At 41.8% G+C, this 140,902-nt stretch overlaps 2 protein-coding genes and 1 long non-coding RNA gene across 3 annotated transcripts; 1 reads left to right on the forward strand and 2 right to left on the reverse strand.

Annotated features, from left to right (window-relative positions):
* The first annotated feature begins 20,563 nt into the window (after positions 1–20,563).
* Positions 20,564–115,979, forward strand: mark4a (MAP/microtubule affinity-regulating kinase 4a). The gene is made up of 18 exons (XM_034178924.1): positions 20,564–21,114; positions 58,040–58,237; positions 58,855–58,908; positions 73,523–73,571; positions 73,873–73,938; positions 74,608–74,678; positions 74,767–74,823; positions 75,986–76,222; positions 87,425–87,544; positions 90,601–90,700; positions 91,219–91,328; positions 92,128–92,314; positions 95,033–95,244; positions 99,535–99,638; positions 104,113–104,397; positions 109,053–109,135; positions 111,615–111,659; positions 115,805–115,979. Exons 1-18 carry the CDS (start codon positions 21,061–21,063, stop codon positions 115,867–115,869), a joined length of 2,097 nt encoding a protein of 698 aa, XP_034034815.1. The 5' UTR covers positions 20,564–21,060; the 3' UTR covers positions 115,870–115,979.
* On the reverse strand, positions 61,286–81,554 carry LOC117517769. The gene is made up of 3 exons (XR_004562826.1): positions 81,543–81,554; positions 70,795–70,799; positions 61,286–61,565 (listed from the first exon to the last, which is right to left on the reverse strand). It is a non-coding gene; the product is annotated as an uncharacterized LOC117517769 (long non-coding RNA).
* A 13,244-nt stretch (positions 115,980–129,223) lies between the features above and the next one.
* LOC117517770 (creatine kinase M-type-like) lies at positions 129,224–133,938 on the reverse strand. The gene is made up of 8 exons (XM_034178925.1): positions 133,817–133,938; positions 132,494–132,702; positions 132,221–132,375; positions 131,934–132,066; positions 131,600–131,771; positions 130,086–130,209; positions 129,786–129,975; positions 129,224–129,700 (listed from the first exon to the last, which is right to left on the reverse strand). Exons 2-8 carry the CDS (start codon positions 132,684–132,686, stop codon positions 129,522–129,524), a joined length of 1,146 nt encoding a protein of 381 aa, XP_034034816.1. The 5' UTR covers positions 132,687–132,702; positions 133,817–133,938; the 3' UTR covers positions 129,224–129,521.
* Between the last annotated feature and the right edge of the window lie 6,964 nt (positions 133,939–140,902).

The following is a 140,902-nucleotide window of genomic DNA, read 5'->3' on the forward strand; positions in this document are numbered from 1 at the left end:
CAGCGATGCTATCGATATTAGGATCGATCTGCCCACCTCTACCATATAGGCCCTGAAGCCCTTTGGTGCCGGTGTCACCGACCAAACAGTCCACAGACTGAACGGTCCGCAGACCAAACGGTCCGCCCTAAAAAAAAAATCGGTCTTCACTGCGTATGCGTTATTAGCTGCGGTTCACAGATTATCACCTCCTTTCTGCTTCAAACTGCACTCCAGTCATCATCTATCTCAGCGGCAGATATCTGAAGCTTTTGTACATCAATCATTTCCACATAAATTCAGCATTATTTCATCATAAAAGATGGAGGAAGCGATCAGAGCGCCACAGCTGCACAGGCACCCTGCTCAGCGTGCCGCTCTCATTTTCTGCGGCAACACAGAATGTGTCTCCTCCCAGATAGATCTCTTTAAGTGCAGCTTCTTGTTCTGACTTTAACACAAAGTTAACACCCAAGGCTTTCATCGCCAACTGTAAACGGAAATCAAACCATTCCAATCGTATCTTTCTGAACTCTTCCGCATCAAACTCCATCGTGTCAATGTTTACAATGTGCTTGAGCGATAACAGGTGAAGTTGCTCATAAACTTTAAGTTTCTTAAATATTTATTACGGCCACTCGTAAAACTTCAGTTATCTTCATAATTTTATTACTGGTAAATTTATATTTTGATGAGATATACTCATTATCTCACAGGAATATACGAGGTCTGTCAATAAAGTAACGGTCCTTTTTATTTTTTTCAAAAACTATATAGATTTCATTCATATGTTTTTACGTCAGACATGCTTGAACCCTCGTGCGCATGCGTGAGTTTTTCCACGCCTGTCGGTGACGTCATTCGCCTGTGAGCACTCCTTGTGGGAGGAGTTGTCCAGCCCCTCGTCGGAATTCCTTTGTCTGAGAAGTTGCTGAGAGACTGGCGCGTTGTTTGATCAAACTTTTTTCTAAACCTGTGAGACACATCGAAGTGGACACGGTTCGAAAAATTAAGCTGGTTTTCAGTGAAAATTTTAACGGCTGATGAGAGATTTTGAGGTGATTCTGTCGCTTTAAGGACTTCCCACGGTGCGAGACGTCGCTCAGCGCTCTCAGCCGCCGTCGTCAGCCTGTTTCAAGCTGAAAACCTCCACATTTCAGGCTCTATTGATCCAGGACGTCGTGAGAGAACAGAGAAGTTTCAGAAGAAGTCGGTTTCAGCATTTTATCCGGATATTCCACTGTTAAAGGAGATTTTTTTAATGAAAGATGTGCGGACGGGTCCGCGCGTCGGGACGCAGCCCACGCGGTGCAGCGGCACAGGAAAAACACCTCCGTGTTGATAACCATTTGTAAAATCCACGCGGCTTTTGATGGCTTTCAGTGGAGTGAGTATATGAGAAATTGTTTAACAGCAGGACATGTTCCAACTTGTCCTTAAGGCTTCTAACAGAGGTGTTTTTCCTGTGGCGGAGCGTCGCGGCGGCTGCGAGCCGACGCGCGGACCCGTCCGCACGTCTTTCATTAAAAAAAATCTCCTTTAACAGTGGAATATCCGGATAAAATGCTGAAACCGACTTCTTCTGAAACTTCTCTGTTCTCTCACGACGTCCTGGATCAATAGAGCCTGAAATGTGGAGGTTTTCAGCTTGAACAGGCTGACGATGGCGGCTGAGAGCGCTGCACGACGTCTCGCACCGTGGGAAGTCCTTAAAGTGACAGAATCACCTCAAAATCTCTCATCAGCCGTTAAAATTTTCACTGAAAACCAGCTTAATTTTTCGAACCGTGTCCACTTCGATATGTCTCACAGGTTTAGAAAAAATTTTGATCAAACAACGCGCCAGTCTCTCAGCAACTTCTCAGACAAAGGAATTCCGACGAGGGGCTGGACGACTCCTCCCACAAGGAGTGCTCACAGGCGAATGACGTCACCGACAGGCGTGGAAAAACTCACGCATGCGCACGAGGGTTCAAGCATGTCTGACGTAAAAACATATGAATGAAATCCATATAGTTTTTGAAAAAAATAAAAAGGGCCGTTACTTTATTGACAGCCCTCTTATCACAATTATCTGGGAACTACTTTTTGTGCAGGAATTCATCAAGCACATCGGCCGCGGGTGCGTACTAACACAGAACACCCAGAAACTGGACAGTTGTTCGGACATAACGAGAACGTCCACTTATAAGCTAAGCTAGTGGCGCTCGTGAGAGTGTGCTACATAAGCCGCTGGCTGATGCGTTCACTGCGCGTCCGTCATTTCAAAGCATCACAGATTATCGCCTCGTTTCTGCTTAAAATGGCCTCATTTCTGCTTAATACTGACTTTACAATGACTTAAGAGGTTTTACCTTTTCATCTGGTGGTTAATAATCCCATTAATCCATTTGATCGCTTTGGGTGAAGAGACTCAGGCTCAGACGAGCTGCTGAGCTACGAAATGATGCATGCGTAGTGGAGGCAGAGCGGACCAATTTTTAGGGGCGCACCGTTCGGTCTGCGACGCCAGTGTTTATCGATGGCGTCCATAATGTGAAGTGGATGAGTCTGTGACTTCTCATGAACAGACACCAACTAGATTCGAGTATGTCAGGTTTGTAATTTTTTTCCTTCCACCATTATGACTTCTTTATGTTTGTAATACTTTGATATTCAGTAACATTTTATAATGATGCTTTTGTTGTTGTTGTTGATGTTTTGGTTTTCCATTCAGCTCTTTAACATGGTTATTGACATAGTTTAGTACCTTCATAGATCACACTTTATGAAAAATATTGACTGTTGCTGCCATCTGGTGGCTACTATGACATATTACAAGTCTCAATATCAGGAGTGCAAGGCGTTGCATTTTGTTGAAATATATATATATATATATATATATATATATGTGTGTGTGTGTGTGTGTGTGTGTGTGTGTGTGTGTGTGTGTGTGTGTGTGTGTGTGTGTGTGTGTGTGTGTGTGTGTAAATTGATTGGAGCATACAAGATTAGGAATGAACATATCAGAGGGACAGCTCAGGTGGGACGGTTTGGAGACAAAGTCAGAGAGGCGAGATTGAGATGGTTTGGACATGTGCAGAGGAGGGACCCAGGGTATATAGGGAGAAGGATGCTGAGGATGGAGCCACCAGGCAGGAGGAGAAGAGGGAGACCAAAGAGGAGGTTCATGGATGTGCTGAGAGAGGACATGCAGGTGGTTGGTGTGACAGAGGAAGATACAGAGGACAGGGTGAGATGGAAACAATTGATCTGCTGTGGCGACCCCTAACGAGAACAGCCGAAAGACAAAGAAGAAGTGTACAGAGGTGAGATGCATCACTGCTGTATACATACTACCTGTCTTCTTCATAACTAGCTTCTGTCTTATCAGTACTCAAACAGTGCACCAACACCAATGGATCTTAAAGAGCGGGGTGAATACAGATCAGTGGTCGCAGGCCAGTTCAATACAGGAAATGCAGGGTTTCATTTCACAGCACTGTGGAGCTCCATCCTTCTGCTCCAAGTCATGAATATAGGATGGGTCAGTTCCAGGCTGCAATGAAAGGCTGCACTTTTATTGCATATAGATCTTTCATCATGTGGTGGTCAGGCACTGTCAGGGACTGGAGGGTGTCCACTTTGGTGACCTCATAATGACATCTCTGCTTTTTTTTTGCAGAAGAGGTAGTTCTGTTGGCCTTGTCAGACAGTGACCTCAGGTGTTTGTGGCCACGTATAAAGCGACTGGGTTGAGAAGCAACACCTCTAATTCTGAAACTGGTGTCCTCTGTTGGAAAAGGGTGGATTGTCCCCTCTAGGTCAGGGGGGAAATACTGGTCCAAGTGGAGGAGTTCAAGCTCTTTTTCGCGAGAGGGGGTAAGATGGAGCGTGACATTGATAGACACACTGGTGCCGCATCTGAGATCCATAGTGGGCTGTTGTAGTAAAGAAAGTGCTGAGCCAGAAGAAGAGGCTCTCAATTTACCCAACATATTCTAATGATATAATACGAAAAAATAAGGTCTACACTTCGTGCATATTCCTATGACTTCCCATGCACACATGGAACACGTTTTGTTGAAAACATTTAGAGACTCATTGTTGTATGGTTGGGGGTGCCTGGCTGCTTTTTGTTTCTGTCTTTTGTTTTTCCTTCCAGGTGGCACGCGTTTAGGACTGAGTGGCTGTGTGGCTGAGTTATCAGGACCTCACCCTGATCACCTGAGGCTGATCATGTGCAGCTCGTCAGGACTCACAGCTGTGGTGCATCTACACGGATTGGAGCATGGTGGCATTTACGTCTGGAGTACACAGTGTGTATTTGCCAGAGACTCGACCTTGTGACCAGACGGGTGAGATCGTCGTCTTGAGAGCCATCTCATCATTATGGATGCAGAGACCGTCCAGGTTTGATGCCATGGTCTGTGAAAGAGGAGGGGGTGAGGTCTCACGCTCGTCAGCACACTTCCTGAGGTACGTTAGGTTTTGTGACTAACATTAGTACAGTCAGTAAATGTGGTGTCCCTCACACCTTATTATATTGAGCTGTTATGTTAGTCGTTTAATCAGCTTCCACTGCAGTTGAGTATGTGAACTGGGTGTTCCATGCCTGCAGGGTGGGAAGCTGATTAGTGATTAAGCCAGGAAGTGTTTGCTGTTTGTGTACACCTTTGAGTGGTCTCTCTGTGTGTGGAGTGTGGACTCACATGATGGTTTCTTCTTTCACAGACTCGGTTTGTCGCGGCCACCTGGGGGGTGTCGGCGGGGTCCTTGGGTCCGAACTGTTTCTGGCTCCGGACCGTTAGTGCTGCTGGGAGCACACTGTCATCTCCACCTCTCAGACCGCGCACTCATTTGTTGTATTTAGCACGTCACTGTTATGTCATTAAATTTTGTTATCCTTTGTACCGTGCTCTGCTTATTTCATACTGGGTCCTTCAAACGCTGGTCGGTTCTCCGTCCTGCGTCCGACACGTAACAGTAGTCTCTGGCCAAACATCACGGACCCAGCGGTAGCAGAGGCGGTACCGCGCCGGGAAGGCGGCAACAGACGTTCAGAAGTTATCCGGATCAGTTGCGGGTGCTCTCCGCCCGGATGGTGCGTGTCGAAGAACCCATTACCGAATATTGATTTGTGCTCTCTTGCAGCCGTGTTCCTGTGTTTGTTGCCTTATCCGTGGGTCGTGGTGGAGTGTGACTGGCGACGGCTTCGCGTCACACTTCGACCGGATAAGAGGTAAACGGGAGCTGCATGAGAGTGTCTTTAATGGGTGAACGCGCACGGCGGAGCTCTGTGGCACGGGTCGCTGTGCTTCCTGTGTTACAGTTGTAGCCCCGTTTCCCCGGGTAAAGATAGCTACTGCGTCTGTTGTGTCAGCTCCGGCGTAATTTAGTTGAAGCACATTTTGGTTGTGTTACACATAGCTGCGCACAGGAAAAGCAGCATGAATTGTTTTTCTCTGTTACCAAAGGGGTTTTTATTTTTCAGCACTTTGGCTCCCTCTGTTGGTGACTGAGTCACATTACCGTTAATGCTCTTAAGGTGGAACAGGTGTGTTCCATTTGTTTGAGCTTAACGGTATACGTCAACTTGGTAGTTTTGTGTTGGTTCATTTCTTGTGGGTGTTTTTTGAGTTGGTTTTTGTGTGGGATGTTTTACACCATTAGTGTTCTGGGGTTGTGACCCTGCAGTCTGTCTGGAGCATAAACAGGACCCAAGTAACTGTATGTTAGTCTGTTAGTCTTTTTTTTATTTCTTTTAGTTTCACCTCCCAGGGTTTGATGGAACGGACCCCTGGGGGGTAATTGGGTTGTTTTTTCTTTTTTTTTTGTTTTTTGTTATGCCCTCTCTTCTCCTCTGGCTCCAGCCGTGTGAGCCGTACGTGTCGGCCTTGCTGGAGTGGTGCAGTTTGGTTATGCTGGGCGTTTTCCAGGTAACCTCTGCACCTGGTGTTGTTGTTTTTTTTTTTTTTTTTTTGTTGATTCCCTGTTCCACCTCCGGCTTCAGCGCGCCTTTGAGCCGTCTGCCATCGGCGTGGCTGAGGTTTAGGGCAGTGGGATATACCCGCAGCTGGTGGCTGGTTTGGAAGTCGGAGGGGTGGCGCCGTTTTGTGCCGTCTGCCATAACCGCTGTTCCACTCCTCCCGGTTGACTTCTGGGGTATAGTCATGGTTGGTGACGCTGGACGTGCTTCCAGTTTCCACTGCGCCGAGGGGGTGGGGTTGGGGTTGTTTTGTTTGTATGTTTTTTTTTTTCCTTTTGTTTTTCCCCGCAGTTTCCGCCCTCAGGGTGTGACTGTGGTGTCCTCTGGGGGGGAAAGGGCTGTAGGTCCATCTAGCCATAGACGGCCGGGGCTGGGTCCGTTGTTCATGAGGGGGGGCGTCTCCTGGGGTTGATGGAACGGTCCTCTGGGAGGCACTGGGAGTCCCCGTGGGTGACTTTGGATCCCAGAGGGACCTCGGCTGTGGTTATTACTCCTGGAGCTGGCGGGATGTCCTCTGGGGGGTGTTGGTCCCTACATGTCGTTGGGGGGCGGGGGGGTGTTAGCATTTTTTATTTGCAAGCTTAAGTTTGGGTTTTTCTTTTCTCCTCTTCCCGGGGTTTGATCAATCAATCAATCAACATTTATTTATAAAGCGCTTTACAGCACCGACTGGTGTCCAAAGTGCTTAACATTAAAAACACAAATTTACAAAATAAAACACATATAAAATAAAATTTTAAAACAACACATAAAAAAGAACATAAAAATAACAGAACATGTCACCTCCCCACTAAGTGTTAAAAGCCAGTTTAAATAAATAAGTCTTTAACTTAGATTTAAAAAGTGCTAGGTCAGGAATAGTACGTAACTCAAGAGGTAGCTCATTCCACAGTCTGGGGCCAGCTACCGCGAAAGCATGATCACCCTAGCGTTTATATCTTGACCTTGGAACATCTAAGTAAAGCTGGCCAGACGCCCTTAACGTCCTACTGTAGGTGCGCAAAGTTAAAATTTCAGACAAGTAGGGAGGTGCAAGGCCATAAATAGCTTTAAAAACAAACATTAAAATTTTAAATCAATTCTAAAACGAACTGGAAGCCAGTGGAGTGAGTATAGGATGGGCGCAGTATGCTCACGTCTAGAAGTGTTTGTCAAAAGACGAGCAGCAGCATTCTGCACCAACTGGAGACGCGCAAGAGACGACTGATTAATGCCCGCATAAAGTGCATTACAATAATCAAGTCTGGAGCTGATGAAAGCATGAATGGCCGTCTCAAGATCACGTCTACTGAGAAAGTGCTTTATTTTAGCCAAGAGGTGAAGTTGGAAAAAACTAGCTTTGACAACAGAATTTATCTGTTGATCGAACCTCAAACAGCTGTCAAATATCACTCCCAAATTCTTGACAGCTGGTTTTACGTAGTTAGCCAAAGCACCAAAATTTGGTGTTACCACATTTGGTATGCCAGTGCGCTCAAACACTATGATCTCAGTTTTACCATCATTCAGGTAAAGGAAGTTTCGGGACAGCCACTGCTTTACATCACGAATACAATTAAATAATGATGACAAAGCATCACTCCCATTAGTCCTCACAGGCAGATAGATTTGCAGATCATCTGCATAACAATGAAAGGACAAATTGTGCTGGGTTATAATTGACCCCAATGGCAGAATGTACAAAGAAAATAGAATCGGCCCAAGGACAGATCCCTGCGGCACTCCACAGCACAGAGGAGCAGTTGATGAGGAAAGGTCCCCAATCATGACAGAAAAGCTCCTTTCAGCCAAATATGATCTAAACCACTCAAGTGCAGTACCATGAATGCCAATAAAATGTTCCAATCGGGAAACAAGTACTGTGTGATCCACAGTATCAAAGGCTGCTGTGAGGTCCAACAGAACCAGTACAGCAGGATTCCCTGCATCCACCGACAGAGTAATATCATTATGAACTTTTAAAAGTGCTGACTCAGTGCTGTGTCGCGATCTAAACCCAGACTGGAATTTTTCAAGGATGAGATTGTCTTCTAAAAATGACTGTAACTGTAAAAAGACAACCTTTTCTAAAACCTTAGATAGAAATGGCAGATGAGAGACAGGTCTAAAATTGGATAAAACTGATGATGGGACGGTCCTCTGGGGAGGGGGGGGTGGTTTCGTTGTTTGTGTTTGTCTTTTTTGTTTTATGACTAATCAGACTTTGAACATAGTTGGACAAAGGCTGACCGCACAGGTTCAAGAACTCCTGGCCACACCTGTGCAAATTGACTGACAGAAACAAAGGCAAAGATGCAGTCAGAGGAGAAGACGTCAACCGTTCTGTTAGATGAAGATTCTGTTGGAAGTTGAATGCAGACACGGTTTCCAGCCATGGTCCCTGGAGGGGGGTGTTTCTCCTGGGCCAGGTTTGTGTGGTCGCCGGGAGGCTTCCCGTTAGGGTGGGGTGCTGTTGTATGGTTGGGGGTGCCTGGCTGCTTTTTGTTTCTCTCTTTTGTTTTTCTTTCCAGGTGGCACGCGTTTAGGACTGAGTGGCTGTGTGGCTGAGTTATCAGGACCTCACCCTGATCATCTGAGGCTGATCATGTGCAGCTCGTCAGGACTCACAGCTGTGGTGCATCTACACGGATTGGAGCATGGTGGCATTTAAGTCTGGAGTACACAGTGTGTATTTGCCAGAGACTCGACCTTGTGACCAGACGGGTGAGATCGTCGTCTTGAGAGCCATCTCATCATTATGGATGCAGAGACCGTCCAGGTTTGATGCCATGGTCTGTGAAAGAGGAGGGGGTGAGGTCTCACGCTCGTCAGCACACTTCCTGAGGTACGTTAGGTTTTGTGACTAACATTAGTACAGACACATAACACTCATGTTTGCTTTTTGGTTAAGATGAGGTTTAGGATTAGATTTTCCATAACAAGAAGGAAACACGACTTGCCACTTTTTTATTTTCGGTTGCATAATCCATCATCTTGGTGTTGGTGATGTCATCACTGTCTTCTGGCAGGAAATATGTGGGCTATACATAAAATCCTAACAAAAAATTCACACTGAAATGTATGAAAAATAGTGCACAAAAGTTTGTCCATATTCATACATATTTTTTTTTTTGTGGATTTTGTACATATCCCGGCCTCCCATCCTTGCAGATACAAGTAGTGGAAATGATGTAGGGTATCTAAGCACTTACACTTAGGGATAGGATGAGAAGATCAAATATCTGGGAGGGACTTGAGGTAGAACTGTTGCTTCTTTGCATTGAAACAAGCGAGCTGAGGTGCTTTAGGCATCTGGTGAGGATCCCCCCTGGTTGTCACCCTCTTCAATCACAGCCACAGTCTATAACTTCTTCAGGGTTGTCATGGTGGCTTTCCTCACTCTTCTCCTTCTTGCACAGTCACTCAGTTTTTGAGAACTCTCTACTCCACACAGATTTACCATAGAGTGTCATACTGTTTGTATTTCTTCATAATTCATGTAAATAATGTCCAAGACATAGTCATTGTCTTGGGAATGTTCATGTATCCATCCCCTGACTTGTCAGAAGAAAACTGTACATAAAAGTGATGGTTTACATGCGCTGTACTAAAGGGGGCACTTACTTATTCACACCATCATTTTGGCTTTTAGATTTTTGTTTCTTTTAATTCATGATGTAGCGATTACCTTTCACTGTGAGTTTAAAGAGCATGATTTTAGGAATTCTAATATACAAGGCCTGAATTTTTTTGTCTGTTTTTTGATGTTCTAATAAAAATTTAACATGTAAAGAGTCAAGGGGGCAAACACTTTTTCGCAGCACTGTAATTGCACCTGTTTGAACTTGTTACCTGTGTAAAAGACACCTGTTCACACACTCAATCAATCACACTCCAACCTGTCCACCATAGCCAAGACCAAAGAGCTGTCTAAGGACACCAGGGACAAAACTGTAGACCTGCACAAGGCTGGGATGGACTACAGGACAACAGGCAAGCAGCTTGGTAGAAAACAACAACTGTTATGATTATTTATTAGAAAGTGGAAGAAACACAAGATGACTGTCAATCTCCCTCGGTCTGGGATTCCATGCAAGAGCTCACTTTGTGGGGTAAGGATGATTCTGAGAAAGCTCAGAACTACACACGAGGACCTGGTCAATGACCTGAAAAGAGCTGGGACCACAGTCACAAAGATTCCATTAGTAACACATGATGCTGTCATGGTTTATGGATGCAGCAAGGTCCCCCTGCTCAAGCCAGCACATGTCCAGGCCCGAGACCAGACCAGAATAGAGCTTTTTGGAATCAACTCCACTTACCATGTTTAGAGAATGAGAAAAACCCCAAGAAAACCATCCCAACCGTGAAGCATGGGGGTGGAAACATCATACTCTGGGGGGTGCTCTTCTGCAAAGGGGACAGGATGACTGCACTGTATTGAAGGGAGGATGGATGGGGTCATGTATTGCGAGATTTTGGCAAACATCCTCCTTCCCTCAGTAAGAGCATTGAAGATGGGTCATGGCTGGGTCTTCCAGCATGACAATGACCCCAAACACACAGCCAGGGCAACTAAGGAGGGGCTCTGTAAGAAGCATTTCAAGGTCCTGGAGTGGCCTGGCCAGTCTCCAGACCTGAACTCAATAGAAAATCTTTGGAGGGAGCTGAAACTCCAAACCTGAAAGATCGAGAGAAGATCTGTATGGAGGAGTGGACCAAAATCCCTGCTGCAGTGTGTGAGGAACTACAGGAAACGTTTGATCTCTGTAATTGCAAACAAAGGTTTCTGTACCAAATATTAAGGTCTGTTTTTCTATTGTATCAAATTCTTATTTCATGCAATAACATACAAATTAATTATTTACAAATCATACAATGTGATTTTCAGATTTTTTTTTTATAGATTGTTTCTCACAGTTGAAGTGTACCTACGATAAAAATTACTTGCAAAATCGACAGTGGATCAAATACTTTTTGCCTCAGTGTACGTACAATGACAATAAAGGTTCTTCATTCTTTCAGAACTATGCAGGCTTTTTTTTTTTTCGAAGTATTTGGCAAACTCTAATCTGGCCTTCCTGGCTTTGATGTGATGAAATCTAATTGATATGATCAGCATGATAACCCTGCCTCCTGGAGGGTCTTCAGTTGTAAAGATGAATTTGTTATTTACCATATGTCATTTATTGTGGTTTTCTGGGAGTTCTGGTGTTCTTAAGTGGAACGGTGCATTTCTTGTTAAATTTTAAAGAATGAACCATGTTGGTTTTGTCAAACCCAGTGGTTGTGTTGTATCTCTGATGGGCTTCTTGTTTGTTTTTTGTTTGCTTTACTCGACTTCATCTTGACATATAACAACAGAATCAATATGAAGATGTCACATTTGAACTTGACTCCAGATTTAGATTAGAGAGAGATTAGATAGAACTTTATTGGCCCCTTGGGAAGACTCCTTCAGGGAAATTGAGATTCCCACAGCACCGTATAGCAGCACGCAGGGTAAGAAGCACACACAGTATCAATAGTGAAAAAAGAAAAACAGTTTGCAAATATAAATGGTGTTGTTGTCCTTTCGGCTGCTCCCATTTGTTTGGTGTCACCACAGCGGATACAGCTAGGTCCGCATTGGTATTTGGCTCAAGGTTTATGCTGGATGCCCTTCCTGCTTTACCTGGAGAAACACACACAGCCCCTGGTGTTCAAAGAGGTCTCCCATCCAAATACTAACCAGGCCCCACACTGCTTAGCTTCTGAGATCTGACGGGATCAGGCTGACACAGAGCAGTAGAGGTGGGCGGATCGATGCTAATATCGATAATATCGATACCAACGCTGGTATTGATATTGAACGATCCTCGTGTAAAAAGATCGATACTCAAACTTTTTTTCTCTCCCGCACGCACTGTCTGCTGCGCACGCAGATTCATCAAAGTCTGCTCTCTGTAAGAGCAGCACTGCACTGTGTCACACAACACGGAGCAGCGCACCCTTGTATTGTGGTTTGTCAGCTCTCTACCTCAGGAGATTTTGTTTTAAGTTGTGTTGTGTGATTTTTTTAAAACAAAAATGTTGATTGTAATAATAAAGTATTTTGTTGTCACGTACAATGTTTGGTGAAATTCTATCGTAGGTCTTTTGGATCCTTTGGATCTATGAAGCTTAAATATTAAAAACTATCGGTATCAAATCAAATCAAATCAATTTTATTTATATAGCGCCAAATCACAACAAACAGTTGCCCCAAGGCGTTTTATATTGTAAGGCAAGGCCATACAATAATTACGTAAAAACCCCAACGGTCAAAACGACCCCCTGTGAGCAAGCACTTGGTGACAGTGGGAAGGAAAAACTCCCTTTTAACAAGAAGAAACCTCCAGCAGAACCAGGCTCAGGGAGGGGCAGTCTTCTGCTGGGACTGGTTGGGGCTGAGGGAGAGAACCAGGAAAAAGACATGCTGTGGAGTGGAACAGAGATCAATCACTAATGATTAAATGCAGAGTGGTGCATACAGAGCAAAAAGAGAAAGAAACACTCAGTGCATCATGGGAACCCCCCAGCAGTCTAAGTCTATAGCAGCATAACTAAGGGATGGTTCAGGGTCACCTGATCCAGCCCTAACTATAAGCTTTAGCAAAAAGGAAAGTTTTAAGCCTAATCTTAAAAGTAGAGAGGGTGTCTGTCTCCCTGATCTGAATTGGGAGCTGGTTCCACAGGAGAGGAGCCTGAAAGCTGAAGGCTCTGCCTCCCATTCTACTCTTACAAACCCTAGGAACTACAGGTAAGCCTGCAGTCTGAGAGCGAAGCGCTCTATTGGGGTGATATGGTACTATGAGGTCCCTAAGATAAGAAGGGACCTGATTATTCAAAACCTTATAAGTAAGAAGAAGAATTTTAAATTCTATTCTAGAATTAACAGGAAGCCAATGAAGAGAGGCCAATATGGGTGAGATATGCTCTCTCCTTCTAGTCCCCGTCAGTACTCTAGCTGCAGCATTTTGAATTAACTGAAGGCTTTTCAGGGAACTTTTAGGACAACCTGATAATAGTGAATTACAGTAGTCCAGCCTAGAGGAAATAAATGCATGAATTAGTTTTTCAGCATCACTCTGAGACAAGACCTTTCTAATTTTAGAGATATTGTGCAAATGCAAAAAAGCAGTCCTACATATTTGTTTAATATGCGCATTGAATGACATATCCTGATCAAAAATGACTCCAAGATTTCTCACAGTATTACTAGAGGTCAGGGTAATGCCATCCAGAGTAAGGATCTGGTTAGACACCATGTTTCTAAGATTTGTGGGGCCAAGTACAATAACTTCAGTTTTATCTGAGTTTAAAAGCAGGAAATTAGAGGTCATCCATGTCTTTATGTCTGTAAGACAATCCTGCAGTTTAGCTAATTGATGTGTGTCCTCTGGCTTCATGGATAGATAAAGCTGGGTATCATCTGCGTAACAATGAAAATTTAAGCAATGCCGTCTAATAATACTGCCTAAGGGAAACATGTATAAAATGAATAAAATTGGTCCTAGCACAGAACCTTGTGGAACTCCATAATTAACCTTAGTCTGTGAAGAAGATTCCCCATTTACATGAACAAATTGTAATCTATTAGATAAATATGATTCAAACCACCGCAGTGCAGTGCCTTTAATGCCTATGGCATGCTCTAATCTCTGTAATAAAATTTTATGGTCAACAGTATCAAAAGCAGCACTGAGGTCTAATAGAACAAGCACAGAGATGAGTCCACTGTCTGAGGCCATAAGAAGATCATTTGTAACCTTCACTAATGCTGTTTCTGTACTATGATGAATTCTAAAACCTGACTGAAACTCTTCAAATAGACCATTCCTCTGCAGATGATCAGTTAGCTGTTTTACAACTACCCTTTCAAGAATTTTTGAGAGAAAAGGAAGATTGGAGATTGGCCTATAATTAGCTAAGATAGCTGGGTCAAGTGATGGCTTTTTAAGTAATGGTTTAATTACTGCCACCTTAAAAGCCTGTGGTACATAGCCAACTAATAAAGATAGATTGATCATATTTAAGATCGAAGCATTAATTAATGGTAGGGCTTCCTTGAGCAGCCTGGTAGGAATGGGGTCTAATTGACATGTTGATGGTTTGGAGGAAGTAACTAATGAAAATAACTCAGACAGAACAATCGGAGAGAAAGAGTCTAACCAAGTACTGGCATCACTGAAAGCAGCCAAAGATAACGATATGTCTTTGGGATGGTTATGAGTAATTTTTTCTCTAATAATTAAAATTTTATTAGCAAAGAAAGTCATGAAGTCATTACTAGTTAAAGTTAAAGGAATACTCGGCTCAATAGAGCTCTGACTCTTTGTTAGCCTGGCTACAGTGCTGAAAAGAAACCTGGGGTTGTTCTTATTTTCTTCAATTAGTGATGAGTAGTAAGATGTCCTAGCTTTATGGAGGGCTTTTTTTATAGAGCAACAGACTCTTTTTCCAGGCTAAGTGAAGATCTTCTAAATTAGTGAGATGCCATTTCCTCTCCAACTTACGGGTTATCTGCTTTAAGCTGCGAGTTTGTGAGTTATACCACGGAGTCAGGCACTTCTGATTTAAAGCTCTCTTTTTCAGAGGAGCTACAGCATCCAAAGTTGTCTTCAATGAGGATGTAAAACTATTGACGAGATACTCTATCTCACTTACAGAGTTTAGGTAGCTACTCTGCACTGTGTTGGTATATGGCATTAGAGAACACAAAGAAGGAATCATATCCTTAAACCTAGTTACAGCGCTTTCTGAAAGACTTCTAGTAGATTAAATGCAGTGTTGAGGCTGTCATTCTCAGCATCTGTGTGGATGTTAAAATCGCCCACTATAATTATCTTATCTGAGCTAAGCACTAAGTCAGACAAAAGGTCTGAAAATTCACAGAGAAACTCACAGTAACGACCAGGAGGACGATAGATAACAACAAATAAAACTGGTTTTTGGGATTTCCAATTTGGATGGACAAGACTAAGAGTCAAGCTTTCAAATGAATTAAAGCTCTGTCTGGGTTTTTGATTAATTAATCAGCTGGAATGGAAGATTGCTGCTAATCCTCCGCCTCAGCCCGTGCTACGATGCGTTCTGGCAGTTAGTGTGACTCGGGGGTGTTGACTCATTTAAACTAACATATTCATCCTGCTGTAACCAGGTTTCTGTAAGGCAGAATAAATCAATATGTTGATCAATTATTATATCATTTACTAACAGGGACTTAGAAGAGAGAGACCTAATGTTTAATAGACCACATTTAACTGTTTTAGTCTGTGGTGCAGTTGAAGGTGCTATATTATTTTTTCTTTTTGAATTTTTTATGCTTAAATAGATTTTTACTGGTTATTGGTGGTCTGGGAGCAGGCACCGTCTCTACGGGGATGGGGTAATGAGGGGATGGCAGGGGGAGAGAAGCTGCAGAGAGGTGTGTAAGACTACAACTCTGCTTCCTGGTCCCAACCTTCGATAGTCACGGTTTGGAGGATTTAAGAAAATTGGCCAGATTTCTAGAAATGAGAGCTGCTCCATCCAAAGTGGGATGGATGCCGTCTCTCCTAACAAGACCAGGTTTTCCCCAGAAGCTTTGCCAATTATCTATGAAGCCCACCTCATTTTTTGGACACCACTCAGACAGCCAGCAATTCAGGAGAACATGCGGCTAAACATGTCACTCCCGGTCCGATTGGGGAGGGGCCCAGAGAAAACTACAGAGTCCGACATTGTTTTTGCAAAGTTACACACCGATTCAATGTTAATTTTAGTAACCTCCGATTGGCGTAACCGGGTGTCATTACTGCCGACGTGAATTACAATCTTACCAAATTTACGCTTAGCCTTAGCCAGCAGTCTCAAATTTCCTTCAATGTCGCCTGCTCTGGCCCCCGGAAGACAATTGACTATGGTTGCTGGTGTAGCTAACTTCACATTTCTCAAAATAGAGTCGCCAATAACCAGAGTTTGATCCTCGGCGGGTGTGTCGCAGAGTGGGGAAAAACGCTTAGAAATGTGAACGGGTTGGCGGTGTACACGGGGCTTTCTGTTTAGGGCTACGCTTCCTCCTCACAGTCCACCCAGTCCGGCCTGCTTTCCCGGCTGCTTGGGATCTGCCAGAGGGAAACTAACGGCGGCTAAGCTACCTTGGTCCGCACCGACTACAGGGGCCTGGCTAGCTGTAGAATTTTCCACGGTGCGGAGCCGAGTCTCCAATTCGCCCAGCCTGGCCTCCAAAGCTACGAATAAGCTACACTTATTACAAGTACCATTACTGCTAAAGGAGGCCGAGGAATAACTAAACATTTCACACCCAGAGCAGAAAAGTGCAGGAGAGACAGGAGAAGCCGCCATGCTAAAACCGGCTAAGAGCTAGTAGCTGCGCTAAGCTAGCGGATTCCTAAAAACACAACAAAGTTGAATAATGTGTAAATAATTTAGAGGTGATTCAGCAGAGGGAGTGCTTTAGTTAAGGCACGTGAAGATTACACTGTGAAGCAAATCGTTATCTAGTTAACTACATCAATCTAACTGCGCAGATTAAACAGCTAACAGATACAGCAAAACACCGCTGTGCTCCGGAACAGGAAGTGATACAATACCGCAGTGAGAGCCAACCACCAGAGTGAGGAGTTGTACAGTCTGATGGCCTGAGGGACAAATGAGTTTTTCAGTCTGTTGGTCCTGCACTTGGGAAGGAGCCGTCTGTGGCTTATTTTTCACTGGATTCTAAATTCCCACTGCAGAATAGCAGAATTTGATTTCTTCAAGCATGTAATTTTGGGCTGGCAAAGTCACCTTCTATGTATACTCAACAAAAATATAAACGCAACACTTTTGGTTTTGCTCCCATTTTGTATGAGATGAACTCAAAGATCTAAAACTTTTTCCACATACACAATATCACCATTTCCCCTCAAATATTGTTCACAACCAGTCTAAATCTGTGATAGTGAGCACTTCTCCTTTGCTGAGATAATCCATCCCACCTCACAGGTGTGCCATATCAAGATGCTGATTAGACACCATGATTAGTGCACAGGTGTGCCTTAGACTGCCCACAATAAAAGGCCACTCTGAAAGGTGCAGTTTTGTTTTACTGGGGGGGATACCAGTCAGTATCTGGTGTGACCACCATTTGCCTCATGCAGTGCAACACATCTCCTTCGCATCATCCGTGAAGAGAACACCTCTCCAACATGCCAAACGCCAGCGAATGTGAGCATTTGCCCACTCAAGTCGGTTACGATGACAAACTGGAGTCAGGTCGAGACCCCGATGAGGACGACGAGCATGCAGATGAGCTTCCCTGAGATGGTTTCTGACAGTTTGTGCAGAAATTCTTTGGTTATGCAAACCGATTGTTTCAGCAGCTGTCCGAGTGGCTGGTCTCAGACGATCTAGGAGGTGAACATGCTGGATGTGGAGGTCCTGGGCTGGTGTGGTTACACGTGGTCTGCGGTTGTGAGGCTGGTTGGATGTACTGCCAAATTCTCTGAAACGACTTTGGAGACGGCTTATGGTAGAGACATGAACATTCAATACACGAGCAACAGCTCTGGTTGACATTCCTGCTGTCAGCATGCCAACTGCACGCTCCCTCAAATCTTGTGACATCTGTGGCATTGTGCTGTGTGATAAAACTGCAACCTTTCAGAGTGGCCTTTTATTGTGGCAGTCTAAGGCACACCTGTGCACTAATCATGGTGTCTAATCAGCATCTTGGTATGGCACACCTGTGAGGTGGGATGGATTATCTCAGCAAAGGAGAAGTGCTCACTATTACAGATTTAGACTGGTTTGTGAACAATATTTGAGAGAAATGGTGATATTGTGTATGTGGAAAAAGATTTAGATCTTTGAGTTCATCTCATACAAAATGGAAGCAAAACCAAAAGTGTTGCATTTATATTTTTGTTGAGTGTACATTGAGACAAAAGACTTTTTAAAAATGTGTGCAATGACAACAGGGAATGTTCAGCTTTTAGAAATCTGCCATATATTTGAGTTTTTATTATTATTTCTTTGTATTTCGGCCATCTTTGACGACTTTATGCACAAATGTGAGCCCTAACACCAGCACTGGGGTGTTGTGTTCGACCTGTCAGCATCTCTGATGTGGCGCAACTCAGCTTCATCAAATGCACTGATTTGACTCCAACAGGAAGTCGGAGGATTTGGTTTCCAAAATAAGTGCAAACTGTAGTCTCCTGCAGCATGCACACTCAAATGCAAGGTAAAATAAGTTTATTAATTAATTTATTTATTTCACGCGCAATAATGACTTAAAGTGCTTTACTTAAAGTATGAACAGCATTTAAAAATCAATTCCAAAAGACAAATTATATGCATTCATTCATTTATTCTCTTATATTGAAGAGCAATATAAAAACTGTGGCATTTTAATATTAGTCATAATGGTGCATCTGTTTCTGTACTTTCTGTGACCGACATCGCAGAAGTCAATATCTGGACTCCTGTAGGCTGTGTGAGACACGCCCACAAAATCAGTGGGAAAACGTGGGCGTGGCATTAACCTCTTTATCCAATCAGCTGGCCAACAAATTATGATTTGGATATTTCATTTCAGTATCATTTTTGGTTTTCTGTTTTCAACTGAGATATTCATTTTCATTCATTAATGTTCTGCCACTTATCTGGTTCATGGTTGTGGTGGCAGCAGACCCAAGCAGCTCATCCCAGATTTCCCTATCCTCACCCTAGACTTCCCTATCCTCGGCCAAGTCCTCTAACTCTTCTTGGGGGACACCGAGGTGTTCCCAAACCAGCTAGGAGATGTAATCCCTCCAGCATGTCCTGGGTCACCGGGATATTTTTGTTAATTTTTGTTATTTATTTTTCACTCTGCAGTAAAACAAATTTAAAACATACTGTATAAGAACACCTTAATATCGATTGATATTATTTATTTTGACTGAAGATTTCAAATTGATATTCAAGGATTACATCTGAAATAAATAAATAAGTGGTCACATAAACAACATACAATCTCAGTTTGAATTATGGATTGCAACAGTAATCATGAACTTGTTGCCACTTGTTTCCCAGTGAGGTATAAATTGAGTCACAACAGGATAACTGATAAATATAAAGAATTAATTGTAAATTTTTAATTTATTACCAGTAAAGACTAGAATCTGTATTGTGTGTGCTGGTGACAATTTTACAAATACAATTGATATTTTGTAGTGAATCTGTCTGAGGTGAACGTGCTGAACTTGGACAGATACCTTGGAACAGGTCATTGATTCATGACGTCACTGCACAGAGATGTTTGATGATGCCGATATCGCTGCATGAGAGTAAAGGTCCAAGTCTTGAGGGTCCTGATGCTACCTGTCTTACTCTATGGTTGTGAGCCTTGAACGCTAACCACTGACCGACTACAACAACTGGATGTCTTCATATTAGGTCTCTTTGGAGGATCTTTGGTCACCACAAATATGGCTTTGTGTCAAACCAAGGGTTACTTAGAGACTCAAATAAGAAGTATCACTTCTTTGAACCCGATGCAAGAGCACTACAGCCATCAGGTCATGTCTGAGAGCATGTGGTGATGCCATGCATCACCCCATCCACCACACCGTGGAACCACTCTAGGTCCTCAATAGCAACTTCTCAGGCAGGCAAATGGTCCATCTCCACCTCTTCAAAGTAGCCATCTATTTTCCACGGCCAGGTGAAATGGAGGCAAGTCCTTGATCTTTTGCAGATGCTTGGGTCCTCAACACTGTGGATCATGTCCAGAATGTCAAATATGGTGATGTAATGGCCAAAATGTTTTAGGTGACAGTCACTCACCATGCACTCACCCATGACCCATGACTCTCCCATGACCCAAACTCCAGATGGGTCAGGAAGGGTGTCCAGGAAAGTCTGTTGTGTGAATTAAAACAAACAAACAACAAACAAGAGAAACCTAAAGAAAAACAGATAACATCCATCCATATTATATCCCTGCTTACTCCAGTTAAAGGTTACAGGGAGTGTGTGTGTGTGTGTGGGGGGCTGGAACCTATCCAGGAGTCATAGGGCGTGAGGCGGGGTACACACTAGACAAGACACCAGTCTGTCGCAGGGCCACATACAGACAAACATATTCACACCGACACACTTACGGTCAATTTAATGTTTCCAATTCACCGAACCTACTTGTCTTTGGAAGTGAGCAGGAACCGGAGCTCCCAGAGAGAACCCACGAGAGTATAGGGAGAACATGCAAACTCCACACAGAAAGGACCAGGTGGAAACTATCGCACCACCTTCCTGCTAACCACTAACCCGCGTGCCACCTTCCTGTGATTATAAAACAATAAAATATGTAATTGTCTCTGGTGTACTCAAACTAGATGATGATGATGATGATGGTGATGATAACGTGTGTGTGTGTCCACATACTACATTCATATTTATATTTTGTCTTTTTTTCTATGATTTTCCTGTTAATTATAATTATTTTCTATTTCTACTTGTAGTTCTGTTCTTAGTTTGAGTTACTGCAAGATATATATATATATATGTTTTTATGTATGTATGTAAAGTTTTATTTCTAAAGCAGCGAGCGGAAGTGCCTCCTTGGTGTATTTTGTCTGACTTGGCGGTGCGCATCTCGCCGACCGGGAACACCGATTTGTGAACATTTGGGCCTTTTTGCTCCCGTCAGCCGTGTTTCCTGCTGCAGAGGGCGGCGGGTCGTTAAAGCGACACGTCGTGTCGGTCGGTATTATGACAGACGGGGATGTCAGTCGTGCAGAAGGCGCCGTGTTTGTTTTGCGTGGCGACATGAGGCGGGGGGTGGAGAGCGGCCACAGAGACGCTGGGCTCCGGCCAAACGTTGCCGCGTTTTAGCGCCTCATTCTTCACTGGGATTGGCGTTGCATCCGCCGGTCGGGCCGTTTTTTCTGCAAAGTGCACAGGCGGAAAATGCAGCTGATCTGAGGACAGCCCCTCTCTCCTCACAGATCCTTCGCTGCCATGACAGGCGCATGTCTCCTCTCGACCGCGGCGGCTGCAGAACACACACACTGATTCAGCCGATGATGCTCTGCAAGTAAATACACACTGTCACTCAGGGAAAAGGAAATCCAGAAAAGGAAACCATGTCTTCTCGATCTGCATTACCGTCTGGAAACGACAGGAGTACGGGAGAGCACGTAAGTGCAATTACAACCTGCATGCAAAAAAAATACAGGGGCCCTCTGGCTTCGTGCACACAGCATGTGGTGTTTTTTTTTTTTTTTTTCTCCTCGTGTGTATTCTGGACGGGAGTATTTTGGCTCGGTGATAACGGGCTAACCTTGAGTGTCTGCGCAGGGGAAAGAGCTGAACGAGTCCATCCATCCGCATGCGATAACGGCTCGGCGGATATGCGCAGAAAGCCCCAAAGAAGCCAGCCGTCATCCCTGATTAGAAGGCTGTGGTGAGATAGTGATGTCACATTATACTCTGTGTGCCCGCTCGCCACAAAGCGGATGGGTGGGACGAGAGCGCAAAAACAAATGTGGAGAATATGCGCGCACGGAGCGAGAGGATTAATGCGTAAAATGATGTGCGGCGCGTTGGTGCGCAGCCTACAAAAGCGCCCAACCCCAGAAACACAGCGCCGTTCATTTACACAAAGCTGCCTGTCTGTCTGTCTATCTGTATATCTATCTATCTATGCGTACCCCCCCCCCCCCCCCCCCCCCCACACACACACACACACACACGTATTTGGGCTCTCGGCACAGAGGGATGGTTAAGCCACTCAGTTTATGTGGCGCATGATTGATTATGAATGCTGAACTGTTTCTTCCATCACTATGAATCTTGAAGGGTTGTCATCACTGTACAATTAAGCCGCGATGGCAGACTGACTGGTGAATCCACCAGGCGGCACAATGTTGTCTCTAGTTCTCTGTGTACCTCATTGTTTGTTTGCAAGGGTGTAGCAAGGGGTGGCCAGAGTACCCTGCCCCACTCCTCCCCACAGCCATCCTTAAAGTGCAAGTTCAGTGTTTTTTTATTTTGTTTTAACAAGCTTAGGCTGTGTCCAAAAAATATGCAGGACACATGCCGGTATTAGAGAGTAAAAAAATTGCAATATCAGTATATTTGCTGATGATATGGTAATGATTCTTCGCATTTCCTTGTCAAACCCTTATGACAAACAAATGTTATTGAGGCTTTTGATCTTTTCCAATTTAAACATGGACTTTATTGTAAATAACTATAAATATAACCAACAACCAACCAATGTACGTCACGCTGTCTTCACTTGGATTGGCAATCACCATGTCACCGCTCAGCACTTACATAAAGTAGACTTCAAGTCTATTTTGGGATAACCTAACTGGCGGCACAGTGACTACTTGTCTGTTGCCACTGTAAAATGCCCACTCTGATTGAAAATCCCAGCTGGTCACTTTGCCTCTGCCTCTTGTAGCTAATGTGACCAAAGGGCGATGGGAGTCCCAGCTATGGTTGACAGCATTGTAAATATTGCCATTTGATGCACCCTCTGTTGGACAAACTGTGTAAGGACACCATTTCTAACTGCCAAAGTGTGTTCGCCATTGTTGATTCTGCAAAATAAAAGGTTTCATATTGGGGAAAAATAATGCAGACACCACTATGTTCGCGAAAGGCTGATGTCAGCCAATGATAACTGATATATCTCTCGGACTCTACAAATTATATTGGCATGTATCCAAAAACACGTATCTCTGTACTAAGCTTTGTAAATTTCTTCTTTGTCATTTGTAACTCCTGTGCACAGAGCATCCTAGTGTGTTGATCGTTGCCATCAGGTGGCAGTAGGTGGATCAACACATCCCATAGAGACTCCCAGATGGGCAAGTGGTAGACCTATTTACTGTTATTGTTTTCTGAGTGTGAAACAGTTTTTTAATTCTTTACAAAGCACACACTACATTTATACTGTTACCATTTGTGATGGAATAAAATTATTTCAACAGGCAATCATACGAGGACCACAAATAAAACTTAATTTGGACAGATGGCAAAGTGGAGCTTTTGTTGTGTGTAACCGTGACAATGGACAAATTCAGAGATCCTCCACATTTAAAATATAATGCAATGCTAAAATACCGTCGGCCGTATGAACGTTGTCTTCTTTAATATTTGCAGTTATTTAATTGGTATACCAGTGCAAGGTGCATATGTGTGTGTGTGTGTGTGTGTGTGTAATTATTATACATTTGTTATACATCAGCCCCTACCAGTCCCAGCAGAAGACTGCCCCTCCCTGAGCCTGGTTCTGCTGGAGGTTTCTTCCTGTTAAAAGGGAGTTTTTCCTTCCCACTGTAGCCAAGTGCTTGCTCACAGGGGGTCGTTTTGACCGTTGGGGTTTTACATAATTATTGTATGGCCTTGCCTTACAATATAAAGCGCCTTGGGGCAACTGTTTGTTGTGATTTGGCACTATATAAAAAAAAAATTGATTGATTGATTGATTTGTTGTTATTGACATTAATTATTAAGATCCTATTGTCCTACATACAATTTGTGCGTGTTCAATAACGCCCCTTTATCTATCAGTCAATCCTAAACAATGTTTACATTTTAATGGTGTCTGCAGGAGGCCGTGCATATGGGCATGCATGAGCTTTTGACAAGAGTGGAAGTTAGCTTTGAGTTTGTGGAAGTTAGCATGCATGCTGACGTCCGGTGTTATCAGGTTACAAAAACAGTGTTTTCAGTTTTAGAAGTGTGTATTTCTCACTAGCTTTTACATAATATATGACAAAGAGGTTATATTTACACACAAATGAAACAGAGTTTGCAGCTAGCTAGACCAGCTTATGACATCATCATGCTAACGCATGCAAAATGTCTTGTGAATCACTTCAGAGGTGTTATCAGGTTCCAAAAACAGTGTTTTCAGTTTTAGAAGTGTTTACTTCTGGCTCACGTTCACATAATATATGACAAAGAGGTTATATTTACACACAAACGTAACAGAGTTTGCAGCTAGCTAGACCAGCCACTGATGTCACGGTGCTGCTCTACTCTGATTGTCTGTCACCCCTGCCACTCATAAAAAATGGAACAGAATGTGATTTTTTTGTTTTGACCTCTTAAAATAGGTCAAGATTAGCCATTTTTGAACTTGTCCAAGGTCTGTTCTTCCCCGTGAATTTGAAGACTCTGGAAGCTGAGCACGGACAGACGGACGCAAATCCTTCACAATACCCGATGGCCATATTTCATGGCCTTGGGTAAAAATTAAAAATTTTTTTAAAGGTCGCAAATTGGTAATACAAACAGAGAACATATAAATAACACGGGCCAATTAACAGCCAACATGGAAAAAGTAGCATAATCAGTTTGCTCTTATGACATGGATAACAATATTGCAGTCACTGGGCTTTGTTTTTTAAAACAAATTATACTGCAACTTTGGCATGAAGTTATAAATAATACAAAACAAAGTGACAACAGTTTTTAAAATTTGGGGTATTAAATGAGTTTTCATTTTTAATAATGATGATTTGCATAACTGAATGGTAAAGTAGTAAGAAGACTAACAGTTGTTAATGTTTAAAATGTGCTTGTTTGGAGAATGTGGGACATATTTGTTCAGGCTTGTTTTATTTGTGCAATCTATGAGCATGCTTTATTATTTTCCGCTTACATGTGCAAATACTTTGTTTTCCATCATACTGATGGAAACATACTGTATTCTCTGAACTATAAATTGCATCGGAGAATTAGTTGCATCTGTCCAAAAATGCATCATAAAGGGGGAAAAACATATGAGTCGCAGCAGTCTATAAGTCATATTTGTTTTTATGCAACAATAAGCAAAATTTATTTAGTCGGTGCATTATAATGCAAACCACGCATTAAGGTGCAGAAGCTAACAAGCTAATTAACATCATTGTACAAGACACAAACAACTCCAGTAAATTGCTTATTGTCACCATTGAATAGATGGTCACAGATGAGGTAAACTTGCAAAGTAATTAAATGATAGAAAACTCTTTTGTAAAACATTTGTAATAGATAATAGGCTTAGCTTAGCCTAGCTAACCCGATATTGTTGAAGTGTTGTTCTGAGGAGTATTATCAGTTATCAAGTTGTTCAGAAGGCCTCAGGGTGTATGGTTTTATTCAGGGTGTATAAAGCCATATTCATTGGTAAAACAACTTTAACAATTTTATCATATACCTATAAATGATAAATGTATGGTTTTCTGAAGGGTGTAAAAAGCCATATTCATTGGTGAACAGCTTGATAGCTATTTTATCATATACCTATAAATGATAAATGTATGGTTTTCTGAAGGGTGTAAAAAGCCATATTCATTGGTAAAACAACTTGATAATGATTTTATCATATACCTATAAATGATAAATGTATGGTTTTCTGAAGGGTGTAAAAAGCCATATTCATTAGTGAACAACTTGATAACGATTTTATCATATACCTATAAATGATAAATGTATGGTTTTCTGAAGGGTGTAAAAAGCCATATTCATTAGTGAACAACTTGATAACGATTTTATCATATACCTATAAATGATAAATGTATGGTTTTCTGAAGGGTGTAAAAAGCCATATTCATTGGTAAAACAACTTGATAACGATTTTATCATATACCTATAAATGATAAATGTATGGTTTTCTGAAGGGTGTAAAAAGCCATATTCATTGGTGAACAACTTGATAAAGATTTTATCATATACAGTGGTCCCTCGTTTATCGCGGGAGTTACGTTCTAAAAATAACCCGTGATAGGCGAAATCCGCGAAGTAGTCAGCGTTATTTTTTACAATTATTATAGATGTTTTAAGGCTGTAAAACCCCTCACTACACACTTTATACACTTTTCTCAAACAGGCATTAACATTTTCTCACTTTTCTTTCCTGTGTAAACACTCAAAATTCAAACCTTGATAGAAAAAAAATTAGAACATTTTCATATAAATAATTATGATGGCTTTTAGAACTAACAAATTAAATTTTAACAATCAACCTACGAGGTTGGACATGTAAGAAATTATTAATAGTGACTCACCAGTATTTCACAGTTCCTCTGACCGCGCCTTTTCGTCATGGCGCCGCTCCGCTGTCCGGATTGGCTGATTACTCGGGTGGTATGAAAAATATTACCCGTCTGCGAAAAGGGTGTATTGCTATTTATTCTTTGGTGTTTTATCCAATCATTTTGGCATATCATTTATAGGTATATGATAAAATGGTTATATTCCCTCTTTTTATTCCAGATCATGGTCTTTCAGTTTTATCATGTGACACCCACATCTGCATTTATTTATTTTTCTAAATGGGCATTGAAGACTGTTTTTGTTTTTCTTTTATTTACAGCAGAAAAAAAGTATACATTTATAATGTACATCCTGAAAAGCTATTGTGGAGTCTTGATGACTGCAGTACACTACTTATTCCCAACCAGTAGGTGGCAAGCAAGACTGACTTCTCCCAGGCTGGCTTCTTTGTTTGCGGCTGCTTTGGGTTTTTTTTTAATAACGGCAGAGAAGTCGAAGAGGAAAGTTACAAGCATCTCTCCTCCTTTATCTGTTTTAAGGTTTTACATTTCATTACCTCTGTTACATTCAAGTACGGCACCCGTAACAGAATTTGCATAACAATAACGTTTATTAAACTCACTTGTTCTTTCAGACATAAGCATTTTTGCCATTCAGAACTGCTGCTGTTGGCGGTGCTTCTTCTTCTTCTTGTTGTGTGGGCCGCTGAAGAGGAGGTACTGCTGGCCCACCACCACCAGAGGGCACCCTGCCTGGAGTGCGGGCTCCAGGCACCAGAGGGCGCTGCCGCCTCACAGGAGCAGCCGGGGTGACAGCTGACACTCATCACCTATGACAGCTGTCACCACTCATCTGATCTGCATCGGTATATCAGCAAGACATCTCCACCTCTTTGCCGAGATATCGTTCTACCGAGGAGGTAACGAACTCAGCCGTTGTGTTGTCTTTCAGACTGACTTTGTTGCTTGTGTTTTGACAGTGGTTGGTGAGTACTTGCAGCTGGAGACTGTACTGAACCCTTTTTTGATAAGTACTCACATTTTCCTGACAAGAGGTGGAGGTGGTTTTTTTCACCATCCGTGTTGCTGGGTGCAAACGCACCCACATCTAACTGTTTTTGTTCCTTGCCAGCAGTACCAGATCCGACAAGCGGAGGCAGTGGCCACCTGGGAGTTTGGGACTTGGCGGCTCCAGTATCCCCGGGGTTCGGTGGCGGAGGAAATCGTGTGGTTCCGGTTCTGCTTTGGACAGACGTCTTCTATCTTCGAGCCTGCCCACATGACACCTTTGTGAATTGACTTTATTATTTTCTATTGTGATCTGTCGTGCTTGTTGTGCTTATTTCACAACAGTAAAAGTGCTATTTGACTTCCTCCATTGTCCGTTCATTTGCGCCCCCTGTTGTGGGTCCGTGTTCCAACACTTTCACAACACTTCTTCTTCTTCTTCTATTTTGAGGGTTGGCATCCAACTTAATGGTACGTTCTGGCTAATTTCACAGTGCCTCATTCAGTATACAGCAGCAGCTTGTCATGTATGTTAATATTGCCATCTTGTGGCCATTGATGATAATGTAGCATTTTTTTGTTTGTTTTTTGTTTTCATATATACAGCATGTTGCTTTGTAATATATGCAGGACCTCCCAAAGTAGTACAACAGGTAACCACAAGTGTGTAACTGACACCAAATAACACAAAATCTTGACACCCCAAATTTAGAAGTACAGTAAAACTCGCATATAATGGATTCAGGTGGACCAGTGGATTTTGTCCATTATAACAGAAATCTGCTATATGTCTAAAACGGACAAAAGCCGTTGTATGTATGTAATGGATTAGTTGCAGTCAAGAGTCGCCTAACGATCTACGGGGAATCCCCAGCACCAATTAGGCTTATGTATTTCCTTGATTAAATGCCTGACCTTGAATCGGACCTGCATCTCATTTAATGGCCCGGTCAAAACTTTGTCTGAAAAAAAATAAACACCTGCCTTAAATAGGCACCGGACATTATGTGCATTAAAAAGATTACATTTGATCAAGTCACTCTTTTTACTAAGTCCGCTGCAGAGTGGTGTACACCCTGGACAGGATGCCAGTCTGTCGCAGGGACATACAGACAAACAAACAAATTCCACCACACGCACACCTACGGACAATTTAAAGTTTCTTTTGATGTGGGAGGAAGCTGGAGCACCCAGAGGGAACCCATGCAAACACGGGGAGAACATGCAAACTCCACAGGTGGGAATCAATCCCATGATCTTCTTGCTGTGATGCAACAGTGCTAACCACTAAGCCACCGTACTGCCCGGCAGCAACCAGCATTTTGTTAATAATCATCAGCCTTGAATTACGCCCTGCCTTGTTTAGGCGCTGGTGTCATCGACTGAACGGAACCCCTGAAAAAGTGGTCCACCTTGCCACCTACTGGCCAGTAGATGGCAGTAAAGACCCTGAAAACTTTATATAAACCTGAGCTTCTGGCATGTTTACATAAAACAAACACAATAACAACATCTATAAACCCAGAGAATATATTCATGAGAGTTTTAGACACAATATCCAAAGAGTTTAATACTGTTGTTTATGTGCAGCGATTAACGTGCAGCATCATTAGAGCGTCTCAATGCATTTCTCCTGTTGTGAAACTTTACCCATAATGCACTGCAGCATGTGTGGTCCAAACACTAAAACCTTCAAAATTAGTGCATTACTTTAAAACTAAAACATATCGCTGATATTTTCACTTTATGAAACCCAGACGTGACATTAATTTAAATAGCGTGTCTGGAATTAGTTTGGTTAAAATTTTAACCATAAGTTAAAACTGTATGCCTGTTGATGACTTGCGTGATATGCCAGCGAGTCATTATGATGTAATGAGAAATTGTCTTTATTTTTCCTCCTCCTCCTCAGTCACTAGGTCTCTTTTGCTGAGAGAAAGCTAATCTGACACAGAAGCGCTGGCTTGTTGTTGTGTCAGTAGCTCCTAGTGTACTGAAATCAGTACTGAAAGTTATCAGTTTAGCTTTTATCTGTAACTTCCGCTAAAAAATTTTAGGGGTTTATCGGTTTACCTTTATAAAAGATAACATTTCAGTTAGTGGATTAATTGTTATTGAAGCTAACTTTTTGGTTAGCTGTGCCCACCACTGGTAATGTTTTAGCTTTACTTATAGCTGGGCATTACAAAACATCTGGGGCCTCATGTACAAAGACTTGCATGGATTTCCTACTGAAATATGGCGCACTCTAAAACCCAGAAACTGTTGTGCGCACAAAAATATCATGTAAATGGGAGTTGGGATTCCCCTCTCTGTCAGATCAGTCATTATGAAAACAGAAAATAAATTATGCCGAGTGTGAGCTACAGATGAATGGAAATGAAGTGGAGACACGCAGTTATAGTTTATTTGGTATCCTATCAAACGGGATAGGCACTCATCACGCTCCATGCCAGCCTTTAGCCTGTTCCCAACCCAACCCAGTGCATTTGTACATCACATATGATTTGAACATTGATGGAATGAAAATGTTTCATACTGTATTAACAAAAACATATAGTTACATTATAGTAATATGTGTACAGTCAGTACTTCCAGTTACATTAGTGAAACTGACTCTCACTGCAAATTGTGCTCTAATGTTGGAATGCGATGGATGACATTCAGAAGACTGCATTCCACACATTGCTCGGTTCAGGGTTGACTGGCACGCACCTGACTAATTGGCCAGCTCCCGTTGAAATGCCCCTGTTGACAGATAGCCCAGCATGGTCAGCACATGTGTGGGCACAGACAACCTCTGGCTCCTCGCCGTATTGCGTTCTGGGCAGGCTGCAGTTCTGTGCACAACTCCAATAACACAGGCCTTGGAATTTAAAATCGTCTTATGAGCCAAGTATCGTCATTTTCAAGTAAATTCTTACGTTCCCTGAATTCACGCTCATTGTTACAGCCATTGTTAATGCCACTTTCCTCATCACTTTGTGCATGCTTTTATATCCACCCATATAGTTGCAAACGCGTGGGTGTGTTAAATGTTCATAAGTGTGTGTCTGGTGTGCTCATCACTCTGATGACTTCTTGTTTTCATACTATTAGCACTTTCTCAGCATCACTTCTACATGTTGCCTCTACACGTTGTTTAGTGTCCTATTCTTAAAAACCATCCTTCACCACCATGGTAGACTTTATACAGAATGCTACGTGAATGAGAATAAAGCGTCCAAGAGACACAAGTTAACAAGGGCGATCTTATTTTTAGGACAGTAATAAGTTTAGTACATCAGTATGATTGGCCACCGGAGAATTGGAAAATGTGCATGTGAAAGTGTTGCTCTCGAAAATTGTAAATGAATGTATGGGAAGTTCAAGACTGCTGGTGATAATTGCAGTTGTTCCCAGTGACCTCGGGCCTGTAGGCCTAACGTACGAACTGAGAATTGTTTTTTCTCAGATGATATTGTAACCAACCGTGTTATACGCTGCGTGGATTTTCCTTAAATGCATTTATGCGTTCACTCTCTTTAATCCCACGGTCAACTCCATAGTGTACTGTGAGCATTACTTTGTTCCGAGCTGGAAATTTCATGTGATTAGGATCTTGGGGCAACGACATCATGAGAATTAATCCGTGGATTTATTTCCATTGCATGATGCACCGTGCTGTTTAGCGATGATCGAGTCGCGAGTGTGCTTCCACGTCACTGTTATGCCCGGGTGCTATGATCCCGAAGCCCCACTATTTCTGCCAGGAAGGTAAGAAATTGAACAAATATTATTTATTCAATATTATTTGAATTAAAAAGCGAACCAAAACAGGTAGGTACGGCATTTACGGTCTTTGTAAACTCATTGTAGTGATTGCCCTCAGTACTTACGCATCCATTCGACACACACGCTGTATTGCACATCCGGGTACTTCGTGCCCTTTCTGCCCTCTTTGGTAATGGTGGTCGTTACGTTAGTGGTATAGGAAGTGCACAGTCTAGCTTTGCTATATCCAACTCTATGGGTACAAAGTACATTTCCACGATCATTTCACTTTTGACACATCTCAAGGTTAGCATGGAGAAGGACGTACGCCACGTTTGTGTGCGTACGCAAGCATTGTACATGAGGCCCATGGACATTTTCAGTTAAGAAATAACATTTTAAAAATTAAATGTAATCCAAAACATTAGGGCAGGTATGACATAGCACAGTAGATTTGCACCTTAAGGGTCCAAAAATTGTTAACACTTCTCATTCTCATGTTTAATTTCAAAGTATGTCAAAATATTTAACAAGGTCTGTAACGTCAGTGTTTGTTAGTGGAAGCATCATATATTTTCGACCTATTTGTTTCATAAAACTTGTGGGAAAAACATGGTAAGTCCTCCTTTGCCAGGCAGGTAATTCAAAGTTCTTTCAGTAATTTCGTCCTTGTGGTCTGCCCTCCAAACAGCTTACTCAAGTAACAAAGTAAACAAACTGATTTATTTTTTATATGGCTCTTATCCATTCCACTTTGTGCAGAATTGTAGTAGTGTTCAGTTAAAATACAATGGGATGTGATGATTATGATGTTTAGAATTCTGACCTATAGGTGTCAGCAATGATCGCTAAATGTGTGGTAAAACAGACGAGAAGGTAGTAGTACAAACTGTTGTTCAGTTGATGGCAGCAATGCACCTACAGGTTGCTAGCCGCTAATGAACTGTACAAAGCAAGTTTCAAGGCAATAGTAGAAGATGAGTGGATTAAAAAATGGGAGGGTGTCCTGGATCATGATATATTCCATCATTGTCCCGTGACGTTGTTTTAACCATAGCTGAATTTTTAAGATCTTCCGATTTTAGTATGTTGGCCACCACTTGCATTTCCGTGGACCCTATAACATTGCTGTACATGCTGTTACACCTCCAAGAGACTGTTGTGTCAGAGTTACACTGTAGGCATGCTACAGTGTCTATGATTATGCTACAGTTGCTTTACATACATCACATGGTACAGGCCTGGTGTGTTGTATCATCAAACCACCAGCAAGAGTACATTTATGGTAAATCGTGATCTTCAAATGCCAGACCATCTGGGATGTATATTAAAGTGAGACCAGGGTTTTATACAAAGTGTACAAGTTGCTTCATCCTGAAGCTGATCAGTGGGTGAGCCTTTGCCATTCTGGTTATTCTTCTATCCATTTTGATGGTTGTTTTCTGTTTTCTTCCATGCGTGTCTGGTTTTTTGTCCATTTAAAAGCATTGGAGATCATTGTAGATGAACAGCCTATAATCTTTTGCACCTGCGTTAAGTTTCCCCTCTCCAATCAACTTTTTAATCAAACTACGCTGTTCTTCTGAACAATGTCTTGAACGTCCCATTTTCCTCAGGCTTTCAAAGAGAAAAGCATGTTCAACAGGTGCTGGCTTCATCCTTAAATAGGGGACACCTGATTCACACCAGTTTGTTCCACAAAATTGACGAACTCACTGACTGAATGCCACACTACTATTATTGTGAACACCCCCTTTTCTACTTTTTTTTTTTTTTACTAATAGCCCAATTTCATAGCCTTAAGAGTGTGCATATCATGAATGCTTGGTCTTGTTGGATTTGTGAGAATCTACTGATACCTTGTTTCCCATGTAACAGTATGAAATATACTCAAAACCTGGATTAATCTTTTTAGTCACATAGCATTACTATTATTCTGAACACTACTGTAAAAGAGTGGTATAACCGCTTCAAAAATGGGTGCACATCCGTGGAGAGTGAAGCACGTTCCAGTAGGCTATCCACAAGCTGAAATGACCAAGTGATTGACACAAAATGGACTTTGGTCACAGATGGCCATCATGTCACTATCCAGTACCTTGTGGATGAGGTGCAAATGAGCACAAGTTTAGTACTTTCCATTTTGGCAGAGGATTTGGGCATGCAGAGAGTGTCAGTGAAATTTGTGCCAAAACTGCTAATGGCGGAGCGGAAGCAACTGTTTCTTGAAGTCTCACAGGACATGCTAGAATGCATAAAACAGCGAGCCTGACTTCAATTCAATCAATTCAATCAATTTTTTTATATAGCGCCAAATCACAACAAACAGTTGCCCCAAGGCGCTTTATATTGTAAGGCAAGGCCATACAATAATTATGTAAAACCCCAACGGTCAAAACGACCCCCTGTGAGCAAGCACTTGGCTACAGTGGGAAGGAAAAACTCCCTTTTAACAGGAAGAAACCTCCAGCAGAACCAGGCTCAGGGAGGGGCAGTCTTCTGCTGGGACTGGTTGGGGCTGAGGGAGAGAACCAGGAAAAAGACATGCTGTGGAGGGGAGCAGAGATCGATCACTAATGATTAAATGCAGAGTGGTGCATACAGAGCAAAAAGAGAAAGAAACAGTGCATCATGGGAACCCCCCAGCAGTCTACGTCTATAGCAGCATAACTAAGGGATGGTTCAGGGTCACCTGATCCAGCCCTAACTATAAGCTTTAGCAAAAAGGAAAGTTTTAAGCCTAATCTTAAAAGTAGGGTGTCTGTCTCCCTGATCTGAATTGGGAGCTGGTTCCACAGGAGAGGAGCCTGAAAGCTGAAGGCTCTGCCTCCCATTCTACTCTTACAAACCCTAGGAACTACAAGTAAGCCTGCAGTCTGAGAGCAAATCATCACTAGTGATGAGACATGGCCAAAGAAAGCACAGCAGGTGTGCAGCAATGTTAAAGTCATGTTGACCTTTTCTTTTTGACTCCCATGAGGTGGTGCATCATGAGGAGGCACCAGAAGGCCAAAATATTAATACTGAATATTATCGGGAGGTCCTACGTCATCTCTGTGATGATGTGTACCGCAAACTACCAGATTACCCGTTCATTTTGCTCAGCTGATTCGGGCTTTCCTCCTCAATCTCCTGTGAGTCATAAGGCTCCGTACTCTCCTGACACAGCTTCCTCTGACCTTTGGCCAGTCTCCAAGATCAAAACAACACTAAAAGAGACTATTTGAGTTGTGAGAACACATCATGCGGAACGCGATGGCTCAGCTGGACACATTTCTAAAAGAGGCTTTCTAAAAATGCTTCCAGCAATGGCAGAACTGCTGGGAGAAACGTGCAGTCCCAAGGAGACTGTTTTGAAGGGGAATAGGATTTCAAACCTCCAGATGAGTAATTATATTTTTCGCAGCCAAAGGTTGGGCAATTTGTTACTCTACCTTGTAGTTTGAAGTACAAAATTGTGTTTCTTAAAGCATTTGGACTGGCGCCCAGTCACAAGAAGTACTTTTGATACTGCTGAAGAATTTGAAGATGTTTGAAAATTTATTTGTGTCTGTGTGGCTTTAACTGCTGCTTATTTTCATTATCAGTAAATGTGTTCAACTTTTTGATTAATCATCTAACTTTAATTTATAAAATGCTGATTGTTTATCTGAAATTAAAGCAAAACAAAAAAAAAGTGACAATCACATGTGAGGACCTGGAACAAGTCAAAGCTTTCCATTTTTTCATAAAAAATACAGTATTTTCAGGACTATAAGTTACTTTTTTAAAAGTAGTTTGGATGGTCCTGTGACTTGTATTCTGAATATGTTATCATCTGTGGCCACACGATGATACTGACACACCTGACAAGCTGTTCCTGTATAATGAATGTTGTATATTGTGGTTCACACTCTGGAGCAGCAGAAGAAGGAGAAGAAGCTCTCAATGAGAAATAGCTTGTTTGTCTTAGAGAATGAGTACTGCATATTTAAGAAATCTTCTGTACCTGAAAGACCATTACATGGTCTGGAATAAAAAGAGGGAATATACAGTGAGGAAAATAAGTATTTGAACACCCTGTGATTTTGCAAGTTCTCCCACTTAGAAATCATGGAGGGGTCTGAAATTTTCATCTTAGGTGCATGTCCACTGTGAGAGACAATCTAAAAAAAACAAAACAAAAAAAATCCAGAAATCACAATGTATGATTTTTTTAAATAATTTATTTGTATGTTACTGCTGCAAATAAGTATCTGACCTCCTACCAACCAGCAAGAATTCTGGCTCACACAGACCTGCTAATTTTTCTTTAAGAAGCCCTCTTATTCTGCACTCTTTACTTGTATTAATTGCACCTGTTTGAACTTGTTACCTGTATAAAAGACACCTGTTCACACACTCAATCAATCACACTCCAACCTGTCCACCATAGCCAAGACCAAAGAGCTGTCTAAGGACACCAGGGACAAAACTGTAGACCTGCACAAGGCTGGGATGGACTACAGGACAACAGGCAAGCAGCTTGGTAGAAGACAACAACTGTTATGATTATTTATTAGAAAGTGGAAGAAACATAAGATGATTGTCAAGCTCCCCCAGTCTGGGATTCCATACAAGATCTCACCTGGTCAATGACCTGAAGAAAGCTGGGACCACAGTCACAAAGATTACATTAGTAACACATGATGCTGTAATGGTTTAAAATCCTGAGGTCAGCAAGGTCCCCCTGCTCAAGCCAGCACATGTCCAGGCCCGTTTGAAGTTCACCAGTGACCATCTGGATGATCCAGAGGAGGCATGGGAGAAGGTCATGTGGTCAGATGAGACCAGAATAGAGCTTTTTGGAATCAACTCCACTTACCATGTTTAGAGGATGAGAACAACCCCAAGAAAACCATCCCAGCCGTGAAGCATGGGGGTGGAAACATCATACTCTGGGGTGCTCTTCTGCAAAGGGGACAGGATGACTGCACTGTATTGAAGGGAGGATGGATGGGGTCATGTATTGCAAGATTTTGGCAAACAATCTCCTTCCCTCAGTAAGAGCATTGAAGATGGGTCATGGCTGGGTCTTCCAGCATGACAATGACCCCAAACACACAGCCATGGCAACTAAGGAGGGGCTCCGTAAGAAGCATTTCAAGGTCCTGGAGTGACCTGGCCAGTCTCCAGACCTGAACTCAATAGAAAATCTTTGGAGGGAACTGAAACTCCAAACTTGAAAGATCAAGAGAAGATCTGTATGGAGGAGTGGACCAAAATCCCTGCTGCAGTGTCTGCAAACCTGGTGAAAAACTACAGGAAATGTTTGACTGTGTAATTGCAAACAAAGGCTACTGTACCAAATATTAACATTGATTTTCACAGGTGTTCAAATACGTATTTGCAGCAGTAACATACAAATAAATGATTAAAAAATCATACATTGATTTCGGGATTTTTGTTTTTTTTTTAGATTATGTCTCTCACAGTGGACATGCACCTAAGATGAAAATTTCAGACCCCTCCATGATTTCTAAGTGGGAGAACTTGCAAAATTGCAGGGTGTTCAAATACTTATTTTCCTCACTGTAACTTTTATATTGTTTGGCACAACACTTGTTTGGACTGTGTAAGATAACAAGAACAGCAACAGCAAGTCAGTTAAGTCTATTAAATTTTACAGATGTTTTACTTAAGATTTTTCAAATGTTTTCCTTGCGTATGGTCATCTGTTCATTGGCCAGAAGGAGTTTACTCATGTTTTGTGCCTGTTAAAATAACATTCCTTAGCTCGTTAACTTCTGCTGGCAAATGCAGTGCTATTATAAATAAATGATGTTTCTTGTTCCATGTTCAAAAATTAATGCAACTTATTTTCTGCTGCGTGTTTTGTACGTTTTCCTCTTCATGATGCATCTTTTGACAGTGTGACTTATAGTCTGGAAAATACAGTAATCAGTTATTAGATGAACTGCTATTTTATTTCTGTCAATGGACTAGTCGTTTGAGTGGGCTCTCCTTTCAGTCGTTGTGCCCACGTTGAAGGAATCAGGTTTAATTTGGTTCTACTTGAGACGTGTGAATAGCAGTGCAAACGTGGGAAGGAGTGTGTCTGAGGGCCGGGCTTAAAAGCTGCGTGGTTGTGCTTTTATTTGTGTGTATGAAGCTGAGAGCAGGATGACATACTGGGGGAATGGAAGTGTGATACCTCAAGGCCTGGGACCGGCTACAGACGACTGTGTCAGCATCTGCTCTTCTTTTTACTCCCTATTCTTCACCACCTCCTGCTTTTTCTCATCATTGGTTTAATACAGTTCACATTATTGTTGTACAGGCTTCGTTTGATACATAATAGAAAGCTACTTTGAACTGTAAATCTGTCCATCAAGCTTCGTTTGTATGAATGCACGCTGTCCTAGCTGTCTCTTCTGATCTGCTGAAAATGATCCGTGACTCAAGCTTTGGTCTCCAACATCGCTGCACATTGTTGTGAAGCATTAAGGTCCTGAATTGAGCAGCATCGGGTGGGAACATGTAGCACAGCGAACAGTTTTTCAGATCTATGAGCGTTTGAGGGGTGCAGTACCTTAGACTGTAGCATCTGTCGTTCTGCATGAAGACATCTTCCAGCAGTCCATTGGGAAACCTCTGAACACCATGATGCTGCTCAACCCAAAAAAGAAACAATAGGGCCAGAGGTCGACGGCTGTTAACAGCAAAAACAAGAGTGATATTCACTTGAAACTCAGGATGATAAATGTTCTGATGAAATTGTTCTGTTGCATGTCTGATTTTATTTAAAACATGAAGTTACACAGATGCAGGCAATGTTGAGTCAGTTAGCACTTTGCCAGAAAATTAATTAGAATAAAGGATACTCCTCTCCTCCTCCCCAGGCTGGGTGATATGTGTGTTCTTCAGGCACGGGTCCTCTACCAGAGGCCTGGGTGTTTGAGGGTGCAGTGTCTTAGCTGTTCCTAGGACTGCAGTCTTCTGGACAGAGACTTCTGTTCTGATGTTGTGCCTGGAATCTGCTGGAGCCACTCTTCCAATAGTGGTTACAGCTCCCAATACACACACACACACACATACATACATATATATATGTATATGTGTATATATATATCAATCAATCAATCAATTTTTTTATATAGCGCCAAATCACAACAAACAGTTGCCCCAAGGCGCTTTATATTGTAAGGCAAGGCCATACAATAATTATGTAAAACCCCAACGGTCAAAACGACCCCCTGTGAGCAAGCACTTGGCTACAGTGGGAAGGAAAAACTCCCTTTTAACAGGAAGAAACCTCCAGCAGAACCAGGCTCAGGGAGGGGCAGTCTTCTGCTGGGACTGGCTGTATATATATATATATATATATATATATATACAGTATACCTTTATAAGTCATTGGTTGTTTGGATCAGCAATTTCAGTTAAATATATAATCTAGCAGACAAACATATGATATTTGAAAAGTGAAATGACATTTATAGGATTTACAGAAAGTGTGCAATAATTCTTTAAACAAAATTAGGCAGGTGCAGAAATTTGGGCACCCTTGTCATTTTACAGAAAAACAGAGCAGAAAAAAAAACAGAAAAAATACATCAGTATTTAGTAGATCCTCCTTTTGCAGAAATAACAGCCTCTAAATGCTTCCTATAGCTTCCAGTGAGAGTCTGGATTCTGGTTGAAGGTATTTTTGGCCATTTTTCTTTACAAAACATCTCCAGTTCAGTCAGGTTTGTTGGTTTCTGAGCATGGACAGGCCACTTAAAATCACACCACAGATTTTCAATAATATTCAGGTCTGGGGACAGAGATGGCCGTAACAGAACGTTGTCCTTGTTCCTCTGCATGAATGCCTTAGTAGATTTTGAGCAGCGTTTAGGGTTGTCTTGTTGAAAGATTCAGCCCCGGCGCAACTTCAACTTTGTCACTGATTCATGAACATTGTTCTCAAGAATCTGCTGATATTGACTGGAATCCATGTGACCCTCAACTTTTAACAAGATTCCCAGTACCTGCACTGGCCACACAGCCCCACAGCATGATGGAACCAGCTTCAAATTTTACTGTAGGTAGCAAGTGTTTTTCTTGGAATGCTGTGTCCTTTTTCTGCCATGCATACCGCCCCTTGTTATGTCCAAATAACTCAATTTTAGTTTCTTGAGTCCACAGCACCTTATTCCAAAATGAAGCTGGGTTGTCCAAATGTGCTTTAGCATACCTCAAGCAACTTTGTTTGTGGTGTGTACACAGAAAAGGCTTCCTCTGCATTACAGCATCTCTTTGTGCAAAGTGTGCTGTATAGTTGAACGAGACAGAGACACTATCTGCAGCAAAAACATTTTGTAGGTCTTTGGAGCAGATTTTTCTTGGCCTGCCACTTCAGGCCTGAACTAGTACTGTGCCTGTGGTCTTCCATTTCCTCACTGTGTTCCTCACAGTGGAAACTGACAGCTGAAATCTCTGTGATAGCTTTTTGTATCCTTCCCTTAAACCATAATGTTGTTTTCAGGTCATTTGAGAGTTGTTTAGAGGCTCCCTTGTTGCCACTCACTAGAAGAGATGCAAAGATGAGAAACATTTGCAAATGGCCACCTTAAATACCCTATCTCATGATTGGATTCACCTGTATAAGGAGGTCAAAGGTCAGTGTGCTTACCAAACCAATTTTGTGTTCCAGTAATTAGTGCTAAATGTAGTCAAATCAATAAAATTTCAAGGGTGCCTAAATTTATGCACCTGCCTAATTTTGTGTAAATAATTATTGCACACTTTCTATAAATGCTAGAAACTTAATATCACTTCTCAAATATAAGTGTGTTCGTCTGCTTTAAGATATATTTAACTGAAATCTCTGATCGAGACAATCAATGATTTATAATGGAAAATCATGGAAATGATCAAGGCTGCCCAAACGTTCGTTCCATTGAAAGAATGTAAAACATTTATTATTATTCGTTGTTTTATATAAAGGATAAAACAGATTCTTGTCATGTGATTTACAAATAACAAAAAAGGGACTTAAATTTTGGTGTGTCACTGCACTGACTTTGTGTACTTCCAAAAAAAAAGAAGACTGTACTTCCTCACTCCAGTGAAAAATCATGTCAGAAATTTGTCCAGCTTTTGTGCATCACTGCTGCTTTGACATCAATCAATCAATCAAGTTTTATTTCTATAGCACTTTACAACAGTTTTCACTGAACCAAAGTGCTTTCCAATAGCACCAGCTAGAGATAAATTAAAAAGAAAAGTACGAAAACACAAAGCACAATAAGAGCATCCAAAATAGAATAAAAATAGACAAAAAAGTGTCAAAGCAATTATGTGCAAAAAGCTGCCCTGAACAAGTATGTTTTTAACTTAGCTTTAAACAGAGGCAAGCTATTAATGGACCTCAGTTCAGGAGGTAATGCATTCCACAACTTAGGACCTGCTACTGCAAAAGAACGGTCACCCCATTGTTTGGACCTGGACCTGGGAACCTCAAGAAAGTTTTGGTCAGCAGACCGAAGTGCTCTGACAGGGTTGTGTGTTTTTAACAGGTCACATAAATAAGAAGGTGCAATGCCATTTACAGCTTTAAAAACAAACATTAACAGTTTAAAATCAACTCTAAAATGGACTGGAAGCCAGTGCAGGGAGTAAAGTACAGGAGTGATGTGGCTGTGCTTCCTGGTATTGGTCAACAGGCGAGCAGCAACATTCTGGACCAGTTGGAGTCGGTTTAGAGAGCCTTGAGTGATACCAACATAAAGTGCATTGCAATAGTCAATCCGGGAGCTGATAAAAGCATGCATAGCCTTTTCAAGGTCCTTTTGGCTTAGAAAGGGTTTGACTTTTGCCAAGAGTCTCAGCTGGAAAAAACTGGCTCTTACCACACTGTCAATTTGTTTCTCAAATTTTAAACAGTCGTCAAACCGTACACCAAGGTTCCTTACCACATCAACAATCCAACACGAACTTTAAATAGGAGTACAAAAATAATTCTGACGATGAAGTCCTTGATACTGTGCACTGACTACGTGTACTTAAAAAAAAAATGTGTACCTCCTGAGTACAGGGGGGAAAAAAATCATGTCAGACATGACTCCAGCTTTTCATTGTAACTTCCTCCTAACAGCTCTTCATGCCTCCAGACGGCTTACAGCGCAGTGGATTTGTTTGTTTGTGTGTGTGTTCGAAGAATTAGTGCATTCAGTTAGCTCCTTCAAATCGTCATCCATCAGCAGAACAAACTCCGCATTTTTACTAAACGCTGCCCTCACTCGTGGGCGGAGTCGACAACGTGCAATGGTAACAAACGTATGGAATCAAATTGCACTTTAAATTCAATGCAACACAAATGGGATGAATAATCCATGTCATGTGACATACAAAGCACGAATCAAATGACAAGGATCCACTCTGCCGTTATATAACATGTCATATCACTGTAATGCTCTGGCATGCCGTACACAGCAGTTACATTTTAATAGGGCACCGAAGCCTTGTTTGAACTCTGCGTGATATCGCGAGATTTGACCACTTACGGAGACCTCTGCTCCGTTGTGCAATATATACACAGCATAAGTTCACAAGGAAAAATGGTGTACTGCATTCGCAAAATGTTTTTTTTTTTTTTTTTGGTTCCCAGTGGAGAAGAGAAGACCAGGCAGATGGGAGGCATCCTGTCGGTGTTAGCCTACACAGCTAACCAGAGTAGCTGCTTTCTCTCGCCTGCAAAACTGCCTCTGTGTCATAAACAAACCGCAACACGTCAACTTTCCAACCACATCGTCACTCTTTCTTTGCATTTTCACTTTGTTTGCATGCAATTTGCCCAAAAACCCATTGAAAATGCTGTGGTTTTTTTCCCTCCGGAAGTAGAGAAATTACATCATATGTGTCATATTTTACCCATTTAGCGCCCTCCCTCAAACAAGACTGCAGTTGACAAAACACGCACTCTAACTGCCATGCGGTGCATGCTGGTCTATTTGGATTGTAATTAAAATGCTCCCTAGCCAGCCGCTACTGCGTAGTAAGTAAAGTGTGATGCTTTGTACCCAGTGGTAGATAGGTCAAACACTTCCGTCTACTGGATGGCAGTGTGAATGACGCCCAATTATATCACATGGTTGTTGCTGAATCACAACTTAACAAACATAGTAGAGAAGCTTGAATCTTCGACTGGACTGGGTTGCTTGATGCAAGGACGTTTCGCTTCAAATCGCAGAAGCTTCCTCAGCTAAAATTCTTTCTCTGGTGGTCTGACTTCTGTGTTGACTCTTGTAGAGAAGAATAATCAAGAAGTCACAAAAGCTGGAGTTTTAAACCTAACCAGACCCCTCCTACCGAGAGGCAGACTGCTATAGGCCAGTGACTAAACAATAGCTCTAATTAGCACCTATTGTGCTCTAGTTAGCACCCTCCTAATGACAGGGCATCTGTCCCTCCTAATGATGGGACGGACCCTCCCCTAATGGCTCCCTTGACGACTCTGCTGATGACGTGAATGACTCATTACCATGAACAAAAGACTGAAACTGCTTTGACCTGAGTACCCCATTGTAAACAGGGGATAAAGCTTGTCTCAGACCCCCTCCCCACTTAAGGCTGGGTTTCAAACGTTTCACAAAGAATGCCTCCTTGACCCCTCTCTCAACCCATTTCTTCTCTCTGGCTAATATTTTAACTTCCTTGTCCTCAAACGTGTGGTTAGTGTCTTTAAGGTGGAGATGAACTGCAGACTGAGGTCCAATGGCGCCCTCTCTGCGGTGCTGGTATAGCCTTTTGTGTAAAGGTTGCTTAGTCTCACCTATGTAGTGTTCGTTACAGTTTTCCTGACATCTGACAGAATACACTACATTGCTCTGTTTGTAACTAGGGATCCTGTCCTTAGGGTGAACTAATTTCTGTCTCAAGGTGTTAACCGATTTAAAGTAAAATGGGATTTTGTGCTGTCTGAAGATCCTCTGTAGTTTTTCCCCTACTCATGCTAAATAAGGGAGAGACACTCCTCTTCTTCTTGTCTCTGTCTCCTGTCTATCTGGTCTCTTTGTTCTCTGGGACTTCTGCACTTTGTCCAGGGACCATCGTGGGTACCCACATACTGTGAGGGCTTTCCGGACAAGTTGTTGTTCTTTAGCCCTTCCCTCTGCAGTTGTGTGCACCTGTAGGGCTCTGTGTTGAAGCGTCCTGATCACCCCGAGCTTGTGTTCAAGGGGGTGGTGTGAGCCAAAGAGCAGATATTGGTCAGTGTGAGTTGGTTTTCTGTAAACCCCTGTCTGGAGCTGCCTGTTCTCTCTAATCGTAACATCACAGTCCAAGAAGGTTAAATGGTTGTTTCTGGCATCGTCACGTGTGAACTTGATATTGGCATCCACCGAGTTGATGTGTTCTGTAAAGTCCTCGACCTCCTGTTGCTTGATTTTAACCCATGTGTCATCAACATATCTGAACCAGTGACTGGGAGAGATGCCCGTGAAAGACGTCAAGGCTGTCTTCTCCACTTGCTCCATGTACAGATTGGCCACAATGGGGGATACCGGGGAACCCATCGCACAACCATGAATCTGCCTGTAGTCCACAATCTGTTCAGTTTTGCAAATGTCTTTTTTTAACAAATGAAAAAAAGACATATTTTACAAATACACACTTATTTGTAAAAAGCAACACACACGTTAATGTGTGTGTTGGTTTTTACATATAATGAATCAACTAATCAGTTTACCCGTAATGCATTTTGCCATCTGTGTGTGTTATTGTTAAAAACTTCAGAATTAGTACATTATTTTAAAAGTAAAAGATATGTGTTATATTTTCACTTTGTACAAATGACAGAATTGACATTAATGTAGTTAAACTGTCCGGATTAATTTGGTTTATAAATCGAAACCAGAAGTCAAACCTGCTTTCCTTTTGAGGACTTCGGCCTCACGGCTAGACTGCTGCAAATGGAAATGTCTTTTGATTTTTGTCATCATCTAACTGTGCCTGCTTCTCACCCCCTTCCCAGACTTCCACCTTTCACTCACACAGTCCCACCAACCACTGAGGGATGCAGAGGGGCTCACCCCCAGCCGAGCGCATGTCAGTGCACCGCTTAGAAATCGGTTTTCTCACGCTTGACTTTACACAGTGACTGGAAGCGATGGACTTGCATAACGACATTTTCTTTGTGGATTTACAGTATGGGGTTCTGAGCAAAGCAGTGGTCAATGTGGCACCTTTCCTGAGCTCATAATTATGATGTCTTTTTGTTTTTAATCCGGTGAATGCAATGTGCTTCAGTGATTTAATACTTGGTACAAAACCTAAATTTTCACCCCAGTGATGTTCCCACATCAAAACGTCACTGTTGGTATGGTGTTTTTGGGGTGTTGTGCAGTGCCATTTGACCTCCAAACATGGCGTGTATCCAAACATGGCATCCGAAGAGTTCAGTTTTGGCCTCATCTGACCACACTACATTCTCCCAGTATTTCACAGGCTTGTCTAAATGTTGTGCAGCAAGCTTTATAAAAGCCTCAACATGCTTTTTTCTTCACCAGTGGCGTCTTGCATGGTGAGTCCAACAGTGGTTTTTTTGGTTTCTTTGTATATATGGATTACTTGGGTTCTTACCGACAAAATTTCATGTCAACAGATATATTTACTGAGAAAAATGGTGACGTGTTCAATACTTATTTTACGTGCTCTGTGTGTGTGTGTGTGTGTGTGTATATGATAACCACTGCCGCATGCGGGGCGGAAATTGTAATGGTTGAGCATATTGGCACAAACCAACAATAGTAATGTACCTGTTCACAAATGAAATACAAATAGAAACAATCTTTTTTCCTTTAACTGACCATACAGGAGAGATTAAAAAAAAGTATTACATGTCACTGTCCACCTATTTGGTGAAAACTGACGGTCATGGGGAGTGGCGTTTGGTTCCAATTTTCTTTGCCTCCAGGGTACTGACATCAATGCCACTCAAAACCTTGCAGCAGGTGTTGGTGCTGTTGTTCATTCTTCGTTAGCATCTGATTGTAATCCTGAATAAGTGCAACTCCTCGCTCAGCAAAATCACCGACAGCAGCAGTGTTATCCAGGACCTGCTGTGACGACTGAAATGATGGGTCATCCTCCCACTCTGAGGGCTGCTTTCATGAGGAATTCCATGTTGATGTTGAATGCCTCAACAATACGACCTGAGGCAGACGTAACAAAATCTGCCACTGATGAGCTAATGTATCCAGTCCATAATGATGGCGTCAGATTGGGGCCAAAATGGGTCTCACATAAAGCATCCATTCGGGCTTATTATATTATTTCACGCGCATAGATATTAGCTGCACACACATAAATTATTGTTGCACGCACGCACTCAGTGGGAACTGCTCCTCGAGCGAGGGGGAAGAGGTGCTGCGAGTGAGGAGGAATATGTGACCAGCGCTAGAGTGCCTTGATTGGAGAGTGGCGTCAGCTCAGAACATGGCGCCATTTGGGTCTAACTGCGCTGAACTACTGAATGGACCTTTTGTGTTTTCAGCATTTTTTTAAAATCATTTAACCACATAAAGAAACACAGCCAGGTACAGGTGCAATCAAAATAAGAATAAAAATAGTTAAGCTATCAAATTGACATAAATTTACAATTTATGAAGATTTATTTAATGAATTTAAGGGGTGGTGGCCAAGTGGTTAATGCGCTTGGTTTGAATGAATGAATGAAAACTGTTTATTTCAAACATTTGATACAACAACAAATACAAGATAGATCAGTGAAAACAACAACAAAAAAGTTGCTACTGTGTACCCAACATGTCTGAAAAGGGGTAGGGTGAAGCATCAGCTTATTTATCCCTACCCCTTCTTCCCCACAACCAGTAATACCCTTTGCCACATATACACATACATTCCTACACACCTAAACCGATAATATATATATACACAAACATAAATATACACCTACACATACCTACTTACATACAAAATACTATATATTTACAAGCTGAAGCAAAAAACAAAAACACCCTAACCCTCATTACCCTTCCTCCTCCCTATACCTAGGAAAAAACATATTTTTGTACCGCTGTTTGAACTGGTTCATGCTTGGACATTGCTTGAGCCCCACTCCCAATCTGTTCCACATCCTCACCCCACAGACAGAAATACAGAAACCTTTTAATGTTGTTCGTGCCCACTGATGCTTTAAATTAAATTTCCCCCTCAGACTGTAATCCCCTGATCTGTTAAAAAACATATTTTTAACATTTGCTGGAAGTAAATTGTTTATTGCTTTATACACGATTTGTACTGTTTGCAAATGAACCAAGTCTGTGAATTTTAAGAATTTAGATTGTAAAAATAGTGGATTTGTATGATCTCTATAGCCAGTATTATGAATGATTCTTATAGCTCTTTTCTGCATTACTGATAGTGATTGTGTTGTACCTTTATAAGTATTACCCCATACCTCTGCACAGTACTGTAAATATGGTAAAACCAGTGAGCAGTAAAGAATGCGGAGTGAGTTGTGGTCCAGAATATGTTTCGCTTTGTTTAGAACTGAAATGCTTCTTGACAGTTTACTTTGTATATGTTTTATATGAGTCTTCCAGTTTATCTTATCATCTATTATCACCCCCCAGAAACTTATTTTCATGTACCCTTTCAATATCTACCCCCTCGACTTGTAACTGAACCTGTATGTCTGTATTACAATAGCCAAATAACATGTATTTTGTTTTACTTAAGTTTAATGATGATTTGTTTCTGTCAAACCATATTTTCAATTTTCCCATTTCTATACTGATCCTCCTCAGTAACTCCTGCAAATCCCCCCCTGAACAAAAAATGCTTGTGTCATCTGCAAATAATACTAATTTTAATATTTTGGAAACATTGACAATATCATTTATATAAATTAGAAACAGTTTTGGACCCAATACTGACCCCTGTGGGACGCCACAAGCATTGTCCAAGCATGATGATGTATATTCCCCCAACTTCACAAACTGTTTTCTGTTACTTAAGTAGCTTCTCACCCAGTGCAACACCAACCCCCTAATCCCATACTGTTCAAGTTTATTGATTAATATGTCATGATTGATTGTATCAAAAGCCTTTTTTAGGTCTATAAATATTCCAACTGAATGTAATTTGTGGTCTATGGCATTTGTAATCTCCTCAACTGATTCTACTAATGCAAGTGATGTTGAACTATGTGCTCTGAATCCATATTGACTATCAGTAAGTAATTTATATTTATTTATGAATTTGTCTAATCTATTATTGAATAACTTTTCTAATAATTTGGAAAATTGTGGAAGCAAAGAAACAGGTCTATAATTTGTGAAGTGGTGTCTATCCCCAGTCTTATACAGCGGCACAACCTTAGCTATTTTCATTTGATTGGGAAATTTACCGGTTTGAAATGATAAGTTACAGATGTATGTTAATGGTTCTGCAATCCATTCAATGACCTGTTTTACCACCACCATATCAATTTCATTTAAATCGGTAGATGTTTTATATTTACAATTATTCACAATGTCTATAATTTCTTTTCCATCCACTGCTGTGAGGAACATTGAACAGAGATTTCTTTCTATGAGATTATTATCCCAATCCTCAGGTTGGGAATCGGGAATTTTTTCTGCCAAGCTTGGTCCAATATTTACAAAAAAATTATTAAAACCGTTGACTACCTCATCCTTATTTTCCTTCTTAACATTATTATCAGTGAAATACTGAGGGTAACTCTGTTTTTTATTACCATTTTTGATAATGCTATTTAATATATCCCATATTCCTTTAATATTGTTTTTGTTATTATATAATATGTTACTATAATATTCCTTCCTACATACCCATATAATATTAGTTAATCTATTTTTGTATTTCTTATATCTATTTTCTGCCTCTTTAGTTTTATGAATTCTCTATACAGTGTATTTTTCTTATTACATGCATTTCGTAACCCTTTCGTCATCCATGGTCGATCTTTTTTGTTTTCTGTAGTCTTGTTTAATTGGACAATTTTTATCATATAATGATGTAAATATTTGTAAAAAAGTTTCATATGCACTATCAACATCACTTTCACTGTATACCTTTTCCCAGTTTTGCTCCTGTAAATCCTTCTTTAGTGTGTTCATGTTTTCCTCTGTCCGCACTCGCCTGTATTTTATTTTCTCCTCTGGCTGATTCCGCCGATGGTTTCTATTATAAACGATGAAAACTGGTAGATGATCACTAATGTCATTGATTAATAATCCACTCAGTGTTATTCTCAATATCATTGCTGAATATATTATCAATTAAGGTAGCACTATGGGATGTAATTCTGCTTGGCCTGGTGATTTTTGGATATAAACTCATACTGTACATTATATTGATAAATTCATCTGTTATTTTATGCTTATTTGGATTGAGCAGATCAATATTTAAGTCACCACAAATGAACACAGTTTTTTGATTAGTTTTTGAGAACATTTTTCCCATACAGTCAGTGAATGTTTCAATACTAGATCCTGGTACTCTATATATACAGCTGACTAATACATATTTGCTTTTTTCTTCACATATTTCAATAGTTATACATTCTAATAAGTTATCAATCACAGTTGTCATATTGTCTACTATTTTATAATCCATGTTCTTATCCACATACACAGCCACTCCTCCTCCACTCTTATTCTTTCTGTTTACACAATTAAATTCATATCCATCCAGTTCAAAATCCATTCCTTTATCTTCATTGATCCATGTTTCTGATATAGCAATTATGTTAAATATTTTTTTAAACTGACTTAAATATTCTTTAATGTTGTTAAAGTTTGCATATAGACTTCTGCTGTTGAAATGGATTATTGATAAATTGTTATCCATTTTAATGATCCGATTAAACTGTTCATCTGTATAATAGCAACAACTGTCATTGATATTTGAGAAGAAATTATTGTCCAGGTCTATATCGTGCTCCAAGTCCAGTACATTGTGGTCTGTATATTTAAATGTTCTCAGTTCTACTTTTCCATGATCAGCAATCCTTTGAGTTATATCCTTCTTGTCTCCAGATGTAGATGATGTAGTAGATGAATAGGTTCCTCTGGTCTGTGTCATGGTGGTGTGATGTGTTTGTGTCCTCATACCTTATTGGTCGTATTTGTCCAGATCCTCGATGTTCCTGATTACCATAACCTTCGCTTGTTCTGGTGTTCCATTCAATTTGATAAATGTTTTGCAGTTGGATGTCCATGTCTGTTGAATTTTTCCCTGCTTTTTTAAGAAACGAGCTTTCCTGACGATGTCTGCGTTTCTTTTGGTCAGATGTTCATTGATGAATACATTTGTTCCTTTGAGTTTCCGTCCCTGTTTTAACAATGCCATTTTATGTTTTCTGTTGACAAACCTCATTATAACTGCTCGCTTGTCTCCATCCTCTCTCCTGGGCAGGGGGTGGCACGCTTCAATGTTATTACAGTCCATTTGAATACCTTTAGATTGCAGGAAGTCAGCCACCTGTTGTTCCACTGAGCTGGCCTCCTGCTCGCTGGCCTCCCCTCCGCTGTCTTCTGACACCGCCCGTGCGTAGGATCGAGGTTTAATATGAATTCCTGTAATAATAACGTCGTTCATCCTTGTGTACTGTTCCAACTCCGCAACACGGTTCTCCAGGTACACCAGACACCGGTCTTTCTCTGCATTCTGGATCCGGAGAGCCTTCACTTCTTCCACCAGCTCCATAATGGATTTCTGCTGCATTTTAACAACAGAGATTTCCTCAGACAAAAAGTCCAGGGACTTCTTGATATCGTCTCCCTCCTCCGCCATCAGTGCCTTCTTTGGACCCATGGTCAGATAACTCCACGCTGGCGCCTCGGGCTTCAGGTGGAGCCATGCTGGTGGATGTGCGCTGACGCCTCGGGCCTCGGTGAAGCCGCGCCGGTGGAACTGCGCTGACGCCACGGGCTTCAGGTGGAGCCGCGCCGGTGGATGTGCGCTGACGCCTCGGGCTTCAGGTGGAGCCGCGCCGGTGGAACTGTGCTGACGCCTCGGGCTTCAGGTGGAGCCGCGCCGGTGGAACTGCGCTGGCGCCTCGGGCTTCAGGTGGAGCCACGCCGGTGGAAAACAATCCTGCTGTGGATCAGCGAACTTCACACTAATAATGTGATTATTAACTGTCAGATGACAATGTAAAACCTCTTAATCATTCTAAGTCGATTGTAAGCAGAAACAAGGCAGTTTAAGCGCAAACGGGGCGATAATCTCTTAATTGCTGCTAGCGCTCAGTCATCTTTCAGTTCAGAAGGTTCCAGGTTCAAATCCCACCCCTGCCACATTTCTCCATGTAATGTGGAGTTGCGTCAGGAAGGGCATCCGGCGTAAAACTTGTGCCAATTCAACATGCAGATCCACCTTGGATTTGCTGTGGCGACCCCAAGTGCAAACAAGGGAGCAGCCGAAGGGACTTACTATTTAATGAATTTATAGCCTGATTTATGTAGCTGCTGCTCTTTAACTCCGTGTCATGCAGTGACGTGCGTGACAGTTTTAAAGTTCCCCCGCTGGATTATGCTTTTATTATGGATTAATTTGACCCTCAACAAGCTTTTCTTTCTACAGTTATCACCTCCACATCAAGCTGAACATTTTCCTCTTTTACCGACTGATGTGAATTTTTCTGATCCATGTATCAGTGTCCGCGCTATAAAAACTTATAATATGATGGCAGACGAAGGACTAAAAGCAGAAAAGTGTCAAATCACAGCCTCTTGTGTTTGATTTAACAGGTGCATGTCCGGCTGTGGGCCTGAGTCTGAACACCTTTTGAAAAAATAAACGGTCGGACTTTTAATCACAGAAATGATTCCTCTCTCACTTTCCACAAATCGGCGAGTGTCAGTGCTGAACTTTAATTTGTACCTCTGCACGTCCAGACTGCTCTGAGGTTTTAATGGAAGTACATTGCGATTGGACGGGAAGTTTTATTCGATGTGAGCGAAAAATCGGTTGTACAAGGTCTATCAATAAAGTATAGGTCCTTTTAATTTTTTTCAAAAACTATATGGATTTCATTCATATGTTTTTACGTCAGACATGCTTGAACCCTCGTGCGCATGTGTGAGTTTTTCCACGCCTGTCGGTGACGTCATTCGCCTGTGAGCACTCCTTGTGGGAGGAGTCGTCCAGCCCCTCATCGGAATTCCTTTGTCTGAGAAGTTGCTGAGACTGGCGCTTTGTTTGATCAAAATTTTTTCTAAACCTGTGAGACACATCGAAGTGGACACGGTTCGAAAAATTAAGCTGGTTTTCCATGAAAATTTTAACGGCTGATGAGAGATTTTGAGGTGATACTGTCGCTTTAAGGACTTCCCACGGAGCGAGACGTCTTGCAGCGCTCTCAGGCGCCGTCGTCAACCTGTTTCAAGCTGAAAACCTCCACATTTCAGGCTCTATTGATCCAGGACATCGTGAGAGAACAGAGAAGTTTCAGAAGAAGTCGGTTTCAGCATTTTATCTGGATATTCCACTGTTAAAGGAGATTTTTTTAATGCAAGACGTGCGGACGGATTGCAGCGTCGGCTCGCAGCCGCTGCAACGCTCCGCCACAGGAAAAACACCTCTGTTGGAAGCCTTAAGGACAAGTTGGAACATGTCCAGCTGTTAAACAATTTCTCATACACTCACTCCACTGAAAGCCATCAAAAGCCGCCTGGATTTTACAAATGGTTATCAACACGGAGGTGTTTTTCCTGTGCCGCCGCACCGCGCCGGCTGTGTCCTGACGCGCGGACCCGTCCGCACGTCTTTCATTAAAAAAATCTCCTTTAACAGTGGAATATCCGGATAAAATGCTGAAACCGACTTCTTCTGAAACTTCTCTGTTCTCTCACGACGTCCTGGATCAATAGAGCCTGAAATGTGGAGGTTTTCAGCTTGAAACAGGCTGACGACGGCGCCTGAGAGCGCTGCACGACGTCTCGCTCCGTGGGAAGTCCTTAAAGCGACAGTATCACCTCAAAATCTCTTATCAGCCGTTAAAATGTTCACCGAAAACCAGCTTAATTTTTCGAACCGTGTCCACTTCGATGTGTCTCACAGGTTTAGAAAAAATTTTGATCAAACAAAGCGCCAGTCTCTCAGCAACTTCTCAGACAAAGGAATTCCGACGAGGGGCTGGACGACTCCTCCCACAAGGAGTGCTCACAGGCGAATGACGTCACCGACAGGCGTGGAAAAAGTCACGCATGCGCACAAGGGTTCAAGCATGTCTGACGTAAAAACATATGAATGAAATCCATATAGTTTTTGAAAAAATAAAAAGGACCTATACTTTATTGACAGCCCTTGTACAAAATTCGTTATATACAGTGTTTGTTAAATGGAAAACAGTACAAAAACTTTGGGACATTTTTGTTCAGTGACTGCGGATATCTGATTTATACAACGACGGTTTAGTTGAGTTTTACTGTACATGGGACTGAACAATAAATTTACCTCGTCAAGCTTAGATGATGATGTCAGCTTCCGTCCCACACGGATGACTTTATTTTCCCAAATTTTTCTTCTGTTCGGATTTGAAGGTCATCTTGAAGCCCTTGCTGTGACCATTTTCAGTGATTAAATAAATAAAATAGCTGGATTTACATGCAGACACATGACCGATTTTTTTTTTCAACTCGTCATGTCACCACTCTCTCGAATAAAGGCACCCTTACCAGCCCCCCCGAAGTTGATTTCTGCTCACACTCGGTGGATTTCTGCACTCTCGCTTGAAACTTGCACTGTGGAGAAGGAACCAGGGAGGGGGTCGGTACTAGTGCTGCTGTGTTTGGTCGTTTCTGAAGAGAGATGTTTGATTGACAGCCGTTCTCTGGCACGGAAGTCTGCTGAAACAAAGGAGATGCCATTGCCTCCTCCAGGGAGGCGGTGGCGTAATGGTTTGCACGTGATTTAAGAGGTTTTACTTTGCCATTTGATGGTTAATAATCACATTATTCCCTTTGATCAATTTGTGTGTAGACAGTCAGATTCAGACACGCCAGGATTCATTAATCTCAGGCAATTTTTAGGACTTTCTGTAATTTATTGTGAAATACTACTGAGTTTATGTAGAAATGATTGTTGTACAGAAGCGTCAGAGATCCGTCGCTGAGATAGATGATGACTGGAGAGCAGTTTTAAGCAGAAACGAGGCTTCCAAGTCAGAGGAGGGCAGTCAGTCAAACCTCGCTCTTCAGAAATGACCAGTCACAACCGAGCTAGTACCTACCCTGGTTCCCTCTCCCATAGTGACAAAATCCTCCCCCAATTTTCAAGCGAGAGTGTAGAAATACACAGCGTGAAAGCAGAAATCAACTTCAAGACCGCGGGGTGGGCGCTGGTCACATATTCCTCCTGACTTGCAGCACCTTTATCCTCACGCGAGGAGCAGTTTCCACTGAGTTCGCACGCGCAGTTAAGCCCAGGTTACGCATAGACAGTTTTGTCCGCGGGTAGTACGTAGACCGAAGTTCGCGGTAGTTCCAGCTGTTTTTGCGGTGGAAAGGGGCGGAGCATTTCGCCGACATTTTGAGCGCCGTACTAGCCACAAATACGCGGATGAAATGCCACTAAATCCGCCGAATAAAGCGGAGTTTTGACGCCATAGCATCCGGCACACGTCAGGCAATGGGGGTTAATACTCAGTTCTATCCTTTACAACTGCAGGTTAAGATGTGCGTGAGAACGGCGGTGTTCTGCTGCCACCGATAATGCCCTGTGTACCGCTGGATTTATCCAGGCAAATCCTGCGTTACTCCAGGAACTTTTGCTTATAGGCGCCGCCCCCAGAGTATAATAGGCTGAAGCAGCTGTCAGTGCAGGGGGAGGGAGTGACAGGGAGCTCATCTCTCAGCCTTTTCTTTATTCTCCTTTTTCCCCTCCTCAACGTGTTGCTCGTCTGCATCACAGGACTACCCTATGCTTCTGAACCAGACCTCTTGGTAAGTCCTTGCCACTGCCAATTTTATTTTAGGAGGTATACTGGAGCTTCTCTGCAAAAATATCTGGAGCTGGCCGTGAGTGAGAGACCTGCATGCAGCGCGCTAGTGTTTTTATACTGACCACCGCCTGTTGGCCGTTTGGAACGCCGTTAACTGGGAGGTGGCATTTAGAACAGCGTACTGTCCGCTAGCGCCGCCGTTTTGTGTGCCTCTGTCGCCGGTTAAAACGCCTTTGAGGACGCCGATGTGGGCTCTATCGTCGTTTTACACGCCGTTGGTTAGGGATACAACGTCGGCCGCCAATTACGGCGGTGTAAACTGCGGGACTACAGGAAGGGGCGGGATGACACGGCGATTAAAAAGTATCAAACGCCATTGTTCGCGTTGTCTCTGTCGTCAGGCCACTTCTCCGGGAGCGCTCCCAGAATTATTCGACATGTTGAATAATTTTTTCGATGATTCCCAGTGAAGCCGGAACCAAACCACGCCCCCGTGCGCTGGCGTTAACTACGGCATGTGATCCCTAAAATGGCCCGGAGGGGGCAAAATCTCTGCCGGGACGCTTCCAGGAGAGTTTACCGTCTATGTGTAAACGCATGTCTACGCATGTGAAATAATATTATACGCCCGAACACGTTTTATGCGAGACTCGCTTTGGCACCGACCGATGTGACACCATACATAACTCAAAATGTTACTTGCACATCACAAAAAACAGGATCCGGGCGGCAGTGGTTAATATTTTTCAGATCTCTTGAAATTTCACACAATTTCTTTTTTCCCATAAAGGAACCAAAAAATGAAGAAGCACCTTAAAAAAGTGCTCAAAAAAAATTAAAGGAACACTTTGAAAACACATCAGATCTTAGGTTTTTTTGGGGGGGGTCATCTTTCCTGATATGGACTGGGTAATATTTTAGGAATGAAATGATGCCACATCAGTTGATGAAATTGAAAATTGTCAACCTACAGAGGCTGAAATCGAAGACACCCCAAAAATTAAAGAAAAAATGATGCGGCAGGCTTGTCTATTTTGCCTAAATTTCATTGCAGCAAGTCAAAATGGGACTCAGTGGTTTGTTCAGCTCCCATGTACTTGTATGACTGCCTGAGAACGTCGGGCATGATCCTAAAGAGGCGACGGACATTGTCCCGGGGATCTCCTTCCAGATCTGGACCAGGGCATCATTTAGCTCCTGCACAGTCTGAGGTGCACCCTGGCAGCGTTGGATGGACCAAAACAATAATGTCCCAGGTGTTCTATTGGGTTTAGGTCAGGTGAGCGTGGGGGCCAGTCAATGGCATCAATTTGTTCACCCTCCAGGAACTGCCTGCATACTCTCACCACATGATGCCAGGCACTGTCATGCACCAGGAGGAACCCAGGACCCACTGCACCAGTGTAGGGTCTGACAGCGGGTCCAAGGATTTCATCCCAATACCTAGTAGTTGTCAGGGTACAGTTGTCTAGCCTGTAGAGGTCTGTGTGTCCTTCCAGGGATTTTTCTTCCCAGACAGTCACTGACCAACCACCAAACCGGCCACACTGAATGATGTTGCAGGCAGCATAATGTACTCCAAGGCGTCTCCAGACCCTTTCACATCTGACACACGTGCTCAGGTTGACCGTGCTCTCATCTGTGAAAAGCACAGGGCACCAGTGGTGGACCTGCCAATTCTGGTGGGTTAAGGACCTTCTAAGGCCCTGTCCAGCTCTCCTAGAGAAAATGCCTGTCTCCTGGAATCTCCTCCGTGCTCTAGAGACTGTGCTGGGAGACACAGCAAACCTTCTGGCAATGACATTTACAGTGGGGTAAAAAAGTATTTAGTCAATCAATCAATCAATCAATCAATTTCTTTATATAGCGCCAAATCACAACAAACAGTTGCCCCAAGGCGCTCCACACTGTAAGGCAAGGCCATACAATAATTATGTAAAACCCCAACGGTCAAAACGACCCCCTGTGAGCAAGCACTTGGCTACAGTGGGAAGGAAAAACTCCCTTTTAACAGGAAGAAACCTCCAGCAGAACCAGGCTCAGGGAGGGGCAGTCTTCTGCTGGGACTGGTTGGGGCTGAGGGAGAGAACCAGGAAAAAGACATGCTGTGGAGGGGAGCAGAGATCGATCACTAATGATTAAATGCAGAGTGGTGCATACAGAGCAAAAAGAGAAAGAAACAGTGCATCATGGGAACCCCCCAGCAGTCTACGTCTATAGCAGCATAACTAAGGGATGGTTCAGGGTCACCTGATCCAGCCCTAACTATAAGCTTTAGCAAAAAGGAAAGTTTTAAGCCTAATCTTAAAAGTAGAGAGGGTGTCTGTCTCCCTGATCTGAATTGGGAGCTGGTTCCACAGGAGAGGAGCCTGACAGCTGAAGGCTCTGCCTCCCATTCTACTCTTACAAACCCTAGGAACTACAAGTAAGCCTGCAGTCTGAGAGCGAAGCGCTCTATTGGGGTGATATGGTCAGTCCCTGATTGTGCAAGTTCTCCTACTTAAAAAGATGACAGAGGTCTGTAATTTTCATCATTGATACACTTCACCTATGAGAGACAAAATGAGAAAAAAAATTCCAGGAAATCACATTGTAGGATTTTTAAAGAATTTATTTGTAAATTATGGTGGAAAATAAGTATTTGGTCAATAACAAAAGTTCAACTCAATACTTTGTAACATAATCCTTGTTGGCAATGACAGAGGTCAAACGTTTCCTGTAAGTCTTCACCATGTTTGCACACACTGTAGCTGGTATTTTGGCCCATTCCTCCATGCAGATCTCCTCTGGAGCAGTGATGTTTTGGGGCTGTCGCTGGGCAACATGGACTTTCAACTCCCTCCACAAATTTTCTATGGGGTTGAGGTCTGGAGACTGGCTCGGCCACTCCAGGCCCTTGAAATGCTTTTTACGGAGCCACTCCTTCGTTGCCCGAGCGGTGTGTTTGGGATCATTGTCATGCTGGAAGACCCAGCCACGTTGTATCTTCAATGCTCTCACTGATGGAAGGAGGTTTTGACTTAAAATCTCATGATGCGTGGCCCCGTTCATTATTCCCTTAACACGGATCAGTCGTCCTGTCCCCTTTGCAGAAAAACAGCCCCAAAGCATGATGTTTCCACCCCCATGCTTCACAGTAGATATGGTGTTCTTGGAATGCAACTCAGCATTCTTCTTCCTCCAAACACGACGAGTTGAGTTTTTACTAAAAAGTTCTATTTTGGTTTCATCTGACCACGTGATATCTCCCAATCCTCTTCTGGATCATCCATATGCTCTCTGGCAAACGTCAGCCAGGCCTGGACATGTACTGGCTTAAGCAGGGGGACACACCTGGCACTGCAGGATTTGAGTCCCTCTCTGCGTAGTGTGTAGTCTTTGTTACTTTGGTCCCAGCTCTCTGCAGGTCATTCATCAGGTCCCTCCGTGTAGTTCTGGGATTTTTGTTCACCGTTCTCATGATCGTTTTGACCCCACGGGATGAAATGTTGCGTGGAGCCCCAGATCGAGGGAGATTATTAATGGTCTTGTATGTCCTCCATTTTCGTACAATTGCCCCCACAGTTGATTTTTTCACAAAAACCTGCTTGACTATTGTAGATTCACACTTCCCAGCCTGGTGCAGCTCTACAATTTTCTTCCTGGTGTGCTTTGACAGCTCTTTGGTCTCGGCCATGGTTGAGTTTGGAGTCTGACTGTTTGAGGCTTGCTTGTTATTGACCAAATACTTATTTTCCACCATAATTTTTTACAAATAAATTCTTTATAAATCCTAGTGTGTACCAGTGATGAAAATTACAGACCTCTCTCATCTTTCAAAGTAGGAGAACTTGCACAATCAGGGACTGACTAAATACTTTTTTACCCCACTGTATTGATGTGCCATCCTGGAGGAGTTGGATTACTTGTGCAACATCTGTAGGGTCCAAGTATGGCACCATACTGCCAGTAGTGACACTGACCCTCGTCAAATTCAAAAATAATGAAAAAAACAATCAGAAAAGATGAGGAGAGTAAAATTGTTAATGACCTCCACCTGTAAAAGCCTTCCTGTTTTGGGTGTTGTCTCATTGTTGCCCGTCTAGTGCACCTGATGTTAATTTCGTTAACACCAAAGCAGCTGAACCTGATGAACAACCCCCTCTGCTACTGACATAACGGACCAGATCAATATCCCAAAGTTGAATTGATTTGATGCTGTACTCTAATTAAAAAGTGTTTCTGTGTGTGTGTGTGTATGTGTGTGTGTGTGTGTGTGTGAGAGCCCTGGAGGTTCTTGGCAGGATGCTGCTGTTTCTGTTCGTAACGTTGGTTCAGTGAGTGACACACTCTCTCTCCTCTTTAACCCCGCCCACTTATTTTTTCCAGCATGTGTCACTGGCGGCTAGCCGCGCGGACAAGGCCACCAGCCAGTCAAGCCGCTCGCTAGGCGCACGATGCAGGAACTCTATTGCTTCCTGCTCTGACGAACAGCCACACATTGGCAACTACCGTCTGCTCAAGACTATCGGCAAGGGAAATTTTGCCAAGGTCAAGCTGGCTCGCCACATCCTGACGGGCAAAGAGGTGAGACACCAGAGGTATCGGTTGTGGGAGAAAATGAAGGATGGGTCGATTGAGAGAATTTGTTTCCAGAGTGAAGGAAAGTGTTGGCTGTGTGTTGTTTAGTACAAGGTAGGTGTGGGGAGATTAAAAAAAAAAAACTTTTTTCCCTCAATATTAAGAAATCACACATTCCTAATTCTAGAATATTGTAACATTATCTTGATATGAGGGAGGCGTAGTGGATTTGTGGTTAGCACTGTTGCCTCAGTGAGAGGACCCCAGGTTTGTTTCCAGCCTCTCAACTTTTTAGCCCCTTTGGAATGTCAGTTTAATTCATGCTTTTTTTCAAGACATGCTTTTACAAGTCGTATATGCTTTAGAATAAATGTTTGCTTTGGGGAAAATGATGCTAAATTGTCGGTTTAGCTTCTGTTAGCTTTGCCAGAGTCTAGTTGGATTAGGGCAGCTTTCCTAAGTTTTGGCTCTTGATAAAGTGTGTTTCACTGTGGATCAGCAGGAAATTATTTATATCTTTTATAAACAAAGGCAAATTATGTTTGTGTTGCACATTTTTCTGAGGAATTAATGTGGTCATGTTCCTTCATTAAAAAAACCCCACATCTTACTGTCTCTTCCAGGTTGCAATAAAAATAATTGACAAAACTCAGTTGAACCCAACCAGCCTACAAAAGGTTAGTGTTTTGTTTTTGTATACTTATACATCTGCCTTTGCTGATTAAGATTTTGTGAAGTCATGTTTCTTAACTGCTGAATGATGTCTAAATTTCCTGCAATGTGTTTCAAATATCCAAGTCGGGTTTTTATATAGAACGGAATTTGTCCAAAATCCCTTTGTGCCCCATTTTGTGTTCAGATTACATACCTTCTAAACAGCAAAAAGGAGTTGGATACGCCCCAAATGCACTTGCGCTTTACATTTTTGGCAGTGAAAGGTAGGGCCATTAATATTCATTATTATAAGGCTGCGACGCTACGCACGCTCTGATTGGCTGATTACTGGTCTGATATTTTCCCATATCAGACCAGTTTCCATGACAATCGGTCCGGAACGCGCATTTTCTTTACAAACCAGGAACCTAAAAATGCCATTTGAAAAAGCAAGTCGGACATGAACGTACTCCATAAATATCGAAACAGCATCTGAAAAAACAAAGATTGATAGCTTACCAGCTAACAACCGGGCCATCTGTTAGCAAGTTCTTCATGGAGGTGAAACGAACAAGTCAGACTACGAGCCGTTAGCAGCTTTCATATTTGGGCGATACTGTAAGTTTGCATGTTTATATATATAAAATAGCCATATAATAAATGAATTATTAACCTCAGTTGCTCGGTCTGTACATCGGTCTGATATTTCCCCGTACAGACGTCACGTCTAGATATGAATATGTACCAGGCAACAAAACACTGACATTCTAAACGGTCTCATTCATCTTTTGATCTCAAGCTTGAAAATAACTGAAGATGGCTTGTCGCTGCAATACTTTTGGAGGGTTTATATTACAGAATGAAGGGTTGCTATGATGCGTATTATGGGGACTCCGAAATATTATGTATCCTGTTGCTCCAATTCTAAATCTTGTCTCATCTGAAGGTAAAACTGGCAAAATGTTCTGTTCTATGCAGGACTTCACTCCTGGCATCTCAAACACATATGTTATGAGCAATTATTGCATTCCCAATTTGATCCTTGTGGCCTGCAGGCTTTTGAGTTCATGCGGGCCAAGTGCAGGTATAAAGAGATAAGAGTGCAAGAGAGGCGGACTTAAGGCCACACAAGGGAGACACTTTGGTCCATCTGCAAAGAAAATCTATCAGGACTAAATTAATACAAACAGAACAATGACTGATGTGTTCTAGCATAGACTTTATTTAAATGCATGTAACTGACTGAATCAGCTGTTTCACAAATTATTCATGCCATGTCTAAATGAAATCACATCACTTCAGATTAAATAAACATTTGTGTCTCAACGTTATCCAGTAAAGAAGCCATGATGCTAATAAAAATAAAAGTTTCTCACGGATGCAGTCACAGCGTGATTTGTGATTAATGTGCATTTACAGGCTAATAAATTTAAACATTTAACAATGGCTTTATCCTCAAAATCAAGTGGTGCAAAGGGCACGTCCAAGGGCACACTTCTATTTAAGTGGTGGAAAATATGAGCACAAAACTGAGCGCAAAGGGGTTCTTCTTCTTAAGTTGAACATTTTCTTTTTTATTTTACTCGCTGCTTCACTCCTCTCTGGCAGTAAAACTGAATATATGCGCTGTGGACAAATCATGGCATTTTAAGGTGTCATCTTGGGCTTGTAATAACATTGATAGCTATTTTTTTTTTTTTTTTTTTTTTTTTTTTTTTTTTTTTTTTTTTTACATTTTAAGGACCTATCAACTAATCAAGAAAATAATCAGTTGAATAATCAATTATGAAAATAATCATTAGTTGGAACCCTAATTGAGAAACAGGATGGAAGTGAAAGGATTTCACTTTCACCTTCAAGTTATCAGATGAGCACCAACTTGTCAGAGTACACACCCGATAGTGGCCACCAAAGCTCCCAGAGGTGAAGCAGTGAAGCAGTAAGGTAAAGTTTTGTATTTTTTTTTTCTATGAATTTTACTTAATTTAATGGATGTTAGCAATTTGCTTTCATTGTGTAATACTGATAATGCCATCTGTGTCTGAGAGTGCAATGATATGGGTCAAGCTGAGTGGAGCTACCTCTTAAGTTACATGTACATACTTGTTTGCTTGTGTCAGATCCATAGACTACCCATTCATCTATTTTCTAAACCTGCTTATTACAGCTAAGGGTCATAGGGGGCTGAAGCCTATCCTAACAGTCATTGGGTGAGAGGCAAGGTAAACCCTGGACAGGCCCCAGTCTGTTGCAGGGCCAACACATCTAGACACACAGACGCATTCACACTCCCACTTACACCTACAGTCAATTAAGAATCACCTACCCTGCATGTCTTTGGAAGTGGGAGAAAGCCGTAGCACCTGGAGGGAACTCGGACAGAACGTGAGGCAACATTGCTAACCACTAAGTCACCATGCTGGCCATCCACAGACTAACCATCTCTAATTTTGTGGTCAACCAGAAGCAGGAACTAGAAGTACAACTTCCAGCAAGGTCATTGTTCATATGTGTGAATTACACCTCAGAATGGTTTTTGGCACTCAGCCAATCTCAGGAGTTATTGTGCAGTTTAATAAAAATGGCAGAGCAGGTCCAAACACCCTGGCATGGCTGTTTCTGGACTCATTCCCCAGGTGGTGCCAGGTTAGCATCATCTGCTGCTCAATATTTGTGGAACCTGTGCAGCTCATGAATGAACAGCCTTCATGTCAGTCATGTTGTGTCATGATCTTGTGGGGAAAATCTGAACTCCTTTAAATGAAGATCTCGACCAGTCCAAAACTTCTGGCACACACGTCTGTCATTCCAGGACCTAGTCTGAGATAGGTCTACGTCACGCTAAGGTTGGTCTCAAGAGCTGGCCAAACCAAAGTGTTGATTGTTGTCGAACCAAACTTCACTCACAACAGTCCACCCCCTACCAAAAAAACAAAAAGCCAACTAAACAGAAACAAAATGGCTGCCAAGCTAGACACATTCTATGAAATAAGTACTATGAATGTGCCACACGTAGATAAACTAAGAATATCTCCACCATAAAAGAAGGACTGGGTGACCCTGATATGAGATGAGTCACCCCCTCCAAAGACAGCGATTAGCCCAGAGACAAGAGATGATCTCCAAAGCAGAGGTCTCCTCTCGCTCCCGTCCAGTCCATAGCACCTGCCAAACAGCATCACATCCCATGAGCTCTTGCGCTATCAGCTGCTCCCTCATCCCTGCCCCTTCAGAGGGGGACACAGCTGAGAACAAACCCAAACCTCTGAAAATCTCCCGTACTACATCGCTGCACTATTACAACACGTTAACAAAGCTGAGTCATTTCTGTGTTTATCATATGAGAATGCTCCAAATATATCAGATGGAGCATAAGAGCATTTTTAATTAATGTAGCTACCTGAAAATGATGAAGTAAATAATAATTTGATTATATACAGCAACTCATGGTACTTTAAGCAAGTGTGCAAGACAAAATAATTTCAAATTGAGTGAAACAAAAATAAGATTGAACAGAAACAGAAACATAAATTCATATACAGTTGTATGCAAATGTTTTGGCACTCCTGATGATTTCCATGATTTTCCTTTATAAATCATTAGTTGTCTGGATCAGCGATTTCAGTTGAATATAACATATAGCAGATGAATACAGTGATATTTGAGAAGTGAAATGAAGTTTCTAGTATTTACAGAAAGTGTGCAATAATTATTTAAACAAAATTAGGCAGGTGCATAAATTTGGGCACCCTTGTCATTTTATTGATTTGAATACATTTAGCACTAATTATTGGAACACAAAATTGGTTTGGTAAACTCATCAACCCATGACCTCCTTACACAGGTGAATCCAGTCATGAGAGAGGGTATTTAAGGTGGCCATTTGCAAATATCTCTCCTCTTTGCATCTCTTCTAATGAATGGCAACATGGGAGCCTCTAAACAACTCTCAAATGAGCTGAAAACAAAAGATTGCTCAACATTATGGTTTAAGGGAAGGATACAAAAAGCTATCTCAGAGATTTCAGCTGTCAGTTTCCACTGTGAGGAACATAGTGAGGAAATAGAAGACTGCAGGCACAGTATTAGTTAAAGCCCGAAGTGGCAGGCCAAGAAAAATCTCAGATAAGCTGAAGCGAAGGATGGTGAGAATAGTCATAGTCAACCCACAGACCTGCTCTAAAGACCTACAACATGATCTTGCTGCAGATAGTGTCTCTGTGAATCATTCAACTATACAGCGCACTTTGCACAAAGAGATGCTGTATGATGCTGTAATGCAGAGGAAGCCTTTTCTGCGTACACGCCACAAACAGAGTTGCTTGAGGTATGCTAAAGCACATTTGGACAAGCCACCTTCATTTTGGAATAAGGTGCTGTGGACTGACGAAACTAAAACTAAGTTATTTGGCCATAACAAGGGGCGGTATGCATGGCTGAAAAAGAACACAGCATTCCAAGAAAAACACTTGCTACCTACAGTAAAATTTGGAGGTGGTTCCATCATGCTGTGGGGCTGTGTGGCCAGTGCAGGTACTGGGAATCTTGTTAAAGTTGAGGGTAACATGGATTCCAGTCAATATCAGCAGATTCTTGAAAGCAATGTTCATGAATCAGTGACAAAGTTGAAGTTGCGCTGGGGCTGCATCTTTCAACACGACAATGACCCTAAACACTGCTTAAAATCTACTAAGCCATTCATGCAGAGGAACAAGTACAATGTTCTGGAATGGCCATCTCTGTCCCCAGACCTGAATATTATTGAAAATCTGTGGTGTGATTTTAAGCGGGCTGTCCATGCTCGGAAACCAACAAACCTGAGATGTTTCATAAAGAAGAATGGTCCAAAATACCTTCATCCACAATCCAGACTCTCACTGGAAGCTGCAGGAAGCGTTTAGAGGTTGTTATTTCTACAAAAGGAGGATCTACTAAATATTGATGTATTTTTTTCTGTTGGGGTGCCCAAATTTATGCACCTGTCTAATTTTGTTTAAAGAATTATTTCACACTTTCTGTAAATCCTATAAACTTAATTTCACTTCTGAAATATCACTGTTTGTCTGCTATATGATATATTTAACTGAAATTACTGATCCAAACAACCAATGATTTATAAAAGAAACTCATGGAAATCATCAGGTGTGCCCAATCTTTAACATACAACTGCATGTGTGTTACAAACCTGTTTTTGTAAGGTGCATATGAGTGTTATCCCTTTCAAATACCACACATATACAGTGCTTTATTGTAGACCAAACTTTTAGCGGGCCTCAGGGCCTATATGGGACTTACTTTCACTTCTACAATCATTGCCTCACAAGTAAGACCATTTAAAATGTTGGATTTGGGATGAAAGATTTGAATCCATTTTCTTACGTATTTGCTTTTAACATGTTGCTTCTTTTGTTGCTGTCTTCTCAGTCTCTATTGCATCACTCGCAGTGACCTTGAACTGTTATAATCTTGGTTTTAGCACATAAAATGAAGTTATTGTTTTCTTTATTCTTTCCACCACAGTCACACATCTCTCTTTGATTTGGCCGCTGTTTCTTCACCTGAAAAATTAATTTTCTTTCTCTTACACTACCCATTTTGAATATTAGCTGCGTTAAAGGTAAACTGTAATCCCAGTTTGTGTGTTATCCTCCTGCTTGGTGCTGGAGCACGAGAGAGGTGAGGGGTTGGTTACTGATTAGGAAGAATGTGTTACAACTGGCCGGTGATGACAGCAGGCTTCTTTACGTACCTGACACCAAAGAACCAATATTAGCATAATCTGCCTTAATAGATATGTAGAGGGAAGAAAGTGAGAAGTGTACATCAAAGAGGTTAGTAAGAGACGAGTGATAACAGATGACATTATCTAACCTGTGGAAAACTGCAGTGAAATCTGAGATAAGAGTTACAGATTTTAGGGCAGGTGGAACAATACTGAGCACTTTTGCCTCATAGCAAAAAGGTTCTGGGTTTAAGTCCACCAATGCTCAGTTCCTTTCTGTCTGGCATTCATGGGTAATCCAGTTTTCTCCCACCATCAAAACATGCACATTAGGTTCTTTTCCTTGTAGACCTGGAATTTCACCAGGCATCAAGCATAAAATCAAAAAAGGAATTCCATACCAGATTGGGGGAGATGGACACGCATGATACACTGTAGTGAAACCAAAAAATGGGATCAGCCAAAAAGGCAAAAAAAAAACCAAACAAAAACCCACAGTCATTTAATTGAACAGTGTTATGTTTCAAGCCCAAACCTAAACATAATTTATAGTTGAGGAGTCTTTTTGCCAAAGTCATTGGCAGTGAAAGCGGGGGGGGGGGGGGGGGGGGGGGGATTTCCCCTGTGAATTTTTTTTTATTTAAATCCAGAGCACATGGGTCTGTGTGATAGGAGTTGGACAACAATTATGTAGCTATAGGTTTGATTTTAAGTATGTGCTTTATGCTATCTGTTTGTGTCCTTGGACAAGACATTTTGTCTGCATCATCTCAGTCCACCCAGCTATAAATGGGGACCAGCTTTTGCTGAGGAAATGGCTTGGTGTCCCATCCAGGGGGAGTCGTAGATTCTCGTCCACTTCATGCTACAGCATCCGAGGGTCCAGTCTATCTGGAAAGTATTCACAGCGTTTTACTTTTTCAATTTTGTTATGTTACAGCCTTATTTAAAAATGGAGTAAATTCATTTTTTCCCCTCAAAATTCTACACACAACATCCCATAATGATAACATTATGGCCTCAGCACCTCTAAATCTGAGACCATGGTTCTCAGCAGGAAATCGATGGATTGCCTACTCCGGGTAGGGAATACAGTCTTGCCCCAAGTGAAGGAGTTCAAGTACCTCGGGGTCTTGCTCACGAGTGAGGGGATGTTGGAGCGTGAGATTGGCCGGAGAATTGGCGCAGCAGGGGCAGTATTGCATTCGCTCTGCCATACTGTTGTGATGAAAAGGGAGCTGACCCAAAAGGCGAAGCTCTCGATCTACTGGTCAATCTTCGTTCCAACTCTCACCTATGGTCATGAGGGTTGAGTCATGACTAGGGATGGGTATCGAGAACCGGTTCCTTTCGGGTATCGTTAAGAAATTATTCAATCCACAGACATCAATAACCTTTTTTGCTTAATGATTCCCTTATCGGTCCTTCAGAGTGGCCATTGTTTTTGGGGGTGTTTGTCAGTAAAATGATCATTTTTCTACATTGATTACAGACCCTGCAGTGGGTCTGTAATCGGCTTTTCTGCAGCACAGCTCTGCTTGAACCCTGAACCAGTTGAAGCAGTGATTTGCAGATCGAAGCAGTGCTTCGCGCTCTCAGGAGTTGTGGGCAGTCCTTAAAGTGGCAGTAACACTCCGTAATCTGTTTAATCCCCATAAAATCCCTGCGGAACTCCTCCGCACGTCTGTCTTAATGTGCCGAAAAAGTGCTGATGTCCAAGTCTTTTCACAATTCCTGTGCTAGTCAGATGACATACCGGATTAAGACAGCGTCCAGTTTAAAAATGAACGGCACATTTCACTGTAACAGGAGTTTTTGTCATGGAAAGAGAAGCGGCTCCACCGCGCGTCGTGGTGGAGCTGCATGGCGCAAAGAAACGCCGTGATGAAGCCTCACAGGACATGTTTGGGCATGTCCAGCTCATGCACAATCACAATCGGATATTCACAGAACTGGAAAGCAACCGGAATCCGTCTGAAATCCACCTGAAAGCCGTCCTGTGAGACCAACACGGAGGTGGTTTTGTGCCGCGTAATGAACGGCTCCGTGGTGCGTCCCTCCGCTTCTTTTTCCATGAAAAAAACTCCTGTAATGGTGGAATGTGCCGAAAAAATGCTGATGTCCACATCTTCTGCCTTTTTGTGAAAGTCAGACGAGGTCCCGGATCAACAAAGCTTTCATGTTGGAAATGATCTGGTTGTTCCAGCGGGGTGTCAGTCTGTCGATGGGGGCTGGGAGCGCGCCGCGCTCTCAGGAGTTGTGGGCAGTCCTTAAAGCGGCAGTAACACTCTGTAATCTGTTTAATCCCCATAAAATCGTCCCTGAAAGCCATATAAATTTTCCGAACGGTGTCCACCTGGAGGTCTCTCACAGTTTCTGGAAAAGAATTGATGCAGCAACGATCCAAATCGTTCAGACATTTATTCGCAATAAAAATAGACAAGAGGGGTAGACCACACCTCACTCAAAGCCTGCTCACAGGCGAATGACGCAACCGACAGGCATGAAAAAAACTCACGAGGGTTCAAGCTTGTCTGACGCAATCACACGTGATTCAAATCCATATGGTTTTTTAAAAAAATAATAAGGTTGGATACTTTTCTAATAAACCTCGTATTTTATAACTTAAAAACGGGACCGATGCTAAAGCATTAGCATGTCTATGGCATTTTCAATGTTAAAGTTAGCATTAAACTGTTGCAGTTGTCTGCACGTTTGTGTGCATTTGTTTTCTTTATAATAATTAATAGCTCAGGGTTTGTTGTCGTAAAAGACTTAAATGTATTACAAATTGTAATTTTTTTAAATTTATTTTTGTTTATATATTAATAATAATAATAGCAACAACAACAATGCTACAATACAGTTTTAGAGAAAGAGACAAAAAGAACCTGATTAAAAACACAGATATAACAATATAAAACCAACTAAGAATCAACAGAAATAAATAAGTGTTTCCTGTGAACACCTAGTGACTCTTAAAGCTCCACTTCATCCCTGTCTTATTTAAGTTTAATGACAATTTGTTTTGGTCAAACCATATTTTCAATGTGTTAATTTCTTCAGTGATTTCCTCCAGAACTATCTGCCAAACTAGAAAACTGCTGCATCCTAGTAAGAGCAGAATACTACTGGAATGAATTTGAATAAGGAAAGTTTTTTCTCACTAAATGGATGCTGCACTCACTGCAGTTTATTGTCTGGAATAGCCCCAGATTGCATTTCAGAGCTTCTAGAATTCAAACATTTTTGTGTTGGTGGTGTTGGGGGTAATTTTGGGTTACAGCTTTTTTTGTTTTTCACTACTTTCTTCCCTAAATATGTCAATCGTGAGTCACTTTTGTGCAGATTAAAGTCACTAACTGGGACTCCTGTCTTGTTGCGAGAAAGAAACGAGAATCGCCCTCCGTTCTGTTCACACAGCTGCAAACGCTGCACAGCTCTCTGACGAGTCAAGTTAGAACGATAGAGTCCCGCCGGAATTAATAACTTCAAAGCGAAACGCAGTTTAAATCAATTGACACCTTTTTCCAAATGTTGTAATACAGACAAACTGCAATCGACCAAAACGTTTTTTTTTTTTTTCCTCCCAAAACAAGACATCCTGCGCTGACGTGTAGCAGCCGGCTGAGTTCAGCTCAGAGGTATGGAGAGACATTCATGCCAAAATGTCTGAAAGGAAATGCTTTTGACAGAAAATACAGATTTTGTTTATTTTTATTTATGTCCAGATATCAAGGACACAGTGACCAATTTCATATTTATTTACTTTAAGACTCAATAAAATACATAGAAAACCTGTAAAGCCTACTTTTAGTACAAAATTCACAAGAGGTATCGATAAGGGAATCGACAAGGAATCAGCTCGATAAGCAGAATCGATAATGGCATCAATACTAGATTGAACTAGATTGCAGGTACAAGCGGCCGAAATGGGCTTCCTCAGGAGGGTGGCTGGTGTCTCCCTTAGAGATATGGTGAGACGTTCGGTCATCCGTGGGGAGCTCGGAGTAGAGTTGCTGCTCCTTTGTGTTGAAAGGAGCCAGCTGAGGTGGTTCGGCGTCTGGTAAGGATGCCTCCTGGGCGCCTCCCAAGGGAGGTGTTCCAGGCACGTCCATCTGGGAGGACACCCCGGGGAAGACCCATGACTAGGTGGAGAGATTATATCTCCACAATGGCCTGGGAATGCCTGGGATCCCCCAGTCAGAGGTAGTCAATGTGGCAAGGGAAAGGAAAGCCTGGGGTCCCCTGCTGGAGCTGTTGCCCCTGAACCCAGAAAAGCGGTTGAAGATGAGATGAGATTTTTTTTTTTTTTTTTTTTATTAAAAATAAAAATAAAAAAACTAAGAAATCACATGTACATAAGCATTCACACCCTTTGCTCAGTACTTCTTAAATATGATGTCACAAGCTTGGTTCACCTATCTTTGGGCAATTTTGCCCATTCATCTTTGCAGCATCTCCATCAGGTTGGATGGGGAGCATCGGTGCACAGCCATTTTCAGATCTCTCCAGAGATGTTCATTCAGATTCAGGTCTGGGCTCTGGCTGGGCCACTCAAGGACATTCACAGAGTTGCCCTGAAGCCACCCCTTTGATATCTTTGCGGTGTGCTTAGGGTCATTGTCCTGCTGAAAGACAATCTGTCGCCCCACTCTGAGGTCAAGAGTGCTCTGGAGCAGGTTTTCATCAAGGATGTCTCTGTACTTTGCTGCATTCATCTTTCCCTCAATCCTGACTAGTCTCCCAGTTCCTGCCTTTGAAAACATCCCCACAGCATGATGCTGCCACCACCATGCTTCACTGTAGGGATGGTGCCTAGTTTCCTTCAAACATGATGCCTGGCATTCACGCCAAAGAATTAAATCTTTGTTTTATCAGACCAGAGAATTTTGTTTTTCATGGTCTGAGAGTCCTTCAGGTGCTTTTTTGGCAAACTCCAGGTGGGCTGCCATGTGCCTTTTACTAAGTACTGGCTTCTGTCTGGCCACTGTACCACACAGGCCTGATTGGTGGATTGCTGCAGAGGTGGTTGTCCTTCTGGAATGTTCTCCTCTCTCCACTGAGGAATGCTGGAGCTCTGATAGAGTGACTGTTAGGTTCTTGGTCACCTCCCTGACTAAGGCCCTTCTCCCCCAGTTGCTCAGTTTAGATGTGTGGCCAGCAATAGGAAGAGTCCTGGTGGATCTGAACTTCTTCCATTTATGGATGATGGAGACCACTGTGCTCATTGGGACCTTCAAAGCAGCAGAAATGTTTCTGCACCCTTCCCCAGATTTGTCCCTTGAGACAGCCCTGTCTCAGAGGTCTACAGACAATTCCTTTAACTTCATACTTTGTGCTCTGACATGCACTGTCAACTGTAGGACCTTATATGTAGACAGGTGTGTGCCTTTCTAAATCATGTCCAATCAACTGAATTTACTCCAGGTGTCTACAATTAAGCTGTGGAAACATCTCAAGGATGATCAGTGGAAACAGGATACACCTGAGCTCAATATTGAGCTTCATGGCAAAGGCTGTGAATATTTATATAAACGTATATTCTTAGCTTTTTTAGTTTTAATAAATTTGCACAAATCTAAAAAAATCACATTGTCATTATGGGGTATTGTGTCTAGAGGTTTGAGGGAAAAGAATGAATTTAATCCACTTTGGAATAAGGCTATAACATATAAAAAATGTGGACAATGTGAAGCACTGTGAATACTTTCCGGATGCACTGTAGGTCACTGGTAACATGGGACTGAGAGCATATATAGAACACGCTTCTTCTAATTTCTGTTAAATGCTGGAGGGTTTTTTTGTTTGTTTTTAGTACTCTGTGTTTTTAATTTAATCATTTGTGATGTAGATATTATCAACTGCATCAGTATTTACATATTGTTATTGTTATTGTCACAGCAGCAATTTATTTCTGATTGACTTGATTTGTGCACTTTCTTTATATTAAAATTAGGACTGTTATGTCATTTGGTCATTTGACTGTCTACGTGCATTATTTTCTGAAAGAAGCTGTAGAATAGTGCTCATCCTGTTCCTCGAGGAAAGCTGTTACCACACACAACAAGGATTGTGTTTAATCCACTAATTTATTGGCGTTTTCTTCGCACGATTGTCTCACGGAAATTCTACCCCACATTCTACTCCAACATGTCCGCTTTCTCCGCGTGTCCATCCCTGTCACTTACACTGACGGCTCGCTATTTATTTGTGGCTGTTAACGACGGCCAGGATCAAACATGTAGCCAGGGGATTGTTTATTGTGTTGGACCTGAGAACTCTGTCTGGCCGTGACAAGTTGGGAATTAATGGCCCACCGGACGAGACGTTTTAGCACTACGTATCCCAAGATCCCCTCTAGCACAGTTGGAGAAGCTGGGAAAGAGCCTTGTCTTAATACCTGGGTCGCTATGGCAACAGTGACGTCTGGGCACTGCTAGAGGAGAAGACTGAATGAAGGAGGAGGGAATGGAGGGAGACAAGGGGGAGGACTGAGCAGAAAGGATAGAGAAGCTTATCACATCATCTTTCTTTTCTGACACCTGGAGTTCAGCGTAAGGAGTTCAGTCAGGGCCTCTTTTTTTGGCGGGGAGGGGGGGAAGAATATATATGAAACTTGGGATGCTGGTTTAAATTTAATCCCCTGCTGTGCTCTCACAAATATTCTCCCCCGATTCAACATAACACACACAGTGCGAGGCGCTCAGGCTGTGAGTGGAAGTTGGTCTGGCTTTGGCTGGAGAATCGCCACATTTGTGTGTGGGCTGTTTGTTGTCGTCGTTTTAATTTAGGCATTTTCACTTGTGGTTTACTCTCTCACACATATCCATTTGGATGGATATCATAGGAAGAAAATGTTTGTTATTCTCATCTCTGTTTGCTCACCCTCGCTCTTGTTCTCTTGGAGTTTCAGTGGTTTTAGTTGAATTTCAGCAACAACAGTGCACATTGTTGAGGTTGGACATGTGATTAAAGGTTTCATATTGTCACAGGTGTTGTTAATTTTATATTTACAGTTGAATGTCTTTGGGGTTTCATGGTAAACATTCTTAAAGTTCCACAAATCTACATCTGTGCATGTAGAAACTGCTAAGCTATAAGCAAACCTTAGTCTTGAAACAGGTCATTTTAGGCTTCTGTGACGTATGTCACATATGTCCATATCTGGGTCCAGTTTCACAAAGCAGTCTAATTTTTTAGTCTATCAAACTTACTTAGGCGACTACAGTTAGTTGCCCAACATTATCCATCTAATCACTGTTTCACATCAACGGCTAAGCTTATAGATAGCCATCTTATGTTAGTCGATGATTTTCACAAGCATAACGGCCTTGCGAGTGTCACTGCCAAGAAACGTCTCCAATGCGTGATAATTTTTTTTACGTCCAGGTTGGTCGTTGTCATGAACTATCTATCCAGCCTTTGTTTTGTTAACTGGCTTTATTAACATTTACATCCAATCCATTTTCTTCCACTTTATCCGGAGTCGGGTCGCAGGGGCAGCAGCTCAAGCAAAGCCGTTCCCAAGCCAGCCAAGAGATGTAGTCCCTCCAGCGCACCCTGGGTCTTCCCCGGGGCCTCCTCCCAATGGGACGCGCCCGGAACACCTCTCCAGCGAGGCATCCAGGGGGCATCCAAAAAAGATGCCCGAGCCACCTCAACTGACTCCTTTCGACGTGGAGGAGCAGCGGCTCGACTCCGAGCTCCTCCCGAGTGACCGAGCTCCTCACCCCAGCCACCCTGCGGAGGAATCTCATCTCGGCCACTTGTACTCACAATCTCGTTCTTTCGGTCATGAACCAAATCTCATGACCATAGGTGAGGATCGGAACGTAGATCAATCGGTAAATTGAGAGCTTTGCCCCCCTACTCAGCTCTCTCTTCACCACGACGGTCCGATACAGCGACCGCATCACTGCAGATGCTGCACCTATCTCTATCTATTAACATTTACAGACATACAAACTGCAGAACGATGTGCTTAGCACTTAGCCTAGCGGTTCTTCGTCTACACTTATGTCAAGACTTTGTGTGCACCCAACGCTGCTCAGTGTAACAGCGACACCCGGTGGCTAATGTGAACCATGGCCAAAAACGAAGGAAGCTCTCCTTTTAGAGGAATATGTGACATAGGGGGTGCCCTTGAGTGTTCCATAAAGTGGTGGTACATGATAGCTGCCATTTTTTGAGGTAAGACACTGAAGATTTGTCAACTAAAATAAGATTAGCCTCCTCTGTACCAGGCTAAAAACTTTAGTCAGGTAACGCAAAACATTAGCCATCAAAAGATTAGTTGATTGAGTTTAGTTGACTAAACAAGATTAGACTGCTTTATGAAACAAAGGCCCTGGTGTCCTACTTTCTGTATTAGACACGCCCCCTGTGCTAATCTGTACTCTGTGAGGCAGAAAGAAGCCCTCCCCCAAGGGAGAGGGGGTGTGGCAGGAAGCAGCCTCTTCTTTCATTTAAAGAAACAGGCAGAGAAACTGATTATTTATTTGTCATTACAGATTTTGGGACATTTTCTTTAAAGACACATAATGACCTATGTTAACTGGCTAAAGAGGTGTGTAGTATCAAAACTCAGATTACAGTACGGACATGTTCCATGAAACCATTCAGTATGAAAGATTTACTGCATGTACAAGTTACATTTTGACCCATATCTTAAAAGTTATTTTAACTTGGGCGGAGGAGGTGGGGTCATTAGTTCACAGTGCAGTTTGTACGTGCACACACTTGGGGACAATACAGATATTTTGATTTTCCTTTTTCTGAAATGGTGCCACTTACAGTCTCAGGTTACAAAATATAGAAAATTGAGAAACTTGACCATACAACAGACATTGTTCTTTTTTTCCATGAATATGTCAATGTCACAATTTGATGTTTAAATTTCTTTTTCTTATTAGCTATTTCGGGAGGTACGAATAATGAAAGGCTTAAATCACCCCAACATAGGTAAGGCAGATACACTTAGTCTATTTAATATGTGTGGGTGTGGCCATGCTTGTGCTCGTGTGTGAGTTTTACTTCCATGTGTGTGTGAACAAACTAACTTGTAATGCTTTGAAAAACTGATTGTATTGTCACAAGCAATATCTCAGGCATTGCATTGACATTTTGAAGTTGGATTTTCTAAAGCACATTGTCTGTGGCAGATGATGTCAGACTGACTAACTGGTTGTGCTCTTCTTTATATGAATGTGAGCTTTGCTTATATTTATAATTGACATAAATCTCATTCTGGGTTGGCCTACAGTGCAACTGTTCGAGGTGATTGAGACGGATAAGACGCTTTACCTCGTCATGGAGTACGCAAGTGGAGGTGCAGACATCAACCGTCATGCTATGAGTGAAAATAATGCAGTAGTTTATAGATGTGATTTCTTGCATAGTGATAGACCAATAGGAATTGTTTGGATAATCAAAAATTTCAACAGAATGAATTGGATCACAGTCTATAATAAATAAACTTTTAAAAACTAAAATATATCTTTAAAGCATAATTATTTGCCTTACCTTAGCTTAGCTGTCTTCCCCATTGTCCTCTGCTGTTCCACACAGTGCAAATAAGTGGTGTGCTGAGTAGTATGAAATTTATTGCCTCTCTTTACTCAAGATTGTAGCATTTCAGTTTGAGAGCATGATTTATTAATTTTGCTCATTTTCTAAGACCCAGCATGTCATCCTGGTTCAGATCATCTTGTAGTTTTTTTGGTTGTTGGCACCCAGCATAATGATGCATTGCCACTCCTAGAGTGTGGATCAGAGAGTACCTCAATCAGATCAACATACAGGAGTAGTTTTTAGTTGTCACATGTAGACATTGCCATCTTGTGGTCATAGATGATAATGTAGTATATTTTTGACATATAGGGCACTTTGAAATATAAGTCGCAGGACCAGCCAAAATCCTGCTAAAGCTCTGTAAGCAATATAGCTAAAATAGTTTTCACTTTATTACCTGATGTGTTTCTGCTGTGCTTGCTCACAGGTGAAGTGTTTGACTACCTCGTATCTCATGGGAGAATGAAGGAGATTGAAGCCAGAGCCAAATTTCGACAGGTAAGAAAAACATGCCATGCCCACATTGTACTAATTTTTACATTTAATTGGGTGTACTACAGGTTTGTGCATATGCTCGTGTTCACAGATTGTTTCTGCTGTCCACTACTGCCACACTAAGAACATTGTCCACAGAGATCTGAAGGTGAGAATTCTTCAGATGAATTACTTTCAGGAGTTACGGTTCTTACAAGAGTTAAGTCAACAGATGCTACAGTATCCACTGCAGTTATTCGCAAAAAAAAAAAAAAAACAACAACCAGCCTTTAAATAAATAAATAAATACAGCGACCCATGATCCAACATAGGCTCTAGTGGAAGACTGTCAAAAACGGACATTGTTGTGGTGACTGTCTGAAATAACAAAATTTAGCCCATATTCAGAGGCCATCTTTCAGTTAAAGTTACTCAGAAAGTCCAAGTTTCTATTTGAATTGATCATTTTTCCTGAAAATGAGCAGACATGCCTGTTCTGTCCTTTGAGACCAATGATACAGTGCTTCACAGAATATCAGTAACCGCTAAGATGTCTGAAATTACTCAACAACCCCAAATTTTTATGCGATCCAATTCAACATTTTCCTTGAAACTGGCCAGAAATGCCTGTTTTGACCTCTGAGCATCATAAGTGACTCAGCAAAGATATTCCATTGAAAACGGAATTTAAAAACAGTCTCTTTCAGCGTATGGTAATACAGCAGAAAGGAAATGACTTTGCTTAGAATCATTTGGCATCAGAATTAAGACGATGGTGCCAATTCCAAATCTGGCTGGGGATGATGTTGCAAGTGGTGCACCTTACACCAGGAGAAAAATTGTCTCGTTTTGCCAAGAATTTAATTTCTTTCAGAAAATAGACTGTTTAAGTAACCCGTCTCAGAGATTACACTGAATTGAAAATTATATTTTATCACATTAGTGTTAGTCGATGAGGGTGCCATCTTTGCACTACCTTTGAACATTAAAGTGCTGAAGAAAAGACAGGCTTGTTTTTTTGTTTGTTTTGTTTTTTTAATCTAGCTGTAGGAGGCAGTTGAAGCCTGGCATTCCTGAACACACGCAGTGACACACATACAGTATGAGTCACGTCCAGTAACTGTTGTCCAACAACACACAAGAAATCCCCCTCCCCCATCTGTCTCACATTCGCTTTCACTCCTATTTTTCATTACAAATCTCATTCATCTCTTCTTTCCCTCTTGATCTCATCCCTTTCTCCTCCCTCATTCAACCTCACTCACTATTGTTCTGTTGTTTGTGTACATTTTCTACCCTTCCTCACTTCTGCCGTACGTTCCTATGTCCAGGCGGAGAACCTTTTGCTGGACGCCGATGCCAATATCAAGATTGCCGACTTTGGCTTCAGCAACGAGTTCACGCTGGGCAACAAGCTGGACACATTCTGTGGCTCACCACCCTACGCCGCTCCTGAGCTGTTCCAGGGCAAGAAGTATGACGGGCCCGAGGTGGACGTCTGGAGTCTCGGCGTCATCCTCTACACGCTCGTCAGCGGGTCATTGCCATTTGATGGGCAGAACCTGAAGGCAAGTGGAAGGGAGGATGGACTGTCTGTCTGGTCTGTTTGCACTCAGAGGGACTTATCTTCCACCTGGTGCCCAACACAACACAAGTGTTATTGCTCGTGTCCTCACACAGCTATTGTTTTTACACCCTGGCCCAGTTTCATAAAAAAGTCTAATCTTTCAACCTACTAAACTTACTTAGTCGACTACAGTTAGTTGCCCAACATTATCCGTCTAATCACCGTTTCACATCGACAGTTAAACTTAGATTAGCTGTCTTACCTTAGTCAACAGTTTTCACAGACATAACAGCCTCGTGCGTGCCGTTGCCAAAAGACAGCTCCAATGCTTGACAGTTTTGTTTTCATCTAGGTTGGTCGTTGTCATGAACTATCCAGCCTTTGTTTCGTTAACTGGCTTTATTAACATTTACAGACCCATATGAACTGCAAAACGATGTGCTTAGCTTTTAGCCTAGCAGTTTCACACTTCAGTTTCTTCTTCTACACTTCCGTCAAGACTTTTTGCCCACACAACGTTGCTCAGCGTAACGGCGACGCCCGGTGTCTCATGTGAGAACTGTCACGAATACATCATGACGGTCGTCTGCTTCAACCATGGCCAAAAGCGGAGGAAGCTCTCCTTTTGGAGGAATACGAGTGACATGTTGGTACATGATAGCCACCATTTTTTGAGGTAAGACACTGACGTTTTGTCAAAATAAGATTAGCCTCCTCTGTACCAGGCTAAAAAGTTTAACGTGACTTCTCAGGTAGTGTGAAATTTTAGCTGACTAAGCGTTCTATGCAACAACGAACATAAAAAAATTAGTCAACTAAGTGAGTTTATTAATTTAAAAAGACTGCTTTATGAAACCAGGCCCCAGCACCCACGTACAGTAGTGTTCAGAATAATAGTGCTGTGTGACTAAAAAGATTAATCCAGGTTTTGAGTATATTTTTTTATTGTTACATGGGAAACAAGGTACCAGTAGATTCAGTAGATTCTCACAAATCCAACAAGCCCAAGCATTCATGATATGCACACTCTTAAGGCTATAAAATTGGGCTATTAGTAAAAAAAAGTAGAAAAGGGGGTGTTCACAATAATAGTAGCATCTGCTGCTGATGCTACAAACTCAAAACTATTATGTTCAAACTGCTTTTTTAGCAATCCTGTGAATTACTAAACTAGGGATGTCCCGATCAGGTTTTTCTGGCCCCGATCCAATTCTGAGTCATCTGATTTTGAGTATCTGCCGATACCGAGTCCCGATCTGATACTTTAAAAAACTGAATGAACAATGAACAAATGCTAAATATATAATCATTTCATTTTAATCACCTCATTTTATTATTTATCACTTAAACAGTGCACTTCTCCTTGAGGTAGCTTGAAAAAGCAAGTAATAATCTACCAGACTTAAAAAATGTACAAATTTCCATGTTATTTGTCTAAAAATAAATGTCCAAGATTCCTTATGTTAAATAAGAAATTATCTAATCTGAAATAACAGGTGGTTTTAATTTATAGATGAAAGGTTTCTAAAGAACCATTTATTGATTTAGCTATTTTAATTACAAGTGTTCTAAACTTTTTTTAAACAGTAATCAGGTAACAAACAACAACAACAAAAAACATTTCCAAGGATTTTTCTTCAGACACGTGGTTTCTGCACTGATCTGTGGTTCAAATCCCAGCCTGACTGGAAAATCACTAAGGGCCCTTGGGCAAGGTCTTTAATCCCCTATTGCTGCCGGTGTGTAGTGAGCGCCTTGTATGGCAGCACCCTGACATCGGGGTGAATGTGAGGCATAACTGTAAAACGCTTTGAGCGTCTGATGCAGATGGAAAAGCGCTATATAAATGCAGTCCATTTACCATTTGTACAGATCAGTGGTTTCTGCCACTAGTCTTCCGTGTTTTGGCCCGACGCGTCGTTCCTATTGGACAGCGCAAAGCTATGTCACAGCTCAGAGCGTCGAAAGTTCAAAAATCAACTTGAAAAGTAAAGGAAAAAGAAAAACTTACATTTGTGTCCTGACAGTCCTCAGTGTCCCTCTGATGCTTTACCAATGTTCAAGAAGTTCAGAGCAGCGCAGTGAACGTGAATGAAGACGGAAGCTCTTTAAGATGCGCTCCTAAATGTGATGAGTGCGCATGTTGCTCGTGCACACACCATCTCTCGCTCCGTTTTGCAGACAAACGATCACAGGACAATATGTTTTTTTCTTTTTGTTAATCAGATGACAGATCGTCATCCTGAGGACTTGGTCAGCACCGGGTCCTGCTGCGCACGGAAGGATGACTGAGCAAGAGTTTCGGTGGGAAAGTGTCCATCATCCGCTTGTCATTTCATCGAGGCGTCAGGCTGAGCGCGTAAACACACAAACAGCAGTTCTACGAAAGAAACTTTGCGTGCGTAACTCCCCCCACCTCTGTCTGGGTGAACTTATGTTTTTTCTTTGTTCAATTAAAAAAAAAAAGATTGGGTTGAACTTTGACTGACGCCTCTAAAAAGCAACGCGTCTCACGCCTCTGACGCTTCCGACGCGTGAAAGGCCCATTAATCTGCAATAATGAGCCTGAAATAGCGCTGATCAAAATAATGAGGATAAAATCTATATCGGATTCCTGATCGGGAGGCAACGTCCGATTTCGATCAAGTTTGAAACCACATGATCGGGCCCGATTTCCGATCACGTGATCGGATCGGGACATCCATACACTAAACTAGTATTTAGTTGTATAACCACAGTTTTTCATGATTTCTTCACATCTGCGAGGCTTGGAGTCAACCAACTTGTGCACCTTTCAGCTGTTATTCCACTCCAAGATTCTTTAACAACATTCCACAATTCATTCACATTTCTTGGTTTTGCTTCAGAAACAGCTTTTTTGATGTCACCCCACAAGTTCTCAGTTGGATTTAGGTCCGGGGATTGGGCAGGTCACTCCAAAACATTAATGTTGTTGGTTTGGAACCAAGATTTTGCTCTTTTACTAGTGTGCTTGGGGTCATTGTCTTGTTGAAACACCCATTTCAAGGGTATGTCCTCTTCAGCATAAGGCAACATGACCTCTTCAAGTATTTTGACATATCCAAACTGATCCATGATACCTGGTATGTGATATATAGGCCCAACACCATAGTAGGAGAAACATGCCCGTATCATGATGCTTGCACCACCATGCTTCACTGTCCTCACTGTGAATTGTGGCTTGAATTCAGAGTTTGGGGTCGTCTCACAAACTGTCTGTGGCCCTTGGACCCAAAAAGAACAGTTTTACTCTCATCAGTCCACAAAATATTCCTCCATTTCTCTTTAGGCCAGTTGATGTGTTCTTTGGCAAATTGTAACCTCTTCTGCACATGTCTTTTATTTAACAGAGAGACTTTGCGGGGGATTCTTGCAAATAAATTAGCTTCACACAGGCGTCTTCTAACTGTCACAGCACTTACAGGTAACTCCAGACTGTCTTTGATCATCCTGGAGCTGATCAATGGGTGAGCCTTTGCCATTCTGGTTATTCTTCTATCCATTTGATGGTTGTTTTCCATTTTCTTCCATGCGTCTCTGGTTTTTTTTGTCCATTTTAAAGCATTGGAGATCATTGTAGATGAACAGCCTTTAATTTTTTGCACCTGCATGTAAGTTTTCCCCTCTCCAATTAACTTTTTAATCAAACTATGCTGTTCTTCTGAACAATGTCTTGAACGTCCCATTTTCCTCAGGCTTTCAAAGAGAAAAACATGTTCAAAACATGTGCTGGCTTCATCCTTAAATAGGGGACACCTGATTCACACCTCTTTGTTTGACAAATTGACAAACTCACTGACTGAATGCCACACTACTATTATTGTGAACACCCCCTTTTCTACTTTTTTTTTTACTAGTAGCCCAATTTCATAGCCTTAACAGTGTGCATATCATGAATGCTTGGTCTTATTGGATTTGTGAGAATCTACTGAATCTACTGGTACCTTGTTTCCCATGTAACAATAAGAAATATACTCAAAACCTGGATTAATCTTTTTAATCACATAACACTACTATTATTCTGAACACTACTGTACCCTAACTTACAGTTCCACTTGTTCTCATGTGGGCGTGTTATTCTCAACCCGAGGCACTCTTCTTGTTCAATGCATCAGATTGTCATGAGAACCACATTTCTGATATCAGCTGCTGATGACAGAGTCAACCCCCCACCCCGCTACTCCTCCAACCCAGATAAAGCAGTTCTAATCCTGCAGTCCAATCCTGTCAACTGCCTCTAAATCCATTTATTCCTGCCTACTGTATTATAACAGTCTGTTTGTTCATGTTCTCTGTGTTCTAGTCAAAAAATAATTTAAAAAAACCTTTGTTTGTGCTGCTACAGGACAGTGCGTTCTGTATGTGATGAAAACTGTGCAACCTTTTGAGGATCCTGCTTGCATTCATGTGTTTTGACCTGAGAAGAGAAGGCTTTTCATGCCGTTTTCTCACAGCCTAAAATGCTTGGAAACAAGCAAACAGAACTATTCAGAAGGTTCACTTCAGATCACGGTTCTGCACCAAATTAGCGTTCCAGATTGCTTGGTATTTATATTTCAGTGCATGGACTGCTGCACATTGTGTAGATGTAAATGATGCTGAACAATTAAAACTTAGTTTTTGTGACCTCTTCTAAAACAAATATTTGTTCTTTGTTGCATTAATTCTATTCAGCAGAATCTGATCATTAAACCAACTAAAAATATAATAATAATAAAAAAAAATCCAAAATCTAGCAGATGGCAATATATGCCACCGACCCCTTCACCCATTCCCCTAGAGCTTGACCAAATAGTGGAGACAAACATACATTTAAGCCCTCTCATATCTTTTAAATCTCACATCAAACCGCCTGCAGGGATTAACATTTTACACAGTGACCATCAGATTGGTCTCGTCAGAGCCCTTTATGACTAAATGTATCTACAATGATATACATGAACATACATATGACTAAGACTCCCCCTGGACAGCTGGCGTAATCACTGAAGTAGGTTACTTCCCCAACCAAGGCCGCTGCCCATTTACAGCTGGGTGGGTGGACTGGTCTGATCTAAGACAGGTAGTGTGAGCAGGATTCAAACCCAGGTCTATACATTGTCAGGCCACTTCCTTATTCATTGTGCTACCTGCTCTACGTATGTATGTGTGTAAACATTTTTTTTTGTGTGTGTGTGTGTGTGTGTGTGTGATTTTAAAATCTCTTGCTTGAATGTTGAAACCTGGGTGAAAAGCAAGCATTTTTAGCACTAAAGTATGCCTTATGTCCACAAAAGAAAAAACATTTTACATACACAAACATACACTGCAAAAACTGTGCCCCTCAAAATAAGACAAATAATACAAAGTCTGCCAATGGGGTAAGAAAAATTTACTTGTTTAGAATTCTCAAAACTAGCAAAATGTCTAGACACTGAATAATCAAAATGTGCCTTAAAATTAGGCAGAATTCTTATTTTAAGATTAGCCTCTGTCTTAAAATAAGGAAAACAATCCTTTGCTTGGATGATTTGAAATCCTTTGCCTTTCCTTGTTACTTGTTAAATACAGCTTGATATTAGCTGGAAAAACTTAAGAAAAAGTGAGATACATTTTCCCAGAATAACACATTTTTTTCCTGATGTAAAAAATGTTTGACAAGATTATTTTTCTATTTAGACAAAAATTAAGTCAAATTTTCTTTAAACAAGTGTTTAAAAAAGCACTTAGTGTTTTTAAAACACTTCTTTTTAAAAGTGTTTTAAAAACACTTTTAAAAAAGTGTTTTAAAAAAACACTTTTTTTTACTTTCTTAGATAGCAGTTTTTACAGTGTATTTCTGTGACTGCTATCATTATTATTATTTATTAATTTTCTGTACCAACTTAGTCCATTTAAGAGTCGGGGGGGCTGGAGTCTATCCCAGCAGTCATAGGGTGTGACGTAGGGTACACCATGGACAGGACGGCTCTCTATCACAGGGCCACATAGGCAGGCAATCATATTCACACCCGCACGCACACCTATGGGCAATTTAAAGCTTCCAATACACCTGCGTGTCTTTGTAGGTGGGAGGAAGCTGGAGCACCCGGAGAGAACCCACGCAGACATGGGGGTGAACATGCAAACTCCACACAGAAAGTGAGAAGTGATCCCATGACCTTCTTGCTGTGAGGCAACTGTGCTAACCACAAAGCCACCGTGCAGTATTATAATCATTATTATTATTAAGTTATTTCTATAAAAAAAATAACTAGCATGTGTTTGACTTACATGTGCAGCAGGGCCACAGAAAAAAATCCTTCAGGTTTGTGGACAACTTCAACAGCTGATGCAAGCACTGCAGATGTGCTAAAATCATTGATTTCCAAAATAATTATTTTTCATTGGCACCATTAAGAAATATTACAAAAACTACAATGGGTAGAATAATGACAAGGCAAGCAAGGCATCCAGAAGTGACATTAATCGAGATTACTTTTTAATTTCTGATTTATTTTTAGGCGTTAAAGGCTCTGTAATGACTCTCTAAATTATTGTTATTTTGACAATGATAGTATATATATATATATATATATATATATATATATATATATATATATATATATATATGCTGTCTATATATGTGCTGCTCCACATATATAGACAGCATAATCGGCTAGCTCTTAGCCGATTTAGCATGGCGGCTTCTCCTGTCTCTCCCGTACTTTTCTGCTCTGGGTGTGAAATGTTTAGTTGTTCCTCGGCCTCCTTTAGCAGTAACGGTACTTGTAATAAGTGTAGCTTATTCGTAGCTTTGGAGGCCAGGCTGGGCGAATTGGAGACTCGGCTCCGCACCGTGGAAAATTCTACAGCTAGCCAGGCCCCTGTAGTCGGTGCGGACCACGGTTGCTTAGCCGCCGTTAGTTCCCCTCTGGCAGATCCCGAGCAGTTGGGAAAGCAGGCTGACTGGGTGATTGTGAGGAGGAAGCGTAGCCCTAAACAGAAGCCCCGTGTACACCGTCAACCCGTTCACATCTCTAACCGTTTTTTCCCCACTCGACGATACACTCGCCGAGGATCAAACTCTGGTTATTGGCGACTCTGTTTTGAGAAATGTGAAGTTAGCGACACCAGCAACCATAGTCAATTGTCTTCCGGGGGCCAGAGCAGGCGACATCGAAGGACATTTGAAATTGCTGGCTAAGGCTAAGCGTAAATTTGGTAAGATTGTAATTCACGTCGGCAGTAATGACACCCGGTTACGCCAATCGGAGGTCATTAAAATTAACATTAAATCGGTGTGTAACTTTGCAAAAACAATGTCGGACTCTGTAGTTTTCTCTGGGCCCCTCCCCAATCGGACCGGGAGTGACATGTTTAGCCGCATGTTCTCCTTGAATTGCTGGCTGTCTGAGTGGTGTCCAAAAAATGAGGTGGGCTTCATAGATAATTGGCAAAGCTTCTGGGGAAAACCTGGTCTTGTTAGGAGAGACGGCATCCATCCCACTTTGGATGGAGCAGCTCTCATTTCTAGAAATCTGGCCAATTTTCTTGGATCCTCCAAACTGTGACTGTCCAGCGTTGGGACCAGGAGGCAGAGCTGTGGTCTTATACACCTCTCTGCAGCTTCTCTCCCCCTGCCATCCCCTCATTACCCCATCCCTGTAGAGACGGTGCCTGCTTCCAGACCACCAATAACCAGCAAAAATCTATTTAAGCATAAAAATTCAAAAAGAAAAAATAATATAGCACCTTCAACTGCACCACAGACTAAAACAGTTAAATGTGGTCTATTAAACATTAGGTCTCTCTCTTCTAAGTCCCTGTTGGTAAATGATATAATAATTGATCAACATATTGATTTATTCTGCCTAACAGAAACCTGGTTACAGCAGGATGAATATGTTAGTTTAAATGAGTCAACACCCCCGAGTCACACTAACTGTCAGAATGCTCGTAGCACGGGCCGAGGCGGAGGATTAGCAGCAATCTTCCATTCCAGCTTATTAATTAATCAAAAACCCAGACAGAGCTTTAATTCATTTGAAGGCTTGTCTCTTAGTCTTGTCCATCCAAATTGGAAGTCCAAAAAACAGTTTTATTTATTATTATCTATCGTCCACCTGGTCGTTACTGTGAGTTTCTCTGTGAATTTTCAGACCTTTTGTCTGACTTAGTGCTTAGCTCAGATAAGATAATTATAGTGGGCGATTTTAACATCCACACAGATGCTGAGAATGACAGCCTCAACACTGCATTTAATCTATTATTAGACTCTGTTGGCTTTGCTCAAAAAGTAAATGAGTCCACCCACCACTTTAATCATATCTTAGATCTTGTTCTGACTTATGGTATGGAAATAGAAGACTTAACAGTATTCTCTGAAAACTCCCTTCTGTCTGATCACTTCTTAATAACATTTACATTTACTCTGATGGACTACCCTGCAGTGGGGAATAAGTTTCATTACACTAGAAGTCTCTCAGAAAGCGCTGTAACTAGGTTTAAGGATATGATTCCTTCTTTATGTTCTCTAATGTCATATACCAACACAGAGCAGAGTAGCTACCTAAACTCTGTAAGGGAGTTAGAGTATCTCGTCAATAGTTTTACATCCTCATTGAAGACAACTTTGGATGCTGTAGCTCCTCTGAAAAAGAGAGCTTTAAATCAGAAGTGCCTGACTCCGTGGTATAACTCACAAACTCGTAGCTTAAAGCAGATAACCCGTAAGTTGGAGAGGAAATGGCGTCTCACTAATTTAGAAGATCTTCACTTAGCCTGGAAAAAGAGTTTGTTGCTCTATAAAAAAGCCCTCCGTAAAGCTAGGACATCTTTTTACTCATCACTAATTGAAGAAAATAAGAACAACCCCAGGATTCTTTTCAGCACTGTAGCCAGGCTGACAAAGAGTCAGAGCTCTATTGAACTGAGTATTCCATTATCTTTAGCTAGTAATGACTTCATGACTTTCTTTGCTAACAAAATTTTGACTATTAGAGAAAAAATTACTCATAACCATCCCAAAGATGTATCGTTATCTTTGGCTGCTCTCAGTGATGCCGGTATTTGGTTAGACTCTTTCTCTCCGATTGTTCTGTCTGAGTTATTTTCATTAGTTACTTCATCCAAACCATCAACATGTTTATTAGACCCCATTCCTGCCAGGCTGCTCAAGGAAGCCCTACCATTATTTAATGCTTCAATCTTAAATATGATCAATCTATCTTTGTTAGTTGGCTATGTACCACAGGCTTTTAAGGTGGCAGTAATTAAACCATTACTTAAAAAGCCATCACTTGACCCAGCTATCTTAGCTAATTATAGGCCAATCTCCAACCTTCCGTTTCTCTCAAAGATTCTTGAGAGGGTAGTTGTAAAACAGCTAACTGATCATCTGCAGAGGAATGGTCTATTTGAAGAGTTTCAGTCAGGTTTTTAGAATTCATCATAGTACAGAAACAGCATTAGTGAAGGTTACAAATGATCTTCTTATGGCTTCGGACAGTGGACTCATCTCTGTGCTTGTTCTGTTGGACCTCAGTGCTGCTTTTGATACTGTTGACCATAAAATTTTATTACAGAGATTAGAGCAATACAGAGAGTATTAAAGGCACTGCGCTGCGGTGGTTTGACTCATATTTGTCTAATAGATTACAGTTTGTTCATGTAAATGGGGAATCTTCTTCACAGACTAAAGTTAATTATGGAGTTCCACAAGGTTCTGTGCTAGGACCAATTTTATTCACTTTATACATGCTTCCCTTAGGCAGTATTATTAGACGGTATTGCTTAAGTTTTCATTGTTAAGCAGATGATACCCAGCTTTATCTATCCATGAAGCCAGAGGACACACACCAATTAGCTAAACTGCAGAATTGTCTTACAGACATAAAGACATGGATGACCTCTAATTTTCTGCTTTTAAACTCAGATAAAACTGAAGTTATTGTACTTGGCCCCACAAATCTTAGAAACATGGTGTCTAACCAGATCCTTACTCTGGATGGCATTACCCTGACCTCTAGTAATACTGTGAGAAATCTTGGAGTCATTTTTGATCAGGATATGTCATTCAAGGCGCATATTAAACAAATATGTAGGACTGCCTTTTTGCATTTACGCAATATCTCTAAAATCAGAAAGGTCTTGTCTCAGAGTGATGCTGAAAAACTAATTCATGCATTTATTTCCTCTAGGCTGGACTATTGTAATTCATTATTATCAGGTTGTCCTAAAAGTTCCCTAAAAAGCCTTCAGTTAATTCAAAATGCTGCAGCTAGAGTACTGACGGGGACTAGCAGGAGAGAGCATATCTCACCCGTGTTGGTCTCTCTTCATTGGCTTCCTGTTAATTCTAGAATAGAATTTAAATTCTTCTTCTTACTTATAAGGTTTTGAATAATCAGGTCCCATCTTATCTTAGGGACCTCGTAGTACCATATTACCCCATTAGAGCGCTTCGCTCTCAGACTGCAGGCTTACTCGTAGTTCCTAGGGTTTGCAAGAGTAGAATGGGAGGCAGAGCCTTCAGCTTTCAGGCTCCTCTCCTGTGGAACCAGCTCCCAATTCAGATCAGGGAGACAGACACCCTCTCTACTTTTAAGATTAGGCTTAAAACTTTCCTTTTTGCTAAGGCTTATAGTTAGGGCTGGATCAGGTGACCCTGGACCATCCCTTGGTTATGCTGCTTTAGACGTAGACTGTGGGGGGGTTCCCATGATGCACTGTTTCTTTCTCTTTTTGCTTTGTATGCATCACTCTGCATTTAATCATTAGTGATCGATCTCTGCTCCCCTCCACAGCATGTCTTTTTCCTGGTTCTCTCCCTCAGCCCCAACCAGTCTCAGCAGAAGACTGCCCCTCCCTGAGCCTGGTTCTGCTGGAGGTTTCTTCCTGTTAAAGGGGAGTTTTTCCTTCCCACTGTAGCCAAGTGCTTGCTCATAGGGGATCGTTTTGACCGTTGGGGTTTTTCATAATTATTGTATGGCCTTGCCTTACAATATAGAGCGCCTTGGGGCAACTGTCTGTTGTGATCTGGCGCTATATAAAAAAAAAGTTGATGAAAGTTGAAGTTGAGATATATATATATATATATATATATATATATATATATATATATATATATATATATATATATATATATATATATATATATATTTGCCTTGTTTTTGTGAATTTTTAAATACCATGTGTATTATGTGATATTTGTGACCAACAGGAGCTGAGGGAGCGCGTGTTGAGAGGAAAGTACCGCGTGCCCTTCTACATGTCCACAGACTGTGAGGGGATCCTACGTCGGTTTCTAGTGCTCAATCCTACCAAACGCTGCACCCTAGAGGTTAGGAGAACCACACACAGCACAAAGTGACCATATAACCCTGTAAAGGATGCAAATCAAAAGAACCAAGAACTGAGGTCTTTTGATACCTCACCGTGCCAGTAGAGCATGTAGAATGGTTGCTAATTCCATCATCTTAATGAAGCCTTTGAAGCATCAGTAACACAAATAAATGCCATGAAATGGCAGCTTTTTCACTTTCAAATCAGTTACAATAAATGTGGGTATATTCACATCAAATGTGCTGTGAGATTGGCAACTATTTTCACAATTTTGCTTCCAAACAGTTTTCCAAAATATAAAGTCATCAGCAATGGAGACGAAAAAATGTGGAGAAAGATGGTGGCAAACAATATGAATCCCAAACCATTGTGTTCCTCTTATTGTATTTGTTGTTGTATACTTGGATTAATGTTGCAGTTAGATTAGAGCACCTGTTCCTGGAGAGCACCTGCCCTGCATGTTTTCTAACTCTCCCTGTTCCACTCCCAGGCAGTTAACTCTGTCAGGTGTTCTCAGCCAATCAAGAGCTGGAAAACACTGATTTTAAAATATAACGCAATGCTAAAATACTCTTTTATGAGCATAAAAATAAGAAACAGAATGTGACATTTTAACCTCTTAAAATAGGTCAACGTTAGCCGTCGTTGAACTTGTTTGAGGTCTGTGTACCAAGCATGTTCCCTGTGAATCTGAAGACCTTGGACTTGTGCTGAGCACAGATGGACGGATGGACAGACAGAAAGCCTTCACAATATCTGATGGCCATATTTTGGCCTCAGGTAAAAGTCAGGTGTGACCTGAGTAGGTAGACGTGGAAAAACATGCAGGGCAGGTGCTGTCCAGGGACCGGGATGGTGACCCCTGCATTAGAGAGTGGCATCAGTCGATCGAGATGGGAGGGGCTAGAAGCTTAGTGCTGCAGATCCTGTGTTGTCATTGTTGAGCTAATAAGCAAGTCCTTTGGTTGCTCCCCAGTTCTGCACTCAGTGTTGCCACAGCAAATCTAAGGTGGATCTGCAAAAGTTCCTGACGCAACTCCACATTACATGGAGAAATGTGGCAGGGGTGGGGTTTGAACCTGGAACCTTCCGCACTGAAACCAAGTGCACTAACCTCTTGGCCACCACCCCTGCTCAGTGTTGAGCTAGTAATAAACAGGGCTGTGAAAACTCCTTGGATCCGGGAAATTCCGCGGATTTCATCATGGGTAGGCGGGTTTGGTGTTGAACTCTGTAATCGTGATCGTCACTGAGTTTTTAAAATGTCTATCGCAAAGTGTTTTTTTTTAATGACATCGTGCAAGTTTTATAAGACCGCAGTGGTCCGCGGACACTGATCTGTGTGTTACAGATACAAATCAGTGTGCTCGGATCCGCGGAGTTTCGAGGAGAAAAAAGCCTGGCTGTTGTGACAGTTCTCATAAAACGAGACTGGTTGGTTGCTGCGGCGACGTTGTGTGTCTCCTGCGCCAAGCTTAAGCTAAATGTAGCATGTGGACATCGCAAACCTTTAGAGCGCTAAAGTTCTTAAAAGAACAATTGTGCAGCATGTCTCTGTCACGGACCGACGTTGGACAGAGAGAAGATGGCGAGAAAGACTGTTTGAAAAAGTCTGATAAGGACAAGAATCTGTGGAATTGTCGCTGGCTTCATCAACACACCTGAAAGATAAAAGAAACGGGAAAAGCGAACTGTGCCATCAGGAAACACGGTAAGAATTTTTCTCTTTCTGGAAAATAAACATTGTGCTGTTCAAACAGGATTTTAGAAAAGATTATGTGGCTTTTTTAATTAATCTAGACTTTCTTTCATTAGGAAAAAAGACTGTGGCTTTGAATAGATTTACGTGAATTTACACAAGGATATAAATGAGTGGCTCGGGACGCCTGGACGCCTCACTGGAGAGGTGTTCCGGGCACGTCCCATTGGGAGGAGGCCCCGGGGAAGACCCAGGACACGCTGGAGGGACTACATCGGCTGGCTTGGGAACGCCTTGGGGTTCCTCCGGAGGAGCTGGGGGAGGTGTGTGTGGATCGGGAGGTCTGGGCGGCTTTGCTTGAGCTGCTGCCCTAGCGACCTGACTCCGGATAAAGCGGAAGAAAATGGATGGATGGATGGACTTTTTTCATTAGAAAAAGACACTGTGGCTTTGAGTGGATTTACAGAAATATACACAAGAATATGTGGCTTTTTTACTATAAGGTATGTTATTGCTGTTTTACTACAATTTTCAAAATATTCTCCAAGTTTTAGCTGTGGTTTTTGAAATGCTGTAACAATCGTTTCAGTCTTCATGAATTTCATGTAGTTTAGTTGTTCTGAGTTGATGCATAATTTGGTTTACATTCCAGGTCCTACTTCCACGTCATATTCTGTTATTTCAACATTATCATTGACAGTTCAAATGAAAGGTTGAATCTGGGATCATTTAAATATGCACGTCTTTTGAGATTTTTCTTCCAGGAGATGCTGAAAATGTATCATTAGAAACTAAATTAATTTGGTTTCTGGGATCCCACAGGGCCCGAGACCCCTGCTCCTGGGGCCCTATGCCCCTCAGGCCCCTGCAAATTTTCCTCGGATTTCACAATTTTCATTTCACAGCCCTGAATAAACAAATACGCTACAACAACAGGGTTCAAGCTTATGACAATCACTAAGTAATAGGCAGACTTTATTGACGAATCCAGGTTCATTTCCAGACCAGCTATTACATGTTTTCGCCGCCATTCTAACGACTTCCTCTCATAGCAGAAGAAGTGGTGAATGAGCCCAGAACAGCCCTTCTTTCCAGTCCCACAGTGTTGACATGTGACAACTAGTCATATGTCATATTGGCCAATCACAGCTAGGGGAGGGAACAAAAGAACAAAACACATGTTCACCAAGGTGGGGGGTTGGGGGCGGCACATCAAAAACACTGTATGAACATGAATCATCGCTCACAGCGAGATCTATTAAAGATGTATTTTTGTTCTTTGGCACCATAAAATTGCCATTCATGTAAAACACAGCATCAGCAACTGACATTTTGTGTATTTTCCATAACTGCAGCAAGTCATGAAGGACAAGTGGATAAATACAGGGTATGAAGGAGATGATCTGAAGCCACATATAGAACCCGTTGAAGACTACAGTGATCCAGCCCGTATTGGTGAGTCAGATGGTCTGGAGTGCCACTCTGGTTGCAAGCTTGCACCAAGGGTTTGGCCCAGTTGTCCATATAGGGCTTTTTTTTCTGGTTGCCAGTGTCTTTTTGCAATTGGTCCAAATGAGATCAGAATGTATGTGGCCACATGAAGCCACCTTGAGAAAAAAAAAAACCCTGCATCCAGTATCTTTTTCTCCAGTCCAAGCGCTTTTAAGTTGAAAATTCCTGAGCTTTTCAGAAAGACACTGACGTCACTGCATTGCCTTTTCAGGCAACCAGGAGGAGAGGTTTATTTTTACTTATTTCTCACTCAAAATCTACCACAATAGACACAAAAAAACCTCATCTGTTTTTCCCCAACTGAAACCACTGGGATGAAGCATTTGTGGGAGCTGTCTCAGTGCTTTTCTGCCAGAACACTATATGGACATAGGACATAAATTCTCCACCTTAACAAAAGACAATACAATGATTATGCAAGATGCTTATTTCACTTTTTTGTGCTTCTTTTTGTCCTTCAGAGGTGATGGTTGGAATGGGCTTCACTCCAGAGGAAATTAAAGATTCTTTACTCAATCAGAAATACAATGAGGTCACCGCTACCTACTTACTGCTGGGCCGCAAAGGCGATGTGAGTTATCTAAATATATTTATTTAGTAGGAATATTAATTCAGTAGGAATCTATATTATAATAGCCAAGTGTCCTCTGTGCGTGTGTGTGTGTGTGTGTGTGTGTGTGTGTGTGTGTGTGTGTGTGTGTGTGTGTGTGTGTGTGTGTGTGTGTGTGTGTAGTTTGTAGTTCATTAGATTTAGTCAGTTTAAGTGTCATGTTGCCATTACCATGAGTGAAAAGTGTAGTGTGCTTGATGTCTTCCGCCAGTGTCTCTGTTTTTGGTGTGTAAAAATAAAAGCATCTGCTTGTGGCAGAATGCAGAAAAGACAAAAAGCTCTGGCTCTGTTTTCATTCTTCTGCACAGCTCGCCACAATATATTAAAAAAGCGAAGTGGTTTCTGTGTATATGTATGAATGCATGCGTGTGTGAAACTTTGATCACAGACAAACTGGGGATAGCTGACATTTTCCATTTGCTATGCTGATGTATTTTGGGTCAAGGATGAACGCCACCAAAACGGAATGTTGTTAGGACTAATATTTTTGGAGATACTACGGATATTATCCAACAACACTGACCAATGGACGTTGATAATTACATTCTGGAGTCACACGCCATTCCAGCAGGGGGAGGCAAATTATCTATATATTATATTATAAAAATTTTTCCAAAACTTTGTGGAATTGGAGACGAGTGTTGGTGGAGGTTTGTGCTCTATGAGCGCGGTGCTCTAGTTAATTTTTTTTGCTTTTTTTTTTTTTTTTTTAGATGCACAGCATTAAACACCTTACTGACCATCAGTATGGCTCTTACAGGATGGCAGTGATGCCCGCACAACTAGTACCCTGTCCCTGGCAAGGGTTCGACCCAGCCCCATCACAAATGGGACCAGCAAGCACTCCACAGCCGCCGGCTCCTCTTCCTCATCCTCCTCCTCCTCACATAGTAAGACCCAGCGCAGTGCCTCCACCTACCACAGGCAGCGACGGCACAGTGACTTCTGTGAGTCTCTCTGCTTGCTTCTCATTTTCATAAAGTAGCTGTGAATAAATGTACAGTATTTCTGATAACGGCTGAGATGTTTGACTGTTTACTACGTTTGCCAAATAGGGTGTGTTTTATCCTCATCAGTTTATTTTTAGTACGATTATTCATGATCAAATCAGGGAATTTCCCTGAAACTTAATTAAAGGTTTGAACCTGGTCTGGATGAGATGCCATTAATGTCCCAGTCACACAGCACTTAATGAAGGGCAACGAAGCCCTAACAAAACAAGAAAACTGGACTTTTGTTGGCATCGTTTAACCTTCGTGCAGCTTTGCTCCTGCAGCTGGCCCTTCGTCAGGATTTTTAAACTTGAAAAATTTGAACGAAGGGCAACGAAAACCTCAATTCATCTGTGTTTTGTTTTGCTGTCGTTCTTGACGTTTTTTAATCGTTTGCTTAGTTTTTGTAACGTTATTGTTTAGTTTGACTTCTTTCGACCAGCTGAATGTTTTCACACAGTGCAGAAGCCGGCTTGTGAGCGCTGAGACGGCTGCTGCCTTCATGTACCATGGGAAATTACAGGGCAAACTCAACCTGTTTGCTTGGATTTTTTTTATCTGGGTGGGGGGTCAGCTTCAGTGGGCTCAGGCACCTTATATAGGCCAGAATTAATCTTTTGTGTGGATACAATTAATTATTTTGCCACAAGCAACTGCTTGAAACAACAAAAAGTTGTGTAATTTCCGACGGCACTTGAACGCAGCAGCAGCTGCTTCGTGCGCTTATTATTTTTTATTAAATATAACAGTATGAGTGTAGGAATGACGATCCAGCCCTTCTGTACATATGGCAACAGGTAGATAATTCAAATGATTATATAAGAGCTGTTCTGGAAGGCAGAATTCACATTGTGGATCAGCTGCAGCTGGTTGAAATAACCGCACATGTATGTGAGTCAATGCGCATTCACATGGACTGATCAATTTACTGCTCTGATATATTCAATCATTTTTACATTTATATTTATTCCTTGTTTTGACAGTTTTCTGTTATAAATCAATTTATATATATATTATATATATATATATATATATATATATATATCGCTTAGTAACAATACAGTGATACAGCAGTGACCACGGCATGCCAGAGGTTTTTTTCTCTTTTTTTTTAATTGGAGCAAGACGGAGCACGCAGCGTGTCATCAGACAGTATGGATTCTGATGATGAAGTAGATGATCCCTCTTTTGTTCTGGACAAGGAACCAGAGCAGGTGGGTCCACCGATGTGCGCATAGCTCTCCACAGCTTTTGTTTGCAGTTTCTCCAGGACTCAGGCGCTATGAGCTCCATCATAGTGCCGAGTCCTGGAACTCAGAGATGCAGACACACACTGCTCCAGCTGTGGCTCCAGGCGCATTTCATTTAAAGCGTCAACATCGTTAGCTTCTGTTTTGTTTTCTTTCGTCCCTTTTGCGCTCTTGCTTCACAGGCTATTCAGTGATAAAGCTCTTTCGTCCACCTTTTCTCAACAAATTTACTTTTTTATTTTCTCCTTTCATTCAGGAATCGTCGTGTGCCATGTGACTGGGCCATTAGTTTGGAGGTAGATCAAATTAAAGGGACGAAAACTAAAATTTAAAGCATGTGTGCATGTTTTAGGGGCATTTCTTAATGCTAATGTTAATGTTATACAACCTGCAACAACCAATCAGTGTGGTTACATAATCTTAGAATAAAGTCCTTTATATCTACACGAGGGTGGGCTCCCTCATGATGGCTGCCACACTGCACAATTTCACCGTATTACACATTTGCAGCACTGTTGAAAGACTGGGAAAAATAAGAAGAGGAATCACGGTTGCTCCCCTACACAGTGCACTAGTGATGAGTAGACACTCTTCACTAGTGCAGGCTAACAAGTTTGAGAACTCTCATTCTTGTGCAATGGGGGATCATGCATTTTGCATATCACAAGAAAACGCAATGCAGTAAGAATCCCTTTTTCCAAAGAAGTGAAAAAGTGAAGGGAACAAAAAGGCCTAATGCAGTCTGCAGCCTCACCACAAGATGACACTAAATGGTATACACTGTAGCTTTTACTTGCACGGTAACAAATTATATTTTGGTGTTTCAAGAAATGTACTGGAGGATTTATTACAGTTTTCATGGGTTCTGTTTTCTTTGGGGTGGCGTGACCCCCAGTAACTACCTGCACTCATCGTTTGTCTGTAAATCCACACATTCATTTCCCTCAAAAAAAAAAAAAAGTCACGGACGCACCTAAGCAATTATTATCATCTTTTCTGTGAATGTATGAAGCCTAGAATCTTTGTTTTGTGTTGAACAGCTTTTGTGATGTCATCATCTCTATTAAATAAGTGATAACGTTAATGTTTTTTAGAAATTGGTGATCTTCAGTTTTGGACTTTTGGTCAAATGAGAAGTAACAAAGAGAGTATCAGCAATTGTAATGTGCATGTTTTGAAACCAACTGATAGTTGGACAGGGACAATTTAATAATCAGTATGTGGAAAGTCAGAAGGCCCATGAGGAGCAGAGTGGAAGTGTATGCAGACCTACAGTAACTACCAGAGGCATAAAGTTGATCAAGTTATGTGAAAGAGTCGTGGAAGCGAGGCCGAGAGGAGAGGTGAAGCTCTGGTAGCAGCAGTATGGTTTTACGTATGAGCAGCTTTGAGGGTCTGTGCTCTGTTGTCCTCATGCACTAAGGTGGGCCCTCCATGCCAGTCATGCATCCTAAACGCAGCCCAACCAGCACGGGCGATCGAGAGCTGCGCGAGGGACGGATGCCATCACGAAAGGCCAGCTGCAGCGTGATGGGAAGCCACAGCCTCCCTCCATCTAGTCCAATGGTCAGCAGTGCCAACAACCCCAACAAATCTGAGATCCCAGACCGCCGCAAAGACATGACTGCCACCACGGTAAGAGAGTGTTGTCCCAGGTGTACCTCAGAAGTGCAAATACTGTTCATCAGGTATTAGACAAATTGGGCATCCACGGGATCTTGGACCATGAAAACTCTCACAAAACGCTCTCATCAGTGGTGCCATGACCACAGCAGATGATATTAAAATAGATTCATAGCTATAAATTTGAATATAATGTTATTTTTTAATCTATGTTAATATGTTTGCGGAATCACAACTGGAGCAGTCCAATATTACACCCAAGAAGTCAGCCATCAAGCAAAGCCTAGCTCTGTGAGTACTCACTGAATACAAGTGCTGCCTATGATGAGTTTTACTAACCTTTTCTTTTGCCTGACCGGGCTGCTTTCTGGGATGTCCTGAGAGTTTTCGGGATCCCAACAATTTACTGGATATCATAGTCTGCTCTGCAGAGCAGAGGCAAAATCTCTGACTTTTGTCAAGGAATACTGATGTTCCTCAAGGATGTGTTCTTGTTCCTACAGTGTTCAATGCTTACATGTACTGCAAAAAAGTGTTTGGATTTACCTGATTTAAATATGTACATTGGTTGCATTGTGATCAGAATGTGTCCAAATAACATACTGTATCAGTTTCTCAATTAGAAACACAGGAAAATTATGATATTTGGACATATTCTGAACATGTGCATATTTACATATTTAAGTCATGTTTGTTTTTTGTCAGTGTGGTCTGGGTGTGTTGGGTCAGGTTGCAGAGACTTGCGGCTTTGCTGCCTTTGTTGGCAAGGGGAGATTAACTGACCTTGATTTTGCAGACGAATCTGTGGTCTTTGAGGAATCAATGAGTGAGTCAGAGTGTGTGGGATTGCATTTATCCTGGATCAAGAATAAGATCCAGGCTTCCGATGACTTCCTGAGCTTGTCCATTTGTATGCGGTGAAAGTGTTGAACTTGTAGAGCGATTCTCTAATCTCAGCAGAGATTCATGTCTCTGGGTCCTCAGCCTGTTTGAGATCAAGAGACGCCTCCAAAGAGCTTATGGAGTCAGGAGGTCATAAGACAGAGGTGTTTGGTGATACCGTTTCCTTTTCAGGACAATGAAATGTCTTTAGCATCCTTATTGTATGCCCTCCACTGGAATTACTTTGTGTTTTTGGAATTACTTTACTTTAACGGTCATGTAGAAGGACTCAGAAAGTGAATAACACTTGCATGGTGATGGAATGTCAGCTGTGGCATTTGGGCCATGTGCAGTGAGTGGAGAGAGCAAATCAGATATCTGTGGCAGACCAAGAATTTTTTCCAAGTCACGAGCTATTAAGTGGTCACATTTCGTCAAGTATAATGTATGTCCGTCATCTGTGCACAGTTACCTTTTCCAGTAAAGTGCATAATTTCACCAGTCATTCCCTCACCATTAGCTGCTTCCGGTGTCACTGACCGAACCCCCCCCCCCCCCCCCCCAAAAAAATTGGTCTGCTCTGCTTTCAGTGCGCATGCATCTTTAGCCGCGGTTCACAGATTATCACCTAGTTTCTGCTTCAAACTGCACTCCAGTCATCATCTGTCTCAGCAACAAATACCTGAAGCTTTTGTACAACAATCATTTCCACATAAATTCAGCATTATTTCATCTTAAAAGGCGGCGGAAGCGATCAGAGCGCTGCAGCTACACGAGCTACTAGCCGATGAGTTCACTGCGTCGGTCATTTCAAAGCGTCACAGAGTGTCGCCTCATTTCTGCTTAAAATTGACTTTAGAATGATTTAAGAGGTTTTACCTTGTCATCTGAGGGTTAATAATCCCATTCATCCATTTGATCGCTTTGAGTGAAGAGACCACGTCTTCTGCTATGAGAGAAAGTCATTAGAATGGCGGCAATAACATGTAATAGCTGGTCTGGAAATGAACCTGGATTCGTCTATAATGTCTGCCTATTACTTAGTGATTGTCATAAGCTGTCAGAGGAGCTGCTGAGCTCCGAACTGACGCATGCGCCGTGGAAGCAAGGCGGACCAATTTTTAAGGGTGGACCGTTCAGTCTGCAACACCGGATTTGAGAAAAATGCATCATTGAAGATATTTTAAAAATTGTTCCTTGCTCAAAAACTTTGACTCTTCTTCTGGTATTTTTTTTTTTTTTTAATCAGTAATTATTCTTCTTGTTTTACTGAGGTTGGTATCCGCCTTAAGGGTGCATTACTGCCACTTTCTGCTCTGGAGTAAGAATTACACAACAAATACAGGAATTTATTGGGGTTTTGGGAGGACAGCAGCACCTCAGCGGCCAATCAGATTTTAGCCAGCACACCCAGATCTGGATTGTTGCCACCAAGGACCCATCTACGTTACTTTTATCTTTATTTAACCAGGTTCTTCTCATTGAGATCTGGAGACCTGGGCAATTATGAAGTTTCCAATTCACCTAACCTGCATGTGTTTAACCTTGCATGTCTTGTGTGTTTCCATGATGTAGATGTGGCAGTGCACGTTCCTTTGTCTGACCTAACCTAACATCATGTCATCAGGCGCTGTTTGTTCTATATTATTTTCCCTTTTACTTCTCAACAGCAATTGTTTTGTTTCTCAAACATTTAAAAAATTAATCATTTCATTCATTCATTTGCTATACCCACTTTTTCCACTTAAGGGTCCTTGGGGGTTACGGTTAGGGTTCAGGATCAGTGTGGCTAATTTTTGAAAGTCATTGTTAGTTTTCTCATTTTTTTTTAAGTTGTTTGTTTTTTATTTTATCGGTTGTTCATAATAGCAAATTATTTATTGATCATGTTGCATTCACATGCTGGCTGTAAACTGCAGATGGTAAACTGGATTTTCTACAGTCAGCATGTGAACACAGCATCGTAAATCTGCACCATCCACAATTTCACATCAGTGTTTTCAACATGTTGACAATGAATCATTTTCTAAAGCAACTGTTTCATTTCATACCTTGAGCTTTGTGAAACAATCTTTTCCTGAAGCAGTTGTTTCATTTAGTGATTTAAACATTTTGAAACCGTTAAGCGTTTTCTGAACCAGTTATTTCTTTTGGTGCTTAGAGAATTTAGAAACAATCATTTTATGAAGCAGTTGTTTTGTTTAGTGATTTAAACATTTTGAAACCGTTAAGCGTTTTCTGAACCAGTTATTTCTTTTGGTGCTTAGAGAATTTAGAAACAATCATTTTATGAAACAGTTGTTTCATTTAGTGATTTAAACGTTTTGAAACCGTTAAGCCTTTTCTAAACCAGTTATTTCTTTTGGTGCTTAGAGAATTTAGAAACAATCATTTTATGAAGCAGTTGTTTTGTTTAGTGATTTAAACGTTTTGAAACTGTTAAGTGTTTTCTAAACCAGTTATTTCTTTTGGTGCTTAGAGAATTTAGAAACAATCATTTTGTGAAGCAGTTGTTTCATTTAGTGATTTAAACATTTTGAAACCGTTAAGCCTTTTCTGAACCAGTTATTTCTTTTGGTGCTTAGAGAATTTAGAAACAATTATTTTATGAAACAGTTGTTTCATTTAGTGATTTAAACGTTTGAAACCGTTAAGCCTTTTCTAAACCAGTTATTTCTTTTGGTGCTTAGAGAATTTAGAAACAATCATTTTATGAAGCAGTTGTTTTGTTTAGTGATTTAAACGTTTTGAAACCCGTTAAGCCTTTTCTGAACCAGTTATTTCTTTTGGTGCTTAGAGAATTTAGAAACAATCATTTTATGAAGCAGTTGTTTTGTTTAGTGATTTAAACGTTTTGAAACCCGTTAAGCCTTTTCTGAACCAGTTATTTCTTTTGGTGCTTAGAGAATTTAGAAACAATCATTTTATGAAGCAGTTGTTTTGTTTAGTGATTTAAACGTTTTGAAACTGTTAAGTGTTTTCTAAAGCAGTTATTTCTTTTGGTGCTTAGAGAATTTAGAAACAATCATTTTATGTTAAGCAGTTGTTTAATTTATTTTTTTCCAGCATTTTAAAATAATGACTCATTTTCTAAAGAAATTGCTTTATTTGACTTTATGAAAATTTTTAAATGGTGAGTCAAATCAGTTATTTTATTTACTTTTGAAATGCATTAAAACAATTTTGTCATGAAATTAATTTGACTGAAACTAGTTGTACTAGAAAGTCTAATTTCTGCAGTCACACACAGTGGAATAATTAAGTGTGAGTTAAAGCTAAAATCCAGCTGAGGTGCACCATGCACCCCTCACATAGTGTGTAGTGATGCTGAAGCAGCATTTACTGGGCTTCATTTTAACAGCTTCCCCTGAGTGTCAGAAAAATATTGTCTAATGACGCCTACTTTTTGTCCTGCTACAGAATAACATCCCTGGAAGCACCATGACACGCCGAAACACATACGTGTGCACGGACCGCTCGGGCGCTGACAGGCACTCGCTGCTGCAGAACGGCAAAGACAACAGGTACCACTTTAGGTTGGCTGGTCTTTAAAACTTTTCTAGTATAAAATGCTTCGACATCATCTCATTTTTTGGTTATTGAGGCACAGACACTGACTATGTGATGGTTCCATATCACTGAGATCAATAGCTTCTGACGTGACAGAGACCAACACAGATGATCAGAATCTCTCTGCATGGACAAAATGTCATCTTCTACGCTCTTACTGCAGCAAATTCACATTTATGCTAACATCAATATGGACCGTATTGTCATCCACATTGTTGAAATTAAGCTTGTTTTATGTGTTGCCAGGGGTGCACACCACATGTAGGGCTTTCAAAATGACACATTGGGCCAATACACTGCTACACTTCTACTACACATTGCAAAGTTGCACACCTCCTTGAGTTTGTGACTTTTTGCGTGTGACATGCAGAGCTGTGCATCAACCATTGTGTAGCGGGATAAAATGTCCCAGAATAGAGACGTGGATGCTAACCAATGATCTAACACCCCTGTCATACCTTGACGATTTAGACAGTGTATGCTGACCATATTAAAAATGCTGGCATACACGGCGTACGTCTAATAAGTTGTGGGTAAGTTTTGCATAAGTTAAGAGCACGTCGAAGCATGCTGATATGCATCAATCATAATATGGTGAGTATGTCAAAAAATGTTCGTCATGCACAATATTTTCAACGTATGCCCTCGTATGTCTTATACGTCCCACATTCACGGACGATACGTTGTAGGTAAATTATGCGATTGTTGACACATTTCTTTTAAGTTACTCATAGGTTGAATTACATCCATTGGTGCTGTCCATTGATTGGCTGAGCAACTGAAAGCTGCAGTCCTCATGCAAACAGTTCAAACTGTTACAAATATTAAAACCTTTCACACATGGAGTAAATATAAAGTCTTAATCTTACCTGTTTGTTTGAGTTGGATTCATCATCACAGCCTGACGAAAACATATCCACATAAAGTGTCTAGTTTTTGGAAAATGACGTCTGAAAATACTTTAATTCCTTGTCGTGGCTGAAAAAATGTAGCATTTTGAAAGAAGTCCCTCTGTGTTTTGTCTGCTCTTGATGTGTTTCTCAGCCTGAACCAGAGAACACCAGAGTTTTGTCCCACAATAAGAAAATTAACTTATTTTAAAAGTTGAAAGAGTCACAGCGCCTCATTCATTCACGGCAGCATTTATCAACGACATCAGTTGACTCTTCAGCATTCCCATGATCCACCAAGACAAAATAAAATAAAATTAAAACCATGTTAAATTCCTCTGTTTGGCGACCATGTGGAGGGACGGGGCCGCACAACAGTGTACATGTGCTCGGTGACATGCTTGTCAATATTTGTGTTCCACCTGCCAAACAAAAGGGTTCTGCCAGCGGTGGGAACGTAAACCAAGCCAGACTTAACTGTTCTGACCCGTACCATACCATGCAGTACCGACCCAGACCACTCGATGGAAATAGGGCTGTCAGCATACGCTGGCTATATCGTCATGGTGTGACAGGACTACAGGGGGTGGCTGGGTCTCTTCGGAGGATCTTTAGAATGACTTTGTGAGAAACTAGCAGTTACTTAGGGAGACTTTGAGATTTCTTTGAAATGAGGACTGCCACTTGCATTGGGAACATCAGCTAATACATTATGGCCATGTGGTATATTTTTGTTGTGCATAATCCAGCGTGTAAATGCTTCAGGTTGGAGGAACTCAGTAGCCGGAGAAGGCCATCAGGGCACCAAAGTCTAAAATGAGCAATTTTAAGTGAAAATTTTGTTAAATGTAGATAATTCCTACGTGCACAGACACAAATGTGGAAATAAGAGGATATTTTTTTGTGAAATTCCAACCACATTTGATGATAAAAGGCAGATAAAAATTATTTTTCCCACTATATGACCTCTTTAGAATACAGTAAAATTCCCATATAATAGATTCAAGTGGACCAGCGAATTTTGTCTGTTCGAAATCCGTTATATGTATAAAACGGACAAGATTTGGTATATGTATAAAACGGACGAAATCCATTATATATATGAAATGGGGAAACTCTGTTTTTTTTCTAAATACACTGCAGAGTGGTACCTTAAAAAGTAGTTTATGCTTCTGCTACTCTGTAACTCTGTGTCCATGTATAATGATGTCGACGTGCGCGTGACCCTGTAAAGTTCTCCGTTGCATCTTTATGCAGTATGCAGCAGGAACAGTGGCTTTTTTTGGATCAATTTGTCCCTCCACAAGTTCCACGTCTTTATACAATCATCAACCTCTAAACCACTGATATGGTACGTACAATTTCCCTCCATGAATTGCAGGTCATTTGAACGTCTTTTTCTGACTCCTTGTTATACAGTTGGTCATATTTGCAGACTTTTCTGCCAAACGTATTTGATCCATGATTGAAATGTAATAGGCGGGCGCACTGCAAAAACCTTTAAAATATGATGGGAGAGGAAGGAGTGAAAACGTAAAAGAGACAAATCACAGCCCTCTGTGGTCTCCGATTTAGCAGGTGCACAGGTTTGCAGCCGCCCGGTCGGCTGTGATCTAAAGCGGCTGTCTTTGATTTGTTTAGGTGCCGAGTCTGAGCATGGTTTGAAAAAAATAAACCGTCGGACATTTAATCAATGAAATACGGTACCCATTGAATCTGACAATGTCAGTGCTGAACTTCATTTTGTACCTTGGTTACTGGGCACGTCTAGACCTCTCTGTCTGGAATATGCAAGGGTTTTTTAATGGATATTCATTACAATCGGACAGGTCGTTTTGTCCGATGTGAGTGCAAATCCATTGTACAAAATCCGTTTTATATGGTGGTTATTACATGGAAAACCATACAAAAGCATTGGGACTTTTGCGTTTGTACGGTGAGTGTGAATATCCGGTTTATACGATGATGGTTTAGGTGAGTTTTACTGTATAAAGTTTTTTAAACATGCACTGTAGATAATGATAATAATAATAAAATAAAAACCTGTTACAGTAAAAAATTGTCAGCTTTGCTTGCCAGAATAATTCTTAAAAACTAGAAGCACTCAGAGAGTGCAAACCTCCGCCAAGGCCAAGGGGTCACTGACGCCATAACATCTACACGCCGTGGAATCATTGAACCTAAAAAAGTCTAACAATGATGTTTGCTCAGTAGTAAAAACGGTTTCATCTGCTGTGACTGGATAGCATCTATCCTTAGCGCTTGGTATCACAGTTTATTGCAACTTGCACCTTTCCCAGAAGCTACTGTCATCTGAACACTGATATTGATATTGCATGTGCTTATAGACAAAAACAAATAAGAGACAAAATTCAGTTTATTATTCAACTAAACTGCAAATATATGAATTTTTTAAACATTTATGAAACGCTTCTCTAAACAAGGCCATAGGGTCACTGACCCTAAAGAGATTCCCTCCTTGGCACAGTGATCTATTCAACAATTCAGTGTTACAACCAAAACTATGATACATACACTTTTTTTTCCTTTATATTTGACATCCTTGACCATGAAAACATACCACTAGAACTTGGAATCACTTTTATGTCTTTATTAGTTCAAACGTTATTGTATAAAAACGATTTTTCGGTAATGGCGGTTTTCCTCTGGATGTAGCGCCATAACATTTGAAGCTACATCAAATCTGATGACACCTTACTGAATCAGTACAGATTCAGCTACAATTTGGTGTTAGTTGTGCATCTCTAGCTTCATTTGTCACCTCACACTGACACATTTTCTATTTTCCCTATAATTTTGCATATTGTGGATCACCAGATCCGGAATCCGGATCCGATCATCACCAAACTTTGTTGTTTGATAGAACATTTGACTATGTTACACCCTAAATTTTTTCAAGCCTTTCTGTCTTGTTTTTGTGGAGTTAGAAACTAGAATGTCAAAATTCCCCCATCCCGCAATGGTGAAGAATCCTTTAAAAAATTCCTGGATCCGGATCCGGGAATGTTTTAAAGGATTCTTTAAAACATTTGTTTTACAGAATTTGTTTTAAAGAATTTGTTTGTCTGTCTGCTGACAGACAGACAAACAAACAACGCGACCGAAAACATAACCTCCTTGGTGGAGGTAAAAAAAAAAAAAACACTACAGTAGAAATACATAAATACCTTTACAGAACAACCTTTAAATATTACAGTGTAAAGCTGTTCTACTTTACAGGAAATTAACATTTTAAACCTATAAATAGAACAATATATTATTTTTCCACATTTTGATCTGTATTTTTTTTTAAAAATTATTCTGGCAATCCCAGCTGCCAGTTAAAAAATAAAACAAACTTTTTTGTGGGTGGGGGAGGGGCAGCTCTAATTTCTTTGAAATTGGGAATTCAGTTGTTTAAAAAAATACTCTGTAGTAAGAGAAAAATCAAATTTTGATCTGATAGCTGGTCTAGCATAACACAAAAGCATTTGTCTTGCTTTGTCTTTTTTTTATTTTTTTTTATTCTCCTTTTCAGCTCCCTCGGCCACCGCATGCCTCCAGCATCTCCGTCCACCCTCAGTATTGCTGGGGCCGGAGCTGCCTCCTCATCGTCTTCTGGGGACCGATGCCGTCTGACCCGAGGGTCTACAATTCGCAGCACCTTTCACGGGGGACAGCTGAGGGACCGTGGCCCCCCGGTTTACTCTGCCCCACCCACGTCCCCCACTCTTTCCCACCACGATGCCAGCCCATTGCCCCATGCTCGCACCAGGGCGACCTCCAACCTCTTCACCAAGCTGACCTCGAAACTCACTCGCAGGTACACTGCATGTCCCTGTCACATCACGTGTGTTGGTGTATCAGCTAAATTCTCATGGTGTTGTTTTCACTCCATTATATAACAATTAAAAAGACGGGAAATTTTAATATTGCTTGATAATTCAGGAAGATGTGTCCACCATTATATGAGCTTTCATGTGAAACATCATGAGAGTTCCACAGTTCTGATTGTGGCTGCTGTGAGCCAATTTAAGCTTCTGTGACGTATGTCACAGAAGTCCATATTTGAGCTATTGCTTGTTCTGTTGGACACACCCACATAGTCTGTGTGTGTGTGTGTGAGAGAGAGAGAGAGAGAGAGAGAGAGAGAGAGAGAGAGAGAGAGAGAGAGACTCTAAAGCCAGTTGAGGTATTTCTGTCCATAAACATTATATTTCTCCATTTAAGACATCTGAGGACCAGTATTGCCTTGCTGAAATGGTGACCCCTTTAAAGGCTCCTCTGTAATATCAGTGTAATAGATGACAGGTTCAGAAGGATGAAAATGTAACATCACCTCTGGATTCTACTGTAAAAATCTTAAAAATACTATTTATATAATGCATGTTGTACGAGGTCTGTCCGTAAAGTATAGGTCCTTTTTATTTTTTTCAAAAACTATATGGATTTCATTCATATGTTTTTACGTCAGACATGCTTGAACCCTCGTGCGCATGCGTGAGTTTTTCCACGCCTGTCGGTGACGTCATTCGCCTGTGAGCACTCCTTGTGGGAGGAGTCGTCCAGCCCCTCGTCGGAATTCCTTTGTCTGAGAAGTTGCTGAGAGACTGGCGCGTTGTTTGATCAAAATTTTTTCTAAACCTGTGAAACACATCGAAGTGGACACGGTTCGAAAAATTAAGCTGGTTTTCAGTGAAAATTTTAACGGCTGATGAGAGATTTTGAGGTGATTCTGTCGCTTTAAGGACTTCCCACGGTGCGAGACGTCGCACAGCGCTCTCAGGCGGCGTCATCAGCCTGTTTCAAGCTTAAAACCTCCACATTTCAGGCTCTATTGATCCAGGACGTCGTGAGAGAACAGAGAAGTCGGTTTCAGCATTTTATCTGGATATTCCACTGTTTAATGAAAGACGTGCGGGCGATTTGCAGCGTCGGCTCGCAGCCGCCGCGACGCTCCGTCACAGGAAAAACACCTCCGTTGGAAGCCTTGAGGACAAGTTGGAACATCTCCAGCTGATAAACAATTTCTCATATACTCACTCCACTGAAAGCCATCAAAAGCCAACTGGATTTTATGAAATGGTTATCAACACGGAGGTGTTTTTCCTGTGCTGCCGCGCCGCGTCGGCTGCGTCCCGACGCGCGGACCCGTCCGCACGTCTTTCATTAAAAAAATCTCCTTTAACAGTGGAATATCCGGATAAAATGCTGAAACCGACTTCTTCTGAAACGTCTCTGTTCTCTCACGACGTCCTGGATCAATAGAGACTGAAATGTGGAGGTTTTCAGCTTGAACAGGCTGATGACGCTGCCTGAGAGCGCTGCGCGACGTCTCGCACCGTGAAAAGTCCTTAAAGCGACAGAATCACCTCAAAATCTCTCATCAGCTGTTAAAATTTTCACTGAAGACCAGCTTAATTTTTCAAACCGTGTCCACTTCGATGTGTCTCACAGGTTTAGAAAAAATTTTGATCAAACAAAGCGCCAGTCTCTCAGCAACTTCTCAGACAAAGGAATTCCGACGAGGGGCTGGACGACTCCTCCCACAAGGAGTGCTCACAGGCGAATGACGTCACCAACAGGCGTGGAAAAACTCACGCATGCGCATGAGGGTTCAAGCATGTCTGACGTAAAAACATATGAATGAAATCCATATAGTTTTTGAAAAAAATAAAAAAGACCTATACTTTACGGACAGACCTCGTATATGTTTTTATTGTTGTACAACACTGAATCAAAGCAAAGAAAGACAGATGTAATAAATATTTAAAATCACACACACACACATACTCATCTTTAACTGCTTATCCAAGATCAGGTTGCTGGGGGCTGGAGGCAGGGTGCACCCTGGACAGGACGCCAGTCTGTTGCAGGGCCACAAACACATTCACACCCGCACGCCCACCTACGGACAATTTAAAGTTTCCATTCCACCTAACCTGTGTGTCTTAGGATGTGGAAGGAAGCCAGAGCACCTGGATGGAACCCACACAAACATGTGGAGAACATGCAAACTCCACACAGAAATTGATCCCATGACCTTCTTGCTGTGAGACAACAGTGCTAACCCCAGTAATCCACCATGTTGCCCATACAGGTGAGCCCCGTTAACTCGCACAAGTTGGGGTCCACAAAATTGGAGCATGAGTTATCGGACACTGAGTTAATGAGGTTGACCAAAAACCCTTTAAATCATCTTACTTTGCCATATTACAATAGTTTTGACCATTTGAAGCGTGATTCCTTCCTGGATGGTGATGATTTCTTCATCTGGTGTGGGATCGGGATCTTTTTCGTCATCCTCAAGTTCATACACGTTAGTGATGAGGGCTTCATCAGTGAGAACGACTCTGGACGATTCAAAGTTTTTGGATGTGTCCTTTCTCTTTATGTTCTTCCCGCCTGTTCAGATTGGGCGGGCGCATATATAAACTCTGGCCCAATCTGACCCGCCAGGAAGGACCTAAAGAAAGAGGTCACATCCAAAAACCTTGAATCGTCCAGTATTGTCCACCCTCATTGCTGGCGTGCAGCAGCCCAAGGAGGAAGAAGGAATCATCATCCAGAATCACCTGCACTGACGTTCCCTCCCAAAAACGGTCAAATCAAAATGGACTTTTATACAGTCATTTTTTTGGGTCCACAAATCGACCGTTGGTAAAGACAGAACGTGACTCACGTGAGCGTGAGTTAACGGGGTTTACCTGGATTTAAAATCATTATACAAAAACAAAAAGGACATTGGGCTCCTTAAACCCCAAGTGAAAACCCGTCTCTGCAACGTAAGCTATGAATAAAAATCTTCAACTGAAAAACTGCATTTATACCAAAAGTATTGTTGCCCTTTTATGAATCTTTTAAAGTCGGTTGGTTTTTGAATACATCATAATAATGATTGTTATTAGAAAGTGTTGTCCATATTAAAACAAAAATAAAAAAGTAATTAAAGTATACAAATTGGTGGCAGCACGGTGGTTAACACTGTTACCTCACAGCAAGAAGATCATGGGTTCGATTTCCATCTGTGGCCTTTCTGTGTGTAATTTGCATGTTCTGTCCAGGCCCGGCGCCAGAAAAAAAATATTAAGGGGGTGATGAGTTTATCACAGGGGGCGGGGGCGCCCCCCCCAAAAAAAAAATTGCTTTAGTTAATTAATTTGGTTTATTTGTTAAATACGTGATATTATTGAATAGCTAATATTTTGCTATATTTTCCAGTATTTCTTTTTCTTTCTTTTTTATTTTTATTTTTTGTTAACTCTCACATCCGAGGGGGCGGGGTTGATGACGTGAGGGAGCGTCGCCCCCAAACGCCCCCTCGTGGCGCCGGGTCAGGTTCTCTCTGTGTTTGCATGGGTTTGCTCCGGTTTCCTCTCACATTTGAAGATATGCAGGTTAGGTCAATTGGAAACTTTATAATTGTCCAGGTCTCCCTTGCAAAAGAGATCTCAATCTCAATGGGACTAACCTGGTTAAATAAAGGTAAAAAAAAAAAAAGTATACTTTTTTTAAAACATGCAAAGCATCAAATTAATTGAAAGTGAATTCAAATAATACCAAGAGTCTGAATATCATTTGCAATACAGTAATGGTTCTTTTAAACATATAAATGTGTTGCATTACTTTTATTTACTTATTCATTTTGGATGACAGTGGTTATTTATTAATGTCTGCATTTCTTACCATTTATGTTTGATTTTAAATTTTTAATAGCATCAGATTTTGCCAATCTGGAAACTGAAGATTTTTTTGAGCGTTAAACAAGACTTTCTCAGGAAAACGTGTCATCAGAAGAAAAGGTCGATTTCTACCCTGTGAAGTGGGGATGCACTGATATGTAGAATAGTACAAGCACTGATAATAACCGCATGTTGTGTATTTAGTATCAGTGCAACAGTAGATATTGTTTTGACCGGATCAAAGTAATGCCTGCAGTTTTAAAGTACATATTTCTTTCATAATTAAAAAGTGCTATTGTTCGTGTGTCATGTAATTGAACACAAATCAGGTGGATCTTTTCTCCACTAAAAGCTTTGATAAACAAGATTTGTGCACTGGACTGAGTATCAGTTGATACCTTTACTTTGAAGGGAGAAACTTTGATGTGGTGCATTCCCACCACAGCCTCAAATCTGACCCCAAATCATGAAGCTCTGCCGCTCACTTTGAGCACAATCTGGCTTTGGATTCATGCTTACTAAAACATTTTTTCCACCCAGGCCTTTGGAAAGCCCTTCGTGAGGCCCTGGATTATCCTCTGCTCCCTTCTTCCTCCCAGTCATCATAATCACACACGTCTAATCTCGTCAAACCTCAGCTTTGCCCTTGCCAGTCAGATCCCGTGCTGTGCTTTCTTTCCACCACTCGCTCGCCTGTGATTCGATTCGATTCTCTCTGACCCCCTGCTCTTACCTTTTTTCTCTCCCTCCTTCTTCTTTTTATTACTTGTTCTGCTTTCCTCTGTCATGGCATCAGGGTCAACCTTGACCCGTCCAAACGCCAGGGCTCAAACAAATCAGTGTCGGGTTGTACTCTTCCACAAGGATCAAAAACAGTTAGTAAGTTCCCATATCGCTGGCTTCTTTTTTGCCTGCCTGCGCTGCTGTCCATGCCTGTCTGCCTGCTCCATGTCTCCATCTATAGGCCACTGTTTGCATGACATGTTAATCATCTTGACACTGTCAGTTGGTTTGCGTTTGATTGCAGATGAGGGAGATTCATTCATTCTACCTTTTCTTTCTGCTTTCTGTCATACTTGTTTTGTTTGTCAGGTTCCTTCTGTGGTTTTCAGGAGTTTCTTATCAGGAAAATATGTTTTTTGTTTTCACTGTAGATTTGTTGTTAGTGCATTTACACTCATTAAATATTTATTCCATGTGTTTGGAACAAAGGACGATATTGATATCTGCATGCTTTTAAATTTTGTAAACGTGCATTCTTCTTATGCAGTGGTTCTTAACGTTGGACCTACAGCACCACGTTTCCCAACTTTCCCTGCTCTCCGATTCTGGTTCTGCAATAGAGGTGCAATGTCCCGATAACGTCAAGCTGTGGTCTTCCTGAATGCAGTATCTAAAGATCTGACATATTTGATGTATGATAAATCTGTAAGAGGATTCTGTCAGTGTAAACAACTCAAAATTAAAACATCCCTTGGACTACAGCAGTAGATTTGTTGGTGCAGTCAGGTCCATATGTATTTGGACAGTGGCAGTTTTGCTTCTGTACAGCACTGCAATGGTAATCAAATGAAATGGCCAAGATTTCCTTGTATTGTAGTCTTTAAGTTTTAATTCGGGGAAGTTCAACAAAAATATTGCATTAAACATTTAGGACTTTGCAGCTGTTGTTTTACACAGTCTCTCTGTTTTCAGAGGCCATAAGCAATTCAACAAATTAGCATAATTGTAGCTATGAGGATTAAATCATCATTTTTACAGCCAATTTGTTTTTAGACATGTCAGGAGGTGGATACATGAGCATTTTCAACATACTGACTCAGTTAAGGAGCCCAGATGAAATACCCCTGGGCTGAGATAGTGTCCAAACGAAAAAGAAAATACTGTATGCACAAATGTACATCTTACTTTCAAACTCCAAACATGAGGCCATATTTAACGATTGAAACTGATCATGTGCTGCCCTGGTTAGAATTACGAAGTCCCTTAATTTTAAGGGCCTGAATTAAAATATGTTATATAATACATACTAATAAACCAATTTTGTATAATCACAAAATTTAAGAAAGTGTCCTGTTATTGATGAACAACAAAAGAAAATGCTTTCATATTGTGAAATACAACTTACAGGCGTAAAATGTACATGTGACTGTTGTCGGCAAACTCTAAATTTACAGTAAATTGTCACGTTTACAAGTCAGGGGATGGATACATGAACATTTCCAACTTACTGGCTATGTTTTGGACTTCATTTGAATGAATCATGAAGGGAAAACAAACAGTATGGTACAGTAAATACATCTAAATGATTTGACCATTCAAGAGGAAAGCCACCAAGACTCCCATTACAACTCTTTTTAAGAAAATCCTTCTTTATTTCCATTGTGGTTGTGCACAGAGGCAAAATGACATGTTACGTATTCAGTGTTACTGTCACTGGTCAGACTTTTTTTTTGGAAAACTGTAAGATATCATTCAGCTAATCTCTCTAAGAAACTAACCGGCCTAACTTTGTCATTAGATGTGTTCAGTTAATGAATCCGTTCTGTCTCTTTAATAATTTGGGTGATGATGATTGACGATGGGCGCAGAGTTGCTAAAAGCTGAAAATTCTGGTGCCGTCCTGGTAGTTCCTGTTTATTTGGTTCCTTTGAGATGTTGCTTTATATTTAAGACATTATAAAACCTTTGGGGTGTGACACAGTTCTTGACCTTTTCGTAATAACTGACTTTCCACTCTTGTTAATGTTGCGGCATGCTCGTGATCACTCTTAACTACTCTTGACGTACTAGTAGCCATTCATGGTGTGTCGTGGAAAACGTCTGGCCATGTTGGCGTGTTAACTCACTGCTCATGCTATAATGGCTAGATCTTGGTATGATTTGTCACAATGGCAGCAAGACGGTGACATAATGTTTTAAACACTTCAAAAGATGCTTGTAGCCGTTTGGCTTCATGCACGCCATATGACAAGTGGGGTTGAATCAAGGTTTCCAAGGAATTAATCCATGACCCAAATTGTGAAAGCTTCACAGCCCTTTGAAGAGCTACAAGGTACTAGTTTTTGATGAAGTCAACAAATCTGCTTTGGCTTTTCAGATTTGGGTAGAGCAGGGTGACATGGGAAAGTTCCAGTGCTGTGCGATCACTGCTTTAAGATGATATCTTTTGGCGAGGACACACTGTCCTGCTCTGCATATCGTGCAATGCCTGTGTTGACGCTGATTCTTGCATGGTCCCACTGTATGATTTCCCCTGCTGACCACCATCTCTAAAAAAAAAGCTACAGAGGGGTCACAAAGGCCATTCCTGCTGTGGAGGTTTGAGTAAATTAATGCTTCCCTCTTTGCCTTACAGGGTCACAAATGAATCTGAGGGAATCAGGAGATTTGCGCTCACAAGGTTAGTGCACAAAATTGTCATCTGTCTTGAACCAGAAACCTATTGCACGTGAGTGAATAATAACTAGCGTGTTGTCCATGGGGATCCACAGGTTCTAGATTTGGTAGTGTTTATAAAATGAGTAGCTGACTTTTTTCAAGGGTAGTAATAAATTAAGCAATGAGTTGGAATGACGTGTGAGTCCAGAATGTTTTTAGAGCCTCAACAATGTTTAGAAGAGGAACTCAACCCTTTTATTTCCTGTTAATTATTTTTAATTAACAGGGTTAATTTTTAATGTTATTTTACAGTCATAATGTATTTAGAAATTGTTTAGGTTGTTGTTGTTATCATATACACACTATTGCTATTATCATTGTTATAAGCAGTTAAGAGTCTACAACTTCCCCTAGGTAAGACACTAGTACATCACAGGTTGCTTCCCCAACCAAAGGCCGGTACCTATTTACGTCTGGGTGCAAGGGGATAATGTAGATAAAGTGTCTTACTCAAACAACAAAAATAGGCAGGATAATGCACAGATCTGGAGTCCATCTCCAAACCTAGAGAACCTAGTGAGAAATTAATCGGACCCCATGTGATATGGACCACCGACCATCCCACCTAAACACAACATGTATTATTTAATGTCAAAAGGACTGCTTGTTGTAATCTGTATCACTCACCCAATCAGGACTGTGAGTTAAATACAAACTTTCTCCACTATTCCAGGTTTGGCTGACATCAGCTGACATACATTTTCCAGAGTATAAGTCATACCGATGTGGAATTTTCATCTGTCAAAAAATGCATCATGAAGAGGAAAATGTGATAAAAGTCCTGATGGAGCATAAGTCACATTCATGTTTGACACGTGTTGCCATCACTTCATGCAACAAGAACAAAATAAATTTGTCGCGTTATTCATTTTTAACACAAACACCGCATTATAGATTAGATTCCAGCTAGCTAATTAATGTTATAGTACCAGACACAAAACCTGGGAAGGCTGCTTCATTTGTCTACTGAACCGACCATTCATCAGGTAAATGTGCAGTGTAATCAGTGGTGGGCACAGCTAACCAAAACATTAGCGTTGATAACCGTTAATCTGCTAACTGAAAAGTTAACTTTTACGAGGTCTGTCAATAAAGTATAGGTCATTTTAATTTTTTTCAAAAACTATATGGATTTCATTCATATGTTTTTACGTCAGACATGCTTGAACCCTCGTGCGCATGCGTGAGTTTTTCCACGCCTGTCGGTGACGTCATTCACCTGTGAGCACTCCTTGTGGGAGGAGTCGTCCTGCCCCTCCTCGGAATCAAAATTTTTTCTAAACCTGTGAGGCACATCGAAGTGGACACGGTTTGAAAAATTAAGCTGCTTTTCGGTGAAAATTTTAACGGCTGTCCACTTCGATGTGCCTCACAGGTTTAGAAAAAATTTGGATCAAACAAAGCGCCAGTCTCTCAGCAACTTCTCAGACAAAGGAATTCTGACGAGGGGCTGGACGACTCCTCCCACAAGGAGTGCTCACAGGCGAATGACGTCACCGACAGGCGTGGAAAAACTCACGCATGCGCACGAGGGTTCAAGCATGTCTGACGTAAAAACATATGAATGAAATCCATATAGTTTTTGAAAAAAATAAAAAGGACCTATACTTTATTGACAGCCCTCGTATAAAGCTAAACTGATAAACCCCTAAAAAAAAATTTAGCAGAGGTTACAGCTAAAAGCTAAACCCATAACTTTTAGTATTCTCTCCACTACACTGGAAGCTACTGATACTTCTGAGTAATTTCAAAGGCAATCACAAACAACAACAAGCCACTGCTTCTGTTTAAGATCAGCCTTCTCTCAGGAGACCTGGTGATCAGAGAGGGAAAAAAAGATCATTTATTTTCACAGCCATCGCAGGAGACATGCACATCAAGACAGTTTTGACTTATAGTTAAAATTTTAAACTAATTCTGGACAGGTTATTGAAATTAGCATCACCACTGTCATTTTTACAAAATAAAAATGTCAGCTGTATGTTTTAGATTTAAAGTAATGTACTAATTTTGAAGTTTTGAGCATTGACAGACACACATACCAAAAGGCATAATGGGAAAATGAGCTTCCTGTCATCAGTTGTTGGTTGGTTTATATATATGTAAAAACCAACACACAAGTTACTGTGACGTGTGTGTTGTTTTTTACAAATAAATCTGTACGACAGAGGTGACGTTAATTTCGATAACTTGTCCGGAATTAGTTTGTTTAAAATTTTAACCATAAGTCAAAACTGCCTTGCTGTGCATGTCTCCTGTGACATGTCTGCAAGACTGCATGGCTGTGAAAATAAATGATCTTTTTTTTTTCTTTCTTTCTCTCTGGTAGCCAGGTTTCCTCTGCTGACAGATGTTAGAGCTATACCTCTCATTGCTGTCTTTCTGCTACAAAACACGTAACAGACAGGAACTAAAATGTATGGTATTAGGCTTTACAAATGTTTTTAACTGTTAAGCTTTATTTACTATGGGTCTAAAAGTTATTGGAACTAAATTTAGCGGAAGTTAATTGGTCCGGTGATGGTTTTCATAGTTAGCTGAAAAGCTAATCAGCTAACAAAAAAGTTTCTTTCGCTAGTTAGCGGTTAGCAGATTAGCTGAACTGTGCCCACCACTGAGTGTAATTAAACATTTGAAAAATCAGTGGATTGTTTCTTTTTTTTTTATAATGCAAATGCTGCTTTATTTGGCAGAAGCTCATGAGCAAATTATCATACCAGGCACAAAATACATGTAAACTGCTTCTTTGGCCACAGTTTGAAAATATTTGTAAAAGATAATAGACAGCTTAGGTGACTTGCTGTTCTTGTTGTCTCACATAGTCCACACAAAGATTGTGCTGAGCAGTGTAAAAGTTGTATTCCATCTTCTTATTCTAGAGCGTAATCTTTGTGGTGGAAAACATTATTTCTTAAATGTACTCATTCTCTAAGACAAATGTTTTTCTCATTTATGCCACGTTCACACCAGACGCCACGCGAGCGACGGTGGTGGGAGGTTGCTGTGTAATCCCTATGGAAGGATGCGTTGTGGTGCCACAAAAGTCCAAGCCACGCAGTGCGACGCGATGGACGCAAATAAAGTGATTTTGAGCAATTGGTGTGTTTGTGGCGTGATATCACATTGCATCGCATCACGTTGCCCTCTTCCCCAAGTTGCCCTCTTCCCCAACTTTTTCATCTTGTTGCGCCACGATGACCAATCAGGGACTGGATATATAGTGACGTGGAAACGTCTGGAGTTTATACTTGATGTGGACATGTCCTGTCTCTGGCAATCAGCCTGTGAGCAGGATGTCCTTTATTTAACACAATTATGACAGAGTTTGAGGGGAGAGCAGCGAATTTTCGCAGCGAAGGTTTCTGCCCAAGCAGAGCAACACACCAGGCAATGGTGGCGCATCCCTCGCCTGGCAATGGACGCAAATTTGTGGCGTCACGTGGCATCAGGTGTGAACATGGCATTAGAGTTACTCCTTCTACAGATTGTCACATGTGTAGATGGTACCATCTTGTGGTGGTAGATGACAATGCTGTATTTTTTCATACATAAGTCGCTTCGGAACATAAGTTGTAGGACCAACCAAACTAGTTAAAAAAAAAAACGGCAAGTAGAAAAAGAAAAAAAAAAATACTATTCGGTGACTGTAAGACCCCTTGTGCAAAGTCAAACTTATCAATACACTGTCTTGGACATGATTGGATAATTGCACAACGGTATCAGGTGATAACTCAACCCTCTCTATGACCTTAAAGTCCACAGTTTAAGCACACGATCCAAAACAAATCCACCTAAAATGGGATAAATAGACCTGAATACAAAAAGAACACCAACATGTTTAAAAAAATGTGTAAGACACATAGATGTGAGACCTGAGGCAGTAAAACAGGATCTGGAGTGACTAGACTGAATTAAATTTGGACCTGGATTTCTCTCTTAGTAACCAAACAAACGTTGAAAGAGTTCAGCCAGTGGATTGCCTTGATCTAGGTTTAAACCTTATATGTGTTTAATTGACGTTTTCAGTTATCAGCCTACCAGATGGACAGTAATGTGAAACTGTGGGTCCACGTTTGAATGTGTTTCTTTTCTTCCACACGTTTTTAGTTGCCATCTACCTGGGTATCAAAAAGCGTCCGAGCCCCGGGCCATCAGACGTGGCTGGGATCTGAGTGGAGGCAGGCGGCGGGACCCTGCGGAGGTGGCACTGGCTCTGCGGGAGGCTGCGCTCAGATGTGGCTGCCAGGTCCACCATTCTGGCCCCTTTCTGATCTCCTGCACCCATGGTGTGGCAGGGGGCCTCGTGGCTTTCGAAGCTGAGGTGTGCCATCTTTCCACTGGCACTGCTGAGACTTCTAATGGGGTGCGCTATACGCGACTCTGGGGGGCACCGCTAGCTTTTCGGGACATTGCCACCCAGATCTCTAAAGACCTTGAACTTTAAAAGGAGGGTGTGTTTGAGTCTTTGTGTGAGTGAATGTTTGTGTGTGCGCGTGAAGATGGGGGTGGAAGTAAGTGAGGAAAAGTGGCTAGGGGCTGGACCCGCGGAAAAAAGACTTCTGTCTCCTTCATGGCTATGTGAGGGAACCCCACCCCCTGGCACACATGCGCATACACAGACACACGCCTGACCCATGAAGTCACAAAAACTGAGGGGACCACCCCCCCGGCTCCCCCGCCCAATCATCCCAACCAGTTCAGCCAACTTATTGACTGAGCTACTGCACCCGCTGGATCTGGACTAGAGGGAATCTAGTTTAATACTATTTATTGCTACTCTAGCCATAATTACTTTTTATTTTATTATTTATTGCTGTCATCGTTTTTTAACCACCTGATCAGCCAGTCAGACCCATTTCACTTCCTTTTTGTCTTGTCTCATTCTTTTTTTACTCTTCCCTGTTGGGTGTCTGTTAAGCTTTCGTTGCCTGGCAACAATAATATGCACAAAGGTGGAGATGGCTGAAGACGGCGTTCAGACCAGCAGCCAGAAGGGGTTTGTTTGTTTGTAGTGTTCTTTTAGTGTTAGCACTGGATTTAGGTCGGTGAGAACAGTGTTGACAGGTCTTTGAACCAGCCAATCAGAGGCTAACCTGGACACAAAAAAAGCCGACCAGAAGTTGACAACTTCAACTTAAGGAAATGCAAAAAGAAAAATGTAACACAACTGACTTTCACAGACAAGCATCCCATTTCACCTCACATGAACCATTTTGTGTACTGTACTTTGAAATGACTTCCTTTGTGACTTACTGCAATATAAATGAATTGAATTAATCCCAAAAGCAGCCATTGTCAAACCTAAAAACACCGGGGCCCACCCAAAATTGTCATCACAATTTTGATAAACGTGTAAACATGTATATGCACGCACAGAAATACAAATAATATATATAATATACAAATAATAATAATAATATAGATAATATACAAATAATGAATGTTTGAGTGCAATGGTCAGAATATTTCATTCGGTGAAAGATGGAACATTCCATGTTTCACCGAATGAAATACAATTTCCACTGAACAAATGAAAAAAACATTCGTTATTTGTTTTATATAAGAGCTAAAATAGATCCTTGTCATTTGATATTTTATGAATTTCTAAACAAGAGAAAGGGACTTACATTTTGGTGTGCATCACTGGTCCATTGATGTCAACAGGTTCTGCACTGTCCAACACAAATTTTAAATAGAAGTCCAATCCAAAATTGTTCTCAGTCAACTTACAAAAACAGTCCTGACGATGTAGTCCATAGCTGATGTTGTGCATTGTATACAGCTTTTCTCAGTCCAGTGAAAATAACAACAGAAATCTGTTGAAGTCTTCAGCCGACAGCGGTTCCACTTCAGCTAGAGACAGCCCAGCAAATGCGGCAAATGCCTCCAGATGGCTTATGGCGTACTGGATTTCTGTTTTTTGTGTTAGAAGAATGAAAAGCTCCCGCCACGTTTGTTTTTAAGTTAAGCGACATTGCTGCTAGTGTGAGCATGCCTGGTGTTCACACCGTGCAATAGCATGAATTGCATAGTACCAGTGGTGGGCACACTTCCGATAATCCGATAACAGATAATTATCGAAGATAATGTTTTCATTATCAGATTATGTTTTTAGATAACTTTAAAAAACTTTATCGGACTAATTATCTTCCGATGAATTGTCGTCCGATAACTTTTAGACCGATAACGTAGTAAACAAAGCTGAACAGCAACAAACGTTTTTAAACTTTAAAATCAGTTGAGACCTACCTGTTGAAAGTTTCTTAAGAGTTCTATCCTCTGCAAACAGATGTGAGCTAGTTTCAGGCAATATCTCCCAAGTCATCCAGAGGCATACATTTTTAACTTATGGTTCAAATTTTAACCAAACTAATTTTGGACAAGTTATTTAAAATTACTATCATGCCTGAAATTTTATAAAGTGAAAACATCAGATATATGTTTTAGTTTTAAAGTAATGTGCTAATTTTTAAGGTTTGTGAGCACATGCTGTGCCCAGCAGCAGTGCATTATGGGTAATCTCAGTACTCACGACAGGACAAATGCATTTCAGACACTCTGTTCAGGCTCCACGGACAGCAGCATTAAACTCTAGTGTCTAAAACTTTCGTGAATATATTCTCTGGGTTTATAGATGTTATTGTATTTGCGTTTGTTAAATTCCACACATCTTAAATGTAGCAGAAACGGATTATCTGGAATTTTGTTTTGGCAAGTTTCAGTGCCTCTACTGCCATCTACTGGCCAGTAGTGTTCATGGCAGGTCATGGCAGTATTCGCCCTAAGTACTAAGCGTCTGGGCACCAGTCGGATGGCAGTGTTCTATTTATTTTGACCCCGGTTATAGCAGATGGTTGTCATATCAACTTTTTGGCTTTGCAAAGGGTTTTTTTTTTTAACAAATTAAGTTTAAAAACAAAACAACAACAAAAAACATTACAAGACAGCTCTGCGGTGTTTGCACAGGCACAGTGCGAGCGGTTGGATGCTTGTAGCCCCTCAGCAGCCAGACCAGAATAATATCAAACAGCTTTGATTGTCATTCGGCCATACGATCGGCGATCAGGAGGTGCTCGTGAGATGTTGAACGCAGCTTGTTACTGCCTGTACACTACACGATGCAGGACGCATGATTAACCTGAAACTCGGTCCAAAAATGTCTCACACAAATGAAAAATCATCTGAAAAAGTGCCAAAACTCGCACAGTGTAAAGCCAACATTTGTGTCAAGACAATATTGACAAGACAATACATCATAAAACGTGCGCACGGCACTAATAACAGCGCACATTCTCTCCACATGCAAAACATTTTGCGATGACACTTCCAGGGCTCCATAAAAATGCCTGTTTTTACAAATAAAAAATGGAATATTTTACAAAAGCACATTTATCTGTAAACACCAACACACGACACACGTCACATTAACGTGTTGGTTTACATAATGAATGACTGAACCAATCAGTGTTTAGCAGAGGTACATTTACCCAGAATCCTTTGCGATCTGTCTGTTTTTGTTACAAAACCTCAGAATTGGTGCATTATTTAACATTAAAAGATATATGCTATATTTTAACTTTGTACAAGTGACAGAATTGACATTAATGGAGTTATTCTATCAATATTCACACAAAACCATAAGTCAGGATGCCTTTATTTTTCAAGACCTCCCCTGACCGGAGCATCGTGATTGGTAGGGAGCTACAGCACCCTGGGCTGTTGCTGTTCTCAGCTGTTGAGCTTCCAGAAGGGGCCCAGCATGTTCAAACATAAAAGTGCTGACTCATTATTTGGGTCTTCTGTCACTTTTTATGCTTCCAAAAGCGATCGTGGTGTTAAAACTCAAATTCAGTTTGTTAGTAGTTGCAAATGTACCAGAAACAATACTGGAATTTATCGCTTATCGGTTATCTGTAACTTCCGATACATTTTTAGGTGGTTCATCGGTTTATCTTTATCAAAGATAACTTTTCAGTTATCTGATTATCTGTTATCGAAGTTAATTTTTTTGTTATCTGTGCCCACCACTGCATAGTACCAAATTTGCACACTAAATAGCACTATTGCACAGTAAGTGAAACACAATGGCAAATGGTACGAATAATCTGTCACATGACGTACAATCCACCAATCAAATGACAAGGATGTAGTCAGCCGTGTTATATATATATATATATATATATAGTACAAATAATGTATGTTTATGAGTTCAATGGTATGAATATTTCATGAGGTGAAACATGGTATCTTTCACCTCATGAAATATTCATTCATTGAAAGAATGGAAAAACATTCATTATTTGTTTTATATAACAACAAAAATAGATCCTTGTCATTTGATATTTTATTAATTTATAAACAACAGAAAAGGAACTGGTGTTTGTCACTGGTGCTTATCAGTCCAACATGAAATTGTTCTCAGCAGTCCGTGATGTAATGCTGTCCACTGACTTTGTGTGCAGACTGTCGGCTTTCCTCACTCCAGCGAAAAATCGCATCAGAAATGTGTCCAGTTTTTCATCCTAACAGCTCTTCATGCCTGCAGGTGGTTTACATTGTGGTGGATTTGGGTTTTTTTTGTGTTAGAAGAATTAGCACCGTCAGATAGCTTCATCAAGTTAGTGCCATCTGCCAGCAAAACAAACTCCGTCATGTTTAGCTAAACGCTGTCCCCGATATTGTGAGCATGCGCGGTGGTCAGGACATGCAATAGCACATTTCATATACAATCCCAATTCCAATGAAGTTGGGACGTTGTGTAGAATGTAAATAAAAGCAGAATACGATTTGCAAATCCTCTTCAACCTAGATTCAACTGAATACACCACAAAGACAAGATATTTAATGAGCAAAAACAAAGAGTTCACTGCCTTCTGTATAGCACAAAGAAATCTGGTGCAACCAGATAGGACTAATTTGTAAAAGAGAAACGTTGGGACAGTGGTATGTTTACCACTGTGTTACATCACCTTTCCTTCTAACAACACTCAATAAGTGTTTGAAATGAGGAAACATGATTGTTGAAGCTTTGTAGGTGGAATTCTTTCCCATTCTTGCTTGATGTACGACTTCAGTTATTCAACAGTCCGGGGTCTCCGTTGTCGTATTTTGCGATTCTTTATGCACCACAGATTTTCAATGGGTGACAGGTCTGGACTGCAGGCAGGCCAGTCTAGTACCTGCACTCTTTTACTATGAAGCCACGCTGTTGTAACGTGCAGAATGTGGCCTGGCATTGTCTTGCTGAAATAAGGGGACGTCCCTGAAAAAGACGTTGCTTGGATGGCAGCATGTGTTGCTCCAAAACCTGGATGTACCTTTCAGCATTGATGGTGCCATCACAGATGTGTAAGTTGACCATGCCATGGACACTAACACACCACCATACCATCACAGATGCTGGCTTTAGAACTTTGCACTAGTAACAATCTGGATGGTCTTTGTCCTCTTTTGTCTGGAGGACACAACGTCCATGATTTCCAAAAACAGTTTGAAATGTGGACTCATCAGACCACAGCACAGTTTTCCACTTTGCATCTGTCCATTTCAAATGAGCTCAGGCCCAGAGAAGGCAGCTGTGTTTCTGGATGTTGTTGATGTTTGGCTTTCACTTTGCATGGTAGAGTTTTAACTTGCACTTGTAGATGTAGCGACAAACTATATTAACTGACAATGGTTTTCTGAAGTGTTCCTGAGCCCACGAGGTAAGATCCTTTACACAATGTCTGTTTTTAATGCAGTGCCGCCTGAGGGATCGAAGGTCAGGGGTATTCAATGTTGGTTTTCGGCCTTGCCGCTTACGTGTTGAAAGTTCTCCAGATTCTCTGATTATATTATGGACTGTAGATGCTGAAAACCCTAAATTCCTTGCAATTGAACATTGAGAAACATTGTTCTTAAACTGTTGGACTATTTTTTTTACGCAGTTGTTCACAAAGCGGTGACCCTCACCCCATCTTTGCTTGTGAACATCTGAGCCTTTTGAGGATGCTCCTTTTATACCCAATCATGACACTCACCTGTTTGCAATTAGGTGTTCTTTAAGCATTCATCAACTTTCCCAGTCTTTTGTTGTCTTTGTGGTGTATTCAGTTGAATATAGGTTGAAGAGGATTTGCAAATCATTGTATTTTGTTTTTATTTATATTTTACACAATGTCCCTACTTCATTGGAATTGATGTAGTAACAGAATTGCACGCTAAAAGGACTATTGCATGGTCAATGAAACACGATGGTAAATGGTACGAATAATCCATGTCATGTGACATACAAACCACCAATCAAATGACAAGGATCTATTCAGCCATCGAGATCGCGAGTACAAGCGGCCGAGATGAGTTTCCTCCGTAGGGTGGCTGGGCATCCCCTTAGAGATAGGATGAGGAGCTCGGTCACTTGGGAGGAGCTCGGAGTCGAGCTGCTGCTCCTCCATGTCGAAAGGAGCCAGTTGAGGTGGCTTGGGCATCTTTTCCGGATGCCCCCTGGACGCCTCGCTGGAGAGGTGTTCCGGGCACGTCCCATCGGGAGGAGGCCCCGGGGAAGACCCAGGACACGCTGGAGGGACTACGTCTCTCGGCTGGCTTGGGAACGCCTTGGGTATATGCACATCATACATATTATGTATGTATAATAAAGGCTTATGAAAAAGAAAGACGGCTTGGATTGAAGAAAAAAATGTGATTGCGATTAATCACAAGTTAACTATGGACAATCAGGTGATTCATCACCATTTAATGTTTTAATTGATTGACAGCCCTAACCCCATAGTCCTAACTACATACAGGACATACTCGATATGACCCTACTTTTTTGGAAGCTGTAGAAGTTGGGAAGGTAAATTGTGGGACATTTTAGTCTTTATTTACATACTCGAGCTCAACTTGGAATATGTATATGGCCAGAAAGTGAAAAACAAATGTATTTTCATACCGGGTACCCATGCAACCATATCCTTTACATTCCATGCAAACATCTTGTACAACGTTTTTTTTTTTAGTTCCTGTATTTGTTAAACAAAAATCTAAACCGGTGGCCTTTTCATTAGTTGCAGCTGATTTGGATAAATATAAAGGATATTTGACATTGGTGTCACTCTTATTCAGAAAGGGCTGCACAGACGACATGTGCGTAACGGCTGACTACTGTTTGCTCTCTGACTGGCTGAACACATTGTCTGTCAACTCTGGTCATCATCTGTAAATGTTTTCAGAACACTTGGGATTGTCCTGCGTCTCATCCTGTTCCATCCCTACCCCTTCCTTCCTTTAGAAACACTACTGAACATACAGCCCCAGTGACACTTTTAACCCAGCCGTTGCTCTGCTTTTCCATACAGGAAGGTTGCCCAAACTGCACTGTCTGAGACTCCGCAAGCAACCGTTTGTTTGTTTGACACAAAGTCATGACCAGCGGTACTCACAGATCCTCCAAAGAGACCTCCTGCTAAAGACATTTTAAGACATCATTTTCACCCTAAATCACTGGTTAGCGTTAAAGGACCCTGTTCGTGATGTTCTTCATGGTCCATGGACTTGGACCTGTGTTCTCCTCCGTAGGTATCGGCACCCCAAGACTGGTTCAAACTTTGTGAGGATTTGCTTTTTGTCGGTTTGATCACAGAATGTCGATATTAATGTGGACATGAAGGGCATTTGAAGGCATCATCTTGAATTGTTTGAAATGGTCATCTGCATTTTTACCAGTGGTGGGCACAGCTAATCAAAAAGTTAGCTTCGATATCCGCTGATCCGCTAACTGAAAAGTTAGCTGTTATGGCGCTAAGCCGATAAACCGCCAAAGCCTTTGGCGGGAGTTACAGCTAATCGCTAACTTTTAGTATTGACTCGGCATGCTGTCAGATACTGATAAGCCAGTTTCGAGTTTAAGCACTGCAAGTTCTGCTGGGTAAATTCAGAGACAATCACAAACCAAAAACAAAGAAGTCAGAGCTTCTGTCTTTATGAACCCGACCCGCTGCTAGAAAAATATCATTTACTTTCAACATGCATCGACTCAGATAGTGGGTTAGCTTTTCATTTAAAAACTACTAATTCCGGACAGTTTATCGACATTAACGGCAACTCTGTCATTTTTACAAAGTGAAAATATGACACGTCTTTTAAAGTAGTGCGCTAATTCTGAAGGTTTGAACGTTACCAGACACACAATAGCAGCTGGCAGCCAGTCCGCCCCTTTCTTTTGGGGGAGGACTGACCTTCACACAGCATGATTATTGCAAAACACAGGACAGGAACTAACATGTAAGAGTTTAGGTTTTACAGATGTATTTGATCGTTAAGCATTACTCACTATGTCAGCAAAAAAATAAATAAAAAATTGTTAGCGGATTGAAAGCAGAACTAAGTTTAGTCGAAGCTCATTGGTCTGCTGATGGTTTTCAAAGTTAGCTGCAAAAGCTAATCCGCTAACAAAAAAGTTAGCTTTGCTAATTAGCGGTTAGCGGATCTGTGCCCACCACTGATTTTTACGCCTTGTTTAAAAACTCAACGATAATTTGCCACTTTATTGGTGACATGATCGTAACGGCGAACTCGGTAGCTGGCGTGGGTATGACCTGCTGTGAGGTCAGATGATGACAGGCCACCACGTGCCGCGCCCTTCCGATGGAAAAGCAGAATTTGTCAAACTTTCCCAGTGCTTAATACAAATGTTCTTACAGGATACACCTCACTTCTGTGGGGGAAACTGAGCATAAATTTGGGATTTTCTTCAGTTGTGTGCCGTTTGATCTCTTTTTGGTTGTTATATCAGTATTTTGAAGGGATAAACGGCGAAAGTGACGGCGAAAAACAGCGATGCTGTGATGTTCCACTTTATACATTCGCACTCACAGTAATCTTCAATGTTGTAGCATCGGTGGCAGATTTTAACCTTCCTCTGGAAAGAAGGGAGCACGGTTCTGTTTTCTTCTTAGACCACGAGCTTTCAAGGTGGGCAGCCCTCAGTTCCTTCATACAGTCCGTATTTCATGTAAAAGGGGAAAAACGAGAGTTTTATACTCTCCCTCACTTTTTATAGTGATGAACGTATTGTGATATTAATTACGATCATATTCCGTGACCACTCTTAATTTCATTTGTGGCTTTGGTGGCTCCAAACATCCCTGATCCCTTCCATCTTGAACTCCGCCCATGTTCACCATCTGTCTGCTCCTCTGGATTTTTCTGTTGTCACAGTGAGCTTTGTCGACTTCTTATTTCACACCTTCATTTTTCATCCACATCCTTACACCAGTATTGCACCTTTTCAGCCCAGTTTGGTGTGCACTGTTCCATGAGTCACAACGAGGAGACTCCTCCTCAGGACACCGACGAGGACATCAGGCCTCTGTCCACGTACTCTCCCCGGATGTTTGTCATTGTGGTGTATTATTAGCGTTAGGTAATATAGACCACAATGCACTTTGCTTTGACTTGAATCAGCTCCTTCCAGTGCACCTGTAGAGGTAATACCCAGAACTAGGCACTGGAGGGCGCCAATGTCTTAAATGTGAAACACTTCAATTTGTGGATATTTGCACAGGTACTTTATTTATTTTTTAGAATAATATCATTTAAAAAAAAACAACAGGATTTATATCAGTCACTTGAAGGCTGTATATAAAATATATGAAATAGTAAATATCTTAGAGCTCAAGGTTTATAGCTAGAGCAAAGGGAAGTAATTCTAGTTTAAAGCAGTTTCTGTCAGTGACAACGGGGAACAAAACCAAGCTGCAATCCTGCATGACTTCAGAGTTTGGGGTTTTTAGGGGGAAACGTGAAACAAGATGTGCACCTAAGATCAGAAGCTTTACCAAATGCAGACACAAGACAATTATTAGATTGATTTAAAGCAAAGAAACGATGTAGATGTAGCACCGGGTCCTGGTTCCAGAAAGGTTTTTGAGAAACGTGAAGTCACACGTTGTGTGTGTGTGTTATAGAGCCTATGTTCAAGGTGAGGCCCGATCTTTGGATACGCCACAAAATGTGCATAAAAAACAGTTTGGATCCAATAAAACTGCAGGGACACTTCTATTGGGAATAAATCATAAATTTATCTGTGTGACTCCCGCTTTATCTTTGAATACGTTCCTGAAATGTTGAACGCTGTGAGTTGTGATCAAGCCATAGACTTGTTCCCCTCAACCACACATATGCATCAGATTGGTTAATGATGATTTGAGTAAAAGTTCACTAGAAATGAAGTTAAACAGAAACTAAGAGCCCACTTTAGTATCATCACGAGGTTAAATTTACTGTGAAGAATTATTCAAATGAGCTTTGATAATGTCATTATCAGGTACCTGCTTGTATACTCAGAGACGGTGTGTGTTGTATAGATGAGGTTTGGTACAGTGTTAAGAACCCAGGGGGCTCAGTATTTTAACACCCATTCTCATTTAGAAGTGGATGTTGGAATTTATCAGTGTTATATGCAAAGGAGATTGAAGAGTGTGCACAGTTTGAGCTGTATGTTTACACTGCTCGACGCTGTTTGAATCCTCCCCTCAGAAACAAACTGTAAAGTCAGATTGAGTGGTTGTGGTAAATACACAGAGAACATGGAGCTGAAGATTAATAAAATTCAGTGATGTTGGCATTTTTCCTCTATTTTGGTGTCTTGATTTCATAGTTGTGATACACAAACTGAGTTTTTTTGCACCGTTTGGTCCCTTGACACGGTTACTACATAATATTTGAATACTCTTTGAACAACCATCGTCCAAATTGCCTCATCTTGAAAAGAAACAGTCCGCCTCACTTTGAGATCAGCCCTGTGTGTCTGTCCACCTGTTTGTGTGTCATCTTGGCTCAGTCTGTCATCAGCCAGATCTCGGTATGTTTGTGGATTTGTGAACTCATCGTGGATAATAAATTTTTTTGATGATGGCCTTCACAGCTTGCAAATAACTCACTGGCATTAAGGAGTTGACCTGAGTTTGATTCCCAGGCTCACTACTTCTCCAAGTCCTTGGACAAGACACTTCATCTGCATTGTCCCAGTTCGCTCAGCTGTAAATGGGTAGCAGTCGTGGCTGGGGAAGCAAATTGCGATGGACTGGCGTCCCGTCCAGGGGAAGTCGTAGACTCTCATCTTCTTCGCGGTATGGAATCCAGGTATAAGCACTGGCACCAATGGCTTTGGGGTCTGTGCTTTCTGTTTATCCTTGCTTGGGTATGGCAACAAATTGGGCTGGTTTGACTGCTGTTCACTACTTAAATAATCCAAGAGTTGTCACTGAGTTTATTGGTCTTGATGTCTAGTGCTTGCAAATGACTTCTGAATTTTCCACAAACTACATTGTCAGGACAGCTCAATCCTGAAAGATTGCTGGATCTTGATCCATACTAGGGTTCTACAATATTTTTAGTTCTCTGGACCAGGATTCATAGAGAATTCACTGTCCTGTAATTCTCTGAAAAACTTTTTTTTTTTTTTTTTTTTTTTTTTTTTTCTGAAATTTGGTGCAGATAATCCTTGGGCCTTACTAACTAAATCTCTGGTCCCCAAGAATGGCCAAAAAAAAAAGAAGAAAAACAACCTTTTTTTTTACACTGTTTGATTTATTGCGGAAAAACTGACCAATACCATTTTCTCTCATTTTACATAAATTTTCTTCGGGAGGCTTCCCTGATACACCCCCCCCCCCCCCCCCCCAACAAAAACATAAAAAACTAATTGACCTTGAAACATTCTAAGGGTCCCCCAAAAGGATTAAAAAAGTGATTTTTATACTAACTTTGCACAACTTTGGGGGGGCTGCCTAATGGTATGAACAATATCATTGTCCTTGAATCATTCTAAGGGCCCCCCAAAAGCATAAAAAAAGAGTGATTTTTATACTAACTGCACAACTTTGGGGGGGCTGCCTAATAGTATGAACAATATCATTGTCCTTGAATTATTCTAAGGGCCCCCCAAAAGGATAAAAATAGAGTGATTTTTATACTAACTTTGCACAGCTTTGGGGGGGCTGTTTAATGGTATGAACAATATCATTGTCCTTGAATCATTCTAAGGGCCCCCCAAAAGCATAAAAAAAGAGTGATTTTTATACTAACTGCACAGCTTTGGGGGGGCTGCCTAATGGTATGAACAATATCATTGTCCTTGAATCATTCTAAGGGCCCCCCAAAAGGATAAAAAAAGAGTGATTTTTATACTAACTGCACAACTTTGGGGGGGCTGTTTAATGGTATGAACAATATCATTGTCCTTGAATCATTCTAAGGGCCCCCCAAAAGGATAAAAAAGAGAGTGATTTTTATACTAACTGCACAACTTTGGGGGGGCTGTTTAATGGTATGAACAATATCATTGTCCTTGAATCATTCTAAGGGCCCCCCAAAAGGATAAAAAAAAGTGATTTTTATACTAACTGCACAACTTTGGGGGGGCTGTTTAATGGTATGAACAATATCATTGTCCTTGAATCATTCTAAGGGCCCCCCAAAAGGATAAAAAAGAGAGTGATTTTTATACTAACTGCACAACTTTGGGGGGGCTGTTTAATGGTATGAACAATATCATTGTCCTTGAATTATTCTAAGGGCCCCCCAAAAGATAAAAAAAGTGATCTTTATAGTAATTTTGCACAACTTTGTGGGGCTGCCTAATGGTATGAACAATATTGTCCTTGAACCATTCTAAGGACCCCCCAAAAGGGCCAAAAGTAATATTTTGCATAATTGCTCAGTACATTTTTTTTCCTTTATTATATACATAGATTCCTTGAATCAGTGTCTAACCACACAAAGCTTTTCATTGACCATTTTCCCATATTTAGCCAAAATTACTCATTTACCCAAAATTAGGGTCTCTTGATCCTATTTTTTTGTGTTAAGGATTCTGCACAATGGAAAAATTGGGCCATTGTGTCATTTTGACTTCTGTCTCCATTAAAAATAGAGCAGGTTGCTCACTGGGATCAGGAGTTGAGCTGCAAATATGTTGACCCGGGTTTGAATCCTGGTCCCGTTACCCGTCTGCGTCCTTGGAAAAGACACTTCATCTGCATTGTTCCAGTCTGTCCAGTTGTAAATGGCAGCCAGCCTTGGCTGAGGAAGTAACCTGAGTGACAGTACTTAGTTGTACCAGTCCAATTTTGCGCCTCAGACCTAAAAATGGACTTAATTCTTTTATTCTTCAGGTCCAACACTTTCACCACATTTTCTGAAAATTGCCTGAGTATCTGTGAAGTAATGCTGCTGACGGTCCAACCAGCACACACAGTCTCCAACAACAACATGACCTCATAGTTTACTTTTATATAGCTTTTTAGAAACTTGGTAAGAATACTGGTAGTAGTTCAATGTAAAATATTAGCAATGATCCAGATCCAGGCTGTTTCTGTTTAGTTTGGTCTATAAGCCCAACAAATAAATAAATAAATAGAAGCACATATGTTGATAATAAATGGGAAACGTGTCAGACGATTGTAATAAGACTGCATTGTTTTTATTTTTAACTGGTTTAAAATTTTTCAGTATTGCAGCATAAAAGACCAACATGAATTATTCAGTTGTTAGATTGGGCAGTTTTATTGAGCAGTTATGAACAGTTTCAATACTGATTACTTTTTATAACAAAAAGTAGGTGTTGCCACATTTGCCAGGCAAGCCCAGCTCAGTAGAGGCTGATCCCAGGATGTCACCAACCAACACGGGACAACGTGAAAAAAGACCAAAAGACAGAAAAAAGCTGGAAGAACGTGAGCAGAGTCAAGAGTCTCTAGGCGAGCGGCTGTTTTCTCTGCCCGCAAATCAGATGGCTCGATTGCACATGAATGGTCACGAGAAAACCTTAGATTGTCCCTCTTTACTTCTGGGAGGGGATCATGTTGTCGATGGACTCTCCCTTCTCCAGCTTCTTCTCCATCTCAATCATCAGCTTGACACCATCAACCACCAGCTGGACCTGCTCCACCTCAGAGGAGCCCAGACGGTCGGCATTGGAGATGTCAAACACTCCACCCACAGAGGCAGTATCCACACCACCTGCAGAAGATGAATGAAATTGGATCAGATGCTGTAGACGTCGTGACTGCCACAGACGTGACAGAAAGACAGCAGAAGAACCTACCTGTGCCACGCTTCTGCAGACGCAGCCTGGTGAGGATCTCTTCAAACTTGGCGTGTGTGCTTAGTTTGGGCAGTTTGACATGGACACCACCACGCAGGCCGGTACCCAGGTTGGAGGGGCAGGTCAGGATGAAACCCAGATGCTCGTTCCACATGAAGCCGTGGTTGTGCTTCTTGAAGATCTCTTCAATCTGGAAGGTATGGAAGTGTAAGATTCATATGCACCAATGAAACACAATCCAGTCATCTGAGATTGAACATGCCAAGGCCTATGACAGCTTTTGGATTCATTAAATGATACCTTCTGCAGACCAACGCAGAAGCGCCTGAAGACCTCTCTCATGTTGCCACCTTTCTGCATGGAGATGACACGCAGGTGATCTTCCTCATTGACCCAGACCAGGAAGGTCTTGTTGTCATTATGCCTGGGAAAACAGGTAATGCACACACAGAGAGAGAGAGAGAAAGGCCTTTTTCAAAGAGTGGTCCACAAGATATTGGTGAAATATCACGTTTTAAATTATTCAAACTTAAAAAATGTTTCTCAAACTGTTTAAAATGACTTCAAAGTCTAATAGATCATAGAATATATGTGGGTGTTTCTGTGGTAACGGAATTACAATCGGAGCACATTTTTTATGGGGAGCTAAAATGTGGCCAGATTTTCCTGTCGTTGTAATTCCGTTGCCATAGAATCACCCATGTATTAATTTCATTATAAACTCCACTCATATGTAAATCCAAAAATTTGAATCTGAATGGTCTGTTTTGTGATACTAGTACAGCTGTCTGTTTTATGACCATTTAGGTTGTAATTTGTCATATACTATTGGCGTGGTAGGCAGACTTATTGTTTTTGAATATTTGGGGAGTCAGGTGGTCTGCAAGATTTATATATTTAATTTTTGATGATGAATAGTCCTTGGTGTGAAAACGTTTGAGAAACACTGATATAAAGAGAGAACGCCAGACAACATGGTGGCGGTTGACGCTCTTGCCTCACAGCGAGAAGGTGCCAGGTTTGATTCCGACCTGGTCCTTTCTGTGTGGAGTCTGTATATTCTCCCCGTATTTGTGTGGGTTCCCTCCAGGTGCGCTGACTTCATCCCACTTCCAAAGACATGAAGGTTAGGTGAATTGGTGACTGCTGCAAAGGAACTGCGATAGACTGGTGGTCTGTCCAGGGCGTACCTTGCCTCTTGACCACTTACTGCTGGAATAGGCTCCCACTACCCATGACCCTTAATTGGAATAAGGAGATTTAGAAGATGGATGAATAGATGGATGTGTGGGGGCAGCTAGGTTAAACTAAAGTAGGTTTGAAATTTCCAGCAGGCAGATTATGCCAAAGACAAGGTTCTTTCACTCTGTCGACTTCTTTTTGATGATGGGAAGACATAAGACACATTCTGGGAATGATGTGCAGGAGATCCTAAAAGGTCCTTCAAATACAAAGTGGTACATCCAATTCGATATTTTATGTTAATAAAACTTTACAGTCTCTTCTGACGTAGCTTAGAGTTAAGCATGGCGGCAAAAGAGTAGATAACCGAGAACAGACCCTGGGACACACCATATTTGAGGTTAACCTTTGTTTTGATGTAGCACTGCCTTCAACAACCACTTTTATTCATAAGTTCCGTTTTCATCATCGAAGTACGAGACCAGAGATATCAAATTAATTTACAGGTCTACCAGTGTAGCACCAATACATGGACGGGAGGTATGAGATCACCTCAAAGTACTGCAGCAGCTCAAAGTGAGAATTCTGTGACAGGTTAAGGGATTGGAATGAGAGTTTCTGGTTCTACTTACATAATGCCTCTGGCATCGGGCCAGTCACGGGCCATACCAGCACAGGTCAGCAGGGGAGAGACGGGCTTGTCAAACAAGAAGTGATCATTGATCAGCTGCTCCTGCTCAGCGTCAGACATGTCAGTCAGGGGGTAGTACTTTCCCTTGAATTCACCATCAAGGCTGGTCAGTGCTGGAAAGAGAGGGAGAGAGAGGCTTGTTTAGGAGATTAGATGTCATCCTCCCATACAGCAGATTTCTTAAGGAACTTTCTTAAGGAATTACCATTAGTGGCATTTCCCGGTGTGATTGTCTTACCCGTTACGTATTTACAGAATGATCCCTAATAGCTTACCCTCAATGGACAACTTCTCAATAGCTCTGCGCTCGCCACGGCTGTTGTGGGGGGGCAGGGTGTATCCCTTGATGCTGCGCCCAGTACGGACACGGCTGGACAGGACATAGTTGGGGTCCAGATCATCACCACCCTAATAAAAAAAAATGTAGTTACTCCAGTTTTCTCTCACTTTAAACACTAATAATCTCACACAATGTTTGGTTGGCTGTTGAATTTTGCATGATGATTTTGGACAAGTGGACCATAATGTTTTGTGCTTATCATAGAGAACCGATGTGCCGCACCTTCAGGTGCTCGTAGTTCAGGTCGGTCGTGTGCTTGCTATCGGCCTTGTATCCACCATGACGGTCGGAGATGACGGGGTCAAGGAGATCCTTGAAGACCTCATAGGACTCCTCATCACCAGCAACACAGCCAACAGTCATGATGAAGGGGTGACCTAAAGACAAAGAATTGAAGATTGGTGTACTGTGACACAGCTTTACAGTGAGCATCTTGCTTTGTAAGGGTGATAAAAGAAGAATCTGTTTCATGTTTGCCAACAAAACTGTGCTCACCAGGGTTGTCAACACCAGTCTGGATGACGTCATCCAGGGTATAGCCACTGGGTGTCTGCTTGTCCCTCAACTTGGCATAAATCTCCTTGGTCAGGGCCTTGGCCATGTGATTGTTATGCTTTGACAAGTTGGGGAACTCATCATCAACTGTGTAGTTGAGTTTGAAGTTGTTGTGTGTGTTTCCGAAAGGCATGATTGCTTTTCTGACTCTTTGAAGAGAGAGAGAAAAAAAACACAGGGTTTGAAAAGTTTAGTGGAGGCTTTGGGCCACCAAAAGCCCATTTGTCCTAATTTGAACAAGACGTTTCAGCAGCGGTGATGCTCTGACTATCTACAAACATTCCTCAGCAATTGAAGGTATAGTTTGCTTGGCAGCTGCAGAGGATTTTAGCAGTGTTGGCAAAGGAATCCTGGTAACAAATGTCACTCAGATCACATTGTATCAAATGCCAAGTTTAAATAGATTAGGCGGGGCGGGGTGCACGGGGTATTTTAGTACATATAGTCCTTGCATGTCTCAGTGCATGGCCTCACCACATACTCATAGCATTTTTATTCTCAAGTTCATATCCTGTTCATAATCTGCAATTTACATTTCAGCACATAAACACACACTTATCATTTTCTACATTCATATTCTTTTTGAAAGCAGTCAGGGAGTGTTGCACCTCAAACACTGCCTCCTGTGCTGGAGTGGAATAGAGGTGCTGTGCAAATCTGCAACAGTAGCTGCAACACTTTCCTCCAGTAAACACACTTTATGTCTAATTATACATGTTATTACCTTTTTGGAGTTTGTCTTTCGAAATTAATGTACAATTGATACATGTTTTATCACATGTAATAGGATATTTAGCCAATTCCAACAGCACGTTTATGTCCATATTGTGGTGTAAAATTAACATTTTGATGTATTTGGCACTTTGCTTTCAACAGTCAAATTGTCAGTTTAATGCCCCCAAAGCCGTCGCCAGGGTGTCATTCTGAAACGGTTAAACCCGGTACTCGAACATGCAAGGCCTTCAGTCAGTCTCTATTTCCAGATCCGATAACATGTCTCAAACCACGGTGCACCTGTTCATGTACACCAATTTCCAAAAGACAGATGTATAAGCAAATTTCTGGGTTTCTCTATTAGCAGAATGCATCATGTAGACCAAAACAACATATAATCCTTGTGTATTCTTTGAATCCGTCCAAAAAACAATTAAAAATCAAATAAATAAATAATTAAGTGCCAAGAAATTGCCAACATTTGGATGGAGCACTGTCCAAATATCTGCTCCGCTAAACAAATATTCTCTGTTATTTTTATTTTTTTACCTGCACACCAGACAAGAACAGAGGTAACAGTCCTTGGGATCAGATCCTGCTCACCACAGCCAAAATAGGGGTCACCCAACTCGGAAGGTCTGCGCTGGCCATTTATATCCTGGTTAGACCCGCAGCCATTGGCCTGGCCATTTTAGTGCCTGCTGGGCCCTCATTGGACAGACATTATTCTGACACAGTTTATGAAAGGAATGCTTTTACATCTCAGTCATCCAAGACGGCCACTGTAGGGATACAGTCACCTCCCCCACTCCTCACCGTCCTCGCTAGCTTAACGGAGCACGAGTAGGAAGAGGAGGAGGTGGTCATATGAGTGTGGGAGAGGTGGTGGTGCAGGAGGGGGGTTGGGGTAGCTGAAAAAAGCTGAGAGGTGCTTGTGCCAAGAATGCCTCGGAGATCAGGGGTCCCAGTGTCAGGTGTGAATGTTGGAAAGGCCTGGTTTTCTTTCCAGTCATAAAATGGCCGCCATTTGCAAATGCTGGCCCGAGACGTGTTTCATCTACATTCTTTCTGCCGCCTGCATGGTTGTGGGAAATGCTGAACTGCTAAATTCAAGTTGTTCACCTTTTTTATCTTGACATGTCTGTTTTATGTTCATGCCATGGCAGAGCCATTATGGAACAGTTTTGGGATTCGGTGTCTTCCTCTGGAACACTTTGATATGCAACCTCAAACCCGTGGAGATGAGCTCTACCGCGCAATTGCGCATGGCCGCATGCACATCTCTCCACCCCGTTGAGATGAACTACCCATTACCCATCGACGTGAGCTCTACCACACAACTACGCATGCACATCTCTTTACCCCGTCGAGATGAACGACTCATTACCCATCAATGTGAGCTCTACCGTGCAACTGCACATGAAACACGATAGGCACCTTGTTTTGACGGGGAGAGCTCACTGGGACAACATCTCAACAGAACACTGGCCATCTGTCTGGCATCTCGTCCGGGGGAGTTGCGGACTCTCTTCAGACGTGTCACTTTATGGAATCAGAAGATGAGCACCAGCACCAACAGGCCCTGAGACCCATTATAGGACTTACATCTCTGTTAAAAGTCCACAATATGCTCAAATTATCAACAAATCAAAGCTGCAAACTTTGTAGATCTTGACACGTTAGCGGCACAACAACATCTGAAGAAATATGACCAATTAAGGGTTTTTTTGGGGGGGACAGGGGGTTCTAATATACCACTTTACATCAAGCAGCACGGTGGGTTAGTGGTTAGCACTGTTGCCTCACAACAAGAAGGTCATGGGATCACTTCCCACCTAGGCCTTTCTGTGTGGAGTTTGCATGTTCTCCCCGTGCTGCCTGGGTCCTCTCACTTACAAAGACATGCAGGTGACTTTAAAATGGCCTTATGTGTGTATGCATTTGTAGGTGGGTGCGCTCTGGTTTGCGTTCAGAATACACAGCCTCTAGATGGCATTATGCACTTTGCCACACCCTGCGTTTAAGACCACCTGCCATACAACCTCAAGACGGGGGGGGGGGGCCTAGATGTAGGATGATTAGTTCTGCACTGGCCCAGCAGCCACAGCAAGACTCTGCAGGCAGTCATTACATCATCAAACTGCTGGTCCCTCCACTTCCACTTGACTGTAAAGATGAAATTTATATTCCTGCTCCCTCATGTGATTCATATGGGACCCTGGAGCAGGATAGATCACTTTTCCACTGGAAGGCATGGGTGCACGCCAACAATATCTTGTCAGGAAAGCTCACACCAAGTCATTTAGGAAGTGACAAAAACTCACATGAAATTCTTGTTTTTTAAGAAGAGCCCTATCTTTACAAGATGCACTGTAGTATCTTGCAAATCCTGTTGAATACCCAGCGATGCGGTACTTCTTTGACAAAATTTCACCATAAACTATGTTCGGAATTTTTGTTTTTTTAAGGTTTTGTATTCGGTTGCATCATGTTGACCCTCACTGACAGCCACAACTCTCATTCTTTTCTAACTGATGTGGCATTTATGGGATATTTGATCTTTCATTGAGCTTCTGATGAAATAAGAGGAATAAGATGAGCGGTAATGACATCAGGTTCATTAGCTCCCTTCTTTGATACTGGATTCTCTCAAATGTCTAGCACTATTTTACCAATGCTTATGCGTCACAGCTGCTACGGTAGGTTTGTTCAGAAGATTTGAGCCAAGGGAAGTTACAGGCTTATTTGTGAGTAGCTCAAGATGCAGGTTTGCAGCTGGTATCAGGATGATGGTGATTTACAACTCTCTCTCTCTCCCTATATATATATATATATATATATATATTCGAGGGTGTTGTCCATAAAGTATAGGTCCTTTTTATTTTTTTCAAAAACTATATGGATTTCATTCATATGTTTTTACGTCAGACATGCTTGAACCCTTGTGCGCATGCGTAAGTTTTTCCACGCCTGTCAGTGACGTCATTCGCCTGTGAGCACTCCTTGTGGGAGGAGTCGTCCAGCCCCTCGTCAGAATTCCTTTGTCTGAGAAGTTGCTGAGAGACTGGCGCTTTGTTTGATCAAAAGTTTTTCTAAACCTGTGAAACACATCGAAGTGGACACGGTTCGAAAAATTAAGCTGGTTTTCGGTGAAAATTTTAACGGCTGATGAGAGATTTTGAGGTGATACTGTCGCTTTAAGGACTTCCCACGGTGTGAGACGATGTGCAGCGCTCCCAGGCGCCGTCGTCAGCCTGTTTCAAGCTTAAAACCTCCACATTTCAGGCTCTATTGATCCAGGACGTCGTGAGAGAACAGAGAAGTTTCAGAAGAAGTCGGTTTCAGCATTTTATCTGGATATTCCACTGTTAAAGGAGATTTTTTTAATGAAAGACGTGCGGACGGGTCCGCGCTTCGGGACGCAGCCGGCGCGGTGCGGCGGCACAGGAAAAACACCTCCGTGTTGATAACCATTTGTAAAATCCACGCAGCTTTTGATGGCTTTCAGTGGAGTGAGTATATGAGAAATTGTTTAACAGCTGGACATGTTCCAACTTGTCCTTAAGGCTTCCAACGGAGGTGTTTTTCCTGTGGCGGAGTGTCGCGCCGGCTGCAAGCCGACGCTGCAATCCATCTGCACGTCTTTCATTAAAAAAACTCCTTTAACAGTGGAATATCCGGATAAAATGCTGAAACCGACTTCTTCTGAAACTTCTCTGTTCTCTCACGACGTCCTGGATCAATAGAGCCTGAAATGTGGAGGTTTTCAGCTTGAAACAGGCTGACAACGGCGCCTGGGAGCGCTGCACATCGTCTCGCACCGTGGGAAGTCCTTAAAGCGACAGTATCACCTCAAAATCTCAAATCAGCTGTTAAAATTTTCACCGAAAACCAGCTTAATTTTTTGAACCGTGTCCACTTCGATGTGTCTCACAGGTTTAGAAAAATTTTTGATCAAACAAAGCGCCAGTCTCTCAGCAACTTCTCAGACAAAGGAATTCCGACGAGGGGCTGGACGACTCCTCCCACAAGGAGTGCTCACAGGCGAATGACGTCACCGACAGGCGTGGAAAAACTCACGCATGCGCACGAGGGTTCAAGCATGTCTGACGTAAAAACATATGAATGAAATCCATATAGTTTTGAAAAAAATAAAAAGGACCTATACTTTATGGACAGACCTCGTATATGTATATATATGTGTGTGTGTGTGTGTGTGTGTGTGTGTGTGTGTGTACACATAGGTATACGTATACATATGTATATGTACGAGGTCTATCAGAAAAGTATCCTACCTTTTTATTTTTTTTTAACTATATGGATTTGAATGACATGCGATTACACCAATCATGCTTGAACCCTCGTGCGTATGCGTGAGTTTTTTCACGCGTGTCGGTGACGTCATTTCCCTGTGGGCAGGCCTTGAGTGAGATGTGGTCCCGCCCTCTTGGCTGAATTCCTTTGTTTCACACGCTGCTCGAGACGGCGCGCGTTGCTTTATCAAAAATTTTTCTGGACCTGTGAGGAATATCCGAGTGGACACTATTCGAGAAATTTAGCTGGTTTTCGGTGAAAAGTTTAACGGCTGATGAGAGATTATGGGGTGTTTCTGTCGGTGTAAGGACCTCCCACGGAGCGGGACGTCACGCAGCGCTTCCAGGCACCATCGTCGGCCTGTTTCGAGCTGACAACATCCTAATTTAAGGCTTAATTCACCCAGGACGTTGTGAGAGAACAGAGAAGATTCAGAAGAGGCCGGCATGAGGACTTTATGCGGACATTCCACTGTTTAAGGACATTTTGTAATGAAAGACGTGCGCGCACACAGATTCGCCGAGTCATCACGGAAATGACTCGGCGAATCTGTGTGCGCCGCGACAGGAAAAACACCTCCGTGTTGAAAACCATTTGTAAAATTCAGGCGGCTTTTGATGGCTTTCAACAAGTGAGTAACTGAGAAATTGTTTAACAGCTTGGGCATGTTCCAACTTGTCCATTAAGGTTTCCAACGGAGGTGTTTTTCCTGTCGCGACCCCCCGCGGTCAGGTCCGGCCCGACATGCGACTCTGCCCGCACGTTCTTTCATTACAAAATGTCCGTTAACAATGGAGTGTCCGAATAAACTCCTCATGCCAACTTCTTCTGAAAGTTCTCTGTTCTCTGACGACTTCCTGGATCAACAGAGCCTGAAATGTGGAAGTTTTCAACTTGAAACGGTGAGACACTGCTGCCTCGAGGCGCAGATCGCCGTCAGGCGCCGTGGGCCGTCCTTACGGCGACACTACCAGACCAAAATCTCTCATCAGCCGTTAAAATTTTTACCGAAAACCAGCTGAATTTATCGAATGGTGTCCACTCAGTTGTGCCTTACAGTTTTGAAAAAATTTTGATCAAACAAAGCAGCAGTCTCTGAGCCATTCCTAAACAATGAAAAAATCGACGAGAGGGTGGGCGACTCCTCACTCAAAGACTGCCCACAGGCGAATGACGTAACCGACAGGCGTGAAAAAACTCTCGCATGCCCACGAGGGTTCAAGCATGTCTGATGTAATCACACGTGATTCAAATCCATATAGTTTTTGAAAAAATAATAAGGTCGGATACTTTTCTAATAGACCTCGTATACATGCAAAACGTGCTCCCATTTTTCATGTGCTGAACTCAAAGATCTAAAACATTTTCTATATACACAAAAGATCTATTTCTCTCAAATATTATTCACAGATTAGATCTGTGAACAATTAAGCTGTAGAAACATCTCAGGGTTGATCAGTGGAAAAAGGATGCACCTGAGCTTAATTTTGAGTTCCTTGGCAAAGGCTGTGAATACTTAGGGTTTTTTTTTTTTTAATAAATCTGAAATCTCCAAAAACCTTTTTTCACATTGTCATTATGGGGAATTTTGTGTATAATTTTGATGGGAAAAATGAATTTCATCCACTTTGGAAAAAGGCTGTAATATAACAAAATGTAGAAAAAGTGAAACGTTGTGAATTCGGATGCAGCGTGTGCGTCTCTCTCTCTCTCTCTCTCTCTCTCTCTCTCTCTCTCTCTCTCTCTCTCCTCTCTCTCTCTCCTCTCTATATATATATATATATATATATATATATATATATATATATATACACTCAACAAAAATATAAACACTGTTTTGTGGGCCGCTGAAGAGGAGGTACTGCTGGCCCACCACCACCAGAGGGCGCCCTGCCTGGAGTGCGGGCTCCAGGCACCAGAGGGCGCTGCCTGCCTGATGAGAGCAGCCAGGGTGACAGCTGTCACCCATTACTGGACACAGCTGACTCCACTCAGCACGGAGGTATATCATCAGGACGGCGTCTCCACCTCGATGCCGAGATATCGCCTTGAGATAGAGGTAACATTCTCTGCAGCATAGTCTGTGTTAATTGATAAACTTGTTAAACCTTTCAGGACAGCGGACTACCGCAGGCCGAGTGACTAGATAAGTACTCACCTTCCTGCTTTTTGGGACGAGAGGTGGAGGCAGCTTCTCCCCTCTCCGTGTTACTGGGTGCAGCCGCATCCACACCTGTGTGTTGTTGCTCTCTCTTGCCAGCAGTACCGGATCCGACGAGCGGAGGCAGTGGCCACCTGGGAATTCGGGACTTGGCGGTTCCAGTACTTCCAGGGTTCGGTGGCAGAGGAAATCTGGATGGTTCCGGTTCGACCGGGACGGACGTCTCCTACCTTCGAGCCTGCCCACACGACACCAGCAGAATTCGGCTTATCCCCAAATTGTTGATTGTTGTATTGGTTGTGCTCGTTTCACTTGTTAAAACTTATTTATCTTCTCCATTGTCCGTTCATTTGCGCCCCCTGTTGTGGGTCCGTGTTCCTACACTTTCACAACAGGATATCTCGGCCAGCATCATGGATCCCGAGGGGCGTCAACCGGCTGTTGAACGGCCAATGGAAGAACAGGGAGCGTCGGCGTCTTCGGGAGGGGTAATCGGTGAGTTGCAGCGGATCCTCACCGCTTTCACCACTCGGATGGATTTAATGACCGAGCAGAACGTTCTCCTAAACCGCAGGGTGGAGGCTCTCGCCGCACAAGTGGAAGCACGCCCTTCGGGGCGCCGCTGCGGCTCTCCCTCCCGAGGACCCTGCGCGTAATAGTGACGTTCCACTGGTCGTTCACGGCCCCTCCCTCCGTCCCCAGAAGCATACATAAGCCCTCCAGAACCGTACGGAGGCTGTGTGGAGACGTGCGCGGATTTTTTGATGCAGTGTTCGCATCGTCTTCGCACAGCGTCCCGTGATGTACGCGACTGACGCTAGCAAAGTAGCTTATGTAATAAACCTGCTTCGCGGGGAGGCACGCGCTTGGGCTACAGCGCTCTGGGAGCAGAACTCACGGCTCCTTCATACATACGATGGGTTTGTGCGGGAGCTCAGAACGGTGTTCGATCATCCCAATAGAGGAGAGACCGCTTCAACCGCGCTACTGTCAATAAGACAGGGGCGTCGGAGCGCAGCTGCCTATGCAGTCGCCTTCCGCATCGCGGCGGCAAGATCCGGCTGGAATAGCACTGCCCTCCGCGCCGCCTTTGTAAACGGACTGTCACTGGTCCTAAAAGAGCACCTGGTGGCGAAGGACGAACCGCGGGATTTAGATGG

This window comes from Thalassophryne amazonica, chromosome 9, assembly GCF_902500255.1.
Source record: "Thalassophryne amazonica chromosome 9, fThaAma1.1, whole genome shotgun sequence".
Taxonomy (NCBI): Eukaryota; Metazoa; Chordata; class Actinopteri; order Batrachoidiformes; family Batrachoididae; genus Thalassophryne; species Thalassophryne amazonica.

What these genes read in the sequence shown, in the direction of transcription:
- mark4a (XM_034178924.1), top strand. Translation starts at nt 21,061, where the DNA reads ATGTCTTCTCGATCTGCATTACCGTCTGGAAACGACAGGAGTACGGGA. An exon ending in CCAGAGCCAAATTTCGACAG is followed by an intron (nt 74,679 to 74,766) that starts GTAAGAAAAACA and finishes TCGTGTTCACAG; the next exon opens with ATTGTTTCTGCTGTCCACTA. An exon ending in CAGAACGGCAAAGACAACAG is followed by an intron (nt 99,639 to 104,112) that starts GTACCACTTTAG and finishes TCTCCTTTTCAG; the next exon opens with CTCCCTCGGCCACCGCATGC.
- LOC117517770 (XM_034178925.1), bottom strand. Translation starts at nt 132,686, where the DNA reads ATGCCTTTCGGAAACACACACAACAACTTCAAACTCAACTACACAGTT. An exon ending in GACTGGTGTTGACAACCCTG is followed by an intron (nt 132,376 to 132,493) that starts GTGAGCACAGTT and finishes CTTTGTCTTTAG; the next exon opens with GTCACCCCTTCATCATGACT. An exon ending in CCCGATGCCAGAGGCATTAT is followed by an intron (nt 130,210 to 131,599) that starts GTAAGTAGAACC and finishes CTGTTTTCCCAG; the next exon opens with GCATAATGACAACAAGACCT.